Below are 144,179 nucleotides of genomic sequence, written 5' to 3'. Positions count from 1 at the left end.
CAGTATCTGCTTAAGCCAGACACTGGGATCAACATCTCTGCTGAGCAGGTTCCACTGCAGCTGAAGGAGAATGGGAGACTGCAGTTGATATGGTTCGAGATTCCCCCTGTGCAGCAGCGGGAACTCGATACCTAACACTTAGCACCTTAGAAGTTAATGATAAACCCAAGTTAGTCCCCTGATGATTTTTCTTGGATGAAACATGTTGGGACATTTGTATAATGGACAGTGCAGGGCCTCTCAGCCTAGGGGTAGTTGTGGACTGCCCTTTTCAGGGCAGGAGTCTTGAGGGATCAGTTTACATCTAGCCCCACAAGGGCTGATAGGGGTAGTTATCATCCCTTTCCTTCTCTGGAGGACCATTCCAGGAGGACATTCCATTTTGGAAAGCGGACTACAAGACAGATGAAACTGCTCCAATTTATTTATTTCCCTGACTCATGCTTCATCCCATGCAGTTCAAGTAGTCATATGCCATATACATCAATAACAAATGCAAGACAAAAAACGACAGGGTACTGTCAAACTGAAACATAGTTCAGAAATCCCACAAATAAATCAGTGGTCTCATTCTTCTCCTGATTAGACAGACCAGCGCATCAATGAGTATACAGTCAAATAGTTTCAAAAAAAGTTACCACATAGTCGTGGTACTTGTCAGCCATTGTTCAGCTCCCTCTATTGCCTAACGCATTTCCCCCTTAAATATAAGGGTTCGTCAGGGGACTTAGGGTTGTTGGCTTCAATGTCCCCTCTGGCCCAGGTCAGCTCTGTGCTAAATTACAGGATATAGTAATATATAGCCTATTAGCCAATTTGAGCACAACATCTATTGTCCCATGCACTCATGCGCAGGTGATTTGCTCTCTTTTGATTGGGTGACCCAGTCTTGAGGACAGACTTTGTCTCTTAGTTGGTTTCACCCGATCATTATTGTACTTACAGTAAGTGACCTTTCCTTTATCACATTTTATGTATAGGAGTGAGCATGGACCCTAAGTCAGAAACACAGGAACACTTGTTTCCCTGACTGACTTTCCTGGCTTCCCATATTTTTAGAGATGGCACTGTATGTTATTTTAGTTATCTTTGATTAACGGTTACTTTTCATTTATTTCTCACTGCTTGCTGTATATCCTGTTATCTAGTGAGACACTGTAACTTATCTGTCTGTGGGCAGGACTCCCACTATTTGCTGTTTTCTAACAGAAATGGTTTTTCCAAATGGACAATGACCCGAAGCATACTGCCAAAATGGTTAAAAGCCCTGATCTCAATCCTATCGAAAATTTATGGGCAAAGCTGAAAAGGCAGGTGCGAGCAAGGAGACCTAAAAACCCGGATCAGTTACACCAGTTTTGTCAGGAGGAATGGGCCCAAATTCCGACCAACTATTGTGAGAAGCTTGTGAAAGGAAATGCCTAATGTTTGACCTAAGTCATTCAGTTTAAAGGAATTGATACCAAATATTAAAAATGTATGTAAACTTTTGAGCAAATAATAAAAATGCCTTAAAACATTCTCTCTCTCATTATTCTGGCATTTGATAAATATTAATAACTAGATGGTGGCCCGATTCTAACGCATTGGGTATTCTAGAATATGTATGTAGTTTATTTATGAAGATTTAAGAATAATGCAATGACTACACGGGATTTTCCGGGTAAAATATATACATTATCATTACATTTTATTGCTCATAGAACTTAATACAACTGAACAAAATTATTAAGCAGATCATCAAAATATATAAACCATTACATGAATATCTAACTGTATTTAAATAAATCATTGGACAAAAGAAGTACATCAACACTATAATATATTTGTTAACAATATCAACCCAAAATATTTTTGTACACCACATTGACTGACTGAACGTGTTCAGTAAACGTAAGTGAACTATGTTGCACTGTGACTGACAGAACGTGCTCAGTAAACATGACTGAACTACGTGGCACTGTGACTGACAGAACTTGTTCAGTAAACGTGAGTGAACTACGTCACACTGTGACTGACTGAACTTGTTGAGTAAAAATGACTGAACTGCGTGGCACTGTGACTGACAGAACTTGTTCAGTAAATGTGACTGAACTACATCACACTGTGACTGACAGATCTTGTTCAATAAACGTGAGTGAACTATGTGGCGACCAATCAGCGATGCGGGATTTCCGTTACAGACAAAAATACATAATTTGATGATCATATAGTAGATTTGTTAACAATATCAACTCAAAATATTTTTGTACACCATATTGACTGACTGAACGTGTTCAGTAAATGTGAGTGAACTATGTCGGACAGTGACAGACAAAACGTTTTCAGTAAATGTGACTGAAAAACTTGGCACTGTGACTGACCAAACTTGTTCAGTAAACGTGACTGAACTACATGGCACTGTGACTGACAGAACTTGTTCAGTAAACGTGACTGAACTACGCGGCACTGTGACTGACAGAAGTTGCTCAGTAAACATGACTGAACTACATCACACTGTGACTGACAGAACTTGTTCAATAAACATGACTGAACTGTGTGGTACTGTGACTGACAGAACTTGTTCAGTAAACATGAGTGAACTATGTGGTAACCAATCAGTGATGCGGGATTTCCGTTACAGACAAACAGACAGAATTAGACGATTATATAGTAGACTAGATGGTGGCCTGATTCTAACGCATTGGGTATTGTAGAATATGTACGACAGAACTTGCTCAGTAAACGTAAATGTAGAATATAACAGCCCACGTAGCATATAGCACAACCCATGTAGCATATAGCACAGCCATGTAGCATATAACACAGCCCACATAGCAGATAGCACAGCCACGTAGTATATAACACAGCTACATAGCAAATAGCACAGCCACGTAGCATATAACAGCCCATGTAGAATATAGCACAGCCACGTAGTATATAACACAGCCACGTAGTTTATAGCACAGCCACGTAGCATATAACACAGCGCACATAGCATAGAGCACAACCACATAGTATATAACACAGCCACGTAGTATATAGCATGGCCACTTAACATATAACACAACAACATAGCATATAGCACAGCCACGTAGCATATAACAGCCCACGTAGTATATAGCACAGCCACATAATATATAACACAGCCACAAAGTATCTAGAACAGCCACTTAGTATATAGCACAGCCATGTACCATATAACACAGCCCACATAGCATATAGCACAGCCATGTAGCATAGAGAACAGCCACATAGTATATAGTACAGTCTAGGTAGTATATAGCACAATCCACGTAGTATATAGTACAGTCAAATTAGTATATAGTACAGTCCACAGAGTACACAACACAGCCATGTGGTATATGGCACAGTCCACATAGTATATAGCACAATCCATGTAGTATATAATACAGTCCATGTAGAAATACAGTCCACATAGTATATAACACTGCCCACGTTAGTATATAGCACAGTGCACATAGTATATAACACAATCCACGTAGTACATAGTACAGTCCACATAGTATATAGCACAGCCACGTAGGATATAGCACAGCCACATATTATATAGCACAGGTAAAGCCCACGTAGTGTATAGCAGAGCCACATAGTATATAGCAGCCGCGTAGTATATAACACAGCCCACGTAGTATATAGCACAGTCCATGTAATATATAGCACAGTCCACATAGTATATAGCACAATCCATGTAGTATATAGTACAATCCATGTAGTATATAACACAGCCCACATAGTATACAGCACGGTCCACGTAGCATATAGCACAATCCACGTAGTATATAGCACAGTGCATGTAGTATATAGCACAGCCATGTAGTATATAGCACAGCCACGTAGTATATAGTACAGGCACAGCCCACGTAATGTATAGCACAGCCACATAGTATATAGTAGCCACATAGTATATAGCACAGCAACGGAGTATATAACACAGCCCATGTAGTATAAAGCACAGCCCACATAGTATATAGCAGTGTGGGTACCATATACCTGTTAAAAAAATAATTAAAATAAAAAATAGTTATATACTCACCTTCCGGCGGCCCCCAGGTCGAGCCGAGGAGTTAGCGATGCTCTCGCCAGGTCCGTTCCCAGTGATGCCTTGCGGCAATAACCCGTGATAACGTAGCGGTCTCACGTGATCCTATGTCATCTGGGGTCATTTTGCAAAGCATTACTGGGAACGGAGCTGCCAAGAGCATTGCGAGGATGAGGAAGGCTTCGGGGGCCTCCGGAAGGTGAGAATAGTACGATTTTTCTTTTATTATTATTTTAGGCAGGCAGCATCAATACTACAGCCTATCGCTGATTGGTCGCGGCCGGCCAGGCGTGACCATTCAGTGATGCTGGATTTCCGTTACAGACAAACAAGCGGAAATGGACCTCAGATGATTTATATTTTGATTATGGTAATCCTAATTGACATAAAACAGGCAAAGTTTATTCTGATTTTATGTCAGATATTGAGAAAAACTTGCATATGTGTCTTTTTATGTAGTACATGTAAACTTCTGCTTTCAACTGTATATGAAAGAGAATTGAAGAAGTAGGCCTCATACACGTCCTGTAAAAATGATCTATTAGGGCATCATACACATCCTGGAAAAATTCAGAGCGAGGGTCGTATCATCATGACCCTATAGATATTGTGAAGGAAGAGGATACGAAAATTTTGAAAACAAGAACCGTATACCTTTGTTTGGTGGTGTGTTAAGGGGTGCATGAGAATATACCAGAAAATAAGAAAAATTTTAATTAGCCTTTTGAACCACTGTTGTCATCTGGTGGGGTTGAGAAATCTGGTCCTACAGTATCCAGGCCTTGTTTATTTTGATAAGAGTCACGCTGTCAGCATTTTAATTTTACAGGCAGATGTGCCTATTAGTTATTATGCCCCTGGAAGCACTAAAAACCTGCTCAGACAAAATGCTAATGGCAAGGCACACCAGCATGTCAAAGGTGTAGAGGGATAGTTCATTGCACATGTCTAGCTTGAATACCCAATAGTTATACGGCACAGTGGAATCACGGATGACACTCGTATAGGTAGCTAGGTACCCCTTTACCATCTTCCAAAACTTTTCTTTCCTTGTCAGAGTACCTCACGCATCAGAGCTAGGGCGCAGGAAGGGTCTAATGAAACTGTCCTAGACCTTTGATTGTGCTCCCCTGCCTCTGGTTGACCTGATGTGTGTCTCCCTCGCGACTACTCCTTGCTGTCCAAAGAACTCTGACCTCTGCCTCCAGCATTGTCTGATGGAAATGTTTTCACTAATTGGTCAACTAGGGCCTTCTGGTGTTGCAACATTTTACTAGCTCTCTCTGCTGCAGCAAGGAGAGATGGAAAGTTCTCCTTGTAGCGTAGATTGAAAAAGGTGAAAACCAGTTATCAGTGTTAGCCAAAATGTGCATAACGCGATAGAGACGGGAAAGGCAGTGGGAAATAAAGTCAGCCATGTGTGCCAGACTCCCAACAGGCAAGACTTTCTTGTCCTCAGCAAGAGGATGACTCTCCATCTCCTCCCCCTTCTTCTCCTCCCACTCCTCCTCCTCTTCAGACCATCTTTGCAGAACACACGAGAAGCTGACTTTGATAGTACCCTCTGTAGCGCAGCCAACCATCTCCTGTTCCTCCTTCTCCTGATTATCACCCAATCCATGCTGAAAGGATGAGATGTGCAGGGCTGGGTAGTAAAACCCCTTGTTCTTTTTTCCTCCATCTCCACCTGGTCTGCATGCAAAACTTTCTCTTTTATTATTATCAGCGAGCATTTGAGTAGACACAAAGGGGGAAGGTTATGCTGAGTATGGCATCATCGCCACTCACAATCTGCCCACTTTTCGGTTCTTATATACGGAGACTGACCAGAATAGCAATGGGCATGTTGTAGCTGGTATTCAACTACTGATTTCTGCTGGTTACAAAGCCTTGCCAACATATGTAATGTTGAGTTCCAGCACACAGTCAGGTCGCAAATCAGTCAGTGAGGCAATGTGGCAGCACTGCCAGAGCAGCGGCAGCTGTAGGGGACTTAAAAAAATGAGCACACATGCGGTATGCATTCACAAGTAGCTAAGGCAAACTGGGTAGGGTTGAAATGGACGATAATTCTGAGATGGAGGATGAGGAGAAGGACCGGGTGCAGGAACTGGCATTGAAGGAAGGTAAAATCTCGTTGAAACTTGGGCCTGCAATTATAGTCATCTGTAGCAAGTGTGCTGTCCCATGGTCCAACTTGGTCCTGGCCTTCACAAGGTTCACCAGTGTGCTGTCAGGGAAATGTAGCTTCCCTGGCCACAAGCACTTGTCCACATGTCAGTCATTCAGTGGACCTTCTCAGTAACTGCGTTGGTCTGGACATGGTTGATGTTATGGGACACGTCTTTGTGTAAAGCAGGGATGGCACACTGGGAGAAATAGTGCGCCACCATGAAGCTGTGGAAAGCCTCATTGTCAAGTAGCCTAAACGGCAACATTTTCAGGCCAAGCAGTCTGAAAATGTGGTCATTTAGTATTTGGGCCTGTGGGTAGCTGCATATTTCTCCTTGCATTCCAATGCCTAGGGTAGGGACAGCTGAACTCTGTGCTGGGACAAGGAAGTGTACGTGTTGCTGATGTGGATGCGAAAGTGCAATGACAGGTGTAGGGTGGGAGGCATCCATGCCTGCATACTGGACAGCAGATTGGCAAGCACTTAGCACAAGAGAAGAGGCAGTAGTGTCACCCGCAGAGACTGATTATGGACCCAGGCATTCGGCCCACCTAGTCAGGCTCTTTGATGACATGTGCCTGAGCATTATGGTGGTGGTCAGATCCCATCTGATTTTGGTAGGATGCAGGTTGCAAACGACCATTTTCTTGTTGTCCGCACTGTCTGTAAAAAAAAAAGCACCAGACTGAGAAACACCTAACTCTTGGCCTGAGATCTTGCCACATGTGGGTTCTTTGGGGAACAAGTTGCCTGCCTTCTGTTTCTTACTACTCCACTGCCTCTATGGGCTTGTTGTGGTGCTGCAGATTCTTCCTCCTCTGCGCAGGTGTGCTCGCTCTGCATCCCACCTTGTCAAGTTGGGTCATTGAATTTTTTATCCAATGCCTTGTCTTCCTCACTTTGTTCCTCATCCTTACTTGTTGAGGTCACAACATGACTTGTTGATAACTGTGTCTCATCATAATCCACCTTTGAGACAGTAATTGCTATTCACCACAATCATCTTCTGACCATAGCTGCTCAAATATTTGAGCATCATCACACACAATCTTCTCATGTCCCTCTCATGGCAAGAGGCCAAAATAAGTAATAAATGGAAATGTAAAGAGCTACTTGGGGTTGTAGGATTATTTGTCTTTTGGGATTCACCATGGTGAGACGAAGGACGATCAGGGTGAGGATTATGTGGTCTAAAGACTTGGCTAGTGAGACTGGACCGTGTGGAAGACATGGTGAAGCTGGGAAACACATTGGAAGCATTATCTGCCATTCAACCCACCTCCTATTCACACTGTTCTAGCTTCAACATTGGTTTCTTATGCCGCTTTGCAAATTGGGACAATAAGCTAGGTCTAGATGATTAGTGTGTTTGTTGTGCTTCTGCAGCAGGCACAGTTGGCCATTGCCCACGAACACGGCCTCTGTGTGCACCACTGTCAGTGGGACATCTACTTCCCCATCCTTTACCGCATGACTTGTGCATTTTAAAAAACATATGCAACTAAGAGAGGTATTAATAGGGACTATAATAGAATAGATGTAGGCCTGAAAAGTACTTGCGATTGTTGCAGCAGCAAGGACTGTAAGACAACAACCCATCTAGATGTTTCTAATGCTAAACTAGCCCTTCTCCAGAAACTCTCCATACACTAAATATAGCTATCATTGATATTAATAGGGAATAGAATAGATTAGATATAGCCCTGAAAAGAAATTTTGGTTTTACATTGCAGCAGCAAAGACTGTAAGGCAATAATCTCTGTCTAGATGCCTCTAATACACTATCCCTTTTCCATCAGCTCTCCCTACACTAAATGCAGCTAAGAGTGATATTAATAAAGAAAACAAAAAGATTTTATTAGCCATGAAAAGAACTCTTAAAGGGAGTCTGCCGGGAAAGGTCAGAGAGCCCCGGTGCCTGCGCACTGCAGTACTTTGCTCTGCCCTCAACACGGCAGACAAAGTACGCCTGTGCCAGAGCAGTAGCAAGAAGACAAGAAGAGGACATCATCGAATGAAGATAGTAGGTGCTTGACTGGACTGCGATGCCCATCGGACCCGGACCGCAGCGGGACCGCTCCTGGGTGAGTATAATGTAACCTTTATTTCTTATCTTTCAGGTTACATTGGGGCTTATCTACAGCATTATAGAATGCTGTAGATAAGCCCCTGATGATGGTGGGCTTAGCTCAGATACGATTTTTGGGGTGACAGGTTCCCTTTAAGTTTTACTTTGCAGCTGCAAGGACTGTAAGGCAATAATCCCTGTGTAGGTGCCTCTAGCACACTATCCCTTCTCCAACAGCTCTTCCTACACTAAATGCAGCTAAGAGCGGTATTAATAGAGAACAGAATAGATTTTACTTAGCCCTGAAAAGAACACTTGGTTTTATATTGCATCAGCAAAAACTGTAAGGCAATATTCACTCTAATACATTGTCCCCTGTGTAGCAAATCTCCCTACACTATTTCAGGGTACAATGTGGCGAGCGTGACTTCACTGGGTCTAATATAGCGGTCAGATAATCACAGTAATGCCAGTACAAAACATGGCTGAGCCATTACCATGATTGGCAGGCAATCTCTACATGTGTAGTGGCTGGAAAACAGCCTTGAAATATGCGGGGCGAGGATTTGAGAATGATCTCATGCTCCATATGATACTCAGCCAAGTAACGAGTGTGAGCGAGCATCCCGATGCTCGATTAAGTTTCGAGCAGTGTCGAGCACGCTCATCACTACTCATTATCATAAACTTAATTGATGGATTTCTCTAAAACTTCAAAATGAAAATTTCCAAGGAAGTTAAGGATTTATTGAGCATGAAAGGGCCTTTACATACATGCTTTTATGCTGATGACAGGTTCCCTTTCAACGTTTTGAAAAGCTTCTATGATGTGAAGTCTACACTCTCCCCTGTTTATAGACAGTATGGTGGCTCAGTGGTTTGCACTGTTACTTTTTAGTCCTGAGTTCAAATCTCACCAATAGTAACATCTGAAAGGAGTTTGAATGCTCTCTCATGATTAATTGGCATTTCTGTAAGTACCGTGTCATATTCTTTATACTTCAATAGGAGTTTAGATTGTGAGGACCAATGGGGACAGTGATGATAATACCCATAAAGTTGTGTGTAAATAAATTATGTAATATAAGTAAGCATAACAAATAGGTAATATATTACCAGAGCAGGTTGTTGTAGTACGAAATTTTCACAGGAATGGGTTTAAAAAATAAACATGGTTTTAGTAATTTATTTGCACCCATAATTATTAAAATTGTATAAGGAATGAATTATTGCTTTGTGGATTTCTAAAGACTGAAGAAAAGAGACTTAAAGTCACAAATACACTGTGCAATCTGCAATAGTTTTATGCCTCGAGACTTTCTAATTGATTATATTTTTATTCTTTCCAGTATCAGATTAATTTCCTTCTGACAGGGTGTCACATTTCTTGCCACAATCTCAAACAATATTTATTAAGTGTGCAGTGGTGACTTGGGAGGTAGACGTTTTCTGAGAAGAGAAGTAAGAGTCAGTTGGAGAGCAGCAATAAACTTTACAAATCAAAGTTACAAATCATGCCTGTCTCTTAAAATCTGTATAAGATGAGAACACAAGAGGATTTATGGACACACAATTGTGAATAGAGATAAGGAGGTTGGAATAGACAGTTTAATATATCAACAACCTTTTCTTCAAAGCAAATTGGATAGCTCACCTGAAAAATTATTATTTCTATAGCAATGTATTTTTGTCCTAACCCCAACCCATACTTCAAAGCTATAACTGTATGCAGGTTTGGTTCAAGTGTAAAATTATTTACATGGGTACACTCACTGCAAATGAGTCTGAATACAGGGACTCATATTATAATTGTGTTTTTTGTGCTCTTTCCATTCATCCAACGCTGAAGGAGAAGGAGACCACAAAATGTCACTCTTTCAGTGCTGCAAATTGTGGGATTGGTTTAGGGATTTGATATGCTTACCTTTTGCTCCATGGTTGGTTCTCCTATCTTCTGGGATATTGCCTTTTTCTTCTCCCTTCACTACACTTCCTTGTTGGCTATACTTCTAAGGGGATTAGGACTAAAGGTACCTTCACACGAAACGACATCGCTAGCGATCCGTGACATTGCAGCGTCCTGGCTAGCGATATCGTTTCGTTTGACACGCAGCAGCGATCAGGATCCTGCTGTGATGTCGCTGGTCGCTGAATAAAGTCCAGAACTTTATTTGGTCGTCCGATCGCTGTGTATCGTTGTGTTTGAAAGCAAAAGCAACGATACCAGCGATGTTTTACACTGGTAACCAGGGTAAACATCGGGTTACTAAGTGCAGGGCCGCGCTTAGTAACCCGATGTTTACCCTGGTTACCAGCGTAAAAGTAAAAAAAACAAACAGCACATACTCATGCGTCCCCCATCGTCTGCTTCCTGACACTTACTGAGCGCCGGCCCTAAAGTGAAACTGAAAGCACAGCGGTGACGTCACCGCTCTGCTGTTAGGGCCGGAGCTCAGTCAGTGTCAGGAAGCGGACGCTGGGGGACGCATGTAAGTATGTGCGGTTTGTTTTTTTTACTTTTACACTGGTAACCAGGGTAAACATCGGGTTACTAAGCGCGGTCCTGCGCTTAGCAACCCGATGTTTACCCTGGTTACCCGGGGACCTCGGCATCGTTGGTCGCTGGAGAGCGGTCTGTGTGACAGCTCTCCAGCAATCAAACAGCGATGCTGAAGCGATCGGCATCGTTGTCGCTATCGCTGCAGCGTCGCTTCGTGTGAAGGTACCTTAAGGATTTGCATCTCTTCAACAAAGGGATTTTCCCTGCTAAGCAAACACCTTTTGTATTTCTGCTGCATGTTTGTTCATCTTCCTAGCACGTTTTCATCCTCCTTAGTTAAGGTACCGTCACACTCAGCAACGCTGTGGCAATATAGACAACGAGCCGACATAAACTAGATCGCTGGAGCGTCGCTGTTTAGGTCGCTGTAGAGACGTCAAACACAGCAACTCCAGAACGATGCAGGAGCAATCCAGTGACGTAATGGCGACTCACTTCTCGTTCTCGCTGGTTGTTAGCTCCGTGTCAAACAGCCGGAGTGTACCGACTGGCTAGAAGGAGACGCTGCGACGCCCCCCATGCTCGTTGCTGGCGTCGTTGCTTTTGATGTCAAACATGACGATACACTCCGACCTGGCGACGAAATAAAGTTTTGGACTTCTAGCTCCGACCAGCGATGGCACAGCGGGATCCAGATCGCTGCTGCATGTCAAACACAACGAGATCGCTATCCAGGACGCTGCAACGTCACAAATTGTTGTCGTTCGCTTTGCAAAGTTGCTGAGTGTGACGGTACCTTTAGTTTTGTGTGAGATTGTTTAATTTATCATTCTCCTTAGATCTCCTTATTTCCCCTTTGTGCTTGTGCTTTAAGTTTCCTCAACCTGGGTCTTTGTATTCTTCTGCAAACTTTCCCTCTCGTAGATAACTGTGCACAGCGGCTTCCCCTTTCATTCTTCAGGAGGTTCGAGAAACCCACATGCCCCGTGATGCCACTGGATTTCCAATTCAATTCTTCAATAGGAGAATATGTGTCCCAACCTGGCCATCATTTCATCTTTGACCCTCAGGTCTGGTTACACTTGATTTCTTATAAAGCATAGTGAACATTTGCTGTTGGCCCCACTTGCCTGAGATAAGGAATCCTTCTGCAACTTAATCCTTGTTTACTTCAGAACAAGCTATTCAAGTATGGTCTCCCTTATTCGCACACAAACACCCTTTTCAGTGCAGGACTTTAAACACTAGGGCTATAAGTTCTTCCCTGTCTGCCTGACAACAGGAACTGAATTCCTTTTGCCCATGAAACTTCTCCCATCATGGGCTGGCCCTAATACTTAACACAGTCCACTGGTTACATACCATGGGAGAGAAACAGGATGAAGGCACAGCTGTATGACCTCGGGTTAACGAAGCACCAGGGATTACGGGTGCTACTTCCAAAGAAAAAGAATCTGTATATCCATTGAAAAGAAAGCGGCTAGGCACATACCGTCCCGCGCAACAAAATCCTTTATTGTGGCATCATAATACCAATAGCAGGCGGATGAAACAATGGAGTGAATACAGACGACGATTGTTTCCCGCTTACATTGCGTCAGGTCATTACAACAGGTTGAAAAAAATTGGAAAAGGGCACCAAACTTTGCTGGTATGACAATCTCCTTAATAGATAACTAAAATGTATTATATATTATTTTTACATTAGACATGATTATTGGAGATGATTTACATATAGTGACTGTGTAGAATTTAAAAACTCAAACACTTGATTAGTTTCAAAATTCTGAGTGTAACCTATAGCACTTTTCATGCTTTCATTTTGTCAGGACAATATCCAGAATTAGCATCCTTATATTGATAAATGCCTAACCCTCAGCATTTGTTATGAAAATAGCAATAACCACACAATAATATTCTCCACATGTTTCACTATGAGATTGACCTTCTGCCCCATCACATATCCTAGATAGACTAAGCTAAATCACTGATAGTCGACTGTAATGTCCTGGAGATCAAAAATTCACTGAATAAGGGATTAGAAAGCGTAACTTGTATTGCTATAAAAGAAAATAGAAGACATGACGAGACTACATATAGTGAATAAAGATGAGCAACTTGTTCTGAAAAATTCTGTCAATCTCAAATGTGGCACAAACGTAGCACAGTCTGATTCACGTTCAGTTTCCTGAGCATTTTTCCTCAGAGTTGGCAAAATTTGGTCATAGTTCAATAAATGTTTGTGTTTACTCTAATGCTTTTGTTCTCACTTTGTGTAGGATGGTGGTGCTGTATGATGAGCGGGGGATGTGTTTTGTGTTAATTCTGTGGTCTAGCCATACTATATCAGGCAATAAATACTGATTAAAAATTTAAATGGTGGCGCAAAGTGTCACAGTTATTCCAAATACCTGCAGCAATACCAACAAACCTCCACCCTAGGTTTCTAAAAATGTAGACAAGACAAATATACAGGTCCTTCTCAAAAAATTAGCATATAGTGTTAAATTTCATTATTTACCATAATGTAATGATTACAATTAAACTTTCATATATTATAGATTCATTATCCACCAACTGAAATTTGTCAGGTCTTTTATTGTTTTAATACTGATGATTTTGGCATACAACTCCTGATAACCCAAAAAACCTGTCTCAATAAATTAGCATATCAAGAAAAGGTTCTCTAAATGACCTATTATCCTAATCTTCTGAATCAACTAATTAACTCTAAACACATGCAAAAGATACCTGAGGCTTTTAAAAACTCCCTGCCTGGTTCATTACTCAAAACCCCCATCATGGGTAAGACTAGCGACCTGACAGATGTCAAGAAGGCCATCATTGACACCCTCAAGCAAGAGGGTAAGACCCAGAAAGAAATTTCTCAACAAATAGGCTGTTCCCAGAGTGCTGTATCAAGGCACCTCAATGGTAAGTCTGTTGGAAGGAAACAATGTGGCAGAAAACGCTGTACAACGAGAAGAGGTGACCGGACCCTGAGGAAGATTGTGGAGAAGGACCGATTCCAGACCTTGGGGAACCTGAGGAAGCAGTGGACTGAGTCTGGTGTGGAAACATCCAGAGCCACCGTGCACAGGCGTGTGCAGGAAATGGGCTACAGGTGCCGCATTCCCCAGGTAAAGCCACTTTTGAACCATAAACAGCGGCAGAAGCGCCTGACCTGGGCTACAGAGAAGCAGCACTGGACTGTTGCTAAGTGGTCCCAAGTACTTTTTTCTGATGAAGGCAAATTTTGCATGTCATTCGGAAATCAAGGTGCCAGAGTCTGGAGGAAGACTGGGGAGAAGGAAATGCCAAAATGCCTGAAGTCCAGTGTCAAGTACCCACAGTCAGTGATGGTGTGGTGTGCCATGTCAGCTGCTGGTGTTGGTCCACTGTGTTTCATCAAGGGCAGGGTCAATGCAGCTAGCTATCAGGAGATTTTGGAGCACTTCATGCTTCCATCGGCTGAAATGCTTTATGGAGATGAAGATTTCATTTTTCAGCACGACCTGGCACCTGCTCACAGTGCCAAAACCACTGGTAAATGGTTTACTGACCATGGTATTACTGTGCTCAATTGGCCTGCCAACTCTCCTGACCTGAACCCCATAGAGAATCTGTGGGATATTGTGAAGAGAAAGTTGAGAGACGCAAGACCCAACACTCTGGATGAGCTTAAGGCCGCTATTGAAGCATCCTGGGCCTCCATAACATCTCAGCAGTGTCACAGGCTGATTGCCTCCATGCCACGCCGCATTGAAGCAGTCATTTCTGCCAAAGGATTCCCGACCAAGTATTGAGTGCATAACTGAACATTATTATTTGATGGTTTTTTGGTTTGTTATTAAAAAACACTTTTATTTGATTGGACGGGTGAAATATGCTAATTTATTGAGACAGGTTTTTTGGGTTATCAGGAGTTGTATGCCAAAATCATCAGTATTAAAACAATAAAAGACCTGACAAATTTCAGTTGGTGGATAATGAATCTATAATATATGAAAGTTTAATTGTAATCATTACATTATGGTAAATAATGAAATTTAACACTATATGCTAATTTTTTGAGAAGGACCTGTATGTATATATACACAAAGGTATATATAGGTATGCGCTGGTAAAAATAACGAAGCGGATGATAGGGAGTTGGATAGTGCTCTTAAAAAGGCTGAAAAAAGCTTTGGAAAAACAGTCTTAATGTTGAGTAACCCTAGAAGTCTAGCATTCAAATCATTGCTAATAGAATCGCAGTGCGTCCATCAAAACACTGAATTCAACTATGTGTCTCACATGTCCCAATTGTATAATTTGTCTCTCCAGGCTGTGCGCTGTTGTGTACTTAGACCAAAGATTTTATCACCTCAAGATTATTATTGCTCTTGTTCGACTCCGACCCCTTCTGAGAAAAGAATCTCACTTTCTATAGACTATGTACACAGCCAACGTGACCTTGCCAACAGTGGGATGGCTTGTATGCTATTTTTGATCAAAAACAGTGTTGCTAAGAACCCTGTGTTATTTACATGCTCTTTTGCTTTTAACTTATTTAGTTGCATCAGGGTTTATATATATTTTGCTTCTTGTAGTTTTTTTATGCTTTATGGCCAAAGTGAACATGCGTTTGATATAGTGCTGCATGTATACCAACTTAAACCAAGCTCAATTTTTGTGCTTTTTCTTTGTATTTTTGCATTCTGTGCAAGCCGATGGTGTGGCCTCACTCCCTTGTGCTGGAAATTATGTTTAAAAGCTTTCCTAGGCTGGTGTCCAAAGGTCGGAACCCGGTCCTTCATCTGCCCTTATTCACACACTGAGGTCAACTCTGACACATGGTAAGGTTTTTAATATTAGACAGTGTAGGACCGTTCCAATCAAGGGCACCTTGACGACAGTGGGATGACTTTTATGCTATTTGTGATCAAAAACAGTATTACTAAGAACCCTGAGTTATTTAAATGCACTTTTTTCTTTTTTACTTATTTAGTTACAGCAGGGTTTATATTTATTTTGCTTTTTGTAGGTTTTGTATGCTCTATTGCCAAAGTGGACATGCTTTATGTGCTGCATGCATACCAACTTAAACCAAGCTAAATTTTTGTGTTTTTTTCTATGTACACAGAGAGACTGGTGTGGAATTAGATTCCTCAGCTCTGCTGCATTACTAATTAGGAAAAATTCTAATTGTCTTAGAATGACTACACCAAGTAAACTAAGTGACACATCACTGGATTCAGGGATCCTTTCTCTACATCATGCTGCTCTAAGAAAAGGTAGTGAAAACCTGCTGACACATTCCCTTTAACAGCTCATTTACATATAAGAAAAAAATGTGTATTTCTCTGGTATAAGAAATCAGACTGAAGATATCAAGGTATCACTATGTTCATATTCCTACATCATTTATGCCCACATAGATCCCTTAGGAGGGTTCATCCTACTGACAGATTCCCTTTAACCCATTCACGACATGCGCAGTACATGCACAGCACTGCGGGAGCTGGGCTCCAGAACAGTGCCGTACATGTATGGCACTGCAATTGCATGCTGAGCACACCGCGATTTAGTGCAGGTGTCAAAAAGAGGCACTGTCAAAACAAAAAGTGCAGTAAAACATAATCAAAAAGACCAATGTAAATAAAAATGGTACTGCTGAAAACGTTATCTTGTCCCCAAAAGACAAGCTACCAAAAAGCGCCATCAGCTGAAATATAAAAAAGTTATAGCTCTCACAATAAAGCAATGCAAAAAAAATATTTTTGTATCAAATAATTTTCATTGTGTAAAAGCACCAAAACAGAGAAAAATAATATAAATGTCATATTACTGTAATCGTATTGACCTAAAGAATAAAGATGCCTTACCAATTATTCCACACGAGGAATGATATAAAAAACAAAAAAACAATTCCTGAACTGCTGGCTTTTGATCATTCTGCCTCCTAAAAACCCTAATAAAAAGTGATAAAAAAATCATGTGTCCGAAAATGGTATAAAAAAAACCATCAACTCGTCCCGCAAAAAAAAAAAAAAAGCTGTCATATGACTCTGTCAGCAGAAATGTGGAAAAATTATAGCTGTCTAAAGCTGTCTAAATATGGGGATGTACAAAATATTTTTTGTAAAAAAAAGCGTCTTTCAGTGTGTGACAACAGCTAAACATAAAAAACGCTATAAATCTGTTATACCTGTAATTTCACTGACCCGAAGAATAAAGTCATCTAATCACTTACTATGAACAAGGAATGGTGTAAGGAATGAATACAACCAATTCTTCACCTGCTGTTGATTTGTTCATTTTGCCTGCCAAAGATCGCAGTAAAGATTGGCTCACATTTATCCTGCGCACTACACTGGGCACTTACTCCAGGGTTTTTGTGCAAGTCTCTAAAATACATGATTCAGACAAAACCCCTGTTGGAAGATTCCCTATTATAAGGCAGACGAAGGCACCGTGGATGCCATCGATACTGTGATCCGGCGGTGTCCTACTTTTTAGGCATGCATAAAAGTGCAGTAGGCCATAGTTTTGTGTACTTCTGAAAAGAAATACACCGCTGACCAGAGGCCAGACAGAGCCCAAAGTAACTCTGATGCCTCATTATATTTGAATTAACCCCTCAGGAGTTTCATCTGAAACGTCACTCGGAGATTTAGATTGAAACTCCAAAGTAAGCGCTCAGCGTAGAGCATTGGATAAATGTGATCCTAAATGTTATGTGAAATAATCTCAATAAAAGATTCTACTCAATCCACAAAAAAAGCAACTCCACTGAGGTCCGTCATCTGTCAATGGACATATAGGGGCGAATATGTTCGGAAAACGATCACTAAACATAAATTTGGCATGGATATGGTACATTTGGATTTGTGATCGGTGTAACAACTCTGCTGGCATCATGGCATGGCCTATCATTTCTCACACTATCTTACCCACTACTCCAGGCCATGATGTGGTTTCTGTTTCATGCCAGCTGCATATTCTGTCTCTTTGCTCTCTGCATGCTTCCTGGCTGTGTGCATAGGGGGCCGGCGCCTGAACTCTCTGGTTCTTATAGGAATCATGTGCATCTGTCTAATCTGTTCCTAACCAATTACCTAGAGGCCTCCAGTATATAGTAACATAGTAACATAGTTAGTAAGGCCGAAAAAAGACATTTGTCCATCCAGTTCAGCCTATATTCCTATATTCCATCATAATAAATCCCCAGATCTACATCCTTCTACAGAACCTAATAATTGTATGATACAATATTGTTCTACTCCAGGAAGACATCCAGGCCTCTCTTGAACCCCTCGACTGAGTTCGCCATCACCACCTCCTCAGGCAAGCAATTCCAGATTCTCACTGCCCTAACAGTAAAGAATCCTCTTCTATGTTGGTGGAAAAACCTTCTCTCCTCCAGACGCAAAGAATGCCCCCTTGTGCCCGTCACCTTCCTTGGTATAAACAGATCCTCAGCGAGATATTTGTATTGTCCCCTTATATACTTATACATGGTTATTAGATCGCCCCTCAGTCGTCTTTTTCCTAGACTAAATAATCCTAATTTCGCTAATCTATCTGGGTATTGTAGTTCTCCCATCCCCTTTATTAACTTTGTTGCCCTCCTTTGTACTCTCTCTAGTTCCATTATATCCTTCCTGAGCCCCGGTGCCCAAAACTGGACACAGTACTCCATGTGCGGTCTAACTAGGGATTTGTACAGAGGCAGTATAATGCTCTCATCATGTGTATCCAGACCTCTTTTAATGCACCCCATGATCCTGTTTGCCTTGGCAGCTGCTGCCTGGCACTGGCTGCTCCAGGTAAGTTTATCATTAACTAGGATCCCCAAGTCCTTCTCCCTGTCAGATTTACCCAGTGGTTTCCCGTTCAGTGTGTAATGGTGATATTGATTCCTTCTTCCCATGTGTATAACCTTACATTTATCATTGTTAAACCTCATCTGCCACCTTTCAGCCCAAGTTTCCAACTTATCCAGATCCATCTGTAGCAGAATACTATCTTCTCTTGTATTAACTGCTTTACATAGTTTTGTATCATCTGCAAATATCAATATTTTACTGTGTAAACCTTCTACCAGATCATTAATGAATATGTTGAAGAGAACAGGTCCCAATACCGACCCCTGCGGTACCCCACTGGTCACAGCGACCCAGTTAGAGACTATACCATTTATAACCACCCTCTGCTTTCTATCACTGAGCCAGTTACTAACCCATTTACACACATTTTCCCCCAGACCAAGCATTCTCATTTTGTGTACCAACCTCTTGTGCGGCACGGTATCAAACGCTTTGGAAAAATCGAGATATACCACGTCCAATGACTCACCGTGGTCTAGCCTATAGCTTACCTCTTCATAAAAACTGATTAGATTGGTTTGACATGAGCGATTTCTCATAAACCCATGCTGATATGGAGTTAAACAGTTATTCTCATTGAGATAATCCAGAATAACATCCTTCAGAAACCCTTCAAATATTTTACCAACAGTAGAGGTTAGACTTACTGGCCTATAATTTCCAGATTCACTTTTAGAGCCCTTTTTGAATATTGGCACCACATTTGCTATGCGCCAGTCCTGCGGAACAGACCCCGTCGCTATAGAGTCCCTAAAAATAAGAAATAATGGTTTATCTATTACATTACTTAGTTCTCTTAGTACTCGTGGATTTATCTATTTTAATCTTATTTAGCCAGTTTCGCACCTCTTCTTGGGTTAGATTGGTGACCCTTAATATAGGGTTTTCATTGTTTCTTGGGATTTCACCTAGCATTTCATTTTCCACCGTGAATACCGTGGAGAAGAAGGTGTTTAATATGTTAGCCTTTTCCTCATCATCTACAACCTTTCTTTCCTCACTATTTTTTAAGGGGCCTACATTTTCAGTTTTTATTCTTTTACTATTGATATAGTTGAAGAACAGTTTGGGATTAGTTTTACTCTCCTTAGCAATGTGCTTCTCTGTTTCCTTTTTGGCAGCTTTAATTAGTTTTTTAGATAAAGTATTTTTCTCCCTATAGTTTTTTAGAGCTTCAATGGTGCCATCCTGCTTTAGTAGTGCAAATGCTTTCTTTTTACTGTTAATTGCCTGTCTTACTTCTTTGTTTAGCCACATTGGGTTTTTCCTATTTCTAGTCCTTTTATTCCCACAAGGTATAAACCGCTTACAGTGCCTATTTAGGATGTTCTTAAACATTTTCCATTTATTATCTGTATTCTTATTTCTGAGGATATTGTCCCAGTCTACCAGATTAAGGGCATCTCTAAGCTGGTCAAACTTTGCCTTCCTAAAGTTCAGTGTTTTTGTGACTCCCTGACAAGTCCCCCTAGTGAAAGACAGGTGAAACTGTACAATATTGTGGTCGCTATTTCCTAGATGCCCGACCACCTGCAGATTTGTTATTCTGTCAGGTCTATTAGATAGTATTAGGTCTAAAAGTGCTGCTCCTCTGGTTGGATTCTGCACCAATTGTGAAAGATAATTTTTCTTGGTTATTAGCAGAAACCTGTTGCCTTTATGGGTTTCACAGGTTTCTGTTTCCCAGTTAATATCCGGGTAGTTAAAGTCCCCCATAACCAGGACCTCATTATGGGTTGCAGCTTCATCTATCTGCTTTAGAAGTAGACTTTCCATGATTTCTGTTATATTTGGGGGTTTGTAACAGACCCCAATGAGAATTTTGTTACCATTTTTCCCTCCATGAATTTCGACCCATATGGACTCGACATCCTCATTACCTTCGCTAATATCCTCCCTTAAAGTGGATTTTAGACAAGACTTTACATAGAGACAAACCCCTCCTCCTCTCTGATTTTTACGATCCTTTCTAAACAGACTGTAACCCTGTAAGTTAACTGCCCAGTCATAGCTTTCATCTAACCATGTCTCGGTTATTCCCACTATGTCAAAGTTACCTGTAGATATTTCTGCTTCTAGTTCTTCCATCTTGTTTGTCAGGCTTCTGGCATTTGCGAGCATGCAGTTTAGAGGATTTTGTTTTGTTCCAATCTCCTCGCTGTGGATTGTTTTAGAAATGTTCTTACCTCCCTTCTGAGTATGTTTTCCTGGGTCTTCTTTGTTCGAGTCTAATGTTTTTCTTCCCGTCCCCTCTTCTTCTAGTTTAACGCCCTCCTGATATAGTGCAGCTCCACCCAGTGTTCTGGGCTTGTGCAATGTGTTAGCTCAGTTTGTGTTTTGCTTCTGAGTTTGCCAGGCCTTGCTCTGAGTTACTCCCTCTCTGGAGGCTTTTCTGCGTGTTATTGCCTTGATCTTGTTGTCTGCCCTCCAGGAGGCAGAATATCCTGGTCCCTGTGTCTTTGTCCTTGTTTCTTGTCTTTTTCCATTTCCTTGTCTGAACTTAGTCTTATCTCGGTCTCCTTGTCTGTGGCTTCCTTCCCTTCTGTGTCTTTCCTTTTGTTCTCAGTCTGCTTACAATCTGCACTCTTGCGGCTCTGCCTGCTTGGTACCTTTGTGGCTTTACCTTTGCTCCGCACTCCTGTGGTTCTGCTCCTTGCTACTCTGCTTATCTTCTGCAGCTTCAGTAATCTCTTGCTGCAGCTCCTCTCCACATTCCTTGTGGCTCCACTCTGCTTATCTTCTGCAGCTGAAGTAATCTCTTGCTGCAGCTCCTCTCCACATTCCTTGTGGCTCCGCTCTGCTTAGCTTCTGCAGCTGCAGTAATCTCTTGCTGCAGCTCCTCTCCACATTCCTTGTGGCTCCGCTCTGCTTAGCTTCTGCAGCTGCAGTAATCTCTTGCTGCAGCTCCTCTCCATATTCCTTGTGGTTCTGCTCTGCTTAGCTTTTATTGCTGTGTTATCTCTTGCTGCTGTACCGCTCCTATCTACAGCCTTGTGGTTCTCTTCCAGTCTGAACAGGTCCCAACCTTTTCCTTCTTTCTCCTTTCCTTCTGGCTTGTTTCCATACCTGCATCTCCTGTGTGAACAGGTCCCAACCTGTTCTTTCATACCTCATTCCTTTCTGCTAGTTTCCTTTCCTGCACCTCCTGTGTGAACAGGTCCCTACTTGTTCCTCCATACTACATATCCGTACCTGCACCTCCAGTATGAACAGGTCCCTCCCTGTTCCTTCATACACCACATCAACCAGCCCTGTGATCCTGCCTGTCCTGTGTTCCTGCCAGCCCTGTGTTCTCTGCCATGTCTCTACCAGCCCTGTGTTCTCTGCCAGCCCTGTGTTCTCTGCCATGTCTCTGCCAGCCCTGTGTTCTCTGCTGTGTCTCTGCCAGCCCTGTGTCTCAGCCGTGCCAGCCATCTAGTGTCTGAGTTTCAGCCGTGCTCTTCTGCCAGTCCTGCCTGATGCCCGCACCTGTCCTAGTGTTCCTGTTCTCCAAGTGGGATCAGCAGCCACAGCCAGACATCACCCTGGAATAGCACCTGGCAGCTGCCTGTTGCACAAGCCTGACCTCACCATCAGAGGCTCCAGTGAAATCCCAGGCAGCTGTCATAGTCACGCCCATTCCAGGGCAGTCTGGTTTGTGGCACAGTGGGGCCACAAACCCCCCGAGCTCACACCCACCAGTCAGGGCGGTAACATGTGCATTTTTCTTAAGATCGGAAAAAGTTGGTAACATTCGGTAGTAGAAAGGATAAAAGCTGGCAATTCATGTGCTGCTTTCAGTAAAATCACAGCGTGAAAGGTTAGAATAGAATAGATAGTATAGATATATACACATAGAATACATAGATATAAAGATGTCAGTGACTCACACATACAGATGCATCTCACAAAATTAGAATATCATCAAAAAGTTCAATATTTCAGTTTTTCAATACAAAAAGTGAATCTAATATGTTACATAGAGTCATTACAAACAGAGTGATCTTTTTAAAGTTTTTATTTCTGTTAATGCTGATGATTATGGCTTACAGCCAATGAAAATCCAAAAGTCATTATCTCAGTAAATTAGAATACTTTATAACATCAGCTTGAAAAATTATTTTAAAATCAGAAATGTTGGCCTACTGAAATGTATATTCAGTAAATGAACTCAATACTTGGTCTGGCCTCCTTTTGCATCAATTACTGCATCAATGTGACGTGGCATGGAGGCGATCAACCTGTTGCACTGCTGAGGTGTTATGGAAGCCCAGGTTGCTTTGATAGCAGCCTTCAGCTTGTCTGCACTGTTGGTTATGGTGTCTCACATCTTCTTGACAATACCCCATAGATTCTCTAATATGGGGTTAAGGTCAGGCAATTTTGCTGGCCAATCCAGCACAGCGATACTGATGAATACTCCCATCCGCCGCTCCTGCTCTCAATGTTATTAGCGGCAGCAGGTGTCAGCTGATGGGAGCTGTAGTCCCATCAGCTGACACCAGTGCCCAGAGGTAAACTTTATATCTGCAATCACAGCTGAGCGCTCATGCTGTCTTTTGAAAGCATGGGAACCGTGGCTCTCTGACTGGCGGGGATGATTTTACCACTGATCAGAAGAGCTACGCCAGTGTTTCTGTGCTGTCTAAGTTCAGCTATATTCGGCGATTAAATCAGCAAATATTGCAAATTCAGTGATAATGAGCCGAACCAAATATTGAAATATTCGCTCATCTCTAGTGATGAGAGCCAGCCTTATTTACAGGTGTATGTCTCCAGAAGCATGAGCTTGTCATAATTGTACTGGGCACTGCAATGTACTGGTCAGTTCAACATACTGGTCACTACTATAATGCAGGTTTGCAAATTTTACTCAGCAACATCCACTACTGCTTGTTTCTGGAAAACACCCATGGAGTCAAAATCATCACTACATCTGTAGATAAATTCCCAAAGGGGAATAATTTCCAAAATATAGTCACTTGAGGGAGATTCTTCTTTTCTAGCACTTAGGGGTTCTGTATATGGAATCTGCAAACTATTCTAGGAAAATCTGCACTCCAGGAAGCTAATTGTGCTCCTTCCTTCCCAAGTTTCACTGTGTGGCTCAGCAGTACAGTACAGCCAAATATGAGGTATTTCTATATTCAGCAGAAATTGTGGGACAAATTTTGTTGCCATTTTTACTAATTTTGCAGTAGGAAAAATTAAAAATGTGGGACTTACACACAATCTTGGTGGTAAAAATGTTAATAATTTTGTCTTCACTGCCCAATGTTATAAAATTCTGTTCCCACCTGTGGTGTCAATATAATCACTACACCCCTAAATGAATTAATTGTGAGGTGTAGTTTGTAAAATGGCATCACTTTTGGGGGAAATCTGCTGTTCTGGCACCTCTTGGGCTCTGTCACTGTGACATGACACCCTCAAACCAGTGCAACAAAATCAGCACTGCTATATGACACTCCTTCCCTTCTGATCTTTGTACTGTGCCTACAAAGTAGTTTTTGACCACATATGGGGTTTAATTGTACTCAGGAGAAATTTTACCCTTGTGAAAATTCAAAATTTGTGGCTAAAAATATTTTTGGGGTAAAAATGTGATTTTTTTTATTTTCACGGCTCAATGTTATAAACTTCTGTGAAGCACCTGGGATTTCAAGGTACTCACCAGATATCTAAATAAGTTCCATGAAGAATCTATTTTCCAAAATGGTTTCACTTGTGAGTAGTGTTGAGCGATACCTTCCAATATCGGAAAGTATCGGTATCGGATTGGATCGGCCAATAACGGCAAAATATCGGAATTCGCCGATACCTGATACCAATGCAAGTCAATGGGACGAAAATATCGGAATTAAAATAAACCCTTTCTTTCCTTGTAGGTTCATTCTATATGATGGAAAACAACTAAGAATAATGTAGGATGTATTGGGGGAGGTGGCAGAGACATTAAAGGCATAGAGGTTTAGCCCAATCAAATAGAATAGCATGAATTTTAGTCTTTTTGTAAGATGTTCGGAGTTACAAAGATATTGACTATGTTAAGAATTTTTTTATTTTGTCAGATATTGATGTTTCACTACTTCCACGCCCTTCACCTTTTTTTAACTTCTCCCACACTTTCCTCTTCATCATCATCAGCATCTTTGACATCAACTTCTTCTTCACCTTATTCATCTTCTTCTTCATCTTCTACCTATTATTTTTTTTGTTACATTCTTCATATTCTTTTTATTCAACTATTATTCTTCTTCATATTCTACTTCTTCATCATATTCTTATGTGTGACAGGCATTCCTGTAGTTGTTATCTATAAAAGTTTGAAGATTAAACCTTCCATTCTGCCTGTCACAAAAGAGTTACATTTGTCCGCGTTCAGTTTGGCCTGCAGCATTAGGCTTTATCCAGAGGCACCACGAGGAGGAATGGACTCACTCCCATACACTGCTTAGTCTTCGTCTGCTTATAATTTAGATAATATCTTTTGCTCTGATATTTAGTGTTATGCTTAATGTTCTTCTGCTCTTTGTGCTGCAGCCTCTTGTTCTTCCGCTTCTCGGTCTTCCATGTCGTCGTCTCCAGGGTCGTCGTCTCCGGGGTCATCGTCGTCATCGGGGTGATCTTCAGGGTCATCGTCTCCAGGGTCATCGTCATCTCAGTGGTTGTCGTCTCTGGTGTCGTCGTCATCTTAGGGGTGGTCTTCTGGGTCGTCGTCTTTAGGGTCTTGAACTTGGAAATGTAGCAGAAGATACAAGAAGGCTGAGAAAATGCAGAGAACCAGCTGATGGAACTGGAACTGGGATGGCTACCCAAAGGTCCAAGAGCCAATGGAACTACCGAGGACCAGCTGACGTTACTGGAACCTGGTTACTAAGCAGGAGGTACCCATGCCAGAAAGCACTACCAAGGACCACCTGACGTTGGTGGAACTCGGATACCCAGAAGGAGGTACCTAAGCCAAAGGCTCTGCCCGGAACCAGCTGACGGTACTGGAACCAGGATGGGGAGCAGAAGGTACAAGAGCAAAAGACACTGCCGAGAACCAGCTGACGGTACTGGAACCCGGATGGGTAGCCGAAGGTCCAAGAGCCAATGGAACTACCGAGGACCAGCTGACGTTACTGGAACCCGGTTACTAAGCAGGAGGTACCCGTGCCAGAAAGCACTACCAAGGACCACCTGACGTTGGTGGAACTCGGATACGCAGAAGGAGGCACCTAAGCCAAAGGCTCTGCCCGGAACCAGCTGACAGTACTGGAACCAGGATGGGGAGCAGAAGGTACAAGAGCAAAAGACACTGCCGAGAACCAGCTGACGGTACTGGAACCCGGATGGTTAGCCAAAGGTCCAAGAGCCAATGGAACTACCAAGGACCAGCTGACGTTACTGGAACCCGGTTACTAAGCAGGAGGTACCCGTGCCTGAAAGCACTACCAAGGACCACCTGACATTGGTAGAACTCGGATACCCAGAAGGAGGCACTTAAGCCAAAGGCTCTACCCGGAACCAGCTGACAGTACTGGAACCAGGATGGGGACCTATTCAAGATTGTCTTCCTAGAGCCCCAACTAGCGGTGTTGGAGCAAAGGGTCAGCAGGGGGAGCAGAGTGTAGGCCGAAGCCTGCACTGGAGGCAGCTTTGTGTCTGCGTGGCGTTTGCAGGACACGCTGCCGGCTACACAGCAGGGGAACAGCTGGCGTTGCTGAACCCCACTGACACATTGGCGGGTGTTTTTCTCTGTGCAGCCAGCACTTCTGGGCACCAACTGGCAGTGTTAGAGCCCAGGGTCTGCAGGAGGAGCAGAGTGTAGGCCGAAGCCTAATTGAACCAATTTTAAAGGTAACCTTTAACCCCCCCTCAGGTGTTACAAACTAGAAGAGCCACCTTGTGCAGCAGTAATGCTGCACAAGCCAAAAGTTGCTCTTTTAATTTTGTTCCTTGCACACGCTGAATGAAACATGTTTAAAATTTAGCCCCTTATACAGTCTAACTGTCTTGGAGGTGTGACTTTCCTTCTTAATGAGACGCAGCACAGCTGTCAAAACTACCACCATGGTGCTGGGCGCAGCCTCTTGAGCGTCGCTCTTTGCTGTACAGGAGTCTGCGCTTTTTTGTTATCCCTTGGCCCTGCGCTGTTAGCGCTGTCCGTCTTATGACATCATTTTATGTCGGCCGGTGCGGTTCGCGATGCCCATGAATCCCAGGCCCGCAGTGTCTTTTCATTATATCACACTGCGGGGCTGGGATTCATGGCCTTGCACAGTAAATATGTTCGCCTCTCACTCGTGTCCTTACACCTGCTTCAGACTGTGCGGCGTCAGCTGATCCCTTATCGCATGCCACGGCCATGAAGCCGCACAGTCTGAAGAAGGCGGAAGGAGATGAGTGACAGGCGAACATATGCACTGCTCATGCCCATCAATCACACCCTCTCAGTCAAAAGAAATAAGACACCGAGGGGCGTTGTGTCGGGCAGGGCGGCTGCACAGGCGCAGCCAGCCAACCAATGATGTCAGAAGATGGGCAGTGCTAGCAAGTGGGTTGCTGCATGTCATTACAAAGGAAAGTCACACCTCAGGGACGGTTTAATGGTCTCAGGGGACACATTTTATACGTGTTGAGTTCGACGTGTGCAAGGAGAATAACTGAATGAGCCACCTTGTACAAATGCAGCATTACTGCTGTACAAGGTGGCTGTTATACATACAAATGCCTGGGGGCGGGGGACAGGTTCCCTTCAATTTCAGTTGTTGTGTCTGCATGGCGTTTGCAGGACACGATGCTGGCTACACAGCAGGGGAACAGCTGGCATTACTGAACCCCAATGACACATTGGCGGGTGTTTTTCTCTGTGCAGCTAGCACTTCCGGGCACCAACTGGTGGTGTTAGAGCCCAGGGTCAGCAGGAGGAGCAGAGGAGCAGAGTGTAGGCCGAAGCCTGCACTGGCAGCAGCTTTGTGTCTGCGTGGCGTTTGCAGGACACGTTGCCGGCAACACAGCAGGGGAACAGCTGGCGTTGCTGAACCCCACTGACACATTGGCGGGTGTTTTTCTCTGTGCAGCCAGCACTTCCGGGCACCAACTGGCAGTGTTAGAGGCCAGGGTCTGCAGGAGGAGCAGAGTGTAGGCCGAAGCCTGCACTGGCGGCAGCTTTGTGTCTGCGTGGCGTTTGCAGGACACGTTGCTGGCTACACAGCAGGGGAACAGCTTGCGTTGATGAACCCCACTGACACATTGGCGGGTGTTTTTCTCTGTGCAGCCAGCACTTCCGGGCACCAACTGGCGGTGTTAGAGCCCAGGGTCTGCAGGAGGAGCAGAGTGTAGGCCAAAGCCTAATTGAACCAATTTTAAAGGTAACCTTTAACCTCCCCTCAGGAGTTACAAACTAGAATAGCCACCTTGTGCAGCAGTAATGTTGCACAAGTCAAAGGTTGCTCTTTTAATTTTGTTCCTTGCACACGCTGAATGAAACACGTTTAAAATTTAGCCCCTTATCCAGTCTAACTGTCTTGGAGGCGTGACTTTCCTTCTTAATGGGACGCAGCACAGCTGTCAAAACTAACACCTTGGTGCTGGGCGCAGCCTCCTGAGCCTCGCTTTTTGCTGTACAGGAGTCTGCGCTGTTGTGTTATCCCTTGGCCCTGCGCTGTTAGCGCTGCCCGTCTTCTGACATCATTTCATGTCGGCCGGTGCGGTTCGCGATGCCCATGAATCCCAGGCCCGCTGTGTCTTTTCATTAATTCACACTGCGGGGCTGGGATTCATGGCATTGCGCAGTAAATATGTTCGCCTCTCACTCGTGTCCTTACACCTGCTTCAGACTGTGCGGCATCAGCTGATCCCTTATCACATGCCATGGCCATGAAGCCGCACAGTCTGAAGAAGGCGGAAGAAGATGAGTGACAGGCGAACATATGCACTGCTCATGCCCATCAATCACACCCTCGCAGTCAAAAGAAATAAGACACCGAGGGGCGTTGTGTCGGGCAGGGCGGCCGCACAGGCGCAGCCAGGCAACCAATGATGTCAGAAGATGGGCAGCGCTACCAAGGGGGTTGCTGCATGTCATTACAAAGGAAAGTCACACCTCAGGGATGGTTTAATGGTCTGAGGGGACACATTTTATACGTGTTGAGTTTGACGTGTGCAAGGAGAATAACTGAATGAGCCACCTTGTACAAATGCAGCATTACTGCTGTACAAGGTGGCTGTTATACATACAAACGCCTGGGGGGATAGGTTCCCTTCAATTTCAGTTGTTGTGTCTGCGTGGCGTTTGCAGGACATGATGCCGGCTACACAGCAGGGGAACAGCTGGCGTTACTGAACCCCACTGACACATTGGCGGGTGTTTTTCTCTGTGCAGCTAGCACTTCTGGGCACCAACTGGCGGTGTTAGAGCCCAGGGTCAGCAGGAGGAGCAGAGGAGCAGAGTGTAGGCCAAAGCCTGCACTGGCAGCAGCTTTTTGTCTGCGTGGCGTTTGCAGGACACATTGCCGGCTACACAGCAGGGGAACAGCTGACGTTGCTGAACCCCACTGACACATTGGCGGGTGTTTTTCTCTGTGCAGCCAGCACTTCCGGGCACCAACTGGCGGTGTTAGAGCCCAGGGTCAGCAGGTGGAGCAGAGGAGCAGAGTGTAGGCCGAAGCCTGCACTGGCGCCAGCTTTGTGTCTGCGTGGCATTTGCAGGACACGTTGCCGGCTACACAGCAGGGGAACAGCTGGCGTTGCTGAACCCCACTGACACATTGGCGGGTGTTTTTCTCTGTGCAGCCAGCACTTGCGGGCACCAACTGGCGGTGTTAGAGCCCAGGGACAGCAGGAGGAGCTGAGTGTAGGCCGAAGCCTGCACTGGAGCAAGTTGAAAGGGAACGTTTAACCCCCCCCAGGCGTTAGTTGCTGAAAGAGCCAACTTGTACATCACTAATGATGCAAAAGGAAAAATTGGCTCTTTTAATTATGCTCCTTGCAAGCGCTGAACTAGCCACTTATGAAATGTGTCCCCCCACACCGTAAAACTGTCCCGGAGGTGGGACTTTCCTTCGTAATGGGACGCAGCACAGCCATCATTCCTACCCCCTTGGTGCTGTGTGCCGCCTCCTCAGCGTTGTTTGATTCTGTCCTGGAGCCTGCGCTGTTATGTTATCCCTTGGCCAGGCGCACTTAGCGCTGCCTGTCTTCTGACATCATTTGGTGTCAGGCTGGCTGCGCCTGTGCGGCCGCGCTGCCCGAGATCCCGCCTCGCAGTGTCGTCTCATGTGATCCCACTGCCGGCCTGGGATCCTTGGGCATGCGCAGTGCATATCCTCGCCTCTCACTACCCTCCCTACGGCTTCTTCAGACTGTGCAGCGTCCCGGCCGTGGCATGCTATTAGGGATCAGCTGACGGTGCACAGTCTGAAGAAGGTGGAGGGGGATGAGTGAGAGCCTGAGGTGAAGATATGAACTGCGCATGCTCATGGATCCCAGGCCCGCAGTGTGATTAAATCAGAAGACACTGCGAGGTGGGATCTTGGCCAGCACGGCCGCACAGGCGCAGCCAGCCTGACACCAAATGATGTCAGAAGATGGGCAGCGCTAAGTGTGCATGGCCAAGGAATAACATAACAGCGCAGGCTCTGGGACAGAATCAAACAACGCTGAGGAGGCGGCGCACGGCGCCAAGGGGGTAGGAATGACGGCTGTGCTGCGTCACATTACAAAGGAAAATCCCACCTCCGGGACGGTTTAACGGTGTGAGGAGACACATTTCATAAGTGTTAGGTTCAGCGTGTGCAAGGAGCACAACGAAAATAGGCACCTTTTCCTTGTGCAGCATTACTGCTGCACAATGTGGCTCTTTCAGTAACAAACGCCTGGGGGGGGCAGGTTCCCTTAAATTTTAGTTGTGCCAGTGTGGAGGGCGCATGACACGTTGCCGGATACACAGCAGGGGAGCAGCAGGCGTTACTGAACCCCACTAGCACATTGGCAAGGTGTTTGGCTCTGTGCAAACAGCACTTCCGGGCAGCAACCAGCAGTGTTGGAGCCCAGGGACAGCAGGAGGAGCAGAGTGTAGGCCGAAGCCTGCACTGGAGGCATGTAAATGTCTGTTAGTGTGCCAGCGTGGCGGTCGCATGACACGTTGCCGGATACACAGCAGGGGAGCAGCTGACGTTACTGAACCCCAATAACAGAGGAGAGACTGTTGACTGTGCGGACAGCACTTCCAGGCACCAACTGGCGGTGTTAGAGCCCAGGGACAGCAGGAGGAGAAGATTGGAGGTATTGCCGCACACACAGCTGGGGAACAGCTGACGTTACTGAACCCCAATAACAGAGGAGTGACTGTTGACTGTGCGGACAGCACTTCCAGGCACCAAGTGGCGGTGTTAGAGCCCAGGGACAGGAGGAGGAGCAGATTGGAGGTATTGCCGCACACACAGCTGGGGAACAGCTGACGTTACTGAACCCCAATAACATGGCAGCAAGTGTTAACTGTGAAGCCAGCACTTCCAGGCACCAACTGGCGGTGTTAGAGCCCAGGGACAGCAGGAGGAGCAGATTGGAGGTATTGCTGCACACACAACTGGGGAACAGCTGACATTACTGAACCCCAATAACAGAGAAGCGACTGTTGACTGTGCGGACAGCACTTCCAGGCACCAACTGGTGGTGTTAGAGCCCAGGGACAGCAGGAGGAGCAGATTGGAGGTGTTGCCGCACACACAGCTTTGGAACAGCTGACATTACTGAACCCCAATAACAGAGGAGCGACTGTTGACTGTGCGCACAGCACTTCCAGGCACCAACTGGCGGTGTTAGAGCCCAGGGAAAGCAGGAGGATGTCATGTCGGATGCTGTTCAGACCAGGTTGTTTGACAGACAGCGGTAATTCCGCTTTTGACCACTATGTGCTCATTGGCGTCGGCTAGGTTTTATCTAGCTGGTCCGGGCTTAATTTACCTAATGCTCGGATTGGAAGCTGGGCCATGCCCTTTGCCTTTAAATAGTTCTCCTGAACATTGGGCGTCACCGATTATAGCTTCTGTCTTGTGCGTCGTTATCTGGCTCTGGAGTGGTGAGCTAGTAGTTGGAGTATCGTTGCTGGTGGTGTATTTCCCTTTGTCTATTTACTCCTTCCTATATTTGTATTTGTTTTGCCCTGTGCATTTATAGTGTATTCCTGAGTGACTGCAGCATGGTGTATATTTTCCGTTATCCTTGTCTGTTCTAACTGTGGGTATTGGTGTATGAGCTTTTCACTGGGTGGTGGGCGGTGGTTTCAGCCTAGGGTTGAAACATGAGACAGGGCGAGGGTCGAGGCCTAGACATGCACACCATCAGTGTAAACTCTAGGTAGAGGGTCTGTCAGGATTTCCCTAGTCTGAGGGAAATTGCAGGGGCCCGGGTTATTAGCTATTGCCCACCTAGTCTCCCCGTGACACAGGAGCAGATTGGAGGTATTGCCGCACATACAGCTGGGGAACAGCTGACATTACTGAACCCCAATAACACGGCAGCAAGTGTTAACTGTGAAGCCAGCACTTCCAGGCACCAACTGGCGGTGTTAGAGCCCAGGGACAGCAGGAGGAGCAGATTGGAAGTATTGCCGCACACACAGCTGGGGAACAGCTGACATTACTGAACCCCAATAACAGAGGAGTGACTGTTGACTGTGCGGACAGCACTTCCAGGAACCAACTGGCGGTGCTGGAGCCCAGGGACAGCAGGAGGAGCAGAAGAACACAGTGTAGGCCGAAGCCTGATTGGAGCAAGTCGAAAGGGAACCTTTAACCCCCCCCAAGGCGTTGTAGCTGAAAGAGCCATCTTGTGCAGCACTAAGGATGCAAAAGGAAAAGGTGGCTCTTTTAATTATGCTCCTTGCAAACACAGAACTAAACACTTATAAAATGTGTCCCCTGATACCGTGAGACCATCCCAGAGGTGGGACTTTCCTTTGTAATGGGACGCAGCACAGCCGTCATTCCTACCCCCTTGGTGCCGTGTGCCACCTCCTCAGCGTTGTTTGATTCTGTCCCGGAGCCTGCGCTGTTATGTTATCCCTTGGCCAGGCGCACATAGCGCTGCCCGTCTTCTGACATCATTTGGTGTCAGGCTGGCTGCGCCTGTGCGGCCACGCTGCCCGAGATCCCGCCTCGCAGTGTCGTCTAATGTAATCCCACTGTGGGCCTGGGATCCATGGGCATGCGCAGTGCATATCCTCGCCTCTCACTACCCTCCCTCCTGCTTCTTCAGACTGTGCGGTGTCACGGCCGTGGCATGCTATTAGGGATCAGCTGACGGCGCACAGTCTGAAGAAGGCGGAGATTGATGAGTGAGAGCCTGAGGTGAAGATATGCACTGTGCATGGCCATGGATCCCAGGCCCGCAGTGTGATTAAATTAGAAGACACTGCGAGGCGGGATCTCGGCCAGCGCGGCCGCACAGGCGCAGTCAGCCTGACACCAAATGATGTCAGAAGATGGGCAGTGCTAAGTGTGCCTGGCCAAGGGATAACATAACAGCGCAGGCTCCGGGACAGAATCAAACAACGCTGAGGAGGCGGCGCACGGCACCAAGGGGGTAGGAATGACGGCTGTGCTGCGTCACATTACGAAGGAAAGTCCCACATCCGGGACGGTTTTACGGTATCAGTGGACACATTTTATAAGTGTTAAGTTCTGCGTGTGCAAGGAGCTAAACTAAAATAGCTACCTTTTCCTTGTGCAGCCAGAAAAACCTCTTTAGCATACTTGCATCCACCTGATAGGCTACCGTTAGCCCATACAAGGAAGAAATATACCCACTCAAAGCAACATATTCATAGAGAGAAACAAGAGTTCTTTTGGGTATGAGAAGATAAAAAACAAAAGTTTATTGAAAATTCACATTACATATAAATACCAACAGTATAAAAAGAAAGAGAGACCCAATAAAGTGACACATGCGCAAACAGGATAACAGGGCAACCAGAAGCCTCCAACAACTTAATCCCCTTAGTGCCTAGTGATCTATTCAAATATAAAGTGCACGTGCAACAGAGTAGGGCACAGGTAGGATGGCACAGCCCAAAATGTAATCATATATATACAATTACCCCAGCAGGGAAAAGAGTATATAGTAAATAGAATACCAAACAATATCATGTGGGGCCAGCCAGCACTTACCACGGGCAGAAGTTGGAGGAATTCCGGGGCCGGGTGTAAAGAAAGCCCCCCGACGTGCGTTTCGCGTCCACAACAGACCGCTTTCTCAAGGGAGGTAAGAAAATCAGTGCAGAAGGACCTTTTAAGGTCAAAAGGTTGATCACATGTCTCGTTGGGGCCAATCACGAGTGGTCGGGACCGGCGCATGCGCTGGCTGGCCCCACATGATATCGTTTGGTATTCTATTTACTATATACTCTTTTCCCTGCTGGGGTAATTGTATATATATGATTACATTTTGGGCTGTGCCATCCTACCTGTGCCCTACTCTGTTGCACGTGCACTTTATATTTGAATAGATCACTAGGCACTAAGGGGCTTAAGTTGTTGGAGGCTTCTGGTTGCCCTGTTATCCTGTTTGCGCATGTGTCACTTTATTGGGTCTCTCTTTCTTTTTATACTGTTGGTATTTATATGTAATGTGAATTTTCAATAAACTTTTGTCTTTTATCTTCTCATACCCAAAAGAACTCTTGTTTCTCTCTATGAATATCTTTTCCTTGTGCAGCATTACTGCTGCACAAGGTGGCTCTTTCAGTAACAAACGCCTGGGGGGGACAGGTTCCCTTCAATTTCAGTTGTTGTGTCAGCGTGGCGGTCGCAGGACACATTGCCGGCTACACAGCTGGGGATCAGCTGACGTTACTGAAACCCAATAGCGCTGGGTCTTATGTTTTGACTGTGCAGACTGCACTTCTGAGCCTCAACTGGCGGTGTTGGAGCCCAGGAATTACAGTTCAGGTGGTAGAAAGATGAACACAACAGGAGACCTGGATACTGGAGACAGTCACCCAATTATTTAATCAGGAAGAGGAGTTGCAAATTCCTGCAAGATCCAGGCCTGGTTCATTTTCAGAAAAGTTAGTCAACGTTATCGGAGGATAGTCGCATGCGACGGTCTGTTAGTACACCACCTGCAGCACTAAAGACGTGTTCCGATAATACACTAGCCGCAGGGCAAGCCAGCACCTCCAATGAATACTGGCTTAGCTCTGGCCATGTATCCAGCTTAGAGACCCAAAACTTGAAAGGCGAAGAGCCGTCTTGGAGTACAGTAAGAGGGCAAGACATGTAGTCTGTCACCATCTGACGGAACCGTTGCCTCCTGCTGACTGGAGCCGCCTGTGATGGTGTAGACATTTGTGGCGGGCACACAAAACTGTGCCACAGTTGTGCCATACTGGTCTTGCCTTGGGCAGAGGCACTGCTTCTGCTCCCTCTTTGTGCAGAGCCTCCTCCACTGCCTGGACACACTGAGCTGCTTTGTAAAGCACTAGCAGCACTTCTATCAGTTGGACTGGAGAAGATGATGGAATTCACTAGTGTGTCTTGGTACTCCCGCATTTTACGCTCTCGGTTCAACGGTGTGATGAGGCTTTGTGCGTTGTCCCGGTAGCGAGGATCGAGGAGGGTGTACACCCAATAATCAGCCATGTTGAGAATGTGGGCGATGCGGCGGTCATTTCCCAGGCACTGCAGCATGTAATCAACCATGTGCCGCAGAATGCCAACTGGCCAAGAAATGCTGTCCCCTGCTTGAGGCGTGATCTCTGCCCGCTCTTCATCACCCCACCCTCGCTGTACACACTGACTACTGGACAATTGTGTAACTCCCTCCACTGGACGGATGTCTTCCTCCTCCATTGACTCCTCCTCATCCTCCTCACAAAGTGTCCCCTGCCTACGCGTTTGTGAGGAACCACGTGGCGCTGACTGTCCAGAAGCTGATGGAAATGGTGAATCCTCATCCTCCACCTCTTCCACAACATCATCCCTTAGCGCTTGCAGTGTTTGTTGAAGCAGGCAGACAAGGGGGACAGTCATGCTGACTAGTGCATCATCTGCACTCGCCATCCGCGTGGAATAATCAAAGGGACGCAAAACTTGGCAGACGTCCTTCATAGTGGCCCACTCTGTGGTTGTGAAGTCTGAACGGCGCGGAGTGCGACTTCTTTGCGGCTGATGCAGCTGGTACTCCATTACTGCTTGCTGCTGCTCACACAACCACTCCAACATATGTAACATGGAATTCCACCTGGTAGGTAGGTCACATATGATGCGATGTTCCGGAAGGCGGAATCGGCGTTGCAGAGCTGCAATGCGCGATCTTGCCGTGCTGGAACGCCACAAGTGAGCACACTCTAGGCGGACCTTGTGCAGCAGAGCATCAAGATCCGGATAGTCCCTCAAAAAACTCTGCACGACCAAGTTGAGCACATGTGCCAGACATGGGATGTGAGTGAGGTTGCCGAGGCCCAGAGCTGCCACCAGATTTTGGCCATTGTCACACACTACCATGCCTGGCTAGAGATTCGCTGCCACAAACCACACATCGCTCTCCTGCTTGATGGCAATCCAGAGCTCCTGCGCTGTGTGGCTTCGATTCCCCAAAGAAATTAATTTCAAGACGGCCTGTTGACGTTTGGCCACGGCTGTGCTCATGTCGGTCGTAACAGGTAAATATTCACGGGTCCATGTGGAGGTGGACTGTGACGGCTCCTGCAGCGATGATTCTGAGGAACTTGTGTATGAGGAGGAGTCAATGCGTACAGACTGGATTCCTGCAATCCTTGGAGTGGGCAGGACACGTCCTGCGCCACTCGCACGATCTGTACCCGGCTCAACAACATTAACCCAATGGGCAGTGAGGGAAAGGTATCGCCCCTGTCCATGGTGACTGGTCCATGCATCGTTGGTGAGGTGGACCATGCTACTGACGGCGTTCAGTAGCGCGTGTTTTATGTGTCCCTCCACATGCTTGTGCAGGGCAGGGATGGCTTTCCGGCTAAAATAAATGCGGCTGGGCACATTGTACTGTGGGACTGCCAATGCCATCAAGTCACGGTAGCTGTCAGTCTCCACCAGCCTGAATGACAGCATTTCCAGTGACAGAAGTTTGGCAATGCCTGCATTCAGAGCCTGTGCTCGTGGGTGGTTTGCCGAGAAAGGCCGCCTTTTCTCCCATGCCTGTACTACCGATGGCTGTAGACTGGGCTGGGAGTGTGAGGATGACTGGGAATGTGGGCTGCGGGTGGAATTACAGTGGGTCTCTGGACAACAGTGCCAGAGGTTCTTCCATAGTGATCCTGGGAGGAAGCCGAACCAGCTGTGTGTGAGCTGGAGGAAGAGGCAACACGAGCTGAAGAGGTGGTAGCTGCCGCTCTTGGTTGGCCTAGGTCTTCAGTGTGTTTTTGTAACTCCACCGCGTGCCTGGTCCGCACATGATTCCACATATTTGAGGTATTGAGGTTGCCGACATTTCTCCCTCTTTTGATTTTATGATGACACACCTTGCATTTGACAAAGCAAATGTCATCTGCAACTGTGTCAAAAAAGGACCAGGCACTGCAAGTCTTGGGAGTGCCCTTTTTGGCTTTTGGAAGAGACATGCTCCTAACGGGTGCCAAAGTGGAGGCTACAGGCTCCGTTGTCATCCCCTCCCTCTCCCTCTTTGGCCCGTTGGGAATCTCTTCTTCAGAGCTGCTCCAACCACCTTCCTGTTCCTCACACCACGATGGGTCAAGGACCTCATCATCTACACTACCCTCTGCCACCAACTGCTCCTCCTGGGTAGTCTCGGCAGCACAGCATACACCAGAAAGTGGCACCTGAGTGTCATCATCAGATGCGTACTGCGGTGTGGTGACCGGAGGCACTGGCCCACCCGCCTCTTCAGAGTCAGAGAGACAAAGCTGTTGCGCATCACTGCACACTGCCTCTTCTTCCATTTCTCCAATGCTGCTTGGCTGGCCCCCTGTTTCCAATCCAAGAGATTCAGAGAACAGATGTAGAGACGGCTCCTGTCCTGGGCTCTCTGACTGCCTGGGCAATTTGGCAAGTGGTGAAGAGACAGATGGGTGCTCTCCAGTGCTCTGTGCCTGAGAGGATGTGGCACTAATTGAAGTCGATGCGTTAGCTGCCATCCATCCGACAACGGCTTCAATTTGGTCTTCACGCAGCAGCGGTGTACGGCGCTCTCCGACAAAGCTGCGCATGATGGACTGTTCCCTGCTGAAACTGGGTGATGATGAGTCACCGGTGCCCGCAGCAGGCACAGAATCCCCACGGTATGAGGCAGTGACGCACCCTGAGCTGGATACAACCGGCTGTGGCTGCACACAGACTACAGGGCGAGCTGCACTCACACGGAGACTGTGCAGATAGCTGTAAACGGTGCTGCAAGGTTCAAAAAACCTCCTCTAGGTTATCCTATGTAGTGTTTTTCCACAATTTAGCTGGATACGGGTGGAAAGCCACTAATAGGAATTATTTGAAAAAATGTGCAGCAGCCTGCACTATTTGCAAAAAAGGACAATGTACTTTACGGTATGAGGCAGTGACGCAGCCTGAGCTGGATACAACCGGCTGTGGCTGCACACAGACTACAGGGCGAGCTGCACTCACACGGAGACCGTGCAGACAGCCGTAAACGGCGCTGCAAGGCCCAAAAAACCTCCTCTAGGTTATCCTATGTAGTGTTTTTCCACAATTTAGCTGGATACGGGTGGAAAGCCACTAATAGGAATTATTTGAAAAAATGTGCAGCAGCCTGCACTATTTGCAAAAAAGGACAATGTATTTTACGGTATGAGGCAGTGACGCACCCTGAGCTAGATACAACCGGCTGTGGCTGCACACAGACTACAGGGCGAGCTGCACTCACACGGAGACCGTGCAGACAGCCGTAAACGGTGCTGCAAGGCCCAAAAAACCTCCTCTAGGTTAACCTATGTAGTGTTTTTCCACAATTTAGCTGGATACGGGTGGAAAGCCACTAATAGGAATTATTTGAAAAAATCTGCAGCAGGCTGCACTATTTGCAAAAAAGGACAATGGATAGAACAGTATGAGGCAGTGAACCACCCTGAGCTGAATACAACCGGCTACACAGACTACAGAGTGGGCTGCACTCACACACACACACAGAGAGACCTTGCAGATCGCTGTGAAAACAGCGCTGCAAGGCAAAAGCAAGGTGAACACACAGCGGTTGCTAAATTAGCCTGGGAAAAGCACAATGAAGCAAATCGCTATCTCAACTGGCCCTCAGTCAAAACACAGCGTCCTATGCCTAACTGAGTTCACAGCAGAGTGAGCCAGAAATGACGGCAGCATTTTTTATAGTGCATCATGACATCATTTCAGCAGCCAATCACAGCCTTGCCAGTAGTTACATGCCCACCATGCTGAACAGGATGTGCCCACACTTGTAATCATTCCTCATTGGCTGAATTCATGCAGTTTGAATTCTGGGAACTTCCGATTCCGGTATCCGATATGCGGTAAATATCGGAACTCGGTATCGGAATTCCGATACCGCAAATATCGGCCGATACCCGATACTTGCGGTATCGGAATGCTCAACACTACTTGTGAGGTATTTCTACTGTTTAGGCACATCAGGGGCTCTCCAAATGTGACATTGTGTCTTCAAATTATTCTAGCAAATTTGGCATTCAAAAAGTCAAATGGCGCTACTTCCTTTCCAATCATTGCGATTTGATTCTGAAGGAACAGAAAAAAATAAAATTCTCACTGCCATTCACACATTGGCAAAGACTCAGATATTGGGTTATTGACATCAGGCATTGCCACGCGTGCTTTCTCATAATGCCATGCCATCACATGATTTAATGCAGCCAATCAGGAAGGCTATCACAGCATAAAAAATGGAGGCCAGTCATAGAGGACTATTTTATGATTGTAGGGTTAAAGCACACAGCTATTTCACAAAATAACATAGTAACATAGTTATTAAGGTTGAAGGAAGACTTTAAGTCCATCTAGTTCAACCCACAGCTGAACCTAACATGCCCTAACATGTTGATCCAGAGGAAGGCAAAAAAAAAAACGTGGCAAAGAGTAAGCTCCACATTGGGGAAAAAAATTCCTTCTCGACTCCATATATGGCAATCAGACTAGTTCCCTGGATCAACACCCCATCAAGGAATCTAGTGTATATACCCTGTAACATTATACTTTTCAAGAAAGGCATCCAGTCCCCTCTTAAATTTAAGTAATGAATCACTCATTACAACATCATACGGCAGAGAGTTCCATAGTCTCACTGCTCTTACAGTAAAGAATCCACGTTATTATGCTTAAACCTTCTTTCCTCCAGACGTAGAGGATGCCCCCTTGTTCCTGTCTCAGGTTTATGATTAAAAAGATCATCAGAAAGGTCTTTGTACTGTCCCCTCATATATTTATACATTAAAATAATTTCACCCCTTAGCCTTCGTTTTTCCAAACTAAAAAACCCAAGTGTAATAACCTGTCTTGGTATTGCAGACCCCCCAGTCCTGTAATAACCTTGGTCGCACTTCTCTGCACCCGCTCTAGTTCAGCTATGTCTTTCTTATACACCGGAGACCAGAACTGTACACAGTATTCTAAGTGTGGTCGAACTAGTGACTTGTATCGAGGTAAAATTATGTTCTCCTCATGAGCATCTATGCGTCTTTTAATGCATCCCATTATTTTATTTGCCTTTGTAGCAGCTGCCTGACACTGCCCAGAATTTTAGAATTAAGCACATAGTTATACATCTTATTACTTCTACCCAAGTGCACGACCTTACATTTATCCCCATTAAAGCTCATTTGCCATTTATCAGCCCAAGCATCTAGTTTACATAAATCATCCTGTAATATAAAATTGTCCTCCTCTGTATTGATTACCCTGCAAGGTTTAGTGTCATCTGCAAATATTGAAATTCTGCTCTGTATGCCCACAACAAGGTCATTAATAAAAATATTAAAAAGAAGAGGGCCCAATACTGACCCCTGTGGTACCCCATTGCTAACTGCGACCCAGTCCGAGTGTGCTCCATTAATAACCACCCTTTGTTTCCTATCCCTGAGCCAGCTCTTAACACACTTACACATATTTTCCCCTATCCCCATTATTCTCATTTCATGTATCAACCTTTTGTGTGGCATCGTATCAAAAGCTTTTGAAAAGTCCATATACACTATGTCCACTGGTTTCCCTTGGTCCAGTCCAGAACTTACCTCTTCATAGAAATTGATCAAATTACAGTAGTCTGACAGGAACGGTCCCTAGTAAACCCATGCTGATACTTGGTCATGAGGTTATTCCTCTTCAGATACTCCAGTATAGCATCCCTTAGAAAGCCCTCCAGGATTTTACCCACAGTAGAGGTTAAGCTTACTGTCCTATAATTACCGAGTTCAGTTTTTGTGCCCTTTTTGAATATTGGCACCACATTTGTCATACGCCAGTCCGTGGTACAGACCCTGTTATTATGGAGTCTTTAGAGATTAAAAATAATGGTCTATCAATGACTGTACTTAGTTCCTGCAGTACTCGGGGGTGTATCCCATCTGGGTCCGGAGATTTGTCAATTTTAGTGATTTTTAGATGCTGCCGTACTTCCTGCTGGGTTAGGCATGTGACACTTAGTGGGGAATTTTTGGTATCACTGATCATTTTGGCTGCCATGGGATTTTCTTGTGTAAATACTGATGAAAAAAAGTCATTTAGCATATTGGCTTTTTCCTCATCCTCATCCACCATTTCACCCAGACTATTTTTAAGGGGGCCAACACTATCATTTTTTAGTTTCTTACTATTTACGTAGTTAAAGAATATTTTGGGGTTATTTTTGCTCTCTCTGGCAATGAGTCTCTCTGTCTCAATCTTTGCTGCCTTGATTTGCTTTTTACAGAATTTATTTAATTTTCTGTATTTATTTAATGCCTCCTCACTACCTACTTCCTTTAATTCTCTAAATGCTTTCTTTTTGTCACTTATTGCGCCCCTTACAGCTCTATTTAGCCATATTGGTTTCCTCCTATTTCTAGTATGTTTATTCCCATAAGGTATATACTGTGCACAGGTCCTATCCAGGATGCTAATAAACGTCTCCCATTTTCTTTGTGTATTTTTATGTCTCAGGATATCATCCTAGTTAATTGCACCAAGATCATCTCTCATCCCTTGGAAATTTGTCCTCCTGAAGTTTAGTGTCCTTGTTTGTAACCCCTCTACTACACATCTTATTAAAGGATACATGAAAACTTATTATTTTGTGATCACTATTCCCTAAGTGACCCCCAACCCTTATATTTGCTATGCGGTCTGGCCTGTTGGTTAATATTAGGTCTAGCAGTGCCCCCCTTCTTGTTGGGTCCTGAACCAGTTGTGAAAGGTAATTGTCTCTCATAGTTGTCAAAACCAGATTACCTTTGCTGGAACTGCAGGTTTCTGTTCCCCAATCTATTTCAGGGCAGTTGAAGTCCCCCATAATAATGACTTCTCCTTGAGTCGCAGCTTCATCTATTTGCTATACGAGGATATTTTCTTTTGCTTCCATTATTTTTGGAGACTTAAAACAAACCCCTATCAGTAATTTATTATTTTTCCCCCTCCCCTTATCTCCACCCACAGGGACTCTACATTTTCATTAGATTCACCTATATTATCACGCAGGATGGGTTTTAAGGATGATTTTACATATAGACACACCCCTCCCCCTCGCTTATCCATTCGGTCATTTCTAAACAGACTATAACCCTGCAAGTTAACAGCCCAGTCATGGCTCTCATCCAGCCATGTTTCAGATATCCCCACCATGTCATAATTATTCTCCAACAACATTAATTCTAATTAGTCCATTTTGTTGGCGAGGCTTCTGGCATTAGTATACATACACTTTATGTATCTCTCTGTGCTAGGGCTAGCGGAACGCACAGAGTAAATATAGATGATGTTTTTGGTGTGTTCGCATCCCAGGGTCCACCGTGCAGGAGGAACCTGCTGCTAGTAAATGGCACTATATGGTGGTATACGCGAACTCTGTTACCTCACAGAGTTGCTGATATAGAAAAGGACTGTGTCCTATTAAACTCACAGGAGCACACGAATAACTGCTGAGCAGATATCAGTCAGTGGTCACGCAGTCAGGAAAGCACACAACCAACTCCTCACCATAGGAGCTGGTATTCTAGTGGCTTATTTCAGCCGGGCCCTGAATACATGCAACCAAACTCCTGACTGGAGGTGCCGTTATTCTAATGGCTTTTACAGCTGACCCTGACCACAGACATACATGACCACACTGGCACAAAGCACATAACATGGATTAATACTAGCGCATGGCCGTGCGGTCATGCAAACCTTTTATAACTGCAGCAACTACAGGACCTTCCTAGAAGGATCAATGGGAGGCTGCCAAAGAACTTGAGCAACTTCAGGACCTTCCTAGAGGACCAATGGGAATTGCTGCAGTACCTGATCATGTGACCCTTGATCTCCAATGAGAGATCTTACCCTGGGCATGCTCAGAAGGGGAAAAATAGGACTTAGTCCCAAAGACGTCTGCTCACCGCTGACCAGTACTGGCTACAATGGCAGAAGCTGGAAAGGCAGCAATAACCCTTTGCACAGTGTTAGACTGAGCGAGACGCTGGGGCCGACGCCTCCGCCGAGCAGGCTCCACTGCGGCAGGAGAAGAATGGGAGACCGCAGCGGAGATGGCTCCAGATTCCCCCTCTGCAGAGGCGGGAACTCGACCCCTAACACTCCGTACCTCTATTCATTTTTAAATTATTAATTGTTCTAACCCCACCCCCCATGCCACCACCACCCCCAACTTCCTTATTTGTTCCCAGGTCTCTATCTGCACTATCTTCCCCTCCTATAAAATTAATACCCTCCCCCAAATAGGTATAGAAAAAAACTAATCTGACGGTAGTGGACTACTTTACTTCAGTAGTGAAGCAGGTTGAAAATGGGAGTGCTAGTGTGTGAATACTACTTCAAAAAATTAAGTGATATACAAGAAAGTGTTTAAGCTGTGTAGTTATTCAGTGTGACTATGAATTGAATAATCTGAGATATTCTCTATTAAAAGTAACCTTAATAAAAAACTTTTCTGTTGTTCTTCAAGGAGGGCAATGTTAAAACTCTTGGCACTATTTTTGGTAGTAAAAAGAATAATCCAGTATCAAAGGTTGTGTACAAAAAAGTGTGCTTGATGCAACGTAAGATTGGCAAGTCATATACTGTATCTATAATGGTGGCACACCCTCCTACCAAAGCAAAATCGCAAATCACTGGAATTTGACACTCTATGTATAGCAGCATCTATACAAGCAGCATAAAATGGTGATGGACTGCATCATGTAGCCAGCAAACTGAAGCATAGGTTACTTTTCAAACTGACATTGACAACTGAAGAGGCATTTATGTTGCGTACTCAAGCCATTTAATGAGGTGACAAAATTTCTCAGTAGAGACACATGTGGAATCAATGATGTCATACCCCTCATATTTATCCTGGAAAAAACATTCAGCAGAATGAAAGAAGGGATACAGAAGGAACAACAACTTGGACTTGTTCATTGCTGTCCTTTGTTTGTTAGGAATCCTTAAAGTCCATGTTACATGCTGCATGAATTGAAGAAGGAGAAAGAGGAGAGGGATAAGCAGGCGAATGTACAGGCAGGAAAGGACTTGGTACAGGCAGGGGTTGAGACTGACAGTCAGAATGAAAATGATGATGCTGGCCTTGACAAACGAATGTTGCAGTGGGATGATTAAACTAAACCAAATGTAATAATTATAGGGGATAACTCAGGAGACTCTTTGCATGGAACAAGACAACTACAGGACACAGTTTTATAAGTGGTAAAGTCTATATTATCACATGGTGATTCAAACAGGTGCAGAGAGAAACTCAAGTCCACAAAACTTGGTGTAAATATTAAACGCAGCTTAGCAGTCTATAGGGAATTTCAGAGGAAAATGCAATCACGCAGAAAGTCTATGAAGCACAGTTATTCTTGAGGATACTTGACATGAATAAATCCTTGTCTTAGTCCAAACACAGATAGATATGCTTATAAGGCAGTTCAAATCATATCTTAGCTCAACCAGGGAGGCCTGGTTAATAGTCTCAGGTTTTTGCAGAGCAGAAACAGCTTACATGTCCAGCAAATGCAGATGAAAGTGAACACGAGCAGCAGATGAAGGAGGATTACTGGAACTTGTGTATGCAGCAGGAACTCAGAGCAGAGTAGCAGGATCACCACACAGGTTCACAGGAGCAGGTACATAGCCAGTGAGTCACCAGAGGTCAGGAGCTGGATGCAAGGCAGAATACTCTAGCACAGACTGAAGGCTGGGGTGGAGTTTTATAGCAGGAAGACTGTCATGATCTCTGCGGGCAGAGATCATAGCAAGCCTATAGAGGGACAAGCTCTCGGAAGATGGAACTATACTGACCATGAACTAAGCCTGCCGCGCAACTAGAAATAGCCAGGTAGCATTTCCTATTTATTGCTAGATGCCCAGCTCTGGCCTAAGACCTAAATAGCTAGCAGAGGGAAATATAAGACCTGGCTCACCTCTAGAGAAATATTCCAAAGAAGACAGTAGCCCCCCACATATAATGACGGTGAGTTCAGATGAAACAACAAACGCAGCAGGAAAATAGTCTTAGCAAATTTGAGGTCCGCTTACTAGATAGCAGAAGACAGATAGTATACTTTCATGGTCAGCAGAAAAACACTAACAAAACACCATCCAGAGATTACCTTAAACTCTGGCATTAACTCATAACGCCAGAGTAGCAATCCCTGATCAACGAGAGCTTTCCAGACACAGTAACAAAACTTCAGCTGTGAACTGGAACAAATAGGCAAAATGAAACATGGACAAAAGTCCAACTTATCTAGTAGTTGTCAGAAGCAGGAACAAGCACTGAGAGGCATCAGATAACATTGTTGACCGGCAAGAAACCACCAGAGAAATGAGCTTAAATAGCGACACCCACTACTGATGGAACCAGGTGAAACAGGAAAGAGGATGACAAGTCCAATTCCACAAGCGGCCACCGGGGGAGCCCAGAATCCAAATTCACAACAGTACCCCCCCCTCAAGGAGGGGGCACCGAACCCTCACCAGATCCACCAGGGCGACCAGGATGAGCCCTATGGAAGGCACGAACAAGATCAGAAGCATGAACATCAGATGCATTGACCCAAGAATTATCCTCCTGGCCGTAACCCTTCCAGTTGACCAGATACTGGAGTCTCCGTCTGGAAACACGAGAGTCCAAAATTTTCTCCACAACGTACTCCAACTCACCCTCAACCAACACCGGAGCAGGAGGCTCAACTGAAGGTACAACAGGTACCTCATACCTGCGCAATAACGACCGATGAAAAACGTTATGAATGGAAAAGGACGCAGGGAGGTCCAAACGGAAAGAAACAGGATTAAGAATCTCCAATATTCTATAAGGGCCGATGAACCGAGGTTTAAACTTAGGAGAAGAGACCCTCATAGGGACAAAACGAGAAGACAACCACACCAAATCTCCAACACAAAGCCGAGAACCAACACGACGATGACGGTTGGCAAAACGCTGAGTCTTCTCCTGGGACAACTTCAAATTGTCCATAACCTGCCCCCAGATGTGATGCAATCTCTCCACCACCGCATCCACTCCAGGACAATCCGAGGATTCCACCTGACCGGAGGAAAATCGAGGGTGAAACCCCGAATTACAGAAAAACGGGGACACCAAGGTGGAAGAGCTGGCCCGATTATTGAGGGCGAACTCTGCCAATGGCAAAAAAGCAACCCAATCATCCTGGTCAGCAGAGACAAAACACCTCAGATATGTCTCCAGGGTCTGATTAGTCCGCTCGGTCTGGCCATTAGTCTGAGGGTGAAAAGCAGATGAAAAAGACAAATCTATGCCCATCCTAGCACAGAATGCCCGCCAAAATCTAGACACAAATTGGGTACCTCTGTCAGAAACAATATTCTCAGGAATACCGTGCAATCGGACAACATTCTGAAAAAACAGAGGAACCAACTCAGAAGAAGAAGGCAACTTGGGCAGAGGAACCAAATGGACCATTTTAGAGAAACGGTCACAGACCACCCAGATGACAGACATCTTCTGGGAAACAGGCAGATCTGAAATAAAATCCATCGAGATGTGTGTCCAAGGCCTCTTAGGAATAGGCAAGGGCAACAGCAGTCCGCTAGCCCGAGAACTACAAGACTTGGCCCGAGCACAAATGTCACATGACTGCACAAAGACTCGCACATCTCGTGACAGGGAAGGCCACCAGAAGGATCTTGCCACCAAATCCCTGGTACCAAAAATTCCGGGATGACCTGCCAATGCAGAAGAATGTACCTCAGAGATGACTCTACTGGTCCAATCATCCGGAACAAACAGTCTATCAGGCGGACAACGATCCGGTCTATCCGCCTGAAACTCTTGCAAGGACCGCCGCAGATCAGGAGAAACGGCCGACAAAATTACTCCCTCCCTAAGGATACCTGTGGGTTCAGCATTACCAGGAGAGTCCGGGTCAAAACTCCTAGAAAGGGCATCTGCCTTAACATTCTTAGAACCCGGTAGGTATGACACCACAAAATTAAAGCGAGAAAAAAATAAAGACCAGCGCGCCTGTCTAGGATTCAGGCGCCTGGCAGTCTCAAGATAAATCAAATTTTTGTGGTCAGTCAATACCACCACCTGATGCTTAGCCCCCTCTAGCCAATGGCGCCACTCCTCAAACGCCCACTTCATGGCCAAAAGCTCCCTATTCCCAACATCATAATTCCGCTCTGCGGGCGAAAATTTGCGAGAAAAGAAAGCACAAGGCCTAATGACGGAGCAGTCGGAACCTTTCTGCGACAACACTGCCCCAGCTCCGATCTCCGAAGCGTCAACCTCAACCTGAAAAGGCAGATTCACATCAGGCTGACGTAACACAGGGGCAGAGGCAAAACGGTGCTTAAGCTCCTGAAAGGCCTCTACAGCATGAGGGGACCAATTAGCAACATCAGCGCCATGTCTGGTCAAATCAGTCAGTGGTTTAACGACATCCGAAAAACCAGCAATAAATCGGCGGTAAAAGTTGGCAAAGCCCAAAAATCTCTGAAGACCCTTAAGAGAGGAGGGCTGAGTCCAGTCACAAATAGCTTGCACCTTGACGGGATCCATCTCAATGGAAGAGGGAGAAAAAATATACCCCAAAAAGGAAATTTTCTGGACCCCAAAAACGCACTTAGACCCCTTCACACATAAAGAATTGGACCGCAGAACCTGAAAAACTCTCCTGACCTGCTGGACATGAGAGTCCCAGTCATCAGAAAAAATCAGAATATCATCCAGATATATTATCATAAATTTATCCAGAAAATCGCGGAAAATATCATGCATAAAAGACTGGAAAACTGAAGGGGCATTAGAAAGACCAAAAGGCATGACCAAATACTCAAAGTGGCCCTCGGGCGTATTAAATGCGGTCTTCCACTCATCCCCCTGCCTGATCCGCACCAAATTATACGCCCCACGAAGATCAATTTTGGAGAACCACTTAGCACCCTCTATACGAGCAAACAAATCAGTAAGCAATGGCAATGGGTATTGGTACTTAACAGTGATCTTATTCAGAAGCCGATAATCAATACATGGTCTCAAAGAGCCGTCCTTTTTTGAGACAAAGAAAAACCCAGCTCCCAAGGGAGAAGAAGATGGACGAATATGTCCCTTTTCCAAAGACTCCTTTATATATTCCCGCATAGCAGCATGTTCCGGCACAGACAGATTAAACAAACGACCCTTTGGATATTTGCAACCCGGTATCAAATCTATGGCACAATCGCACTCACGGTGCGGAGGTAACGACCCAAGCTTGGGTTCGTCAAAGACGTCTTGATAATCAGAGAGGAACTCAGGGACTTCAGAGGGAATGGACGACGAAATAGAAACCAAAGGTAAGTCCCCATGAATACCCTTACATCCCCAGCTCAACACAGACATTGCTCTCCAGTCCAAGACTGGATTGTGAGACTGCAACCATGGCAATCCCAGTACCAAATCGTCATGTAAATTATACAGCACCAGGAAACGAATAATCTCCTGGTGATCCGGATTGATACGCATGGTTACTTGTGTCCAGTATTGTGGTTTATTATTAGCCAATGGGGTGGAGTCAATCCCCTTCAGAGGAATAAGAGTCTCCAAAGGCTCTAAATCAAAACCACAACGATTGGCAAAGGACCAATCCATAAGACTCAGAGCGGCGCCAGAGTCAACATAGGCGTCCGTGGCAATGGATGACAAAGAGCAAATCAGGGTTACAGACAAAATAAACTTAGACTGAATGGTGCCAATGGAAACAGACTTATCAAGCTTCTTTGTACGCCTAGAGCATGCTGATATAACATGAGTAGAATCCCCACAATAGAAGCACAATCCATTCTTCCGTCTAAAATTCTGTCGCTCGCTCCTGGACAGAATTCTATCACACTGCATACTTTCTGGCGTCTTTTCCATAGACACCGCCAGATGGTGCACCGGTTTGCGCTCCCGCAGACGCCTATCAATCTGAATAGCCATTGTCATGGACTCATTCAGACCTGCAGGCACAGGGAACCCCACCATAACATCCTTAACGGCATCAGAGAGACCTTCTCTGAAAGTTGCCGCCAAGGCGCACTCATTCCACTGAGTAAGCACAGACCATTTACGGAATTTTTGGCAGTAAACCTCAGCTTCGTCTTGCCCCTGAGATAGTGCCATCAAAGTTTTTTCTGCCTGAAGTTCCAAATGAGGTTCCTCATAAAGCAAGCCCAAGGCCAGAAAAAACGCATCCACATCGCGCAACGCAGGATCCCCTGCTGGCAATGAGAAGGCCCAATCTTGAGGGTCACCCCTGAGCAAGGAAATCACAATCCTAACCTGCTGAGCAGGGTCTCCAGCTGAACGAGACTTCAGGGACAAATAAAGCTTACAATTATTTCGGAAATTCTGGAAGCTAGCTCTATTCCCTGTGAAGAACTCCGGCAAAGGAATTCTCGGCTCAGATACTGGAGCATGTACCACAAAATCTTGTAAATTTTGTACTTTCGTGATGAGATTATTCAAACCCGCAGTTACACTCTGAAGATCCATTATCGTCAGGTGCACACAGAGCAATACAGAGATTAGGAGGAGAGAGAGAAAAAAGACTGCAGCAAGGCAAACTGGAGGAAAAAAAAAAAAAAAAAAATTCCAGCAGACTTCTAATAACTCTCCTTTCTCAACCTGGGTCTTTAACACTTTATTGGCCGGTCAAACTGTCATGATCTCTGCGGGCAGAGATCATAGCAAGCCTATAGAGGGACAAGCTCTCGGAAGATGGAACTATACTGACCATGAACTAAGCCTGCCGCGCAACTAGAAATAGCCAGGTAGCATTTCCTATTTATTGCTAGATGCCCAGCTCTGGCCTAAGACCTAAATAGCTAGCAGAGGGAAATATAAGACCTGGCTCACCTCTAGAGAAATATTCCAAAGAAGACAGTAGCCCCCCACATATAATGACGGTGAGTTCAGATGAAACAACAAACGCAGCAGGAAAATAGTCTTAGCAAATTTGAGGTCCGCTTACTAGATAGCAGAAGACAGATAGTATACTTTCATGGTCAGCAGAAAAACACTAACAAAACACCATCCAGAGATTACCTTAAACTCTGGCATTAACTCATAACGCCAGAGTAGCAATCCCTGATCAACGAGAGCTTTCCAGACACAGTAACAAAACTTCAGCTGTGAACTGGAACAAATAGGCAAAATGAAACATGGACAAAAGTCCAACTTATCTAGTAGTTGTCAGAAGCAGGAACAAGCACTGAGAGGCATCAGATAACATTGTTGACCGGCAAGAAACCACCAGAGAAATGAGCTTAAATAGCGACACCCACTACTGATGGAACCAGGTGAAACAGGAAAGAGGATGACAAGTCCAATTCCACAAGCGGCCACCGGGGGAGCCCAGAATCCAAATTCACAACAGAAGACACAGTGCACATGAGACCAAAGACGCCATCTTGGAAAAGGGCAGTAATGCACAAAAGGTAAAAAATGTTCAGAGTCCTGACATTACTCCCTCCTTAGAAGCGGCCTCAGGACGATCCTGGACCTGGTTTCTCAGGGAATCTCTGATGAAAACAAGAAATCTTCTGTTGGGCATTGATGTTTTCCACAAGTTCCCAAGAGTCTTCCTCAGGGGGATATCCCTGCCATCTTATCAGATATTGGAGCCGAGATAAGAGATACAGGCTTTAGTAAAGATACATGAAAAACTGGGTGTACCTTCATAGTCCTAGGCAGCTTCAGCCGGCAGGCCACAGAGCTCACAATACAGTTGATCTTGAAAGGGCCAATTATTTCTGTCCAAGTTTTTGTGAAGGAACGTTTAACTTCAGATTCTTAGTTCCTAACCACACAGAATCTCCTACCTTGAACATGGGTGCAGGTTTACGGAATCTATCAGCCGATCTCTTATAACGTTCTTGAGCTGTGGTCAGGGATTCCTTCAGAACCTCCAGATTTTGTCTCATCGCAGTCAGCCTTTCCTCCACAGCCGGAACCGGAGAATTAATTGGAGACCTAGGTAAAATACATGGATGATAATCCAGATTGGCAAAGAAAGGTGTAAATTTAGTGGAGGCGCTCTGAGAGTTATTATATGAAAATTCGGCTAACGGCAGCAACTCCAACCAATCATCCTGGAGATGGCTAACATAGCATCTTAGATATTGTTCCAGCGTCTGGTTGGTACGCTCAGTCTGACCATTTGTCTGGGGATGGTAAGCGGAAGAGAGACAGACATTAATATTGAGTGCAGAGCAAAACCCCTTCCAGAATCTTGAAGTGAACTGTACTCCACGGTCAGAGATGATCTCAACCGGAACCCCATGCAACCGAAAGACATTCTGTATAACCAAGTTCACTGTATCTTTAGCTGAGGGGAGGCCGGTGCATGGAACAAAAAGAGCAGCTTTAGTCAGGCGATCAACTACCACGATTGTATTCATGCCCCCCGATGTAGGCAGCTCCACAAAAAAGTCCATTGATATAGACCCCCAAGGGCAGGACGGAACAGGTAATGGTTGTAGAAGACCCGTAGGTGCCACATAAGGAGTCTTGTAATGGGCACATACCTCGCAAGAGAGAATATAGTCCTTGGTATCCTTCAGGCAAGTTGGCCACCAGAAGAATCGGCTCAGGAACTCTTGTGTCTTCTGTACCCCCCTGTGACCAGCCAACTTGGAGTCATGTACCAACCTGAGGATCTGCAGATGGACGACCTCAGGGACATAGATACGTCGATCTATGAACCACATGCCACCCTTAAAGACAAGATTAAAATCCACATGTGGGTTGGCCAGAAATACATCACCGTCATAGGCCTCCCTGCACTCCTTCCACAAGTCCTGATCGTGGATAACTCCGATGAAATTGGCATCAGATAGAATGGTCTTGGACGGGGCTCCAGGTACGGAATCCACAGCATGGATTTGAGTTAAGGCATCGGCCTTCCCATTACGAGAACCTGGACGGTACGAGATAACAAAGTTAAATTGATTTAAAATAAATTCCAACGAGCCTGACGAGGAGGAAGACATCTAGCGGATCTAAGGAACTCTAAATTGCGATGGTCAGTTAGCACTATGATCTGTTGTGCAGCTCCTTGCAGATGATGCCTCCATTCTTTGAAAGCCGCAATAATAGCCAGCAATTCCTTGTCTCCCACGTCGTAATTCTTCTCTGCTGAGGTTAGTCTACGGGAAAACCATACCGGCATCTGCATGCTGTCTTCCACTCATCCCCTGGACGAATACGCACCAAATTATAAGCCCCGCGAAGATCCAGTTTAGAGAACACCTTAGCATGGCGGACTCTTTCCAGTAATTCGGGAATCAGAGGCAAAGGGTAACGGTTTTGTACGGTTACCTTATTGAGTTCCTGATAGTCAATACAGGGTCTCAGGGTCCCATCCTTCTTTTTTACAAAAAATATAGGTGCCCCTGCTGGTGAGGAAGAAGGATGTATGAAGCCTTTGGCCAGATTTTCATCAATATACTCCTTTAAGGCTTGAAGCTCAGGTGCCGCCAAAGGGTATACGTTACCAAATGGAATAGCTGCCCCAGGAAGCAGCTCAATGGGACAGTCATAATGCCTGTGTGGAGGAAGCTGATCTGCATTCTTCTTGTCACAGATGTCAGATAACTCTTTATATGCTGGAGGTAAAGAAAATACCTGTACATGTGGTTCCATAGCCGTGGACTCAGGGACAGCTTCTGTTAATGCTGAGTTGCTCCTTGTTGGAAAGATAATCTCCTTGGTCTCCCAGTTGATCATTGGGTTCTGAGAATGCAACCAAGGAATGCCTAAAATCACAGGAAAATGAGGAGAAGAAATTAGCAAGAAAGAAAGTTGCTCCTGATGATTAGGCTCCAACAAAATTTCAAGGGGTACTGTCTCCTGATCCACAGGCCCATAGGTTAAAGGTGGCCCATCCACTATTTCCATGGTAATTGGAGAGGCTCTTTGCTGAATTTCAATACCATGTTCCTTGGCAAATGCGATATCCATGAAATTGCCACCTGCACCTGAGTCAATCATAGCTGCACTGGAAATCCACTGTCCTGAACACAGGATCTTATTAGGGAGAGTACAGTGAGAGTTCTTCTCTTTCAGCTCCTTGGGGGGTGAAGTCATAGAAAGTGAATGGAATACAGAATTTAAAGGCAGGCTACACTCAGAGATGTCAGATTCATCATCACAGTTGTCATACTCCTCTACTGCTGCTAGCACCTTGTTAGGCCATCTAGGACACTTAGGACAATTGATCAAGAAGTGGTCAGACTGGCCGCAGTAGAAACATAGACTTTCACGAAGGCGATGCTCCCGGCGCTCATTGATCTCACGCCTCTGAACGGAATCAATTTGCATAGGCACCTCCTCCACCTCCCGAGAGGTTTTACCTGCAGGCTCTTTGGAAGGAAGGGAAAAGTTAGAAATACGGTTATATGCAGCAAATTTCTCCTGCCTATGCTCAGTAAGGCAAATGTCTAGGCGCACACAATGCTGTATAAATGTCTCTAGCTCTTGTGGTGACTAAGAGCGAGCTAGTTCATCTTTTAAAATACTAGACAGACCCCTTTTAAAAATAGGCAATTGTGCATAACTGTCCCAATTGGTATCTACTGCTAATCTCCTGAATTCAGTGGCATACTCAATAACAGAACGTTAAGCCTGGCGTAAAGACAACAAAGCAGATTCAGCAGTTGCACGGCAATTAGGGTCATCAAACATTAATGCCATAGCAGCCAATAAATCATCCAAGTTATTTAACCGTGGGTCACGAGACTCAATCATTGGATTCGCCGAGGCGAGCGCTCGTGAGATCAGCAGCATTATTACACACAATACTTTGGATCTATCAGTAGGAAAACGGTCAGCATGCACATCAAAATATAGCATACATTGATTCACAAGCCACAAAATTTGTCGCGATCACCATTAAATCTGAATGGGGGCAACTTAGGTGGGCTAGCTGGTGGCGGTTGCCCTGAGGGTAAAGTCACTTGTGCAGCTATTTGTGAGCTTATGTCCTGAAAAGCCCGTCCATACTGGGACTCTATGCCAGCAATTTTGTTTTCCTGGGCTGCCATGCGGTTGCTTAAGTCCTGCAAAGTCTGTCCAAACACTTGTTGATTGTGTTCAAAGCTTCCAAACTTCTTTTGCAGACCTTCCACATTTCTTTGCAGTGATCTAATTATGGAAAACACCTGCTCTAATCTGCTCTCTGCAGTCATTGTTCCAGCAGTCTCCTTTTTTTATGGCTAGAGTATCCTGTAATTATTATAGGGGATAACTCAGGAGAACACACCAAAAACAGGCAGAGATGCTTACCTGTCTAAATAGGCCTCAATACAAATGCACAAGCAGGGTGCAGCGGACCCAAATAAAATAGCAGATGCACAAGTGCAATACCTAATGAAACAGCCAGCCTTCAATCAGGGATTGGCCATGTGGTACACCAATGCACTAAGATACATACTCTGTATGTGGCGTGTTCACACAAGGAATGCAAAGCATCTGGCTCCAGCCTATTAATGACACCCTATGGTGGGCTGCCCAGTGCTACAATGCATCCTGTGTGAACAGAGGCCACAGTGTACAGAACCATTTGGGCCCAACTGCACCCTGCAAAAAATATACGTGCAAAACAAAACATATAAATATATGTAAGGTATTGGTTGATATTCTGGCCATAATATGTAAGCTGGCAACCCACGTAAAGGGTCCTTACTTTTTGCCAGTCATACTCTAACATGAAAAACACCAAAAAAGGAAAAATTCAAGAAAACACACCAAAAACAGGCAGAGATGCTTACCTGTCTAAATAGGCCTCAATACAAATGCACAAGCAGGGTGCAGCGGAGCCAAATAAAATAGCAGATGCATAGGTGCAATACCTAATTAGGTGCATTAGGTAAACAGGACTGACGCAGATGCACTCATTGGCAATACAAATCTCCCTTTTTATTTGTGGGAGACAGCAGAAAAATCAGGCCCACTGTATTACACTACACAGATTGAGTGTCAGAAAGTGGTTAGCAGATATGCCACAAACAGGACTGACGCAGGTGCACTCAGTGGCAATATAAATCTCCCTCTTTATGTGTGGGAGACAGCAGACAAATCAGGCCCATTGTATTACACTACACAGTTTCAGTGTCAGAAAGTGGCTGGCAGATATGCCACAAACAGGACTGACGCAGATGCACTCAGTGGCAATAGAAATCTCTCTTTTTTTGTGTGGGAGACAGCAGAAAAATCAGGCCCACTGTATTACACTACACAGTTTGATTGGCAGAAAGTGGCTGGCAGATATATAAAAAAATACAAGGGCTGTAGTAGAATTTCAATCTCCCTACAATGATCAAAGGACAAGTATGTCAGCAATAAAAAGGACTGCTGCACACAAGAGTGTGGACAAAGAAACAAGAGAAGTGTGCAGAAAGAAGCAACAGGATTTTTGCTTTGAAAAAAGCAGTTAGTTTGCACAACGGCGTACACACAGCAATGCAGCTATCAGGGAGCCTTATAAGCTACAGAGCTGATGCACAGAAATCTAGCCTCCACTGTCCCTGAAAAGAAAAGGTGGTGTTGGACAGTGGAAATCACTACAGCACAAGCGGTTTGGGGGTTAATATTTCCTCCCTAACAATATCCCTGCTTCTGACGAAGCTACAGCAACCTCTCCCTATGCCCAGATCGGCAGCAGTAAGATGGCGGTCGGCATGCACACCCCTTTATAGCCCCTGTGACGCCGCTGAAAGCAAGCCAATCACTGTAATGCCCTTCTCTAAGATGGTGGGGACTGAGACCTATGTCATCACGCTGCCCACACTCTGCGCGCACCTTCATTGGCTGAGAAATGGCGCTTAAAGCATCATACGAAACGCGACTTTGGCACGAAAATCGCCGACCGCATGGCCGATCCCACACTGGGATCGGGTCGGGTTTCACGAAACCCGACTTTGCCGAAAGGTGGCGATTTATGAAATTGACCGATCCATTTCGCTCAACCCTAATATCCACTCCAATCCTCCATTACTGAAAAATCAGCATTTGAATTAATGTGCAAATGAGAATGAAAAGCTATTGTAGATCTGAGTTCTCTGTCATTCCAGCTCTATTCTCTAGGATAGGAAGCCAAACTAACACTCCATTTACATACATGTGGTTTGGGTGCTTGCCCCTCATCAGTTCAAAGCTGGAGGTGTAATTTGGCTAAGTGAAAGACCTTTAACAGGGGGTATAAGGTGACATGTCTCCCTTAGGGTACCGTCACACATTGAAATTTTCATCGCTGCGACGGCACGATTCGTGACGTCGCAGCGTCGTATGAAAATCGCTCCAGCGTCGTAGACTGCGGTCACACGTTGCAATCACGGCGCTGGAGCGATGCCGAAGTCCCCGGGTAACCAGGGTAAACATCGGGTAACTAAGCGCAGGGCCGCGCTTAGTAACCCGATATTTACCCTGGTTACCAGCGTAAGCGTAAAAAAACAAACAGTACATACTCACCCGTCGGTGTCCTTCAGGTCCCTTGCCGTCTGCTTCCTGCTCTGAGTGAAGCCGTACAGTGAGAGCAGAGCGCAGCACCGCTGCGCTCTGCTCTCACTTTCCGGCCGGCACTCAGAGCAGGAAGCAGACGGCAAGGGACCTGAAGGACACCGACGGGTGAGTATGTACGGTTTGTTTTTTTACGTTTACGCTTGTAACCAGGGTAAACATCGGGTTACTAAGCGCGGCCCTGCACTTAGTTACCCGATGTTTACCCTGGTTACAAGCGAAGACATCGCTGGATCGCTGTCACACACAACGATCCAGCGATGTCAGCGGGTGATCAAGCGACGAAAGAAAGTTCCAAACGATCTGCTACGACGTACGATTCTCAGCAGGGTGTCTGATCGCAGTAGCGTGTCAGACACAGCGATATCGTAACGATATCGCTAGAACGTCACGAATCGTAACGTCGTAGCGATGGAAATTTCAATGTGTGACGGTACCCTTAGACCCAAGGTCACAGTCCTCTCTCTTAGCTCAATCAGACCTCCTGCTTTGCAATGATGTGCATCCTGAAAAACGTGTCTTCAAGTGGAGTGTCCTATTTTTGCTTTCTAGCCTGAGTCTTGTGGTCAGTCTCCTTAAAGGGTTATTATTAACTTGTATGTTGCTACTCCCCATAGGTGGCACTAGAGTTCCTGTCCTCTTCCTCTCAGAAGTAAATGTTTGCATATTTTGTTTCCCAGAAATAGCATGACCTGCAGGTCTCCTTACAACAGTGTTTCATTAGCAGAAAAAAAAGGGGAGAAGCCAGCACTGCTTATGGTCAGAACGCAACAATTAAAGTGCACATGCACAAACTAAATTCTAACTGTATTTCAAATATGAGACATTTAGCAAACAATTGATCAATTCTTTTAGCTACCCCGCCACTTCACGGCATTCTCATAATGGGGCAGTCCTACTCTCGTATTTTATTTGCGTTGTGCCATTACGGCCTCCTAAATGTATTACGAGTATAAAAAGAAAAACCACATTACATGCAAACAGTACCTGGAGCATTTCAGAATCACTCCCTTGGTGCCAGGAAAGGCAAGCGCGGGTAAAGGCCGATCAGGTCCTGTGCGGACATCTCAGATCCACACTGCCAAACCAGAACCAAAGTTAAATGGTGAGACAGGCTGAGACACAGGTGCACAATTAACTAAAGCCTGAGGCAGGGCAGGGCTGCTGTGAGTGCCGTGAAGTGGCGGGGTAGCTCAAAGAATTGGTCAATTGTTTGCTAAATGTCTCATATTTGAAATACAGTTAGAATTTAGTATGTGCAGGTGCACTTTATGTATTGCGTTCTGACCATAAGCAGTGCTGGCTTCTCCCCTGTTTTTTTGCTTTTGCATTGGTATGTGGCTGACCACCACTGTTGCCGCGCACGCTGGGTTATGTACGCCATTCTTTCTGTATTCACTGTGATTGATAGGCTGCTGTGCACACTCACAGCAGCCCTGCCCTGCCTCAGGCTCCAATTAATTGTGCACTTGTGTCTCAGCCTGTCTCACCCTTTAACTTTGGTGCTGGTTTGGGCAGTGTGGAAGCCAGATCTGAAATGTCCGCACAGGACCTGATCGGCCTTTACCTGCGCTTGTCCTTCCTGGCACCAAGGGAGTGATTCTGAAATGCTCCAGGTACAGTTTGCAAGTAATGCGGTTTTTCTTTTTATACTCTTTATACATTTAGCAGGCCGTAATGGCACAATGTTAATAAAATACGTAGAGTAGGACTGCCCCATTATGAGATTGCCGTGAAGTGGCGGGGTAGCTCAAAGAATTGATCAATTGTTTGCTAAATGTCTCATATTTGAAATACAGTTAGAATTTAGTATGTGCAGGTGCACTTTATGTATTGCGTTCTGACCATAAGCAGTGCTGGCTTCTCCCCTGTTTTTTTGCTTTAACAGTGTTTCATTCTCCACAAAAAGAAATGTTCTCTCTTAGAACTATGGATAAACAATAAACAAAATAAAGTTAAGATCTCTCAAAACAGCATTCAAAGCATTCCTTATTGATACATATAGCTATGTAACTAGATATGCAATATGCTTGTACATTTGTCAGACAATATTTTCTAAGGAAAATTATCTCTACAATAACATGAAATGTTATCGAATCTAAAATATCAGACTTTACAAATGTTATACATGTTTTTAAAAGTCTCAGCTTTGTGTTTTATCTGATGGCTAAAGATGACAATTAAGTTGAAAAGATGTTAAAACTCATGTTGAGCTTTGTGAATTTTTCCAGTACCTTGGTAATGTGTCTACAGAGGAGTGAATCTTGAATTTAACTTGAATTTAGTGGATTCACATAAATGCAGATTAGAACTTTGTTCCTGAATTTATTTAATTCAAATTAAATAAGTCCAGATTGCAGTTAATAAAGCCATTTAATATTTATTAAGTCTATAGAGCCCAACGCGTAATACGCAAATGGGCTGGGAGAAGGTTAAAAAACAATTTTTAAAAATCATATTCAGACACTCAACTGTCTCTGCCACTGCCGCTCCATGCCAGTCCTCTGCTGGCTCCTTAGGTTTTCACTCTTCCTGGCACCGACCTCCTCTTCACTCTTTAATGATGATGACGACGGTGACAGGTATGCATTAATGCATGTCATTATTATGTCAGAATGTGTGTGAGGCTTGACTGGTGTTAAAAGCATTAGTGAAGAAAATACCAAGAATATTCACTCCTCAACAATGAGATTGCATCACCAAAAATGAAAATCATGGAATTATGAAAATTATAGCATTGTTAGACATGCCAATTACATGTTAATGATGAAAACTTGAAAAAAAATTCAAAACATCTCAATGTTTTTAGTATTGAGGATGAGGAACACATGCAAAAATACACAAACTCAACTTGGCATGCTATTACTTAAATTATTAAATGATGTCTGAGGAATGTTCTATGCAGCGCCCCAGAGTCCTGGTTGTGCAGTATTGTTGTTCTGCCGCTAAGGGGAGTGATGGTACGTCTGATGGCACTAAAGGAGTTCACCTGACCAGGTATCACAGTCACACAATACACTTAACACTCCGGCCACCAGGGGGAGCAAAAAGTTCTATGTATTAGGCCACTCCTCACACTCTGGTAAAACTGGGGGTTGGATAGGAAGTTAGGGAGAAAGCTGACTGGATTTTGCCCAGGCAACATCCAGTGAGAGAGGGTGTTGCGGGGAAAGATTCAGGGGGGTCCCTGTCAGTGGTGGGATCCTGAGAGAGGCCTAGCAAGAGACAGATCGTTACGGAGCCGCGCCTGCACTTCATTGCGGCGGCATCTTAAGAAAGGACAAGAAGCGAAGTATATTGTGGAGAAGTGAGAAACGAGATCACAGCAACAAAGGAGATAATACTGGGAGGAGTCGTGCCCTAAGATCGTGGCAACATCCTTCTGAGGTGGCCGGAACACCGAGGGAGTACTGGCTGTATGCTTTACTTCAATCACGGCAGGGCAGTTGACTTTAGGTTGGCTGTCTCACCTTTTCACCTAAGCAGACAACAGAGCCAAATTGTGGGAGAGGGGCGTCTCTAGGGTCCCTATAAAATAGCTCCAGGCCTACCCCAGTCATACGGGTGCATCCTATCCAACCTGGGGGACGGAGAGAGAGAACATCAGAAACAGACACAAGAGTTGTGAGGACTATCCCGTGGTGCTCAGCAGGGAGGTACTACAACACACAGGCGCAAGTAGGAAGGCTATTGATTTCCACCTGCAAAGGGAACTCTGGATGTGCCTTCGTACCGGCCGGTCTCAGCAAGCCCTGTTAGCAGTGCTCTGGATTGTGGATGCCGAAGTCTACAGTAAAAGGTAAAGAGACTGCAACCTTGTGTCCTCGTTATTTACTGCGACCTAAACCACTGCTACCTACACCTTTAATTGGACGCCCCTTAGCAGGGTCACGGACCGGGTCGGGCCACCGTGACATCCCCAGAACCATGACTGAGGGACCAGGTACCGAGTACCCCATTGCCCTGCGTCTAGGGGCTCTCCATTCTACCTCAACAGATACACTTGGGCATGCAAATCATCAAGATCCACTGTTGGCAGCTCTCTTTGCCACCGAAGACATCCAAGATGTGCTAGGTGGGAGTTAAATCCAGCAATGCTGCAGGCAATGGTAGCAACTTTAAGCAACCCAGCCTCATCAAAATAGAACATGCAACATGAGACCTGGCTTTTACCATGTTGAAAAACAACTTTGAACATTTTCAAGAAATGGCCATACCACTGGTTACACCATTAAATTAATGTAATAATTAAATGTATTAATTAAATTATGCCTGGAATAAAGTCTAGAAAGACTTGGCTATTGTACAATATGCTAATCCATGCCATAAGCCCAGGAATAGAATTGTTATGATGTCGAAGGCCTTTTTACGGCATTGCCCTCATGGTCTCATCAAATTCGAAAAATGGTGCAAAGTCATCCTTTTAGAGCTGCAAATGAAATTAGGTTACTATCAAAGCAAAAAGAGTCAGTTTCATCACAAACAGAAGGTGTTTGCATAATATTGGGCTATGAATAGCAAGCTACCGGTGTTTCATTGACCACATGCCATTGATTTTAAAAGCAATGGTGTACCGCAAGACAGCAGTGATGATTACCGTTTTTATTTTTCACACAATGACAGCCACACAGTTTGGTCTGGAAGCCATATAGACCAGTGTTCCCCAAGTTCGGTCCTCAAGAGCAACCACCAGGTCATGTTTTCAGGATTTCCTTAGTATTGCCCAGGTGAGAATTCTATCATCTAAACAGGCAACAATTCCATCACCTGGGCAATACTAAGGAAATCCTGAAAACATGACCTGTTGGTGGCTCTTGAGGACTGGAGTTGGGGAACACTGACATAGACAATGCCATGAAGAAGCTTTCATCAAAGAAAGTGAATGTTTCCCAGGAGAAAATTTACAACACAACAATGTGTATTTCTGTGCGTGGCACTCATACTTGATAAAATGAGATGTATTGAAAATTTTATTTCCATTTATTCAACATTTATTTTACAATAATCTATTACAGGGTAATTAATAACACAATTCAATAGTGCAAAGTAGCATATAGAAAATGTGTGGAAATGTCAACTACAGTCTTCATGGACTGTTACTTCTTCCTCCACTCTCCTACAACAGTATAGATGACCATGTGTCACCAAATAGAGTACATATGACTTTGACAAACAAGGATATGTGTTCCTCTGTAGAGATTCTGTGCACACAGCTTTAGCATGTGTGTGAGGCCATATTGCTTGGCTGGCAGTGCTTGACATTACATAGTTAACACTATACGTAACAGTATCTTCTCCAAACATCTGCTGATTCTGCTTCTACTATTACTATGAAGACTTCTATTTCTACTACTACTAATTCAAATAATAATAATAATAATAATAGTAATAATAAAAATAAAAAATATGCAGCATATTATAGAAATTTCTATTTAATTTTCCTTTTTTTTTTTTATTCAGAATGACAGCTGCATAGCAATACATGAGTAAAAGAAAATTATTCACAAAAGAAATATAAAAGATTAATTGAATTCAGTAAGTCCTCTCCATGACTAAAATAATTTATACAAAGTTAATAACATGTAACATATCTCATCAGTGCCATTTACAAGCAGCTGTTCGATCTGCAGTAGCATATGTTACACTATAACATTAGAAGACATGCTGATTCCATGAGTGTTGTAGCTCAGATCAATAAGGCTGAGAGTATAATAATATTTACTATGATATCTTTAGTCTATTTTATTCCTATGTTGCCACGCAATGCATATTTATGGTGATAATAACAGTATGAATTAAGCCTAAAGTGCCCTAACTGTGTGGTGTTGGAATGGTTTGGGCTTTTGTATATTACAGTTGACACCCTGATGGACAGGGACACAATCAGGGCAGTATAGCTTTGTCTTTGTGTGCGTGTGTAATGTTAGTACGTGTGTAATATATGCATGTACGCCTGGAGTTTCTTTACATACAACATATGTCTGGGGAATATAAGTATTTGATACACTGCCCATTTTGCAAGTTTTCCCACCTACAAAAAATGAAGAGGTTTGTCTTTTTTGTCATAGGTGCAGTTCAACTGTGAGACGCAGAAAGCTAAAAAAAAAAATCCAGAAAATCACATTACATGATTTTTACATAGTTAATTTGCATTTTATTGCATGAAATAAGTATTTGATACAATATAAAAATAGAACTTAATATTTGGTACAGAAACCATTGCAATTACAGAGATTAGACATTTCCTGTAGTTCTTGACCAAATTTACACAAACTGCAGCAGAAATTTTGGCCCATTCCTCCATACAGATCTTCTCCAGATCTTTCAGGTTTTGAGGCTGTTGCTGGGCAATATTGAGTTTCAGCTCTCTCCAAATATCTTCTGTTGGATTTATTTCTTGGGACTTGCTAGGCTTACTCCAGGACCATGAAATTCTTACTGAATAACTCCTTAGTTGCCTTTGCTGTGTGTTTCAAGTCATAGCCATGCTGGAAGACCCAACTAAGACCCATCTTCTGCTGTTACTAAGGGAAGACCAAAATCTCGAGTTACATGACCCCATCCATGCTCCCTTCAATATGGTGCATTGTCTCCCGTTGCATGAAAGCTACCCCAAAGTATGATGTTTCCCATACTATGCCTCACGGTTGAGACGATGTTCTTGGGGTTGTAATCATCCTTCTTCTTCCTCCAGATGGTCATTGGTGAACTTCAAACAGGCCTGGACCTGTTTTGGCGTGAGCAGAGGGACTTTGCTTGCCCTGTAGGATTTGAATCCATGACGGCATAGTGTGTTACTAATGGTAATGTTTGAGACTGTAGTCCCAGCTCTATTCAGATCATTGACCAGGTCCTCCCATGTAGTTCTGGGCTGATTCCTGACCGTCTCAGAAGCATCTTTACCCCACGTGGCAAGATCTTGCATGGAGCCCCAGACTGAGAAAGATTGACAGTCATCTTGTGTTTCTTCCATTTTCTAAGAATTTTGTCAACAATTGTTGCCTTCTCACCAAGCTGCTTGCCTATTGTGGTGTAGCCCATCCCAGCCTTCTACAGGTCCCTGGTGTCCATAGATTACTCTATGGTCTTCACCACGGTGGAGAGTTTGGAGTGTGACTGATTGAGTGTGTGGACAGGTGTCTTTTATACAGGTAACAAGTTCAAACAGGTGCAATTAATACAGGTAATGAGTGCAGCATAGGAGGGCTTCTTAAAGGGAAACAAACAGGTCTGTGACAGCTAGAATTATTGCTTATTGCAGGTGATCAAATACTTAATTCCTTTAATAAAATGCAATTTAATTATTTAAAAATCATACAATGTGATTTTCTGGAGTTTTTTTTAGATTCTATCTCTCACAGTTGAAGTGTACCTATGTTAAAAATTACAGACCTCTCCATTCTTTTTAGTTGGCAAAAATTGAGTAATCGGCAGAGTATTAAATACTTATTTTACCTACTGTATGTTGTCTCTGCATATATATTTATATTATATTTATAACTATGCACACATATATATATACTGTATGTATATATATATATATATATATATATATATATATATATATATATATATATATATATATATATACTGTATATACAGTATACACTGCTCAAAAAAATAAAGGGAACACTTAAACAACAGAATATATCTTCAAGTAAATCAAAATTCTATGAAATCAAACTTTCCACTAAGGGTACCGTCACACAGTGCAATTTTGATCGCTACGACGGTACGATTCGTGACGTTCTAGCGATATCGTTACGATATCGCAGTGTCTGACACGCAGCAGCGATCAGGGATCCTGCTGAGAATCGTACGTCGTAGCAGATCGTTTGGAACTTTCTTTCGTCGCTTGATCACCCGCTGACATCGCTGGATCGTTGTGTGTGACAGCGATCCAGCGATGTGTTCGCTTGTAACCAGGGTAAACATCGGGTAACTAAGCGCAGGGCCGCGCTTAGTAACCCGATGTTTACCGTGGTTACCAGCGTAAAAGTAAAAAAAAAAAAACCGTACATGCTCACCATCTGATGTCCGTCCGGTCCCTTGCCGTCCGCTTCCCGCTCTGACTGTCTGCCGGCCGGAAAGTGAGAGCAGATCACAGCGGTGACGTCACCGCTGCACTCTGCTCTCACTGTACGGCCGGATCTGTCAGAGCAGGAAGCGGACGGCAAGGGACCGGACGGACATCAGATGGTGAGCATGTACGTTTTTTTTTTTTTTACTTTTACGCTGGTAACCACGGTAAACATCGGGTTACTAAGCGCGGCCCTGCGCTGTTATCCGATGTTTACCCTGGTTACCCGGGGACTTCGGCATCGCTCCAACGCCGTGATTGCAACGTGTGACCGCAGTCTACGACGCTGGAGCGATAATCATACGATCGCTGCGACGTCACGGATCGTGCCGTCGTAGCGATCAAAATTGCACTGTGTGACGGTACCCTTAGGAAGCAACACTGTTTGACAATCAATTTCACATGCTGTTGTGCAAATGGAATAGACAATAGATGGAAATTATTGGCAATTATCAAGACACACTCAATAAAGGAGTGGTTCTGCAAGTGGGGACCACAGACCACATCTCAGTACCAATGCTTTCTGGCTGATGTTTTGGTCACTTTTGAATGTTGGTTGTGCTTTCACACTAGTGGTAGCATGAGATGGACTCTACAACCCACACAAGTGGCTCAGGTAGGGTTGAGCGACCTTTACTTTTATAAGATCGGGTCGGGTTTCACGAAACCCGACTTTTTCAAAAGTCGGGTCGAGTGAAATCGGCCGATCCTATAAAAAAGTCGGGGTCGGGGTCGGCCGAAACTCGAAACCCAATGCAGTGCATTGGGTGGGTTTCCAGTGGTTCCCAGGGTCTGAAGGAGCGGAAACTCTCCTTCAGGCCCTGGGATCCATATTTAAGTGTAAAATAAAGAATTAAAATAAAAAAATATCGCTATACTTACCCTCTGACGGGCCCTGGTACTAACCGGGAACCTTCCTTCCTTAGAATCAGCCTTCCAGGACCTTGCGGTGACGTCACAGTGACGTCGCGGCTTGTGATTGGTCGCGCAGCCGCCCATGTAACCGCTGCGCGACCAATCACAAGCCGCGACGTCACCGTGACGTCACCGAAGGTCCTGGAAGGGCTGATTCTTAGGAAGGAAGGCTGCCGGAAAGAAGCAGGGCGTGTCCGAGGGTGAGTATATACCTAATAGGAATATACTCACCCTTGGCTTCGTTCCGGCAGCCTTCCTTCCTAAGAATCAGCCCTTCCAGGACCTACGGTGACGTCACGGTGACGTAGTGGCTTGTGATTGGTCGCGCGAGCGGTCACATGGGCGGCCGCGCGACCAATCACAAGCCGCGACGTCACCGCGACGTCACCGCAAGGTCCTGGAAGGCTGATTCTAAGGAAGGAAGGTTCCCGGTTAGTACCAGGGCCCGTCAGAGGGTAAGTATAGCGATATTTTTTATTTTAATTCTTTATTTTACACTTAAATCTGAATTCCGATACCAATTCCCGATATCTTAAACATATCGGGAATCGGTATCGGAATTCCGATTCCAGATTCAGAAGATCGCCGACTTCATGGCCGACCCCACACAGGGGTCGGGTCGGGTTTCATGAAACCCGACTTTGCCAAAAGTCGGCGACTTCTGAAAATTGCCGACCCGTTTCGCTCAACCCTAGGCTCAGGTAGTGCAACTCATCCAGGATGGCACATCAATATGAGCTGTGGCAAGAATGTTTGCTGCGCCTATCAGCATAGTGTCCAGAGGCGCTGCCAGGAGACAGGCCAGTACACCAGGAGATGTGGAGGGGGCCGTAGGAGGGCAACAACCCTGCAGCAGGTCCGCTACCTTAGCCTTTGTGCAAGGAGGGACAGGAGAGCCCTGCAAAATGACCTCCAGCAGACCACAAATGTGCATGTGTCTGCGCAAACGGTTAGAAACCGACTCCATGAGGATGGTCTGTGTGCTTGACGTCCACAGATGGGGGTTGTGCTCACAGCCCAGCCCAGGACGATTGTAATTTTCCACAGAACATCAGGATTTGCAAATTCGCCACTGGCGCCCTCTGCTCTTCACAGATGAAAGCAGGTTCACACTGAGCACATGTGACAGATGTGACAGAGTCTGGAGATGCTGTAGCCACACAGCCCTTCATGTGCTCACCAGAGGTAGCCTGACTGCCATTAGGTAACGAGATGAGATTCTCAGACCCCTTGTGACATTATGTGCTGGTGCGGTTGGCCCTGGGTTCCTTCTAATGCAGGACAATGTGTGTCAGCAGTTCCTGCAAGATGAAAGCATTGAAGCTATGGACTGGCCCGCCCATTCCCCAGACCTGAATCCGATTGAACACATCTGGGACATCATGTCTCGCACCATCCACCAAAGTCACGTTGCACCGCAGACTGTCCAGGAGTTGGCGGATGCTTTAGTTCAGGACTGGGAAGAGATCTCTCAGGAGACCATCGGCTACATCATCAGTAGCATGCCCAGGTGTTGTAGGGAGGTCATACACGCACTTGGAGGCCACACACATTACTGAGCATCATTTCCTTGTCTTGAGGCATTTCCACTGAAATTGGATCAGCCTGTGACTTCATTTTCCACTTTTATTTTGAGCATCATTCCAACTCCAGACCTCTGTGGGATATTGGTTGTAATTTATGTTGATAATTTTTAGGTTTTATTCCACTATGTAATGAATAAAGTTTTACAGATTTAATATTTCATTCAGTGATATCTAGGATGTGGGATTTTAGTGTTCCCTTTATATTTTTGAGCAGTGTATATATATATATATATATATATATATATATATGTATATATATATATATAAGCTGCAGATGTGAAGAAACGAAAGCTTATGCCTAATTCTAGGCATTCAGGACCTGAAAATTACGTCACGGCTTCTGATTGGTCGCGTGCCGCCCATGTGACCGCGACGCGACCAATCACAACAAGCCGTGACGTAATTTTCAGGTCCTGAATGCCTAATTCTAGAATTAGGCATTCAGGACCTGAAAATTACGTCACGGCTTGTTGTGATTGGTCACGTTGCGGTCACATGGGCGGCACGCGACCAATCAGAAGCCGTGACGTCACGGAAGGCAGTAAACGCGTGCATTTTAAGCAAAGAAGGCTGCCGGTTCCCTCGATAAGGTGCAGGCTGCGTCGGAGAGGTGAGCATATCAATATTTTTTATTTTAATTCTTTATTTTACACATTAATATGGATCCCAGGGCCTGAAGGAGAGTTTCCTCTCCTTCAGACCCTGGGAACCATCAGGGATACCGTCCGATACTTGAGTCCCATTGACTTGTATTGGTATCGGGTATCGGTATCGGATTAGATCTGATACTTTGCCGGTATCGGCCGATACTTTCCGATACCGATACTTTCAAGTATCGGACGGTATCGCTCAACACTAATGAGATGCTGAGAGAAAGCCTAAGGCAGCAGCAAAACAGATCTGGAAGGAAGAACAGGAACATGAAGCACCATGGTAAGACAAGCCGCTGCCTGGGATGTACGATCAACAGATAATGGAGGTGGCTGACATGGAGAGATCTTACCAATGGCTGGAGAAAGCTGGACTCTGAGACAGCACAGAGGCACAAATCATAGTGGCACAAGAGCAAGCACTAAGTACCAGATCCATAGAAGCAGGAATCTACCACACAAGATAAGACCCAAGGTGCAGACTATGCAAAGAAACCTCAGAAACCATCCAACACATAGTGGCAGGATACAAAATGCAAGCAGGAACAGCATATACTGAACGCCACAACCAAGTAGCGGGAATTGTATTCAGGAACATCTGCACAGCATATGAGCTAAGTCCCCCTAAGTCCAGGTGGGAGACCCCAGAAAACGTGGTGGAGAATGAAAATGCTAAAATCCTGTGAGACTTCAAGATCCAGATGGATAATCAGGTGTTGGCTAACCAATCAGACATTGTGATAGTAGACAAGGATCAGAAGACAGCAATGATAATAGATGTGGCAGTGCCAATTGACAGCAACATTAGAAATAAGGAATATGAGAAGCTGGAGAAATACCAGGACCTCAAAGGAGAACTAGAGAAGATGTGGAAGGTGAACGATACAGTGATTTCAATGGTGATACGAGCACTTGGAGCAGTGACCCCTAAGTTGGGAAAATGGCTTCAACAGATTCCAGGAGCAACATCTGAACTCTCTGTCTAGAAAAGAGCAATGCTGGGAACAACTAGAATCCTGTGCAGAACCCTCAAACTCCCAGGCTTCTGGTATGGGATCCGAGAATGAGATAGGACAAAAAAAGACCACCCCCATTGGGGGGTGAGAAGGAAGTTTTATATTCCTCAACATTGAAAATGTGATGCCAAGAAGTAAAAATCATGCAGATATAAAAATCACAGAATTGCTGACATGATAAGGATATGCAAATGATGAAAAATAGAAACAAGACAGGTATCAAGTATTAGCACGACACACAGAAATACAAGCTTTTATATACCTTGACATGCTAATAATGGCATTCTGAATTGCTTTATGAGGAATGTTCTACTCGCTGAATGTGATAGTCATGCAAATCATCAAAATCCACTGCTCCATTTGCAAATGACGAACATTGATGTCCCAGATATGCTTGATTGGAAACAAGTCCGGAACCTCTTTCAGACCATGATAACATGTTTAAGCCATGCAGGCTACTTAGAGTGGCCCGAGCATCATGTGGTCTGGATTATTTAAATTGAAAAGCAGCTCCATGGAAACATTTGATTAATGAGCATACCCTTTGTTCTACACCAAATAAATGTAAAGCTGAACTGTTATTTTACCTTGAGTAAAGACTATAGGGTCCCGCTACTGTTCATTATGCCACTCCACTGCTTAATCCAAGGAGTATTTACAACAAATGTTGAATTATTCTAAATTTCTATCTTGTTCTTTCACTTTCCAGTTTGTTAATGGAAAAAAATAAACTATTAACACTTTTATAGTATATACTTACCAATTAGCAAAATGGAAAGTGAATGAACAAAAGAGAAATCTAAATCAAATCAATACTTGGTGTGACCACCCTCTGCCTTCAGTACAACATCAATTCTTATAGTCAACCAATGCTGATAAGCAATACACAGAATACAGCACACATATATCTGTGTCCACATAAGGGGATTTTGTACAAGAAAAGCAAGAACAAATCCATGCAAAAAACACTATATAGAACCTACAAAGAAGATTATGCACAATTGGAGGATTAATATATCAAATAGTAATCTTTATTGAAATATAAAATACCAACAACAAATAAAGACGATCTGTTTTAAAAGGATGTTATGAAGGTGACGCTGCACCTTAGCCGCAGGACAGAGGATATGCTCAATACCATTCATTAATTAGAATCAAAATAAGGAGACATGTGTGCTGATATAACACGAGATATAAAGAGCCCGGCTGGTAAATAGTATCCAGTTCAGCATACACACATTAAATATCAGGAAATAACTTACAAAGATGAAGCATGGATACCTCCGACCTGCGGCGCCACCCCTACGCGCGTTTCGGCGTGCGTGCCTTCTTCCGGGGGAGTGGCGTCGTCAGGTCAGGACGTAGTAAATATACAAGTGCCTAACCAATGGGGAATCACTCCTGTAATGACACCGAAGTGCCGACCGTGAACGGCGCATGCTCAATTGAGAGCGGTGGGGCACTGATCCCAGGGAGCGTCATCGCTGAAATGAATGAGCTGGGACCGCCCACAAGACGTGAACAGGTACCGCCAATAAACAAGAGTTGCGATAGAGACGCTGTCTGTGACTGTGAACCGCCCACCCCTAACGGGCATGCGCACTGGCCAAGAAGTGAATGATCAGGCAGAGACTACATGACAGAGCCACGGAAACTAAAGTGCAGCAGTGCTGGTGAGCAAGTGTGTACAGGTATACATAATGTAAATATCGATAAGAGTATATCAAATACTAGCTCATAAAGTAATAAAAGAGCTAAAACATGATATTAAAATATGCTAATGAATGAATAAAATGTGAAATCGTGCTAGACACCAAACAAAGTGCATCATGAAAAGTAATACAACGCAATACCAATGAACAATACAAATATGTATATAAAGTGACAATAATACAAAAAGCATCACAAATGGTACAACATTATATACAAAATATATAAGCAATAAGAAACACAAAAAGTCATATGAAACACTGTAGACAAACATACAGCGATAAATATAATAAAAGTGCATATACTGGTGCCACCAAAGCAGTGGATCCGTGACAAAACCGCGGCACAAGTAGATAATCTTCTCCTGATATGAAGCAGAGTATTCACCACAGGAAACAGCCAAATAATATAAACCAAATTCAAAATAAATAGAAATACACTGAAAAAAACGAATAAAAAAAGTTAGAAAACACAAAAATATTAAAAACATTTAAAAGAACCCCTGACGAGGCCAATTAAAAATCTGATGACGGGGAACCCAAGAGAGACGCACAGTGACACTTACTCACAAAAAGGGGGCATAACTTATCATTTCATTAAGGCCTAGAGGGGATGTGGTGCGTAACTCCCAAATCCATCGGGCCTCCTTTTGGGCTAACACTCGTCCCACACCACCACCCCGAAGATTTAAGCGTACACAATCAATACCTTTAACCTGAAGTAAAGAAGGATCACAGGCATGAAATTGTTTAAAATGCCTCGGCACGCTCTTCAGAGCGTCCATGTCTTTCTCATTTTTTGCAGCCAAAATATCTCTAACATGTTCCCTCACTCTAATTTTCAGGGCCCTTGTGGTCAATCCGATATAGATTTTGACACACGGACAGGATGCATGATACACGACAGCCGTTGTATCACACGTGATGGTATGTGTGATTTTAAACAGACGCCCATCAGTTGAGGAAAAATCCTTTGCTGATATAATGTTGGGACAGGCCACACACTTCCCGCATGGCTTGCAACCCCACACTGAGAGTGGTCTCTGCCGGTCAGACTGAAAAAGTGGGGAAGGAGTTTTCGGTGTATAATAACTCCTAACCAGTATATCACCCAGGTTCGGGGATCTTCTGGCTGTTAGAGAGGGTTTAGATGGTAAATACAACTTCAGAACAGGGTCGGCCAGAAGAATGGGCCAATGTTTATCCATGATCTGGTATAACTTTTTCCAATGAGAGTTAAAGGTCGTCACCAATCTCACCTGATTGCTAGACTCGTTTTGTCTGGACGTATATAGTAGTTGCTGACGGTCTGTATTCCTTGCTCTGTTGTAAGCCCTTTTTATAGATCTTCGGCTGTAGCCTCTCTCAAAAAAACGGACCTTCATCTCGTCCGCCCTGGTTTCAAAATCCGCAAAGTCAGAACAGATTCGTCTAATACGAAGAAATTGTCCAGTGGGAACCGCATTGACCACATGAGGAGGATGTGCAGAGCTAGCATGAAGCACTGAATTGACGGCCGTGGTCTTACGGAAGGCATCGGAGGACAAAAGACCATCTGGGCCCCTTTTGACCAAGACATCCAAAAACACGACTTGATGGTAGCTGGAATTGAAGGTCAAATGAATGTTTAAATCATTATTGTTAAGCTCTTGAAAAAACAATTTTAAATCATGAGAAGTGCCTCGCCAGATCAAAAAAATGTCATCAATGAAGCGGGCCCAAAATATGACCCGCTCCATTGATACACCCCGATCTGACGAGAAAAGGTCCCTCTCCCACAGCCCCAGGAACAAATTAGCATATGAAGGCGCACAAGCCGCCCCCATTGCTGTTCCCTGGAGCTGCAGGAAGAAGGACCCGTTAAACAAAAAAAAGTTTTTAGTAAGTAAAAATTCGAGCAAAACCAACAAAAATTCCACATCATCAGCCGACAAATCCGTCATGGTCAAAAAGTGGGAGACCGCCCTCAAGCCATCCTGGTGTCGAATATTCGTGTATAAAGATTCAACATCACAAGTGACGAGAAGCATGTCATCGTCAATGTGAATCGAATCAATTTTTTTAAGAAAGTCAGACGTATCCCTAGTGTAAGAGGGGATAGTTTCCACCAGGGGCTTGAGGAACGAGTCAATGTACCTCCCAATACCCTCCGTAAGGCCACCAACCCCCGATACGATGGGCCTACCTGGGGGAGCCCATAGGTTTTTGTGAACCTTGGGCAAGAGGTATAACGTCGCTATCTGCGGATCCTTGACCAAGAGAATGTTCCGCACTTCTGTGGTAATTAGGTTCCTCTCTTCAGCTCTCCCAAGAATTTTGCACAATTGCTCCTTGTATGAAGATAAAGGGTTAAACGTTAGTTTTTTATAGTGTGACGTATTCCTCAACTGACGATAGGCCTCAGCTTCATATAATTTAGTGGGCCAGACGACAATGTTTCCGCCCTTATCGGCCGGTTTGATAACAATGTCTTTCAGGCCCTTCAAACGTTTAATACATTGATGCTGGGAGGCAGTGAGATTGTTTTTGAAGATAGTAGAGGGTATACCGTCAATATCATTACTCACCAACTGAACAAAAATCTCCACATTAGGACAAGCGGATAGTGGTGGAAATTTTGTTGATTTTGGACGGAGTGAAGGAGGAATCTTCCCCAAAGACGGGCCATGATGTTCAATGGCCAATTCTTCCAACGTTCTTAAAGCAGCTTGTTCAGATGGTAGAGGAAATAATTTCTGAGTTTCATCACAGTAGAACCATTTTTTGAAGAGAAGTGATCGTGATTGTGAATTTATCACATCTTGAGCTAGGAGAAAAGGTTAGACCTTTAGACAAAACATAGATTTCCTCACTACTAAATTTATAATCAGATAAGTTGATCACCTTCAAAGCATCATTCCGTGAGTTGGAACCTTGAGGACGTTTATTTGTGTCTGTTCTTTGTTCCTTCTTTCTTTTATTCTCTTTACCAAAACGTGTTCTCATGGAATGGTAGGATGTATCTGAGGTTTCACCCGAAGATGAGACAGATGAGAAAGATACAGATCTTTGTCTCCTAGGGCCATGATATCTCCATCTATATACTGTACCTTGTTGGTAATCATTACTGTCACGGGAGACTTTCTTAGCCTGATTTGATTTAATTTGTTTCTCCCATTCATCCGAATTTTTATCCATAGTTAGCTTAAATGCTATTAAGCTCTCGGGAGAAGAGGCCTCCTTGAGGTTACCAAATAGTTCATCAATCTCAGTTTCTACTGCCAAAACCGATTTTTTGTTTAAATCAACCAATAGTTCCATGAATTGGAGGGATGATTTAGTACAAATTTCTTCCCATTTGCCAATAAAATTCTCATCGCTCACCGGAAACGACGGAAACTAGGGTTGAGCGACTTTCATTTTTTTAAGATCGAGTAGGGTTTTGGGAAACCCGATTTTGTCCAGAGTCGAGTCGAGTGCAGTCGGCCGATTATCGCTAAAAGTCGGGGATCGACCGAAACACGAAACCCAATGCAAGTCAATGGGGAAGCATAGTCGGCAGTGAGTGGAGGCCAGGAAAACACCTACAGTGCCCATTTTAATGCCAAAAACATCCATTCTTGTTTCTGAAGCTTGCCAATCTTAATTAACTGTATAATAATAGTTGGGCATAGGGAATTGGGTGAAAGTTGTGGGGGGAGTAGGGCTGGCTCAAGTTTTTCGTGGGCCCAGGAAATGCGGACTACGTCACGGCGGTGTTGCAGGGAAAGGTAAGTATTTAAAAGTTGCAAGTGCTGTGATCCTGAGCAAGCAGGGGGGGGGCCCACTCGTTCGCATTGCCACTGGCACAGGGCCCCTCAAAGTACGGCGGTGTGTTTGCATGGCGGGGGCGCCTCCCACCAGCAGCGACACTTTTGCGTACTCTGAGGGGCCCTGTGCCAGTGACGTCGCCAACGAGTATGCCCCCCCACCTGATGAAGGAACCTGCACTTTCATCTGCACCTTCCTCTTTGTCCCTGTGTAAGGTGGTATAACATGCGGGAAGGGGAACCTTACTTTCAGCAGGGACAGATTCTGGCTGTGTAGAGTACAAGGGGAATGTAGTGGTCTAGGTCAATGTACCAGCAGACTCATTTAGCAGTGGCTGGGCAATGGGCAGGATGAGGAGGAAACAGATATAGGGCCAAAGAATAAAGTAGGCTACATGCAGTTCAAAATTGGTAACAGGACTAAACAGGCGGCATTGCTTTGTTCAGTGGAGTAGCAAACCCAAGAGCAGCAGACACTGTTTCAAGGGCCTAACCACACTAGTAGGCCAAATGCAGTTTAATATCTGATAGTATAGGGCGAAAGCCAGAATGTGGAAGCTCAGCTTTGTTCAGTTGAGGACAACACCAGGGAGGGGCAGACACCTTTAGTAGGCCGGAAAAGCCTATTGCATTTTTTAAAATGGTAATTTGGAGCAGAAGGTTGAAGCTCAGCTTTATTTACTTGAGGGCAACACCAGGGAGGGGCAGAAGCCGTTAGTAGGCCCTAACCACCATTTTTTTTTTTAAAACCACATAATGAGAGCCGGAAGGTTGAAGCTCAGCTTTATTTAGTTGAGGACAACACCAGGGAGGGGCACACAGACAGACACCTTTAGTAGGCCTGAAAAGCCTATTGCATTTTTCAAAATGGTAATTTGGAGCAGAAGGTTGAAGCTCAGCTTTATTTAGTTGAGGGCAACACCAGGGAGGGGCAGAAGCCGTTAGTAGGCCCTAACCACCATTTTTTTTTTAAAACCACATAATGAGAGCCGGAAGGTTGAAGCTCAGCTTTATTTAGTTGAGGACAACACCAGGGAGGGGCAGAAGCCGTTAGTAGGCCCTAACCACCATTTTTTTTTTTTAAACCACATAATGAGAGCCGGAAGGTTGAAGCTCAGCTTTATTTAGTTGAGGACAACACCAGGGAGGGGCACACAGACAGACACCTTTAGTAGGCCTGAAAAGCCTATTGCATTTTTCAAAATGGTAATTTGGAGCAGAAGGTTGAAGCTCAGCTTTATTTAGTTGAGGGCAACACCAGGGAGGGGCAGAAGCCGTTAGTAGGCCCTAACCACCATTTTTTTTTTAAAACCACATAATGAGAGCCGGAAGGTTGAAGCTCAGCTTTATTTAGTTGAGGACAACACCAGGGAGGGGCAGAAGCCGTTAGTAGGCCCTAACCACCATTTTTTTTTTTTAAACCACATAATGAGAGCCGGAAGGTTGAAGCTCAGCTTTATTTAGTTGAGGACAACACCAGGGAGGGGCACACAGACAGACACCTTTAGTAGGCCTGAAAAGCCTATTGCATTTTTCAAAATGGTAATTTGGAGCAGAAGGTTGAAGCTCAGCTTTATTTAGTTGAGGGCAACACCAGGGAGGGGCAGAAGCCGTTAGTAGGCCCTAACCACCATTTTTTTTTTAAAACCACATAATGAGAGCCGGAAGGTTGAAGCTCAGCTTTATTTAGTTGAGGACAACACCAGGGAGGGGCAGAAGCCGTTAGTAGGCCCTAACCACCATTTTTTTTTTAAAACCACATAATGAGAGCCGGAAGGTTGAAGCTCAGCTTTATTTAGTTGAGGACAACACCAGGGAGGGGCAGAAGCCGTTAGTAGGCCCTAACCACCATTTTTTTTTTTAAAACCACATAATGAGAGCCGGAAGGTTGAAGCTCAGCTTTATTTAGTTGAGGACAACACCAGGGAGGGGCACACAGACAGACACCTTTTGTAGGCCTGAAAAGCCTATTGCATTTTTCAAAATGGTAATTTGGAGCAGAAGGTTGAAGCTCAGCTTTATTTAGTTGAGGGCAACACCAGGGAGGGGCAGAAGCCGTTAGTAGGCCCTAACCACCATTTTTTTTTTAAAACCACATAATGAGAGCCGGAAGGTTGAAGCTCAGCTTTATTTAGTTGAGGACAACACCAGGGAGGGGCACACAGACAGACACCTTTTGTAGGCCTGAAAAGCCTATTGCATTTTTTAAAATGGTAATTTGGAGCAGAAGGTTGAAGCTCAGCTTTATTTACTTGAGGGCAACACCAGGGAGGGGCAGAAGCCGTTAGTAGGCCCTAACCACCATTTTTTTTTTTAAAACCACATAATGAGAGCCGGAAGGTTGAAGCTCAGCTTTATTTAGTTGAGGACAACACCAGGGAGGGGCACACAGACAGACACCTTTAGTAGGCCTGAAAAGCCTATTGCATTTTTCAAAATGGTAATTTGGAGCAGAAGGTTGAAGCTCAGCTTTATTTAGTTGAGGGCAACACCAGGGAGGGGCAGAAGCCGTTAGTAGGCCCTAACCACCATTTTTTTTTTAAAACCACATAATGAGAGCCGGAAGGTTGAAGCTCAGCTTTATTTAGTTGAGGACAACACCAGGGAGGGGCAGAAGCCGTTAGTAGGCCCTAACCACCATTTTTTTTTTTAAACCACATAATGAGAGCCGGAAGGTTGAAGCTCAGCTTTATTTAGTTGAGGACAACACCAGGGAGGGGCACACAGACAGACACCTTTAGTAGGCCTGAAAAGCCTATTGCATTTTTCAAAATGGTAATTTGGAGCAGAAGGTTGAAGCTCAGCTTTATTTAGTTGAGGGCAACACCAGGGAGGGGCAGAAGCCGTTAGTAGGCCCTAACCACCATTTTTTTTTTAAAACCACATAATGAGAGCCGGAAGGTTGAAGCTCAGCTTTATTTAGTTGAGGACAACACCAGGGAGGGGCAGAAGCCGTTAGTAGGCCCTAACCACCATTTTTTTTTTAAAACCACATAATGAGAGCCGGAAGGTTGAAGCTCAGCTTTATTTAGTTGAGGACAACACCAGGGAGGGGCACACAGACAGACACCTTTTGTAGGCCTGAAAAGCCTATTGCATTTTTTAAAATGGTAATTTGGAGCAGAAGGTTGAAGCTCAGCTTTATTTACTTGAGGGCAACACCAGGGAGGGGCAGAAGCCGTTAGTAGGCCCTAACCACCATTTTTTTTTTTTAAACCACATAATGAGAGCCGGAAGGTTGAAGCTCAGCTTTATTTAGTTGAGGACAACACCAGGGAGGGGCACACAGACAGACACCTTTAGTAGGCCTGAAAAGCCTATTGCATTTTTCAAAATGGTAATTTGGAGCAGAAGGTTGAAGCTCAGCTTTATTTAGTTGAGGGCAACACCAGGGAGGGGCAGAAGCCGTTAGTAGGCCCTAACCACCATTTTTTTTTTAAAACCACATAATGAGAGCCGGAAGGTTGAAGCTCAGCTTTATTTAGTTGAGGACAACACCAGGGAGGGGCAGAAGCCGTTAGTAGGCCCTAACCACCATTTTTTTTTTTTAAACCACATAATGAGAGCCGGAAGGTTGAAGCTCAGCTTTATTTAGTTGAGGACAACACCAGGGAGGGGCACACAGACAGACACCTTTAGTAGGCCTGAAAAGCCTATTGCATTTTTCAAAATGGTAATTTGGAGCAGAAGGTTGAAGCTCAGCTTTATTTAGTTGAGGGCAACACCAGGGAGGGGCAGAAGCCGTTAGTAGGCCCTAACCACCATTTTTTTTTTAAAACCACATAATGAGAGCCGGAAGGTTGAAGCTCAGCTTTATTTAGTTGAGGACAACACCAGGGAGGGGCAGAAGCCGTTAGTAGGCCCTAACCACCATTTTTTTTTTAAAACCACATAATGAGAGCCGGAAGGTTGAAGCTCAGCTTTATTTAGTTGAGGACAACACCAGGGAGGGGCAGAAGCCGTTAGTAGGCCCTAACCACCATTTTTTTTTTAAAACCACATAATGAGAGCCGGAAGGTTGAAGCTCAGCTTTATTTAGTTGAGGACAACACCAGGGAGGGGCAGAAGCCGTTAGTAGGCCCTAACCACCATTTTTTTTTTTAAAACCACATAATGAGAGCCGGAAGGTTGAAGCTCAGCTTTATTTAGTTGAGGACAACACCAGGGAGGGGCACACAGACAGACACCTTTTGTAGGCCTGAAAAGCCTATTGCATTTTTCAAAATGGTAATTTGGAGCAGAAGGTTGAAGCTCAGCTTTATTTAGTTGAGGGCAACACCAGGGAGGGGCAGAAGCCGTTAGTAGGCCCTAACCACCATTTTTTTTTTAAAACCACATAATGAGAGCCGGAAGGTTGAAGCTCAGCTTTATTTAGTTGAGGACAACACCAGGGAGGGGCAGAAGCCGTTAGTAGGCCCTAACCACCATTTTTTTTTTTTAAACCACATAATGAGAGCCGGAAGGTTGAAGCTCAGCTTTATTTAGTTGAGGGCAACACCAGGGAGGGGCAGAAGCCGTTAGTAGGCCCTAACCAAAGTTGAAGGCCAAATGCAGTTTAATTTCTGATACTATAGGCCGAAAGCCAGAAGGTGGAAGTTCCGATTTAGACAGTGGAGGACAATTTGAATTAGGGACTGCAGACAGACTTAGTAGGCTGTCCCCTGTGGACCATGCATCCACCACATTAACCCATTGCGCCGTAATGGACACGTAATCTTCCGTGGCCATGCCTACAGGTCCATGCGTCTGTTGTCAGGTGCACCTTTGTACTCACAGATTGCCAGAGTGCATGGACAATGCGGTCTTCTACATGCTGGTGGAGGGTTGGGATGGCTTTTCTCGCAAAAGAAGTGTCGACTGGTTAGCTTGTAGCGTGGTACAGCGTAGTCCATCATGGCCTTATTAATAGTAAATAAAATATATAACTAGGCTCTATGAACTTTTAAATAGGTTCCAGGGGTACACGGGCAGCATTGGTGTGGTCAGTGGAGGAGTATTGCAAGTAGGGGCTGCAGACAGGCTATCAAAGGCCTAAAATAACAAACAGTAGGCAGTCATGGCAGTTTTACATCGGTTACATGGATACACAGGCAGGCACTCCAGGCAGCATTGTGGTCAGTGGAGGAGTATTGCAAGTAGGGGCCGCAGACAGGCTATCAAAGGCCTAAAATAACAAACAATAGGCTCATGGCAGTTTTACAGCGGTTACATGGATACACGGGCAGGCAGCTTGGTGGTCAGTGGAGGAGTATTTAAAGTAGGGACCGCAGACAGGCTTCAAAGGCCTAACATAAGAAAATGGGCTGGCTGTAGGCACTTTATAATTGGTTCCAGGGGTACACGGGCAGCAGTGGTCTGGTCAGTGGAGGAGTATTTAAAGTAGGGACCGCAGACAGGCTATCAAAGGCCTAACATAACAAACAATAGGCTCATGGCAGTTTCACAGCGGTTACATGGATACACGGGCAGGCAGCTTGGTGGTCAGTGGAGGAGTATTGCAAGTAGGGGCTGCAGACAGGCTATCAAAGGCCTAAAATAACAAACAGTAGGCAGTCATGGCAGTTTTACATCGGTTACATGGATACACAGGCAGGCACTCCAGGCAGCATTGTGGTCAGTGGAGGAGTATTGCAAGTAGGGGCCGCAGACAGGCTATCAAAGGCCTAAAATAACAAACAATAGGCTCATGGCAGTTTTACAGCGGTTACATGGATACACGGGCAGGCAGCTTGGTGGTCAGTGGAGGAGTATTTAAAGTAGGGACCGCAGACAGGCTTCAAAGGCCTAACATAAGAAAATGGGCTGGCTGTAGGCACTTTATAATTGGTTCCAGGGGTACACGGGCAGCAGTGGTCTGGTCAGTGGAGGAGTATTTAAAGTAGGGACCGCAGACAGGCTATCAAAGGCCTAACATAACAAACAATAGGCTCATGGCAGTTTCACAGCGGTTACATGGATACACGGGCAGGCAGCTTGGTGGTCAGTGGAGGAGTATTGCAAGTAGGGGCTGCAGACAGGCTATCAAAGGCCTAAAATAACAAACAGTAGGCAGTCATGGCAGTTTTACATCGGTTACATGGATACACAGGCAGGCACTCCAGGCAGCATTGTGGTCAGTGGAGGAGTATTGCAAGTAGGGGCCGCAGACAGGCTATCAAAGGCCTAAAATAACAAACAATAGGCTCATGGCAGTTTTACAGCGGTTACATGGATACACGGGCAGGCAGCTTGGTGGTCAGTGGAGGAGTATTTAAAGTAGGGACCGCAGACAGGCTTCAAAGGCCTAACATAAGAAAATGGGCTGGCTGTAGGCACTTTATAATTGGTTCCAGGGGTACACGGGCAGCAGTGGTCTGGTCAGTGGAGGAGTATTTAAAGTAGGGACCGCAGACAGGCTATCAAAGGCCTAACATAACAAACAATAGGCTCATGGCAGTTTCACAGCGGTTACATGGATACACGGGCAGGCAGCTTGGTGGTCAGTGGAGGAGTATTGCAAGTAGGGGCTGCAGACAGGCTATCAAAGGCCTAAAATAACAAACAGTAGGCAGTCATGGCAGTTTTACATCGGTTACATGGATACACAGGCAGGCACTCCAGGCAGCATTGTGGTCAGTGGAGGAGTATTGCAAGTAGGGGCCGCAGACAGGCTATCAAAGGCCTAAAATAACAAACAATAGGCTCATGGCAGTTTTACAGCGGTTACATGGATACACGGGCAGGCAGCTTGGTGGTCAGTGGAGGAGTATTTAAAGTAGGGACCGCAGACAGGCTTCAAAGGCCTAACATAAGAAAATGGGCTGGCTGTAGGCACTTTATAATTGGTTCCAGGGGTACACGGGCAGCAGTGGTCTGGTCAGTGGAGGAGTATTTAAAGTAGGGACCGCAGACAGGCTATCAAAGGCCTAACATAACAAACAATAGGCTCATGGCAGTTTCACAGCGGTTACATGGATACACGGGCAGGCAGCTTGGTGGTCAGTGGAGGAGTATTGCAAGTAGGGGCTGCAGACAGGCTATCAAAGGCCTAAAATAACAAACAGTAGGCAGTCATGGCAGTTTTACATCGGTTACATGGATACACAGGCAGGCACTCCAGGCAGCATTGTGGTCAGTGGAGGAGTATTGCAAGTAGGGGCCGCAGACAGGCTATCAAAGGCCTAAAATAACAAACAATAGGCTCATGGCAGTTTTACAGCGGTTACATGGATACACGGGCAGGCAGCTTGGTGGTCAGTGGAGGAGTATTTAAAGTAGGGACCGCAGACAGGCTTCAAAGGCCTAACATAAGAAAATGGGCTGGCTGTAGGCACTTTATAATTGGTTCCAGGGGTACACGGGCAGCAGTGGTCTGGTCAGTGGAGGAGTATTTAAAGTAGGGACCGCAGACAGGCTATCAAAGGCCTAAAATAACAAACAATAGGCTCATGGCAGTTTCACAGCGGTTACATGGATACACGGGCAGGCAGCTTGGTGGTCAGTGGAGGAGTATTGCAAGTAGGGGCCGCAGACAGGCTATCAAAGGCCTAAAATAACAAACAATAGGCTCATGGCAGTTTTACAGCGGTTACATGGATACACAGGCAGCTTGGTGGTGAGTGGAGGAGTAGTGCAAGGAGTGTCTGTCCCAGTACTCCCAAAATATAAATAGATGTTAATGTCTCGCAAAACAACCAAAACAAAAAAAAAAGGTGGCATACTTAGGTACAGGGGTGGGCTCATCTACTGAGTTTCTGACATAGTAATTTGGCAGTAACTATTTAATGGTGCCAATATAGGACACAGACACAGACTACTTTAAGTTGCATCATAGATGTCTACAAATTTGTATTGTCAGTGCCAGACATTGAATGATGTCAGCGAATAGACTAAAGATTGGTGGAGCTGTGCGACATAATTTTGCACGTGGTAGAGCACATTTTGAGCTGGGGTAGGGGGGAACTCTCTTGAGGCCGGCGGGACCGCCCCAGGGCCCCTCATGTTACAACGGTGTGTCTGACGTTGGGTGCGCACCACCACCGCCAGAGACACTACATTGTACTATGAGGGACCCAGTAGCAATGCCGTCAACCAAAAGCGAGCACACCCACCTCTTCAGACAAACAGCAGTCTCACGGGTGCTTGCGCCAAGTCGCGATACCACGGCCCCGTGTGGGGAGTTTTGCCATTTAGGGAGGTGTAAACATGTCGTATGCTGTACAATCAGCTGCAGCAAATTAGACATTAGAAAAGTAATTCACAGGCAAGAGCTTTTCATAGGAAAGCTAGGTGTCGGCCGGGCAAGGTGGGGCAAAAGATTTCGAAATCCAGTTGTGGTTCATTTTAATGAATGTTAGATCGTCAACATTTTGGGTAGCCAGACGAGTCCTTTTTTCGGTTAATATTGAACCTGCAGCACTGAATACTCTTTCTGATAGGACACTTGCTGCCGGGCAAGCAAGCTCCTGCAATGCATATTCTGCCAATTCTGGCCAGGTGTCTAATTTGGAGGCCCAGTAATCAAATGGGAATGACGGTTGAGGGAGAACATCGATAAGGGATGAAAAATAGTTAGTAACCATACTGGACAAATGTTGTCTCCTGTCACTTTCAATTGATGCAGCAGTACCTGTCCTGTCTGCGGTCATAGCAAAATCACTCCACAACCTGGTCAGAAAACCCCTCTGTCCAATGCCACTTCTGATGTGTGCACCCCTAACACTCCTAGTCTGCTGCCCCCTGGAGCTCGTGTGAGAACGATCACGTGCGCTGTGTGCTGGGAATGCCTGAAGCAAACGGTCAACAAGAGTTGATTGTTTGGTTGCTAATATTAGTTCCAAGTTCTCATGTGGCATAATATTTTGCAATTTGCCTTTATAGCGTGGATCAAGGAGGCAGGCCAACCAGTAATCGTCATCGTTCATCATTTTCGTAATGCGTGTGTCCCTTTTTAGGATACGTAAGGCATAATCCGCCATGTGGGCCAAAGTTCCAGTTGTCAAATCTCCGGTTGTGATTGGTTGAGGGGCAGTTGCAGGCAAATCTACGTCACTTGTGTCCCTCAAAAAACCAGAACCCGGCCGTGACACGCAACCAAATTCCTGTGCCCCCGGGAAAGGTTCGGCATTAAAAATATACTCATCCCCATCATCCTCCTCGTCCTCCACCTCCTCTTCGCCCGCTACCTCGTCCTGTACACTGCCCTGACCAGACAATGGCTGACTGTCATCAAGGCTTTCCTCTTCCTCTGGTGCAGACGCCTGCTCCTTTATGTGCGTCAAACTTTGCATCAGCAGACGCATTAGGGGGATGCTCATGCTTATTACGGCGTTGTCTGCACTAACCAGCCGTGTGCATTCCTCAAAGCACTGAAGGACTTGACACATGTCTTGTATCTTAGACCACTGCACACCTGACAACTCCATGTCTGCCATCCTACTGCCTGCCCGTGTATCCTCCCACAAATAAATAACAGCACGCCTCTGTTCGCACAGTCTCTGAAGCATGTGCAGTGTTGAGTTCCACCTTGTTGCAACGTCTATGATTAGGCGATGCTGGGGAAGGTTCAAAGACCGCTGATAGGTCTGCATACGGCTGGCGTGTACAGGCGAACGTCGGATATGTGAGCAAAGTGCACGCACTTTGAGGAGCAGGTCGGAGAACCCAGGATAAGTTTTCAATAAGCACTGCACCACCAGGTTTAAGGTGTGAGCCAGGCAAGGAATGTGTTTCAGTTGGGAAAGGGAGATGGCAGCCATGAAATTCCTTCCGTTATCACTCACTACCTTGCCTGCCTCAAGATCTACTGTGCCCAGCCACGACTGCGTTTCTTGTTGCAAGAACTCGGACAGAACTTCCGCGGTGTGTCTATTGTCGCCCAAGCACTTCATAGCCAATACAGCCTGCTGACGCTTGGCAGTAGCTGGCCCATAATGGGACAACTGGTGTGCAACAGTGTCATCTGCCGATGGAGTGGTTGGCAGACTGCGTTCTGTGGAAGAGCTGTAGCTTCTGCAGGAGGACGAGGAGGAGGAGGAGGAGGGGGTGCGAACGCCTACAGCCAACTGTTTCCTAGACCGTGGGCTAGGCACAACTGTCCCTAAATTGATGTCGCCTGTGGACCCTGCATCCACCACATTCACCCAGTGTGCCGTGATGGACACATAACGTCCCTGGCCATGCCTACTGGTCCATGCATCTGTAGTCAGGTGCACCTTTGTACTCACAGATTGCCTGAGTGCATGGACGATGCGCTGTTTAACATGCTGGTGCAGGGCTGGGATGGCTTTTCTGGAAAAAAAGTGTCGACTGGGTAGCTCGTATCGTGGTTCAGCGTACTCCATCAGGGCTTTGAAAGCTTCGCTTTCAACTAACCGGTAGGGCATCATCTCTAACGAGATTAGTCTAGCTATGTGGGCGTTAAAACCCTGTGTACGCGGATGCGAGGATAAGTACTTCCTTTTTCTAACCAGAGTCTCATGTAGGGTGAGCTGGACTGGAGAGCTGGAGATCGTGGAACTTTCGGGTGTGCCGGTGTACATGGCAGACTGAGAGACGGTTGGAGACGGTATTGTTTCCGCCGGTGCCCTAGATGCAATATTTCCTCCTACAAAACTGGTGATTCCCTGACCCTGACTGCTTTTGGCTGGCAAAGAAACCTGCACAGATACTGCCTGTGGTGCGGAAAATGGTGGCCTTACAGTGACGGAAGGGATGTTGCGTTGCTGACTAGCTTCATTGGCCGAGGGTGCTACAACCTTGAGGGACGTTTGGTAGTTAGTCCAGGCTTGAAAATGCATGGTGGTTAAGTGTCTATGCATGCAACTAGTATTTAGACTTTTCAGATTCTGACCTCTGCTTAAGCTAGTTGAACATTTTTGACAGATGACTTTGCGCTGATCAGTTGGATGTTGTTTAAAAAAATGCCAGACTGCACTCTTCCTAGACTCGGATCCCTTTTCAGGGATTGCAGACTGAGCTTTAACCGGATGGCAACGCTGTGCTCCAACAGGTTTTGGCTTTGACACGCGTTTTGGGCCAGATACGGGCCCGGCAGATGTAACCTGTTGCGATGTTGATGCCTGCTGCGGCCCCTCCTCCACCTCCGCTTCTGAACTACTGCCGCCTGCACCCTGTTCCCCCAATGGCTGCCAATCGGGGTCAATAACTGGGTCATCTATTACCTCCTCTTCGAGCTCGTGTGCAACTTCGTCTGTGTCACTGTGTCGGTCGGTGGTATAGCGTTCGTGGCGGGGCAACATAGTCTCATCAGGGTCTGATTGTGGATCTGTACCCTGAGAGGGCAATGTGGTGGTCTGAGTCAAAGGAGCAGCATAGTACTCTGGCTGTGGCTGTGCATCAGTGCACTCCATGTCAGAATATACTTGTAATGGGCATGGCCTGTTAAATGTTTCACTTTCTAAGCCAGGGACGGTATGTGTAAAGAGCTCCATGGAGTGACCCGTTGTGTCGCCTGCTGCATCCTTCTCTCTTGTTGTAGTTTTTGCTGAGGAGGACAAGGAAGCGACTTGTCCCTGACCGTGAACATCCACAAGCGACGCGCTGCTTTTACATTTACCAGTTTCGGAAGAGGAGGCAAAAGAGCTAGAGGCTGAGTCTGCAATGTAAGCCAAAACTTGCTGTTGCTGCTCCGCCTTTAAAAGCGGTTTTCCTACTCCCAGAAAAGAGAGCGTTCGAGGCCTTGTGTAGCCTGACGACGAAACTGGCTCCACAGCTCCAGACTTAGGTGGAATATTTTTATCCCCACGACCACCTGATGCTCCTCTACCACTACCATCATTACCAGCTGACAATGAACGCCCACGACGACCTCTTGCACCAGACTTCCTCATTGTTTTAAAATCTTAACCAAAGTAACTTTATTTGTTGCTGTCAAACAACTTACACGGTGAGCTATAACTTCAGTATGATTTCAATATCCCTTAACAGGTTGGTGAGACCACAAGGAAAATCAGGCACAATGTTACACACTCTGTTTTCTGTGGCACAAAATCACAGAGATGACACACACGCAGGACTGTCACTCAAGCACTAATGTCAATATTAATCTCCCACCTAATTTATTTTTTTTTTTTTCTCAGGGAGACTTTAGAAACCAAATAATATTAAAAAAAAAAAAAAAAAAGGCTTTCTATGGCCCACAATTAGAGAGAGAGAGGTGGCACACCCAGGAGTCAAGACTGGCACACAAGCTGAGAGGGCAATATTACTCTCCCACTGTTTTTTTATGTATTTTTTGTTTTTTCAGGGAGACTTTAGAAACCCAATAATATTTTAAAAAAAAAATAAATAGGCTTTCTATGGCCCACTGAATGAGAGGGAGAGAGGTGGCACACCCAGGAGTCAAGACTGGCACACAAGCTGAAAGGGCAATATTACTCTCCCACTGTTTTTTTAGGTTTTTTTTTTTTTTTCAGGGAGACTTTAGAAACCCAATAATATTTTAAAAAAAAAATAAATAGGCTTTCTATGGCCCACTGAATGAAAGGGAGAGAGGTGGCACACCCAGGAGTCAAGACTGGCACACAAGCTGAAAGGGCAATATTACTCTCCCACTGTTTTTTTATGTATTTTTTGTTTTTTCAGGGAGACTTTAGAAACCCAATAATATTTAAAAAAAAAAATAAATAGGCTTTCTATGGCCCACTGAATGAGAGGGAGAGAGGTGGCACACCCAGGAGTCAAGACTGGCACACAAGCTGAAAGGGCAATATTACTCTCCCACTGTTTTTTTAGGTTTTTTTTTTTTTTTCAGGGAGACTTTAGAAACCAAATAATATAAAAAAAAAAAATAAAAATAGGCTTGCTATAGCCCACTGAATGAGAGATAGCACACACAGCAGTGGCACACAAGCCCTGACTGAGGCCAATATTTTTCTCCCACTGATTGATGTAGTGTTTTTGTGTTGAGGTAGAATTTAGAACACAAATCACGGAAAAAATAAATAGGCTTTCTATGGCCCACTGAATGAAAGGGAGAGAGGTGGCACACCCAGGAGTCAAGACTGGCACACAAGCTGAAAGGGCAATATTACTCTCCCACTGTTTTTTTATGTATTTTTTGTTTTTTCAGGGAGACTTTAGAAACCCAATAATATTTAAAAAAAAAAATAAATAGGCTTTCTATGGCCCACTGAATGAGAGGGAGAGAGGTGGCACACCCAGGAGTCAAGACTGGCACACAAGCTGAAAGGGCAATATTACTCTCCCACTGTTTTTTTAGGTTTTTTTTTTTTTTTTCAGGGAGACTTTAGAAACCCAATAATATTTTAAAAAAAAAATAAATAGGCTTTCTATGGCCCACTGAATGAGAGGGAGAGAGGTGGCACACCCAGGAGTCAAGACTGGCACACAAGCTGAAAGGGCAATATTACTCTCCCACTGTTTTTTTAGGTTTTTTTTTTTTTTTCAGGGAGACTTTAGAAACCCAATAATATTTAAAAAAAAAAATAAATAGGCTTTCTATGGCCCACTGAATGAAAGGGAGAGAGGTGGCACACCCAGGAGTCAAGACTGGCACACAAGCTGAAAGGGCAATATTACTCTCCCACTGTTTTTTTATGTATTTTTTGTTTTTTCAGGGAGACTTTAGAAACCCAATAATATTTTTAAAAAAAAATAAATAGGCTTTCTATGGCCCGCTGAATGAGAGGGAGAGAGGTGGCACACCCAGGAGTCAAGACTGGCACACAAGCTGAAAGGGCAATATTATTCTCCCACTGTTTTTTTAGGTTTTTTTTTTTTTTTCAGGGAGAATTAGAAACCAAATAATATTAAAAAAAAAAAATAAATAGGCTTTCTATGGCCCACTGAATGAGAGGGAGAGAGGTGGCACACCCAGGAGTCAAGACTGGCACACAAGCTGAAAGGGCAATATTACTCTCCCACTGTTTTTTTAGGTTTTTTTTTTTTTTTCAGGGAGACTTTAGAAACCAAATAATATTAAAAAAAAAAAAAAAAAAAAAAAAAAAATAGGCTTGCTATAGCCCACTGAATGAGAGATAGCACACACAGCAGTGGCACACAAGCCCTGACTGAGGCCAATATTTTTCTCCCACTGATTGATGTAGTGTTTTTGTGTTGAGGTAGAATTTAGAACACAAATCACGGAAAAAATAAATAGGCTTTCTATGGCCCACTGAATGAAAGGGAGAGAGGTGGCACACCCAGGAGTCAAGACTGGCACACAAGCTGAAAGGGCAATATTACTCTCCCACTGTTTTTTTATGTATTTTTTGTTTTTTCAGGGAGACTTTAGAAACCCAATAATATTTTTAAAAAAAAATAAATAGGCTTTCTATGGCCCACTGAATGAGAGGGAGAGAGGTGGCACACCCAGGAGTCAAGACTGGCACACAAGCTGAAAGGGCAATATTACTCTCCCACTGTTTTTTTAGGTTTTTTTTTTTTTTCAGGGAGACTTTAGAAACCAAATAATATTAAAAAAAAAAAAAAAAAATAGGCTTGCTATAGCCCACTGAATGAGAGATAGCACACACAGCAGTGGCACACAAGCCCTGACTGAGGCCAATATTTTTCTCCCACTGATTGATGTAGTGTTTTTGTGTTGAGGTAGATTTTAGAACACAAATCACGGAAAAAATAAATAGGCTTTCTATGGCCCACTCAGTGAGAGATGGCACACACAGGGATGGCACTGTAGCAGAAATGCCAATCTTAATCTCCCACAAAAAAAAAAAAAAAAAAAAAAAAAAAACTGTCCTACAATTACTATCTCCCTGCAGTAATGTAAGCCAGGTATGGCAGGCAGCAATAGGAGTGGACTGATGCACAAATTAAATAAAAAGTGTGGACAAACAAAAAAGATAGCTGTGCAGAAAGGAAGGAACAAGAGGATATGTGCTTTGAAAAAAGCAGTTGGTTTCCACAGTGGCGTACACACAGCAATACAGCTATCACGGAGCCTTCTAGGGCAGCCCAATGAGCTACAGCGCTGAGGGGAAAAAAAAAAAAAAATAGCTTCCACAGTCCCTGCACACCGAAGGTGGTGTTGGACAGTGGAAATCGCTGCAGCACAAGCGGTTTGGTGGTTAGTGGACCCTGCCTAACGCTCTCCCTGCTTCTGACGAAGCGGCAGCAACCTCTCCCTAAGCTCAGATCAGCAGCAGTAAGATGGCGGTCGGCGGGAACGCCCCTTTATAGCCCCTGTGACGCCGCAGACAGCAAGCCAATCACTGCAATGCCCTTCTCTAAGATGGTGGGGACCAGGATCTATGTCATCACGCTGCCCACACTCTGCGTTCACCTTCATTGGCTGAGAAATGGCGCTTTTCGCGTCATTGAAACGCGACTTTGGCGCGAAAGTCGCGTACCGCATGGCCGACAAGCACAGGGGTCGGATCGGGTTTCATGAGACGCCGACTTAGCCAAAAGTCGGCGACTTTTGAAAATGATCGACCCGTTTCGCTCAACCCTAACGGAAACACTTGAATCCTCAAACCACGTGGAATGATTTTTTTCTTTAAATAATTCTCAAGAAGAGCCCTGTTCCACCACATTCTTGTACGTTTATGTAGCAGACGTTTGATCTTTATTTGTAGGCCACTTACATCACCCTGAGAACCCGTCATCAGATTGGCGGCGTCACCATCAAAAACCTGAGCAGCTTGAGCCTGCCAGGAAACATCCCTGATTTTGTAATCCATTGCAAACCAAGAAATGTTATTTCTATGAAAATACACAGGATTAATTATCAACCAATGCTGATAAGCAATACACAGAATACAGCACACATATATCTGTGTCCACATAAGGGGATTTTGTACAAGAAAAGCAAGAACAAATCCATGCAAAAAACACTATATAGAACCTACAAAGAAGATTATGCACAATTGGAGGATTAATATATCAAATAGTAATCTTTATTGAAATATAAAATACCAACAACAAATAAAGACGATCTGTTTTAAAAGGATGTTATGAAGGTGACGCTGCACCTTAGCCGCAGGACAGAGGATATGCTCAATACCATTCATTAATTACAATCAAAATAGGGAGACATGTGTGCTGATATAACACGAGATATAAAGAGCCCGGCTGGTAAATAGTATCCAGTTCAGCATACACACATTAAATATCAGGAAATAACTTACAAAGATGAAGCATGGATACCTCCGACCTGCGGCGCCACCCCTACGCGCGTTTCGGCGTGCGTGCCTTCTTCCGGGGGAGTGGCGTCGTCAGGTCAGGACGTAGTAAATATACAAGTGTCTAACCAATGGGAAATCACTCCTGTAATGACACCGAAGTGCCGACCGTGAACGGCGCATGCTCAATTGAGAGCGGTGGGGCACTGATCCCAGGGAGCGTCATCGCTGAAATGAATGAGCTGGGACCGCCCACAAGACGTGAACAGGTACCGCCCATAAACAAGAGTTGCGATAGAGACGCTGTCTGTGACTGTGAACCGCCCACCCCTAACGGGCATGCGCACTGGCCAAGAAGTGAATGATCAGGCAGAGACTACATGACAGAGCCACGGAAACGAAAGTGCAGCAGTGCTGGTGAGCAAGTGTGTACAGGTATACATAATGTAAATATCGATAAGAGTATATCAAATACTAGCTCATAAAGTAATAAAAGAGCTAAAACATGATATTAAAATATGCTAATGAATGAATAAAATGTGAAATCGTGCTAGACACCAAACAAAGTGCATCATGAAAAGTAATACAACGCAATACCAATGAACAATACAAATATGTATATAAAGTGACAATAATACAAAAAGCATCACAAATGGTACAACATTATATACAAAATATATAAGCAATAAGAAACACAAAAAGTCATATGAAACACTGTAGACAAACATACAGCGATAAATATAATAAAAGTGCATATACTGGTGCCACCAAAGCAGTGGATCCGTGACGAAACCGCGGCACAAGTAGATAATCTTCTCCTGATATGAAGCAGAGTATTCACCACAGGAAACAGCCAAATAATATAAACCAAATTCAAAATAAATAGAAATACACTGAAAAAAACGAATAAAAAAAGTTAGAAAACACAAAAATATTAAAAACATTTAAAAGAACCCCTGACAAGGCCAATTAAAAATCTGATGACGGGGAACCCAAGAGAGACGCACAGTGACACTTACTCACAAAAAGGGGGCATAACTTATCATTTCATTAAGGCCTAGAGGGGATGTGGTGCGTAACTCCCAAATCCATCGGGCCTCCTTTTGGGCTAACACTCGTCCCACACCACCACCCCGAAGATTTAAGCGTACACAATCAATACCTTTAACCTGAAGTAAAGAAGGATCACAGGCATGAAATTGTTTAAAATGCCTCGGCACGCTCTTCAGAGCGTCCATGTCTTTCTCATTTTTTGCAGCCAAAATATCTCTAACATGTTCCCTCACTCTAATTTTCAGGGCCCTTGTGGTCAATCCGATATAGATTTTGACACACGGACAGGATGCATGATACACGACAGCCGTTGTATCACACGTGATGGTATGTGTGATTTTAAACAGATGCCCATCAGTTGAGGAAAAATCGGTCCTGCGGCTAAGGTGCAGCGTCACCTTCATAACATCCTTTTAAAACAGATCTTCTTTATTTGTTGTTGGTATTTTATATTTCAATAAAGATTACTATTTGATATATTAATCCTCCAATTGTGCATAATCTTCTTTGTAGGTTCTATAATCAATTCTTATAGGTACATTTGCACACAGCTTTGAAAGGAACTCGGCAGAGAAAAAAAATCTTGGAGAACAAACTAGAGATCTTTGGATGTAGGCTTGTGCAAATCCTTCCTAATCTTTACGCAATCCCAAACAAATGTGATGCTGTTGAGTTTTGGACTTTGTGGGAGCAATGCAATCAATTCCAGGACTTCATGCATTTCTTTGCCCTGAATATATTTTCTAATCACATTTGAGGCCTGTTTTGATTTGTTGTCCTGCTGCAGAATAAATTTGAAACCAATCACATGCCTTCCTGATGGTATTGCACGTTGAGTATATTTCTCAGCACCGAAGACACAAGAAAATGGACAACATTGTGAAATGCAGTTATAGACCTAGGAAACTTGTTCCAACAAATGAAAGACACATCATGTTTTCTTCTGTTCAAAATCAGATGTCCAAAAGTGCCATCAGCTTAGAACCAGCAGCAAACAGTGGGACCCAACTACACTCCTTCTCTGTTTAAAGTCTAGCCAGAAATAGCCTACATGGAAAAATTGCTGCCAAAATCCATACTTTTGACTTGAAAACATGTCCAAGTGACAAAACTATGCAGAAGATAGAAAAAATGTGGTGCAGAAAAATGTCAGGAGATGCTCTGGACTGATGTGTGAAAAGTTTAAATATTTGGCTGCAACAAAAGTTAGTTTGTTCATCTAAGGGCTGTAGATTGGTGGAATAATGAGTTGTATTTGACATGAGTAAATCCTAATAAAAGATATAGATTTTGATTAGTGACAGTATTATCATGTCAAAATTATACTGCATGTGTCTAATGGCCAGCTCTATATTTTTTCATTAACCTACTAATCCAACCTCCACTCGACTTTGAATTTAGTACGGGTTGGGCCTATTTCTCTCTATTAATTTTACTCACTTTAAATTAATTCCAAGGGGCATTCTCTCTATGTACTACTCATTTACCTAGCACAGTGATTTTTCATTGAACATATGCTTGTGGATGTCACACCGGTAACTTGCACACCTTCTCAAAGCCTTCCTACTCACTGCATTCACTGCTCTGCTCCTTCAGGGTCAGGTCATCATGCTGAACTGCCTCTTGCAGCATTCCCAGCACTGTTTCATTCTCATGTGGCTGGATAGTCCCTACCTGGCTATAGATAGGTGCCCCCAGATTCTGCAGGAATATAACTCACTGTGCCCTGTAGAGTTTTGGTTCTCTGGCTACTAGGGGATATATTAGGCAGCTACACCTTGCCTGAACTTAGGTTCCTAGTTGCAGTGTGCCTCTAGTATTCTGTCATGGTGTGTTATAATGTTATCTCTCACGTTACTGACCTGGCTTTTTTTCTTGTTTTGTCTGACCTCTCCGTACTGACATTGGCTTTAAAATTTGAACCTTTGATGTGCCCCAACATCGGACTTCCTAATTACATCTCTGGTTATGCCCTCTGTGTTTCTTATCTGTGCCTCTGACCCTGTGGTTAGGTGCTGCATTCATGTCCGGGGACTGCCCTAGAGTGGCACCTGGTGGCTACTCTAATAGGTCTAGACTATCCTCGCTATCAGAGGTTGTACTGAAGACCAGGCTGAAGTTCAGGCTGGGAGACACTTATTATTTAAGGCACCTCTACCTGCATAGAGGTGCCTGTGAAATGTTGTTATTTAGTACCTACGCGCTTGCTAGTTCTCAGGTCCCTGTCCATTAGTTCCCACCTTGTTCCATTAGTGTATGTCTGTCCCTAACCTCTGTGACAGTACCTTCCTTGTTAGTCTGTATTTCAGCTGGATCCGCTTGCTTGTACCTGCCATGCCAATCTGCATAAAAGCCAGACCTGCCTGCACCTGCTGTACCAACCTGTATATCAGCTGGACCCACCTGCACTTGCCATGCCAATCTGTATATCAGCCTGTCCTGCCTGCAACTGTCATGCCAATCTATATATCACTCAGACCTGTCTCGCCCATCTGTATATCAACTGGAACCGCCAGCACCTACCAGTGCCTATATGTATACAAGCCATACCCATCTGCATCAGTTATATTCTCCTACAGGGCCCTTCCAGCTGCCTATCCCTTGGGGTTTATTTGCCATGCACATTTTGTCATTATTGGAGTAGCAACTGGTGTCCATCGGGAGCCAAGCCTAACCCCACCTTCAGGGGCTCTAGTGAAGAGTCAGGTGCTCACCTAGTCACGCCTTTCCAGGCTCTACTTGGACCATGGTACAGTGGTTCCACCACTCCTGTTACAGTTGAACTCACATTCATAAGAAGACTGAATTGAGTGAGTACTTTTTATGCCCCTTAAGGTCAATTGCTTATTTTCCTGTTTGTCTTTGCTACACTTTTTGATGTAACAATGATGTGGTAAATATATGTGCACTATTTAAGTTTTAACATATTGGGGTTTATATTTTATCTTTTAATACAGATTTAGTAATAGTTATGTTTTAAAGGGATTTTATTGTGAATTTTCCCTTATAATTACAATCACAACTGTGAGGTATTGGTCCTGTGATGCTCATTCATTGCTCGAAACCCATTGAGAGGTGCATTCTCTTTTTGATAAGCATTTTGAAAAGGGAAAAAAAAGTTTTTATTTGCCATATTTCTTAACATTTGATTTGATTTGTTAATTTGTCTTTTTGTATTTGAAGCAATATTGATTTTCCATCTTGCAAATAGAGATATTCACATACAGTGACACCAGAAGGCTAACTGAAAAAAAAACCCCTTATATAAAACTAGATTGTGGTCCGATTCTAACGCATCGGGTATACTAGAATATGCATGTCCCAGTAGTATATGGACAATGATGATTCCAGAATTTGTGGCAGACTGTGCCCGTCGCTGATTGGTCAAGGCAACCTTTATGACATCATCATCGCCATGGCAACCATTATGACATCTACGTCGATATTGTGCCTGGCGGCCTCGACCAATCAGAGACGCGGGATTTCCATTATGACATCATCGTCGCCATGCTGTGCCCGTCGCTGATTGGGATTTCCAGGACAGACAGACAGAAAGACAGACAGACAGACAGACAGACAGACAGATGGAAAAACCCTTACACAATTATATATATAGATAGAACCATGTCCTCCTGTTTTGAATCAGTAATGTAGTTTATTATAGCTGATATATAAATGTAAGTATCCTCCAATTCTGTCCAGGTAATTATTTCTGTCAGACATAGAGTGAGGAACAAATCATACCCCTACAGCAGCACAACGCCTCAATGAAAGCAATATGACAATTTTAACCAGGGTACCCACAATGCAATGCTGCCTAAATTGATGAAAGGTATCTCATAGTGTATCAGTGTCTTCAATAACTGTGCTTAAGATAATCACCAGACATACGCAGCCGATGTGAGGACGGGGGTGCGCTGCCCCTACATACCACCCTTTCTGTGCACCTACCTATTTGATTGGCACCCTGAGATAGCGAGAAATGGTGCCCTGCTCGAGCGTTGACTGCCCCTAAACTCCTACCATAGCCCTGGTTTAGACGTATATTGAGAAACAGTTTGGCCTGTATTTACTGTTGGTAGAGTTCACTAATAGGTATATTAAATATAATAAAGAGTTTAAATCTCACACAAAAAGGCAGGCAAGAGTAAATATGTCAAAGTTACAGTTCAGGCAGTCAGACACACTTACATATGTATCTGATATATCATGGGCACACAGAAAAATCACAGCAACTGTAATGCCCAGTGTGTCTTATTATTATTATTATTATTATTTATATAGCACCATTAATTCCATGGTGCTGTACATGAGAAGGGGTTACATCAAAATACAAATATCACTTACAGTAAACAAAACTAACAATTACAGACTGATACAGCGGGAAGAGGACCCTGCCCTTGTGGGCTTACATTCTACAGGATTATGGGGAAGGAGACAGTAGGTCAAGGGTTGCAGTAGCTCCGATGATGTTGAGGTGGCCGTGTGGTCATTACAGGATGTAAGCTTCTTTGAAGAGATGGGTTTTCAGGTTTCTTTTGAAGGATCCAAATGTGTTGGATAACCGGACGTGTTGGAGCACAGAATTCCAGGGGATGGGGGATATTCGGGAGAAGTCTTGGAGTCGATTAGGTGAGGAGCGAATAAGTGTTTAGGAGAGAAGGAGGTCTTGAGAGGACCAGAGATTATGTGAGGGAAGATAGTGAGAAATTAGGTTGGAAATATATGGAGGAGAAAGGTTATGGATGGCTTTGTAGGTCAGTGTTAGTAGTTTAAACTGGAAATTGGGAGCCAGTGAAGGGATTTTCAAAGAGGGGAAGCAGGAGTGTAGCGAGGAGAGAGATTAGTTAGTCAGGCAGCAGAGTTAAGGATGGACTGGAGGGGTGCGAGAGTGTTAGAAGGTAGGCCACATAGGAGTATGTTGCAGTAGTCGAGGCGGGAGATGATTAGGTCATGTACGAGCATTTTGGTAGAGTGAGGGTTGAGCAAAGGAAAGATTCTGGAAATATTTTTGAGCTGGAGGCGACAGGAGGTGGCAAGAGCTTGGATGTGCGATTTGAAGGACAGGGCAGAGTCAAGGGTTACTGCAAGGCAGCGGATTTTGGAGACACGGGAAAGTGTGATTTCATTTGGTATCTTTAGTAAAAAAATATTATCTGAGAACCCAAAAATCTTGCAATATGTGAATGCTACTTAATAGGCCTTAAAGGGCATTTACATATAAAAACAAAGTATACAACATATTCCATGGGATTGACTCTGGTGTCATACATAAAGGTTAGAATGCAAAAATGTATAGTCTGCTAGAATGGCAAACGTGTCAGAGTACCACATATAACCACAGCTAACATAGCAATGTATAGCAATCAAGTGGCCAGATTCAGAAAATCAGCTTAAATGGAAGAAAGATAAGGTAAAGATTAATTGCTTATCTGTTTCAATGTGGTGCTCCAGAAACACAAGATGTTGCCAGAATCACTCTCAACGTGTTTCCCCCACGATTGGGTTCATCAGGAGAGATATCTTGCCGCATGGCACAGTATCGGTGTCCTATAGAAGAGGCAGCAAAAGATAGATTTTTTTCTCTGTCTAGACAGCACTTGGACGTATTGTACCTCTCTTCATTCCCAGAGCTACAAGGTGCTGCCAAATTGATTAATATTGATTAGTATTTGGGCTTTTGATCACTGTGATAGGGTCTATCACAGTGATGAAAAGCCATCAGCCAACGTGAAAAATTCCAGTGGTTGCCGGCTGCAGGGAGGCAGATCTTGGTGGTTGCACTGTGCATGCACCTGCCATTTTCTTTCAAAAGAAGAAGGAGGGTATTTGCACATTTTTTATACTATGTTTTTACTATTAATTTACTCACAAACTGACCAGTACTTCTATCCACATAATGGTTGCTCATGGAGGCGCATGTAACCATCAGCCTCCTCCAATAGAAAAGCACCTTTCCATATCAGGTGCTTTGCAATTGGAAGACGCTGATTGACTGCACACATCACATGCTCCTCCACAAGCAGCCATTTTATGTGCAAGTCAGTGGGTGAGGAAAGTTGTACTAACAAGAGAAAGTGACCTCTTTAATTATCCCCTTCACCACATTGGGTTTTTCTGTTTTTGAATGTCTGTTTCTTGATCTCCTTCTTTCCATTGCCATAACTTGTGAGGGCTTGTTTTTTTGCTGTACAAGTTGTACCGTTGCTTTTACCATTTAGTGTACTGGAAAACTGGAAAAAAAAATTGAAGTGTGGTGAAATTGTTAAAAAAAGAGCAATTCCACAATTTCTTTTTTTTTCCATGTTCGCAAAATGCAAAAACTGACCTGTCACTATGATTCTCCAGGTCATTATGAGTTTGTAGACACCAAACATGTATAGATTATTTTTTACTTACTGTAAGTGGTGGAAAAAAATCCAAAGTTTGTAAAATAAAAAGTAGCTGTTTTCCGAGACATGTATCGTCTCCATTTTTTTGTGGTCGGGGGCTGGGTGAGGGCTTATTTTTTCCTTGCCTACCTGCCATTTTTATCGATACCATTATAGGGTAGATATGATGTTATTTGATTGCCCGTTATTGCATTTTAATGCATCTTTGCGGCAACCAAAAAAGCATATTTTGGTGTTTTGATTTTTTTTCTCGTTACACCGTTTACCAATTGGATTAATTCTTTTTATATATTGATAGATCGGGCAATTCTGAAAGCTGCAATTCCAAATATATGTGGATCATACCTTCAGAAAAAGAAGAAAGGGGAAAAGGAGTGTATATATTAAAGGGAACCTGTCACCCCCAAAATCGATGGTGAGGTAAGCTCAACGTCATCAGGGGCTTATCTACAGCATTCTGTAATGCTGTAGATAAGCCCCCAATGTTACCTGAAAGAGGAGAAAAAGAGGTTAGATTATACTCACCCAGGGGCGGTCCTGCTGCGGTCCGGTCAAATGGGTGTCTCAGGTCCACTCCGGCGCCTCCCATCTTCATTCCATGAGGTGCTCTTCTGGTCTTCACACCGCGGCAAAGTACTGTAGTGCGCACAGGCGCCGGACCTCTCTGACCTTTCCGGCGCCCTCAACAGGGCAGACAAAGTACGCCTGCGCCAGAGCCGCGGCGTGAAGACCAGAAGAGGACTTCAAGGAATGAAGATGGGAGGCGCCGAACCGGACCTGAGACGCCCATCGGAGTGGGACCACCCCTGGGTGAGTATAATCTAATGTCTTTTTCTCATCTTTCAGGTAACATTGGCGGCTTATCTACAGCATTACAGAATGCTGTAGATAAGCCCCTGATGACGGTGAGCTTACCTCACCATCGATTTTGGGGTGACAGGTTCCCTTTATTCAGTAATTTTATTTAAACATATACATGCATAATTTAATAAAAGGATGCCTCATGTCAGACTCAAAGACATAGCAAAAACGGCTGATCACTAATGGATTGCTTGAAAATTGCCTAAGCCTAAATACACATACATATGAATTTTACTGGATGATTCAAGCTAAAAATTACTATATACACATTTTGATAATAAATAAATAGATAGTAATTCATCCAGGTAAAGTGCCTTTTTGTGTAGTCAAAGTGTCCACTGATCAGATAGTTAAAGGGAGGCTAAGGAGATATACAGAGATGAGTGTGAAAATCTCTATCTCTGTAAGCAGATGACAATGACCAAATAGTCATAAAGTGCCTTTGTGCATGTAAACTGAGTTGTAACCTAAATTGGCAGTGAAAGGAAGCCAAATGGAAAAAAGTGCATATTGATTTTATTACCTCAGTGGTAAGCCAGGGATTGCAGTGTCTCCAAGCGGTAGGTGAACACATTGTATTAATATTCTCACATTCTTTTACATGCATATTAGTGATGAGCAAAAGTGCTGGTTACTTGAGATTTCGAGCATGCTCATGTGTTCTTCGAGTATCGGGGGCGTGCTTGTATTTTATGTTTGTGTTCACACATGAGCATGGTTTGCAGCTGCTAGACAGCTTGAATTTATGTGGGGATTCCCTAACAACAAACAGGCAATCCCTGCATGTGTTCAGGTTGTCTAACAGCCGCAAATTTTGCAACTGCGGGGACACAGACATAATCTCCGAGCACGCCCAATATTCTTGGAGAACTCGAGTAACGAGCACACTCGCTCATCACTAATGCATATATACCCACATTTAAAAATAAAATAGATGGGAGTTCTTCTTTAAGTGAAAGTAAAAGGTACTTTTTAACTCCTATTACTTTCTCCTTTTATTCGTCACCTTCATTTTCTTTTTTCACATTTTCTTCATAGGGAATTTGACCATTTCTTAGAGGATCACTAAGGAATATTGGTTTAAAAATTAAATGACATTCTTTGTTAGTTTGGTTTGACCCAGAACTCATAAGATCTTCCTGAAGCTAAAGCTGAAGCAGATTACTTGACTTTGGTGATAGGTTCCATTTGAAAAGATTTTAAAAGATTAGGCAACTAAATCCTTTTTATAAACAGTCCGACTAGAGATGTATTAATCGATATGCTGCAAAGCAACTTCAAGTCGAATTTCATGAAATTCGCATATCTGGATGAATGTGAACAACTTCACACATTGTTGAACATTGCATCACCCAAAAAGTAACTCACATAGTGTCTGATATGACAGTTCGGTCATTACATCACATGGTATAGAGCAGTCAATTGGGTGGGACTATTAACCGCTTTACCCCCAAGGGTGGTTTGCACGTTAATGACTGGGCCAATTTTTACAATTCTGACCACTGTCCCTTTATGAGGTTATAACTCTGGAACGCTTCAACGGATCCCGGTGATTCTGACAATGTTTTCTTGTGACATATTGTATTTCATGATAGTGGTAAAATTTCCTTGACATTACTTGAGTTTATTTGTGAAAAAAATAGAAATTTGGAGAAAATTTTGAAAATTTCGGAATTTTTCAAATTTAAATTTTCACAGAGATATGTCACACAAATACTTAATAAGTAACATTTCCCACATGTCTACTTTACATCAGCACAATTTTGGAAACAAATTATTTTTTTGTTAGGGAGTTATAAAGGTTAAAATTTGACCAGCAATTTCCCATTTTTACAACACCATTTTTTTTTAGGAACCACATCACATTTGAAGTCACTTTGAGGGGTCTATATGACAGAAAATGCCCAAGTTTGACACCATTCTAAAAATGGCACCCCTCAAGGTGCTGAAAACCACATTCAAAAAGCTTATTAACCCTTCAGGTGTTTCACAGGAATTTTTAGAATGTTTAAAAAAAAAAAAATGAACATGTAACTTTTTTTCACAAAAAATTTACTTCAGCTCCAATTTGTTTTATTTTACCAAGGGTAACAGGAGAAATTGGACCCCAAAAGTTGTTGTAAAATTTGTCCTAAGTACGCTGATACCCCTTATGTGGGGGTAAATTACTGTTTGGGCGCATGCAAAATTAGCTGGAATTGAGATAGGATGCCATGTCCCGTTTGGAGAGCCCCTGATGTGCCTAAACAGTGGAAACCCCCCAAAAGTGACACCATTTTGGAAAGTTGACCCCCTAAGGAACTTCTCTAGATGTGTGGTGAGCACTTTGAACACCCAAGTGCTTCACAGAAGTTTATAATGTAGAGGCGTAAAAATAAAAAAATCTCATTTTTCTCACAAAAATGAATTTTCGCCCCCAATTTTTTATTTTCCCAAGGGTAACAGGAGAAATTGGACCTCAAAAGTTTTTGTACCCCATATGTGGGGGTAAACCACTGTTTGGGCACATGGCAGAGCTCAGAAGGGAATTAGCGCTATTTGAGTTTTCAATGCAAAATTGGCTGGAATTAAGATGGGACGCCATGTCTCATTTGGAGAGTCCTTGATATGCCTAAACAGTGGATACCCCCAAAAGTGACCCCATTTTGGAAAGTAGACCCCCTAAGGAACTTATCTAGAAGTGTGGTGAGCACTTTGAATCTTCAAGGGAAGAAGTGGCGTTTTGGAATGCAGACTTTGATGGAATGGTCTGCGGGTGTCACGTTGTGTTTGCAGAGAACCTGATGTATGTAAACAGTAGAAACCCACCAAAAATGACCCCATTTTGTAAACTAGACCCCCCCAAGGAGCTTATCTAGATGTGTGGTGAGCACTTTGAACCCCCAAGTGTTTCACTAAAGTTTATAATGCAGAGCTGTGAAAATAAAAAATCTTTTTTTTCCACCAAAATTATTTTTAGCCTCCAGTTTTGCATTTTCCCAAGGGTATCTGGAGAAATTGCACCTCAAAAGCTGTTGTGCAATTTGTCCTAAGTATGCTGATACCCCATATGTGGGAGAAAATTACTGTCTGGGTGCATGGCAGAGCTCGGAAGGGAAGAATTGGCGTTTTGGAATGCAGACTTTGATGGAATGCTCTGCGGGCGTCACGTTGCGTTTGCAGAGCCCCGATGTACCTAAACAGTTGAAACCCCCACAAGTGACCCCGTTTTGGAAACTAGACCCCCCAAGGAACTTATCTAGATGTGTGGTGAGCACCCCCAAGTGTTTCACTAAAGTTTATAACGCCTAACCCCAACACACCCCTAACCCTAATCACAACCCTAACCACACCCCTAACCCGAACACACCCCTAACCCTAATCCCAACCCCAACACAACACTAACCCCAACACGCCCCTTACCCTAATCCCAACCCTAACTTCACCACAAACCCTGACACACCCCTAACCCAACCATAAATGTAATCCAAACCCTAACTCCAACTCTAGCCCCAACACTTAACTTTAACCCAGACCCTAACCTTAACTTAAGCCCCAACCCAAACCCTAACTTTAGCCCCAACCCTAACTTTAGCTCCAACCCTAACCCTAACTTTAGCCCCAACCCTAACCCTAATGGGAAAATGGACATAAATACATTTTTTTATTTTATTATTTTTCCCTAACTAAGACAGTGATAATGGGGGGGCTTGATTTACTATTTATAGCGGGTTTTTATAGCGGATTTTTATGTCTGGCAGCTGTCACACACTAAAAGACGCTTTTTATTGCAAAAAATATTTATTGCATTACCACATTCTGAGAGCTGTAATTTTTCCATATTTTGGTCCACAGAGTCATGTGAGGGCTTGTTTTTTGCGGGACGAGTTGACGTTTTTATTGGTCACATTTTTAGGCACATGACATTTTTTGATAGCTTTTTATTCAGATTTTTGTTAGGCAGAAAGAGCAAAACCCAACAATTTGTGAATTTCTTTTGAGGGAGGGCGTTTATACCGTTACGCATTTGGTAAAATTGATAAAGCAGTTTTATTTTTCAGGTCAGCATGATTACTGCGATACTTCAGTTATATTATTTTTTATGTTTTGACGCTTTTATGCAATAAAAACTATTTTATGGAAAAAATAATTATTTTTGCATTGCTTTATTCTGAGGGCTATAACTTTTTTATTTTTTCGCTGATGACGTTGTACTTTGGCTAATTTTTGGCGAGACAAGATGGCGTTTTCGGCGGTACATTGTTTCTTTATATCCGTCTTTTTGATCGCGTGTTATTCCACTTTTTGTTCTGTGGTATGATGATAAAGCATTGCTTTTTGCCTAGTTTTTTTTTTACGGTGTTCACTGAAGGGGTTAACTAGTGGGACATAAAAAAATGTATTTATTGGAATGATATATATTTTTTTATTATTTATTTAGGATTATTATTTTTTTACACATGTAAATTTTTTTTTTACTTTGTCCCAGGGGGGACATCACTATATATTGTCAGATCACTAATCTGACACTTTGCAGTGCACTGTATCATATCAGCGATCTGACAGGCACTGCAAGAGGCTTGCTGGCGCCTGCTCTGAGCAGGCGCTTGCAAGCCACCTCCCTGCAGGACCCGGAAGGAGCCCCGCTGCCATTTTGGATCCGGGGCCTGCAGGGAGGAGGATGGAGGAAACCCTCAGAGCAACGTGATCACATCACGTTGCTCTGAAGGTCTCAGGGAAGCACGCAGGGAGCCCCCTCCCTGCGCGATGCTTCCGTATGCTGCCGGAACACTGCGATCATGTTTGATCGAAGTGTTCTGGGGGTTAATGTGCCAGGAGCAGTCTATGATAGTCAGCTGACACCCGGCTGTGATTGTCCATGCTCCCCCCATGAGCACGTTAGACGTACTATCCCGTCGGTGGTCATAGGGGCCCATACCACCTCGACGGGATAGTACGTCTAATGTAAGAAATGAGTTAATAGCCATTATAAAATTTGAGGCAGGGAAAGCAGTGACCATTTTAGGGTCTTTCAGCTTAGGGATAAAAGGTTAAAGCACATATCTCATTATTAGAGATTGGGATGGAAAGGACCAGTTCAGTATGCTATACTACTTAATCCCTGAAGAACATAGCAAATGAGAGTGGTGCTGGTCTCAGGTTGTGTTTAGTAATACACATACTCAAGTTATAGTGAGGTGCAGGACGTGCAGACTTGGTGTGATTTTGAATTGATTCATCATGATATACTGCAGTACAGCCTTTTTTAACACTATTTTTTTATTTTTCAATGCAGTACAAGGAGGGCAGCTTTACACCCCTCAGTCATAATTTTCCTACTGAGGAAAAATACTGAAGCCAAAACTTCTCAGAAACTCTGCTTCCTAGCTTGTGAGAAAGACAAACCATACACAACATATTTTTGCATTTCTTTTGCATTACTTTTTGTACAGGTTTTATTTTTTCAATTATTTATCTATTTTATTTAAGACAAAAGAAAATTCTGAGTAATTTAAATGGAACTATATCTCTATCTATCTATTTATTTATCTATCTATCTATCTATCTATCTATCTATCTATTAGTTTCAATAAAAGTTAAATTTTTTGCACACTTTTTTTAACCTCTCATGGATATGTGAGTAACAGTATCCTTTGCAGTGGGATGACCATGTGTGGAGGGGGCTTAGGAGCTAAACTTCCTCTACACACAACAGATATGCAACATAGTTGGCATCTGTTTTTAACAGCCTCTGATGTTGCGGATGTGGTTATTAATCAATTAGATGTTACTGTCAATTACTGACAGCGGGATTTAAATGATATCCCATCGGTCACCCTGTGATGTGATCGCTGGTTGCGATGGGTTACTATGACAGCTGAGGGCCTTTCTCCATGAAATAATAGTCAGCTGTGTGATGAGCTTCAAAAGAGACTGGGATTTTCTCTTTATGCTGCAAAGCCATAGAATTGCAGTATACAGTATAAGCGATCAAATAAGAACAGGTTGAAGTCCTCTTAGGGAATAAATAAAAGAATGATAAAATTAATTATCCCGATCAGTAAAAGCTGCATGTAGAAAAGAATCCTAATTACAGCACTGGTTTTTTTTTCAATACATCTTCATAAAAATACATTAATTAGCAATCAAATATATAAATGGATGTCAAATTTGTTTCAATCAAAACATCAGTTCACTGTTTCAAAACCAAGATGTCACATAGCTCCATTGATCAAAAAGTAGAAATATTACAGGTCTCGGAAAACAGCGACACGAACCTCAATTTTTTTTGTTACAAACTTTTGAATTTTTTTTCACAACATAACAAAAAAAATGTAAAATAGGAAAAATCAGTCCTGCTGAAAGCATAAAGTCATGAAGAATTATAGTGACTCAGTGACTAGCACTGTTGGTTTGCAACACTGGGGTCCTGGAGTCAAATCCCGCCAAGAACAACATCTTCAAGCAGTTTATATGGATTTCCTCCCACACTCCAAAGACATAGTGATAGGGGATTTAGATTGTGAGCCCCTACAGAATCAGTGTCTCTGTAGACCTGTGGAATTAATGGTGCTATAAAAATGAGTAAAATCTATATACATAGTTGTCTAAGGTCCACTTCCGTCTGTCTGTCTGTTTATCTGTCACGGAAATCCCGTGTCACTGATTGGTCATGGCCGGCTGGGCGTGACCAATGAGCGACAGGCACAGTCCGGCCACGAATTGGCCCCTCCCTACTCCCCTCCAGTTAGTGCCCCCTCCATACTCCCCTCCAGTCGGCGCCCACATAGCGTTTTAGCAGTCCGTTAAACAGACTGCATTACACTGTGGCATAATGTGATGTAACGCAGTCTGCTAACGCTGCCATTAACCCTGTAAGTGTGACCAACTTTTTACTATTGATGCTGCCTATGCAGCATCAATAGTAAAAACATATAATATTAAAAATAATTTAAAAAATCATTATATTCTCATCTTCTGGCATCTGCAGTAGTCTTTCCCGCTCCTCGCGATGCTCCGGTCCCAAGAATGCATTGCGGCAATGACCCTAGATGACGTAGCTGTCTCGCGAGACTGCTACATCATCACGGGTTATTGCCGAAAGGTATTACTGGGAACGGAGCATCGCTAAAGGTCTGGGCTGGATCTGGGGGCCGCCGGAAGGTGAGTATATAACTTTTTTTATTTTAATTCTTTTTTTAACAGGGATATGGTGCCCACATTGCTATATACTATGTGGGCTATGTTATATACTACATGAGCTGTGTTATATACTGCGTGGGCTGTGTTATATGCTATGTGCGCTGTGTTGTATACTACGTGGCTGTGCAATATGCTACATGGCTGTGTTATGTACTACGTGGGATGTGTTATATACTGCATGGGCTGTGCTATATACTGCGTGGGCTGTGCTATATACTACGTGGGCTGTGTTATATACTGCGTTGGCTGTGCTATATACTATGTGGCTGTGTAATATACTATGTGGCTGTGCAATATACTACGTGGCTGTGCTATATACTATGTGGCTGTGCTATATACTACGTGGCTGTGTTATATACTACGTAGCTGTGCTATATACTACGTGGTTTTGCTATATACTACGTGGCTGTGCTATATACTACGTGGGCTCTGTTCTATGCAACGTGCACTGTGAGACTCTTTCGCCCGGGGCCCTCAAAAACCTGGAGTTGGCTCTGGCTTCACTGATTGGTTGCGCCCGGCTGGCCGTGAACAATCAGCAACAGATGCAGTTTGGCTGCGAATTGGCGCAGGATTTGATCCACGCTTCGCTAATTGGTCACGCCCGGCCGGCCGAATCCTGTGTATTCATTGCATTATTCTAAAATCTTCATAAATAAACTACATACATATACTAGAATACCCGATGCATTAGAATCTGGCCACCATTTAGTAAATTAATAAGGTACTAATTTTTACAATACAGTGGTCATTTTTGTTGTAAAAATAAAAATAAAAAAATGGCATAATTGCATATTTCTTACTATTTCACCACAATATTTTCTCCTAAGTTAATACAATTCGTGGCAAAATAAATTGTGTCATTCAAAACTACAACTGATTCCACAAAAAACAAGACTTTAGCCAACTATGTCAATGAATAACATCTGAAAATTTAGACTTTTGAAAAAAGAGGAGGAAAAAATAAAAACGCAAACACAAAAATTGTCCTATAGTGAAGGGGTTAATATTCCAATATTATACATCTTTTCTGACCAATTAAAGCCTTACCATTACAAATATATCAAATGTGAAACAAATGTTTTGGAAAAATTTGCTGAAGCTGGTGAATTAAAATTTTCAAAGATTCGACCATCTCTAACTCCTACTTTTATTTTTCTTATCATACAGAACTATATTTCAAAACTCCAAAACTATGATGAGAGTTTCTAGAAATTTTGTTGCTTTAGGTTCACGCTCCATTTTTAAGTCATATTTTTGTACGAATGGTTCTGATTTTCAGCAGCTCTTGCAGTCAGCAAATGCGAGGATCTTTTCACAATAGGAACACGCTATTCTCTCACCATTTTAACCAGAGAGCCATGTGAAACAGAATTGGATCTAAACTATAACAATTAGTTGGGTTAATACAAATTATTTCAAAGGATAGGTATCATAAAAAGCAAAGAAGTGATTAGAAAATAAGCCTATTCATCATTATATTAGAGAAGAGAGAGAAGCTTACAATTCCTGTTGCTTCATCTAAAATAACATAATTAGAACAATTTTTGACTGAATAGTGAAGGTTATAATAGAGCCTAATAATTATAGCAATTAGGGGCAATGACCCCATCATGTTAGTACTTTTTAATTGAGCTTAATGACCTACAAAGGCGTAAAAAGGAAAAGTGTATAACTAAACATTTACTGTAAGCCGTTTACTCAAGAGGACTATGAGGGAAGTGCTACAGTGAGAAAAGCATGGCCCATGTAAGTGCCATTACAAAATACACATACAGTAATTAAGCATGTAATGTGGAGATATTGAAAATAAAATTGGTCATATAAAATAATACTTGTTTCTTTTACGTCATTAAAAATAATAAGTGCTATTTTTTATTATCATGGGTTACATGCTGTACATTAAAACATCACCGTTGAGAACAGTGATTGGCCTCAATAGTCATTTAAAGGAGGCAAGGTATATATTCAGTTATAGGATAAGCCCCTGGAGCAACATTGCCCTTAGCATGGGATTTGAAAAATAATTTTATTATGTTGTCACATTACCTACTATTAGACAAATATTATAAAATCTGAGAAAATACTGGTGGTGAGGTGCCAGCTCTATGCTCTCATGCGCTGGAGAGCATAGATTGCATTGATTGTTCTCTAGGCTCGGCATTGAGTGGCATTGAACACGTTGATGAGCAATTATGAATAGGGACAACACATGTCTTTCACGTCCCACTAGATCAAAGTTTTAAGAAGCAGAAATGCACCAACACAGCCAAAACATATGACTCCATGATGCTAGATCTTGTTCCAATCCTATGTGGTGCTCATTAACACTTGGACATTATTCAATCCCCAACAGCAATGGGTCAGAATGTTGCATCTCCTCCGCACCATCAGCTTTTTATTTCTGGTAAGCTTAAACTGTTTTACATCTTGTGAGCATGGGTGTTAAAAGCCATAGAGTGGACAGGTTGCTCCTCTGCATCAAGCAGCAAATTTCACAGTGAATGGTTCCCAGTCAACTGCAACTAGGCAATGCACCCAATAATGTAGCTTAGCTATATTTGGGCAAAGTAACGAATATTTCCTGCATGGTTTCCATCCTATATGTTATTGTGCAATGTGTCTTAAAGTGATAAACCCTTTCAAGAAGATGGTGACCATATCCAGTAAAGGATCTAGACATTAAAATCATTCTTACATTGTAAAGCTAGATTTCCAGGCTATGCTAATACAGTATGGTCCGCCTTGCGTTCCGATTTTGATTTGCAATGTTGCAGCACTATGGAATTCAATAACTCATTGCTTGTCCCCATCACATCTATACTGTACAGTTGCAACTACCATAGCCATACCAGTCAGCCACATATTTTCCACTTGACCATTGTGTTCTGTACTTTACTGGTGTTCGGAACCCTACCATGCAAAGGGTAAGTAAACTTAAAACTAATCCAAAAAAGCTTATTAAAACAGTAAGCTTAATACTGATCCCAAATAGGGATAATTTTTGGATGACTTGTTAGGTAGCCATTGTTTTTTCATTTTCTGAACAGCAAACATATTGTGGTTCCAAAGAGAAGAATCATTTTTGGAAGGCTTGCTAAAAATCTATTGCTTCCTCATTATCTGAAGATAGAATACACATGTTGTTACTTTAAAAAAAAAGAACAATTTTTGGACCACTGCTTGCCAAAAAGCCATAGACGTGTACTCCAGCTATGGATTGCATACATATGACCTCAAAAGTCATTATTTTTGTGCAGTTTTAACATTTTAAAAAGCATACAAATTTGTGTTATTAAACTGCTTGTTGATTATCAATGGTTACCATTAGTTTGCTCATAAAATTATATAATGAGATCAGTTTGACATTAGTAAGGCTGTGTTTGTGTTAAAAAGCTTGAAGGGGGTTGCATAAAAAGATCTTAGAGAATGCATATTTTTTTCAGGGTAAATGGAGATCTTGCTGGACTTGTAATACGTGCAAATCCTTACACCGTAAATTAAATTTGGGGAGATGTTTAGAGACGCTAGCATTGCCACATTTCAAAAGATTTGCTTATATCTAATAAAAAATGATTTGTACAAATAATTTCACCCTTAAAAGGGAGGATATTTCCAGAAATATTCCACCATAAGAAACATATTTTGTGATTTCAGTGGGAGACATTAGTTTATGGAAATGAAGCTCATCAAGGTCGATTTTGAAACCATTTTTTAAAACCATGATCCAATGCAAGAAATTGTTCAATCAGACCCTGCAGAGTTTGTGCAATAAAGTGTCATCTGAGTATCCACTTTTACCCACTTTTATGGTTTTCTTGATTTTCTCATTCTGATTACTATGCTTTTGCTTTCCTCACATGGATTCTGTGATTGAAATCCAACTCTTGTAAACTAGGTTATTTGTGTTCATGCTTATGGTTTTGCTATAGTATATGCAAATCTTTGTACATTTGGTTGGATTTCAGATGGACAATCTCATAAATCAGTATCCATTAGAAACTAACCATATACATCTCTGTGCTTTCTGATATCACATTTTTAAAGGCTCGTGCAGTGTATCATACTCACTAAACATTTTGTGGTTCTAAAATAGAAAAAAAAAAAAAAAAGAAAATGTATTTGATAGCAAATTTGTAGTATTTGAGATACATAATATGAAATGGTTATTCTTTACTTTTCAGCTTTTATTCTAAGTGAATGTTATAGTTCTGTTTGTTGTGATTGATTTATGAAGATACGTAACATCACTCTCTTGCTATCAGTCTTCTGAAGCAATGTGATGCCACTTTGTTGGTGTCTGCCAATAATTTTTGGAAATGTGAACACTCCTGGTTGGGTGTTCATCTGCTGGATTGCTTGTAGTGGAAGACCTTTCAGTCCCCATTATACTATTTCTATTGTGGTGAAATTAGTTCCACTTCTATGGTGTAAGGCCCTCATTTGTTTAAATGTGAACACTCCTGGTTGGGTGTCCATCTGCTGGATTGGGTATAGTGGAAGACCTATCGGTCCCTATTATACTATTTCTACTGTGATGAAATTGATGGCACTTTGGTGGTGTCTGCCAATAATGTTTGGAAATGTGAACACTCCTGGATGGGTGTCCTTCAGTCATGTTACCTGTAGCAGTAGGCCTCCGAGATCATCAGGCCTCCTTGGACTTAACTACCCGTGTTACTATCCTAAAATTTTTCTGACAATGGTAGTCTACAAAACTGATATTTGTGCCACCTGAGTGTGGCTCATAAGACAGCAGAAAAAGGATGCACTACTGTCAATGTTTTCTGAAACTATTAGGACGGAGTGCAATACCTAGTCTATGCAACAATGAACCACAAAAGAGGGAGAGAAAAAAGAGTAGACCAATCATGGTATGCACATCCACATGATAAAATTTAAGAAACCTTTATTTCACTTTGAACACAATAAATATAAATAACATTAAAAATAAAACATGCAACCCAATAAGCATCACCCCCACAAATACGAACTAAATGGACCTGTAAATGAAGCCCATACATGCAAGGAAAGCACAAATATGATGAACCATGCCCATAGCATATGTAAAATATACCATAACAATCACAAATTGCACCATGTCAATCATGGAATATTAATTGAGCTGAATGATGTGTGGAGAACGAGAAATATGCATACACATATGTGTCCCTAGACAGAACCAAACCTAGGTTGATCCATAAGATCACCTCATATACCTACCAAAAAGAAATATATAATATAAAATAGGCAGAATTTAATAATAAACCTAAAGAGTCTCCTAATCTCCTAGTTTGACCCAAAGGAAAGGAGAGATAAATTCTAAGTATGTAGCCTGGTATCTGAAACAGAGTCCTGCAAGAAAAGGGCACTATAAGTGCTAAAATAGCTATAAGGTCCCAAGTATAGTCACCACATAGTCACCATATCACCAGCTCTGCTCAAGCAAAAAGGAGGGCCATGAGTGAAGCCACATGGATAAAATGTCCTGATGGAAAAGGAGGGGTGAGGAGAGAGCCCTGGGCATCAGGACATTTTATCCATGTGGCTCCTTTTGTGGACCTGAGTGTGGCTCAGCATGAAAGCAGGTAGAGGTGTTGCATGTGTTATCAGGTCTCCCAGCAAAAGAGGCCTACACCGATCCCTCATCCACCTCATCTTACTGTGACGTTCAATTGAAAGTTGTAAATGCTGTCACAGACCCCGATATCTCATGCTTGGCTGATTGCTGCTGTGCCATGCTAAAATTTGTACTGTGGGTGAATTGAGGCCACTTTCCTGGTGTCTGACCCTCATTTGATGTGTTTTAGCAGCATTTGGGGCCTTATAAGGTGCTGTGCATGCGTTTGTTTGTGCCGCCAATTGACATGAATGGCATTCGGTTATGTTCGGCAAAAATTCGACAAATTAATCGGAGAATATTGCAAATTAGGCAATCATAATCCGAATCGAACATTGAAATATTCACTCATCTCTACCTCTGACACACCTTTCACTACAGGCAAAATGGAGACTCAACTTTGAGTGCAGAGGTCCGTCATCTGTGCCCACTCTGCAAGTGTGATTTGCATCACATCTGTACTACATTGGCCCAGGCTATGCAAAAGGACATACTGCACCAGTGCCCATCACTGCTGAGTGAAATTCCACTGTGTCAGAACATCGCAAATCGTTAACTGCGTAGACTGTAAGACCTCTGTAGTGATGCAAGTCAATGACCTGTGGGTTGCAATCACTGGAATTGAGCACACAGTGACTGTGCATTCTGCAGCAGTGCATCCAGGCCAGGATAGTGGTGGAGAAATTGCTGCTACCCTAGGTTGAGGACGTGAGCCATGTAAGGCACGTGTGTGAGGTTGCCACCAGTTTTGTACCGTTATCGCATACGGCCTTCCAAGTCTCCAGGTTTAGTGGAGACTGCTATTGCTCTATCTCTGCCTGAATAGCTGTCTACAATAAAGCCGTGGAGCTGTGTGACTACGATCTCCACTGCCTGATTGGGGTGAACCATGGCTGCATAGTACGAAGGTTGGGGGATTCTCTCTGCACTGTTGGAAGGCGTTATATAATAACATCTGCAAGTATTATTAAAGGCAGTTCAGAAACTATAATACATAAAACGAATTTGAACAGTAGGCATAGATGCAAAGGATCTACAGCCCCTGGCAAAAATTATGGAATCACCGGCCTTGGAAGATGTTCATTCAGTTGTTTAAATTTGTAGGAAAAAAAGCAGATCACAGACATGGCACAAAACTAAAGTAATTTCAAATGGCAACTTTCTGGCTTTAAGAAACACTAAAAGAAATCAAGAACAAAAAATGTGGTAGACTAGTCAGTAATGGTTACTTTTTTAACCAAGCATAGGGGAAAAGTTATGGAGCCACTCAATTCTGAGGAAAAAATTATGGAATCACCCTGTAAATTTTCATAACCAAAACTAACACCTGCATCAAATTAGATCTGCTTGTTAGTCTGCATCTAAAAAGGAGTGATCACAACCTTAATTTTTGCCAAGGGTTGTAATAGAGAAGAGAGAAGAGATCCATATTAAATATTAATGTTTATTAAATACCAAAATGTTAAAATACAATGGCTGATTGCCATTATAAAAGATTCTACTGTGGGTTGATTGATCAGTCAACAACCGGTATTACTTTCCTTACATTTTTCTATCATTAGTCCTCTTTGAAACTGAAGTTGATGCCAGCTGAGTGTCGCTGGGAAAAAAAATTGAGCTGTTGCATGAGGCATCTATGCTCCCACAAAGAAAGATTACTCTCCTCCCTTGACCACCAGGTCCTCATTGAAACTTCAATTCAAAGGTCTAAATGCTGGCCCAGACCCTGATACCTCATGCATGGCTCATGGCTGACTCCTGTGCCATTATAAAACGTTCTGCTGTGTGTCAATTGGTCACTCAACTGCCTCTTTTACATTCCTTAAATTTTTCTACCAATAGTACACTATAAAACTGATGTTTGTGCCATCTGATTCGGTCGTGGTCTGCATTAGCAGTCATTTTAATGGCTAGTTACCGACCTCGGTGCTTTTGCACCCTGCTCCCTCATTTGCAGTTGGGGCAGAATGACCATGACCTTTTTCTCCAAAGTGCCCACATCACTCAGATAGCTGTAACTCCATGTAGGGTCTAGGAACTCAACATCTCTGATCTCATCATCACACCTCTCCAGTCTGACCATTACTCTGCTGCCCCACTAATCCTCTTCTATTGTAGCTATTAGGGCTCATTTCCACTTGCGAGGAAAACAGACGAGTGCAATCCGATAAAAAATCGGATTGCACTCGGACCAATGTTAGTCAATAGGTGTCTTTTCATTTGCGATTTTTTTTCTCAGCCGAAATCGGACTGAGAAAAAAATCGCAGCATGCTGCGATTTGCTGTGAGTCTCGGACGAGACTCGCCAATGCAAGTCAATGGGTGCAAGAAAAAAAAGCATGGAATACGGACCATCCGTATTCCATCCGTTTTTTACGGATACATTACCATTCGGTGGCATAGAACACTGTAAATGGTCCTGTAAATGACTGTATTAAAATAGTTGCAGAGAAAAAAAACGGATTGCATACGGATGTCATACGGATGTAAAACGGATGGTGCGATTAAAAATCGCATAACACTCGCATGACAATCGCATGACAATCGCATACGCTAAATCAGTTTTTTCGGTCCAGATTACGGACCGTTTTTTCTCTTGCAAGTGGAAATGAGCCCTAACTCTGCAAATCCCTTCATTGTCTCCCAATTTCACAGCATACTTGTTAGGAATACCTACCGTGGATGCAATTGTCTCACTGTCCAGTTTCCAGACTGTTCTGTGGGTTATAAACATACTGACCAACTATGCACTTATTAAACTGCGTGTTGAATCAAAGAGTGTTGTTTCTTTTTTTATATATATATATTTAAAAAGTTATAACTTTATTGACACAGACAATACACACATTTAATTAAAATAATGCCTCTAAGCCGTAGAAAAATTGTAATAACAGGTAAGCGTAGAGAAAGTTTACAATAATAGCAGGTAAGCACTAAATAACATTACAAAACAGCTTGATTTGTTAGTATTAATGATAGAGCATGCTGAGATAATATCTCAATTCAATTAAAGCATACTAAGAAAATATATCAATTAGATTAGAGCATGCTGAGAAAATATCTCAATTCAGGTAAGCATTAGATAAGGTAAGCACTAAATAACATTACAAAATAGCTTGACTTGTTCGTATTGATGATAGAGCATGCTGAGATAATATCTCAATTCAATTAAAGCATGCTGAGGAGATATCTCAATTAAATTAGAGCATGCTGAGAAAATATCTGAATTAAGGTAAGCACTAAATAAGATAAGCACTAAATAACATAATATCTCAATTAAATTAGAGCATGCTGAGAAAATCTCTTAATTAAGGTAAGCACTGAATATGATAAACACTAAATAACATTACAAAACAGCTTAATTTGTTAGTATTGATGATAGAGCATGCTGAGATAATATCTCAATTCAATTAAAGCATGCTAAGAAAATATCTCAATTAAGATTCCCTGTCTGGAAACATTGCACCATTTTTGTAAAGTCGGCCAGGACTAGCGTGCCATGTTTGGCTGTAAGCAGGGAGCACCACCTATTTAGGTAATACGTACATTTTCAGTTTTTACAGTTGATGTATTTTGATATAAGTGGATCCAGGTTAGCAGTAGCTCTTGGAGCGCATTAATCTGGTTAAAGCTGGTATATAGGGCTCTTGGAATCCATGGTTTCTATCTGCACTAAATATAGGTGCGGTCATAGTATTTACTCTGACTGGGCAATGAAATGGATATAATCCTTGCATGGCTGTGAGTAGCATTAAATATAGCTGCGGCTTTATTGCTCATTTTTGATAGGGCAATTGAGTCGGCATAAATTCTTGTGGAGATCTTATTGTCCAGTTTTTGATAGGTCATTTGAGCCAGTATAATAGCTTTATTTATGTTTTGATTTATGGGGTCTGCACATTAAAATTTATGTAGCGCATATTATGAAATGAAGGTATTGATCTTTTGACTGAGCGCTTAACACTCTTTGCATTAATATACTGTGTTTTGATATGCAGCTTTCTGCACTCTTTATAAATTATGTCCATGGTATCAGCAAAGTTGCCCTCAGCACAATTGAGAATTTTCTCAGCATGCTCTTTTGACAACCAATAACAAAACACAATCGCTTTAAAAATGTTTGAGATATTTTCTTAGCATGCTTTTTACAAAAATGGTGCAATGTTTCCAGACAGGGAATCTTAATTGAGATATTTTCTTAGCATGCTTTAATTGAATTGAGATATTATCTCAGCATGCTCTATCATCAATACTAACAAATTAAGCTGTTTTGTAATGTTATTTAGTGTTTATCTTATTCAGTGCTTACCTTAATTAAGAGATTTTCTCAGCATGCTCTAATTTAATTGAGATATTTTCTCAGCATGCTTTAATTGAATTGAGATATTATGTTATTTAGTGCTTATCTTATTTAGTGCTTACCTTAATTGAGATATTTTCTCAGCATGCTCTAATTTAATTGAGATATCTCCTCAGCATGCTTTAATTGAATTGAGATATTATCTCAGCATGCTCTATCATCAATACGAACAATTCAAGCTATTTTGTAATGTTATTTAGTGCTTACCTTATCTAGTGCTTACCTGAATTGAGATATTTTCTCATCATGCTCTAATCTAATTGAGATATTTTCTTAGTATGCTTTAATTGAATTGAGATATTATCTCAGCATGCTCTATCATTAATACTAACAAATCAAGCTGTTTTGTAATGTTATTTAGTGCTTACCTTCTATTATTGTAAACTTTCTCTACGCTTACCTGTTATTACAATTTTTCTACGGCTTAGAGGCATTATTTTAATTAAATGTGTGTATTGTCTGTGTCAATAAAGTTATAACTTTTTATAAAAAAAAGAAACAACACTCTTTGATTCAACACGCAGTTTAATAAGTGCATAGTTGGTCAGTATGTTTATAGTTTGTATAGAGGGTTACCCATCCAGAGTGTGAGGTAATGGGTTTGGGTCATATGTTTACATATTGTTCTGTGGGTTAGCCTACGCTGAAGGCAGAGCTAGCACACACATGAGTAATGAGAATAGACACGGTGATGCCTCTTGTGTGGAAGTGGGGAGCATTGTGCGAAAACACAGGATGCTGTGCTTCTGACTGGTTTCACAGCCCGGGAGACAGGCATCTGAGAAGGGCTCTGTAAAGTCCCCCTTCGGGAGTGGGTGAAAAATATCCTGGCCCTTAATGACTTGCCTTGCAGTGGTGGCTTGTGAAAAGTGGGTTAATGACTGCGCTTTTGCTGATCCAAAGCAAGTTGCTACAGTGTAGCTTTTCCTGCGCATAGCAGTATTCACTTCAAGATACTAACACTGACCTACTGTTAGTGATAGCGGAATGCACCAAGTAATAGAGAGATTGATACAAGGTGCGTTTGCAGTCCGGGGTCCACCGTGCAGAGATACCTGGTACAAAGTAATGGCAGATGGACACTAAGCTCACACGTTGGTTAAACTTCACCCCATGTGAAATGAAAACGAGCTCTGTTGCCTCACAGAGTCCCGCTGTACACAGAGATAAATACCCTAACTAGGGTTGTGCTTGCTCTGGAACTCTTCTGTGCTAACCGCACACATGAAGGAACCAGATGATAAGCCAAGGCTAATTGCCCAAACTGATGCTAGCTGCCTAACTGAGTGTACAGCCCCAAAGACAAAGAGACTCACACCACATATTAACTGAGTGGTGGAGTTTCCACTGGCAACAGCCAAACACAAATGATACTAGTGCATCGCCATGCAAACCTTTTATAGTTGTAGCTCTTCAGGACCTTCCTAGTGGACCAATGGGAGCTGCAACAGGACCTGAGCGTATGACCCCCGACCTCCAATGAGAGGTCTTCTCCTGGGCATGCTCAGAAGGAGAAAAGCAGGACTTAGTCCCAGAAGCGCCAGCGCCCGAACAGAACTGGTTATAATGGCTGAACCTGGAAGGGCAGCAGTAATCAACGTGCAGTATCTGTCCGAGCCAGGCGCTGGGAGTGACGTCTCTGCTGAGCTGGTTCCACTGTGGCTGGAGAGGAATGGAAGACTGCAGCAGACATGGTTCGAGATTCCCCCTGTGCAGCGGCAGGAACTCGACACCAAACACCTACAAAGCCTTCCATAATCTGTCTCCGTCATATATCTCTGAACTAATTTCCTGATATCTCGCACCATGTAATCCCTGGTCCTCCCAAGACCTCCTTCCCTACTCTACAATCTGTCCAATTGCCTGCAAGACTTCTCCCGAATATCTCCCATCCTGTGGAATTCTGAAGCTCAACACATTCAATTATCTCCTACATTCGGAAATTTCAATTGAATCTTGAAAACCTATGTTTTCAGAACAGCTTACAGCCTGCTATGACCCCGCTGCAACCTCACCAACACCATATCTGCTGAAGCCTCCAATCCTACTGTCTCTTTCCACTTTATCCTGTACAATGTAAGGCAGCAAGGGTAGGGTTTTCGCACCTCTATACCTGTCTGTCACTATTAGTTTATTCATTGTAATTTCTATTTCTGTTTTGTCTGTAATCTCTTCGCATGTACAGCATCATGGACTCAATGGTGCTCTAAAAAAATTATTAATAATAATAATTATCCTCTGCATGATGTTCCACCCAGTGCTCACCCCTGCCCTACTTGCCAGACTACGCAAAGCTGAAAGTTGCAGTAGTTGGCACATGTGTTATATCATCACCAGGCATGTGCTGTGGTGGTCCACTGACAGTTTACACTTCCCCTCCCATGTACTCATACTCCAATAAAACAAGTGGTTGGGCATCAATGTACTAAATCTCTTACAATTGTACCAGGTGGATGGCCAAAGGAGCCACAGCTAGAAGAGTCATCAGAAAGCAGAAATCGAGAAATCGCTGTTGCATGACTTGGGGCTCCAAGTGCTTGCCTGATTTGCAAGGGGGTGAGGTGGAAGACACATGTCCATGGGCCGCAGGTATAAAATCTGAACTTTCCACAGGGGATCGGGTAGAAGACAAAGCAAAAGAACTGTAAACACTCTCAGCCAACCAATCTAAAATCACCTCTACTTGTTCTGGCCTCAATATTCGTCCAGCGGTACTCATGCAAAACAATGCATAAAATTCTGTCACCTGCATGCACTAGAGGAAAGTGTTTAATTTGGGCACGTAACAGGCACAGATCGACCACATCTCTGTGTCTCTGCAGCAGCTTCTCCACCACCAACATCAACACTGCCACTTCCCGTTTGATGCGCTCTGCATTGTTTTCAACCCAAAAAAGTGGAGAGTATTACACCGCCTGTATACAGAGAGACAGTGGTCAGAAGATTATTACACTGCCATTTTTCAGAGTACCCCCTCTCCCCCCAAAAAAACACACAAAACCAGTATTGGCTACCTCCGTCTCCCATTCCTCTTCCACATATAGCTCCACATCAACTTCCTTATCCACCTCAAATTCCTCCTACACTTGGAACTCTGCCTCCTGGTTCTAGATTATTACTTTTTTAAATCGACTGTATGTTCTTTTAAGTCAGTTCCCTAACAAAAACAAAAAAATATAAAAACAGTGTTGTATATATATATATACACTCACCGGCCACTTTATTAGGTACACCTGTCCAACTTCTTGTTAACACTTAATTTCTAATCAGCCAATCACATGGCGGCAACTCAGTGCATTTAGGCATGTAGACATGGTCAAGACAATCTCCTGCAGTTCAAACCGAGCATCAGTATGGGGAAGAAAGGTGATTTGAGTGCCTTTGAACGTGGCATGGTTGTTGGTGCCAGAAGGGCTGGTCTGAGTATTTCAGAAACTGCTGATCTACTGGGATCTTCACGCACAACCATCTCTAGGGTTTACAGAGAATGGTCCGAAAAAGAAAAAAAATCCAGTGAGCGGCAGTTCTGCGGGCGGAAATGCCTTGTTGATGCCAGAGGTCAGAGGAGAATGGGCAGACTGGTTCGAGCTGATAGAAAGGCAACAGTGACTCAAATCGCCACCCGTTACAACCAAGGTAGGCCTAAGAGCATCTCTGAACGCACAGTGCGTCGAACTTTGAGGCAGATGGGCTACAGCAGCAGAAGACCACACCGGGTACCACTCCTTTCAGCTAAGAACAGGAAACTGAGGCTACAATTTGTACAAGCTCATCGAAATTGGACAGTAGAAGATTGGAAAAACGTTGCTTGGTCTGATGAGTCTCGATTTCTGCTGCGACATTCGGATGGTAGGGTCAGAATTTGGCGTAAACAACATGAAAGCATGGATCCATCCTGCCTTGTATGGAGCATCTTTGGGATGTGCAGCCGACAAATCTGCGGCAACTGTGTGATGCCATCATGTCAATATGGACCAAAATCTCTGAGGAATGCTTCCAGCACCTTTTTGAATCTATGCCACGAAGAATTGAGGCAGTTCTGAAGGCAAAAGGGGGTCCAACCCGTTACTAGCATGGTGTACCTAATAAAGTGGCCGGTGAGTGTGTATATATATATATATATATATATATATATATATATATGTACAGTGGGTACGGAAAGTATTCAGACCCTTGAAATTGTTCACTCTTTCTTTCATTGCAGCCATTTGGTAAATTCAAAAAAGTTCATTTTTTTTTTATTAATGTACACTCCATCTTGACTGAAAAAAACAGAAATGTTGCAATTTTTGCAAATTTATTAAAAAAGGAAAACTGAAATATTACATGGCCATAAGTATTCAGACTCTTTGCTCAGTATTGAGTAGAAGCACACTTTTGAGCTAGTAAAGCCATGAGTCTTCTTTGGAATGATGCAACAAGTTTTTAACACATAGATTTGGGGATCCTCTGCAATTCTTCCTTGCAGATCCTCTCCAGTTCTGTCAGGTTGGATGGCGAATATTGGTGCACAGACATTTTCAGGTCTCTCCAGAGCTGCTCAATTGGGTTTAAGTCAGTGCTCTGGTTGGGCAGTCAAGAATGGTCACAGAGATGTTCTGAAGCTACTCTTTTGTTATTTTAGCTGTTTGCTTAAGGTACCTTCACATTAAGCGACGCTGCAGCGATAGCGACAACGATGCCGATCGCTGCAGCGTCGCTGTTTGATCGCTGGAGAGCTGTCCCACAGACCGCTCTCCAGCGACCAACGATGCCGAGGTCCCTGGGTAACCAGGGTAAACATCGGGTTACTAAGCGCAGGGCCGCGCTTAGTAACCCGATGTTTACCCTGGTTACCAGCGTAAAATGTAAAAAAACCAAACACTACATACTTACATTCGCGTCCCCCGTCGTCCGATTCCTACACTGACTGAGCGCCGGCCCTAACAGCAGAGCGGTGACGTCACCGCTGTGCTGTGCTTTCACTTTCACTTTACGGCGCTCAGTCAGTGTGGGAAGCGGACGGCGGGGGACGCGAAGGTGAGTATGTACTGTTTGGTTTTTTTACATTTTACGCTGGTAACCAGGGTAAACATCGGGTTACTAAGCGCGGCCCTGCGCTTAGTAACCCGATGTTTACCCTGGTTACCAGTGTAAAACATCGCTGGTATCGTTGCTTTTGGTGTCAAACACGACGATACACGCCGGTCTGACGACCAAATAAAGTTCTGAACTTTGTTCAACGACCAGCGATATCACAGCAGGATCCTGATCTCTGCTGCGTGTCAAACTAAACGATATCGCTAGCCAGGACGCTGCAACGTCATGGATCGCTAGCGATATCGTTTAGTGTGAAGGTACCTTTAGGGTCATTGTCTTGTTGGAAGGTGAACCTTTGGTCAAGTCTGAGGTCTTAGGCACTCTAGAAGATGTTTTCATCCAGGATATCTCTGTACTTGGCCGCATTAATGTTTCCTAAAATGACAACCAGTCGTCCTGTCCCTACAGATGAAAAACACTCCATAGCATGATGCTGCGACCACCATGTTTCACTGTTGGGATTGTACTGGGCAGGGGATGAGCAGTGCCTGGTTTTCACCACACATACCGCTTAGAATTATCACCAAAAAGGTCTATCTTCATCTCATCAGACCAGAGAATCTTATTTCTTAAAGTCTGGGAGTCCTTCATGTGTTTTTTAGCAAACGCTATGCGGGCTTTCATATGTCTTGCACTGAGGAGAGGAGAGGCTTCCGTCTGGCCACTCTGCCATAAAGGCCCAACTGGTGGAGGGCTGCAGTGATAGTTGACTTTGTGGAACTTTCTCCCATCTCCCTACTGCTTCTCTGGAGCTCAGCCACAGTGGTCTTGGGGTTCTTATTTACCTTTCTCACCAAGGCTCTTCTCCCATAATTGGTCAGTTTGGCTGGACGGCCAGGTCTAGGAAGACTTCTGGTGGTCCCAAACATCTTCCATTAAAGTATTATGGATGCCGATGTGCTCTTAGAAACCCTGAGTACTGCATAAATTCTTTTGTAACCTTGGCCAGGTGTGTGCCTTGCCACAATTCTGTCTCTCAGCTCCTTGGCCAGTTCCTTTGACCTCATGATTCTCATTTGGTCTGACATTCACTGTGAGCTATGAGGTCTTATATAGACAGGTGTGTGCCTTTCCAAATCAAGTCCCATCAGTTTAATTAAGCACAGCTGGCCTCCAATGAAGGAGTAGAACTATCTCAAGGAATATCACAAGGAAAAGGCCAGCATGTGGCTTAAATACGAATGTCTGAGCAAAGGCTGAATACTTATGACCATGTGATATTTCAGTTTTTCTTTTTTATTAAGTTTGCAGTTATATATATATATATATATATATATATATATATATGTTAGGGCTAGCGGAACGCACCAAGTAATAGAGAGCTTGATACGAGGTGCGTTCGCAGCCCGGGGTCCACCGTGCAGAGATACCTGCTGCAAAGTAATGGGGGATCGACACTGAGCTCACATGTCGGTTAAACTTCACCCCTTGTGAAATGTAAGCAACCTCTGTTGCCTCACAGAGTCACGCTGTACACAGAGATAAATACCCTAACTAGGGCTGTGCTTGCTCTGGAACTCCTCTCTGCTAACCGCACACATGAAGGAACCAGATGCTAAGCCAAGGCTAATTGGCCCCACTGACGCTAGCTGCCTGCCTGAGTGTACAGCCCCAAAGCTAAACAGGCTCACACCACATATATACTGAGTGGTAGAGTATCCACTGGCAACAGCCAAACACAAATGATACTAGCGCATGGCCTTGCGACCCTTTTATAGTTGTAGGTTTCCAGGACCTTCCTAGTGGACCAATAGGAGCTGCTACAGGACCGGAGCATTTGACTCCGACCTCCAATTAGAGGTCTTCCCTTGGACGTGCTCAGAAGGAGAAAAGCAGGACTTAGTTCCAGGAGCGCCTGCTCGCCGCCGAACTGGTTATAATGGCTGAACCTGGAAAGGCAGCAGTAGCCAAATATGCAGTATCTGTCTGAGCCAGGCGCTGGGACCGTCGTCTCCACTGAGCAGGTTCCACTGCGGCTGGAGAAGAATGGGAGACTGCAGCGGACATGGTTTGAGATTCCCCCTGTGCAGTGGCGAGAACTCGACACCTAACATATATACCTGTAGCTATATATATATACAGTATATCAGGTTTAGGTCTGGGGCGAATTTCGAGGTCATGTTCAGACTGGAACAAGACTTTTTACTGTATAGTCGGCGAACCCGGAGACCATCACTTGTTAATTGCAGCATTTAAAAGGCTAGTATCTTTTTATAGTCATCTTGTATTTCTATTTATTTATGATTTCTATTCCAGTTCATTTTAAATTTAATGGTTAATACAGGGATATTTTATTACAACGTTATCTCCTATTTGCCTAATAGGATTTAATGTCTATGATGAGGAACGATCATGTAGATATTATATATGCAATACTTTAATAGTTATGGGCAAATTTCAGTTTTCCTTTTATTTTTATGAAGGCCGGAATGGGAAGAGATTTTAGTTACTTTCAATCTTTATTTCCTCCCTGCTGTCAGCTAAAATAACTTGAATGTCTTTGCAAAAATGGCAAAAGGAAGCTATGTGGAAAGAGCACATTAGTTTTGGCTTGCAGTCTAGTATAAACAGTGAGCTGTACCTCCTCAATATACCAAACATAGAAGCAGGGATCCACAGCTGCAGTCCACAAGGACCACCAATAGTGCATGTTTTCAGGATTTCCTTAGCATTGCACAAGGTGTTGGAATCATCACCTGTGCAGGTGAATAAATTATCACTTGTGCAATACTAAGGAAGATCTAAAAACTTACACTGTTTGTGACCCCTAAGGGTATGTTTCCACTTTCAGGATGGCCGGCGGTTTGGACGGAGCAGCAAACCCGCTCCGCACTAAGCCCCGCCCCCTTCTGTGATGCGATGATGCCGGATGTGTTCATTGCACACATCCGGCATCATCGCACCCCACACATAGGGCCCTGTGATTTACCTTGTGGAGGCGCAGCGTCACCGCAAGGTACACGGACATGCTGCGATCTTAAAAGATGCTCAGCATGTCCGGAATCGCAGGGCCGCCGGGTGCGTGTTACTACGCATAGTAGAGACGGGATTTCATAAAATCCCCTCCACTATGCTGTATCATCTGGACGCTGCGTGTTTGACGCTGCGGCTCTGCGCAGCGTCAAACACGCAGCATTTCCTACACGTGGACACATACCCTTAGGACTTGAGTTGTGCACTCCTCACCTAGATTAACCACAAACAATGAGCATGGAAAGGAAAAGTGTCACAAGAGTATTGCACCTGAGGCTCTAAGAGTAATATCAAGATAAAACTTTCACTGTATATGTTCTTTAAGACTAAAAATTCCTTATATTAGGAATACAAAATGCAATAGATACACTTTTTTTTCTAATTTTTTACTTTACTGTTACTGAACAAAGCAAAAAACATTTTTATGTGTGGCAAATACAAATAAAATAGCAAGAAAAACAGGGTTTAGGGATTAAACTCTAACATCAGATAGAGTCCATTGTCAGAAGTGGCAGACACCCATTTTAATCAGATACTGGAAGATTTCAAATGTTAAGGTACCTTCACACTAAGCGACTTTACAACGATAACGATAGCGATCCGTGACGTTGCAGCGTCCTGGCTAGCGATATCGTTGTGTTTGACACGCAGCAGCGATCAGGATCCCGCTGTGAGATCCAGAACTTTATTTCGTCGCTGGATCTCCCGCTGACATCGCTGAATCGGTGTGTGTGACACCGATCCAGCGATGTCTTCACTGGTAACCAGGGTAAACATCGGGTTACTAAGCGCAGGGCCGCGCTTAGTAACCCGATGTTTACCCTGGTTACCATTGTAAAAGTTAAAAAAAAAAAACACATACTCACATTCCGGTGCCCGGCGTCCCCTTCCCTGCACTCCTCCTGCATCCTGTGTAAGTGCCGGCCGTAAAGCAGAGTGGTGACGTCACCGCTCTGCTCTGTGGGAGATGCCGGAGATGTTCGGCGCGGTTTACCCTGGTTACCCTGGGACTTCGGCATCGTTGGTCGCTGGAGAGCCGTCTGTGTGACAGCTCTCCAGCGACCACACAACGACTAAACAGCGACGCTGCAGCGATCGGCATCGTTGTCTGTATTGCTGCAGCGTCACTTAGTGTGAAGGTACCTTTAAAGTGCGTCTTGTTATTCCTTTACTTTAGAGTTTCTTGCATCTACAATAATGCCTATATTTTGCACTAGAGAATTTTTCTCTATATGAGATAATTAGTTGGAAAGTACATATAATCAGTATTACATGTTTGTAGATGACATTTATTAATGGTGAATAATGATCTTTGTCACTTTTCTATTAGCATATTTGCAGCTTCTTTTGATCTTTGTTACATGATAATTGAAACTTGTTCATTCATGTGTTATTGTACCCAAGAGATTAGATACATATTTGGGAGCAAACATGTAATTTGCTTATTCCTATGTCTTTTTCATTGTTAATAAAATACCACATATTTTTCCATTAAAGCATTGACAAGCAGCAGAATAATTAAAATCTTGTGTACATATGAGCTGATCTTTTCTCAAAAAATATTATTCATATTGAATAAATTTGCAGTGAATCACAACACTGAAAAGCCATGAATTGCATGAAAAAGAACGAAAGGAGTGAGAGGTAGCAAAACAACCCAAAAACAACTTCACATCCACATTATATTTGACTGCGCTCTTTTTTGTAGGCCTCATTCAGTTTTTGTTAACAGTGGAATGATGTGCTTTACTAAAAAGCTCTATGTTGGTCTCATCTGTCCACGAGATGCTTTCCCAGAAGGATTTTGGCTTACACACATACATTTTGGCTAACTGAAGTCTAGCTTTTTTATGTCTCTATGTCAGCAGTGGGGTTGTCCTGGGTCTCCTGTCATAGAATTTAATTTCATTCAAATCTTGACAGTTAGTTCGCACTGACACTGATGCATCCTGCAGGACAGCTTGGGGCTGCATATCCCCCATCCAATCTATCCTCCTATACAACCTTTAATCAAATTTCCTCTGCCATCCATGTCCAGGAAAAATAGCTAAAGTGCCATGGGTTGTAAACTTGATTATGCTACGTAACATGGACAAAGGAACATCAAGATCTCTGGAGATGGATCTGTAACCTTGAAATTGCTGATATTATTGAACAATTTTGATTTCCAAGTATTCAGAAAGTTCTCTTCTCCTCTTTGTGCTCCCCATGCTTAGTGCATCAACCTCTCCCCTTTTTATCTGGTTTCAGGTGTGATTTTCAGATTGTCCACACCTGTTACTTTCCACAGGTAACTTGTGACCATCCTGCCTTTTTTCTCTGTTTTTTGTGCTGTGAAAATAAATATGTGAATAACAAAACATGTGTAATTGCTATAATTTTCTGAGAGGAATAATTCATTTTCTGGAACAATTTAAAGGGTACAAACATTTTCTTAATCCGGTCTTATATTGTGCACGGAGCATGCACACCTTCTAATACAAAGGAACCCCCCTTTTTTCCCTTTCCTTTTCATATCTTCCTCCAATGATGATTTGCTAAATTGAAACGTGTCAGGAGATGATGGGGATATGGTCATCAACTGTTACCTGGATATCCTGGTGGTAGGCATTGATGTGGTAGAGGACTTGGATTTTCCTTCTCCCTCCCCCGGATTAGCAGGACCTTTGAACCAAACTAAAGTACCGCCCGGGTTCCTCTGACATCAAAGCGGGTGAGATGGTGTTAGGGCTACGTGCAGCCAGAAGCTCGAGGTGTATTGAGCACTGACTCACGAAACCCATACAAGATTTGCCATCACCATAGAATTTTTCTGGCAGCGGGAGGCGAGATAGGGTCGGAACAGGAGTGGCAGTGGACAAAGTTGCTGCAGCCACGCTAGCAGCCTGAACAGCTACTGCGGTAACATCCACAGCTGAGGTTGTGCGCTCGAGAGCCGCCAACCTACCCTCCAGCTGCTGGATGTACCACAAAGATTGCTGTTTGTCCACCATTGCTAGCCAGACCCTGGCGCTAGTATTATGTTAGGGCTAGCGGAACGCACAGAGTAAATATAGATGTTATTATTGGTGCGTTCGCAGCCCGGGGTCCACCGTGCAGGAGGAACCTGCTGCTAGCAAATGACGGCACTATATGGTGGTTTTATCGACCTCTGTTACTTCACAGAGTCGCACGGAAACAAGACGCTGTGCCCTGTTAACCCCACAGGAGTTCACAGCTAACTGCCGAGATGAAGGCCGTCTGTGGTCACACACACATACAATCTCCTCACCGGAGAAGCCGGTATTCTAGGGGCTTATTTCAGCCAGGGCCCTAGATCCACACACACAATCTCCTCGCTGGAGGTGCCGGCATTCTAGGGGCTTATTTCAGCCGAGTCCCTGAACACACACATAAATGTGACCACACTGGCGCATGCACAAAACTGATTCAATACTAGCGCATGGCCGTGCGGTCATGAGAACCTTAAATAGCTGCAGCAAGAACAGGACCTTCCTAGAAAGACCAATGAGAGGCTGCTACAGAGCCTGAGCACCTTCAGAACCTTCCTGGAGGACCAATGGATTTAGCTGCAGTATCTGAACATGTGACCCTCGATCTCCACTGAGAGATCTTACTCTGGGCATGCTCAGAATGAGAAAAGCAGGACTTAGTCCCAGAAGCATCTGCTCGCCGCTGCCCAGTACTGGCTTTAATGGCAGAAGCTGGAAAAGCAGCAGTAACCCTTTGGACAGAGTCAGATTGAGCTAGACGCTGGGACCGACGTCTCCGCTGAGCAGCCTCCACTGCGGCTGGAGAAGAATGGGAGACCGCAGCGGAGATGGCTCAAGATTCCCCCTGTGCAAAGGCGGGATCTCGACCCCTAACAGATGGTTCCTTATTTTTTTACTTCTGAATGAATGTTTATACAGAAATCATAGTGGCTTTTTTGTTCCATATTGTGGTATATGTCACTCTCTCCCTTGCATAAACATATATAGGAATTGCAGTGATGCAGTGACACTTTTTCTAATGTGTTATGTGCCACATATTTTCCTGCTAGTCTGTCATGAGCTCAGATAACTATGAATGCTATACACCATAAAGTAAATAAGTGAGCTGGGGTGTTATAGTCCCCATTGATGCGGAGTTTGAGTTTTTCACATTGAGTCCCGCTTTTTGTCTATGTGGTTGTTTTGTTGTTATTTATTTTGCTTCATTTGACCATTGGTCTTTTTAAGGAAATATTAAAAGTTACATTTTATATTTCATTTTTTTCACCACTACCTTGCTATACACTAGCAGTACTGCAGTCTGAATGGCTGATGTCAGAGGTATTGCTTCTGTTTCTAGCAGCTTCTATATTCTTAGCAGTCGCTTGGATTTTATTTTTCCTTTTACACAACCCCATCTGTTGCCACATTATTTTTTTTTAGATTACCCTATAATTACATTTTGACAATCTTTTAAATCAGAAATTAGTCAACGCTTCCCAAAAAAAGGACATACTAAGAAACGCTAAATAGGTACACACATGTACAGAAAGCAAATGTGACAACAGGACACGGTATCCTTGTGGAGTATATAGTTGTGAAATTGGACAAATAAAACAGGTATGAAAACAGGCAAACACAATCAGCAGACAATGCACTAATCAGCAATTTTCAACCTATGGAATAACCCTTTAACGATTCATGTCGTTAATCTGAACAAAGTGGGTGATCAGAATAAAAACATGAAAAAATTGAGTGATGTAACAAAATACCATTTAGGCCGGTTTCACACGTCAGTGATTCCGGTACGTGAGGTGACAGTTTCCTCACGTACCGGAGACACTGACACACGTAGACCCATAAAAATCAATGCATCTGTGCAGATGTCATTGATTTTTTGCGGACCGTGTCTCCGTGTGCCAAACACGGAGACATGTCAGTGTTCGTGGGAGCGCACGTTTTACACGGACCCAATAGAGTCAATGGGTCCGCGTAAAACACGGACCTCACACGGACATTCTCCGTCTGGGGTCCGTGTGCGTGCCGGAGACAGCGCTACAGTAAGCGCTGTCCCCCCCACATGGTGCTGAAGCCGGTATTCATATCTTCCCTGTAGCAGCGTTTGCTATAGAGAAAATATGAAGAATAGTGTTAAAAATAAAGATCCATGTGTCCGCCGCCCCCCCACCCCCTGTGCGCCCCCCCGCTGGTCAGAAAATACTCACCCGCTCCCTCGCTCCTTCCTGGTCTGGCCGCGCCTCCTACTGTATGCGGTCACGTGGGGCCGATCATTTACAATCATGAATAGTCGGCTCCGCCCCTATGGGAGGTGGAGCCACATATTCATGACTGTAAATGATCGGGCCCACGTGACCGCATGCAGGAGAAGCCGCGGCCAGACCAGGAAGGAGCGAGGGAGCGGGTAAGTATTTTCTGACCAGCGGGGGGGGCGCACAGGGGGTGGGGGGGCGGCGGACACATAGATCTTTATTTTAAACACTATTCTTCATATTTTCTCTGCAGCAAATGCTACTGCAGAGAGGATATGAATCGCAGCTTCAGCAGCTTCAGCACCATGCAGAGTGGGTACCACACGCTCCGTGTGGTACCCACTCGCCATACGGGCGGCACACGTGTGCCTCACGTATGGCCTCCGTGAGTTCCCAGGCACACGGACACGGATAACTCCGGTACCGATTTATTCCGGTACCGGAATTATCTGGACGTGTGGGACAGCCCTAAAATGGCATTTTAACTGGATTCATGTTTTGCCACTATGCTAGATTTCGCTAGTTACCACTGATGGAATTCCTGATAGTAGTAGTTGTGTGCATTCATTCAGAGTTGTCATAAGTTCTGTATTGCAATGAGTTCTACTGTCTCTATTACAGATTGTTTACTTAGCATTTGTAAAATATGCCAAGACACTGGTTCATGTAAATTTCAGCTCTAATGGTAATTAGGTTTTAATTCACACAATATAATTCCCTCATTTATTTTCGGTTGCCGAGTATCTGTAAACAAATTCAGCATTACAATCAGGGAGACTGAGAGGTATTTCCATAAGGAGCCATGATGAATAGTCCAATTGTATCACAACAAATAATTTATGGAAAATGCTACTAACTAGATGATTGAGACAAATATTCTTCTATTTTCTGCTAATGATTGTTTTTCTTCCAATTTGGTTTATTGTGCTCAGATCATTAAAATAATGTTTGCTTGCTTTTTGTATAAAGTCAGCAGCTTCAACTTTCTTTATAGATGTCAATTCCTCCCATTGTAAAAAAAATAAATTAAATAATTTGCATATAAAGAAATACATACTTTTTATTACAGTGAAATAAGACCTTTCAATGTAAATCAATCATTTTTATAACCAATGCATAAAACCTTCCTTCAATGATCATTTTGCATGTCATTTTGGAACTTGTGTCTCAGCAGGCAGATGATCACTGAATCCCAAAATGTGTTTTAACTCTTCATTCCTTTTTATTGTCCTATCCCACAGTTAGTTCTTGAAGAGGAGATCTAAGAGTTTCAATTTCTTTTTGAAGATTTTTTATATTACCCCTATGATCATAAATAGTTACAATATAGCCCAAATAAGAAGAGGTGTATCTAGCGTTTCTGGCACTCGGGGCAAGAATTCATTTTGGCGCCCCCCGTCAGCCCCATTCATTGTCCTCTCCTCCTCCACCATCCCCATCATTGCTCTCTCCCCATCAGCCCCATCATTGCCCTCTCCTCCCCCCACACACACCATTCACTTCTCTGCACATTCCCCTGCAGCACGATACATACACACACACACCCATTACTGAGCCACACACACACATACACACACACACACATATTCACACACACATTCACACTCACATTCACACACACACTCACACTACATACACACACACACATTCACACACACATACACACACACACACATTCACACACACACACACATTCACACACACACATACACACACCTCTCACCTCTCCTTGCGCTCTGCCGCAGCAGCTCCATCGCCTTCCTCTGACACAGCCGACCGCTGAATGATGACGTCATCCAGCGGCGCGTCTGTGTGAGAGGAAGCAAGAAGAAGCAGGAAGACAGATCGCTGGGCAGCGGAGCTGTGAACATTTCTCCCTGCCCGCCTCAGCCACTCTGCAGGGGCTCCCCTCCCCCTCTGCACACATTGGGAGCCGGCACTCTGCAGCTTCTCTGTGCCGGCTGTCAGCTTGACAGTCGGCACAGAGAACAGCTGACTCCCAGACTGGGGGCGGCAGAATGCAGCCACCGGGGGAGACACTGCGGACCACCGAATTAGGAGGCCCGACTGCGCCCCCCTACCGGCTGCGCCCGGGGCACATGCCCCGGCTGCCCCCCCTAGATACGCCACTGCAAATAAGTGTTCAAATAGTAAGGTTTTAAAGATATATTTGCTGTTCTATAAAATAGAAAAGATGAGACCTTTTAGCAAACATTAACAATTTTATCTATTTATACCACCACATTAGTGTACAAGAATGTCTACTGTAATGTTAGATTTCATACACAACTAATTGTCCTTTTAAGTTTTCCCACTGAAGAGAAACTTCGATATTATTTGTGTTATGATATTTGTTAGGAATTTACTATGTCCTGTTATAATTATGTAATTTATTAAAGTTCAATAACACATGTTTCAATGTCAAATATGGAATAATGCTTCTGACTTATGCCAAAAAAAGTATTACCATTTATGAAGAAAATTGTAACCTTAAAGAGTATTGATGGTCCTTGATAACTTTTAACAGCTCACTGACCACTGTTATACCAGTTTAATAAGTCAAATTTTGCTTTATAGCTCATACTTTGCTTTTACAGTGAAAAATACAAAAGTCTCTAAACCAATATTTAGCCTGAAATTCTTTTCAATCTGTTTAATGCTGAGTGATGTCACAATGTTAGTTTTTTTGATTACCTAGAAAAATATCTCTGTATTTACCCTTAGTACAATGATAAAGAAAAATCTGCAGGTCTATCTTACAGGTAATTGTGAATATGTGCAGATGATTGAACCTGGGAAAATACTAAATAAACAACAACAAAAAACTAAAGTTGAAGTTGACTTTAACACAATCTAGGAGAAGGCAAAAAGAACATACCTTGTAATGAATTTGTCAATTCTAAAAGATTTACTATGGTAGATCTTGGCACAAGCCCCTTTGCTTCCAGGCTCCATAATATTTATCTTTTCACTCCTATTCTAGGATTTGCTCTTCGCTATAGGGTCCCTGGATTGTATTCAATGAGAAGATGCATACTGGTGCAGTGAATTGAGGAAAAAAAAGACATCAACAAGCTAGGTTAGAAGCAGGGACTGTGTTATAAAATATATTTTATCCAATAGCATAGGCAGGGGAAAATCCAGAGATCATGCGGATGCATGAGGAAGATAAAGTAAACAGATTGTTCAATAGTCTAAAGTACACATGGATATTCAAAGGTTAATCAGCAAAATAAATGTTAAACAAAAGCCTGGTAAGTTTAGGCTATGTGCACACGTTCAGGAAATTTCACATTTTTTTTGCGTTTTTTCGCTATAAAACACTATAAAACAGCTAAAAAAATGCATACATTAAGCATCCCATTTTTAGAATGCATTCCGCATTTTTTGTGCACATGCTGTGGTATTTTCTGCGGTGGAATCGCATTCCAGAAAAAAACACAGCATGTTCATTCCTTGTGTGGAATCGTGGGGATTCCGCACACATAGAAATGCATTGATCCTCTTACGTTCCACATGTGGCTATGCCCACCATGCAAGAAGTAAGCGGATCATGTGTGGTTGGTACCCAGGGTGGAGGAGAGGAGAGTTTCCTCCAGGCCCTAGGAACCAAATAATTGTTAAAAAAAAGAAATAAAATAAAAATTCATGATATTCTCACCTTCTGGCGTCCCTGGCAGTCTTCCTGCTTCTCACGATTAGTGTTGAGCATTCCGATACCGCAAGTATCGGGTATCGGCCGATACTTGCGGTATCGGAATTCCGATACCGAGTTCCGATATTTTTGTGATATCGGAATCGGAAGTTCCCAGTGTAAGGTTCCCAGGGTCTGGAGGATAGGAGACTCTCCTTCAGGCCCTGGGATCCATATTCATGTAAAAAATAAAGAATTAAAATAAAAAATATGGATATACTCACCCCTCCGGCGGCCCCTGGACCTTACCGATGTAACCGGGAGCCTCCGTTCCTAAGAATGAGGAGTTTAGGACCTGCGATGACGTCGCGGCTTGTGATTGGTCGCGTGAACGGTCACATGAGCGGTCACGCGACCAATCACAAGCCGCGACGTCATCGAAGGTCCTAAACTCCTCATTGTTAGGAACGGAGGCTGCCGGTTACATCGGTAAGGTCCAGGGCCCGTCCGAGGGTGAGTATATCCATATTTTTTATTTTATTTCATTTTTTTTTACATGAATATGGATCCCAGGGCCTGGGAACCATCCAGGATATCTTCCGATACTTGTGTCCCATTGACTTGCATTGGTATCAGGTATCAGTATCGGCGATATCCGATATTTTTCGGATATCGGCCGATACCATCCGATACCGATACCTTTGAGTATCGGAAGGTATCGCTCAACACTACTCACAATGCTTCCGTTCCCAATAATGCCTAGCAGCAATGACCTGTGATGATGTAGCGGTCTCGCGAGACCGTACATCTTCACAGGTCATTCTCGCAATGCATTACTGGGAACGGGAGCATCGCGAGGATCGGGAAGAGTGCCAGGGACACCGGTAGGTGAGAATATCATGATTTTTTGTTATTATTATTTTTAACATTAGATCTTTTTACTATTGATGCTGCATAGGCAGCATCAATAGTAAAAAGTTGGCCACACTTGTCAAACACTATGTTTGACAAGTGTGACCAACCTGTCAATCAGTTTTCCAAGTGATGCTACAGCTAATTATGCTTGTAAAACGCTAGTGTTTAGCAGGAAAACGCATGCTAATTCCGCATGCGTTTTTCCCGTGGCAGGGAGTTCCGGAATTGCCGTGGAAATTTCCACGACATTTCCAGATGTGTACACATAGCCTTATAGTCATCATCGTATATAAATGTAATATAAAATGTAATAACTGGCACAATACAAAAACAATGTAGATTTACTGAGCTTTATACTCTAAACTGTGTTATAAAAGTGATGTAATTCTCATATTCCAGATTTTAAAATAATGTGTCCCTTTACTTTGTCTCTAATTATTGGTATAAAGTAAGCCATAAAAACACATAAAACACAGGTAGCCCACCTGATAATACAAAGGTATCATTAATCATTAATAGGCTGCAAGCCAGACACATTGCATCACACTTACCTATGTGACTAGCATCCTACGGAAGCCATATCGATGTTCAATTTTTTCTACTAAAAGTAGAGAACGACAAGGCACTCAACGAAAAATGACTTGTGGATGATGCTCAAGTAGGGTATCCAACCTGTAATCTAAGCAAAAATAAACTTGGCACTCAAATTGATGAAAGATGAGGAAATTTCATTTATTTTGCATACAGACAAAAACAGAAGAAATAACTGAACGTTTTCGGTCTCACATTGGACCTTCATCAGAGTTTCTTGCTGGTTCAGAAGGATAAGACAGTATGCTTCAAATAAGCTTGAAGGATGATAAGTGGAAAATGCCTGAATGCTGTTTAACGAGGCAAGATTAAATGTGGCTAAATTAAATGTATCCATAAATGGCTACTGCTGTCGCTGTGGTAGAGTACTGGATGCTGCATGGGGAATCAGAATTCAGTTCACCGTGTCCTTTATAGGTAACTAATTACTATCGCTGTGACCAAGTGCTGGTTGCTGTATATGTAGATCAGATTATGTGCAGCACATCCATGTGAGGTGACTGTGGTTGCTGCTTCAAAGTACTGCGACCACAGTCACAGTCCTGTCCAGCCCCCGGGACCTCCACACACACAGAACTTTGAAGCAGCGGCCACAGTCCCCTCACGTGGACTTTTCTGTTTTTGTCTGGATGCAAAATAAATGAAATTTCCTCATTTTTTTCTACTAGGCAGCCAACCTCTTCATAATCTGGTAGGTGTGGGGGGTGTCTGTTTTTTCAGTAGTTTTCACCTGTGCTGCCCCTTTCCTTTATTTGTGGTGGCCTGCTACATCCTACTAGATGTGCATTTATAAAGTAAGCCATGCAAGAGATTTTGTAAGGAAAAGTATTTAACATGTTTAGTGAGATATTCCAAATTAGACAAACAGCATGCTCTACTTTGATAAATTTAGTGCAGTGTCTGTGTGCCTTGTCTATTTTGTCTAATTTTAGGCCAGTATTGATGTATTCTCCATTGCATACTAATGGGAATACATTTGGGGATAACAGAGTAGGAAAATGATTTTTAACAGCTATACACACAGGTGCTACCCACGTTAAGCCATACTTTCAAAAGCAATTATAATTTTGGATTTATTAGGATGGGTTCACTTCTGGTGAGTATTTATTATAGATTTCATGGCAACTTTTGTAGCTCAATCTTGGGTTTCTTTTGCAGATTTAAATGTCCCCTTTCAATGTGGTAATACAAATGGCTGTACCTGTCTTCGCTTTCAAGTCGAAATTGCTTCAAAGACTTATGTTTTGTACTGAAGCAATTTTGAAAACCATGTTAAAAATATTGCTGTATGAATAGCATTTGATAGACTTTTTGAACATGGGTTAAATTATATTTATGCTAATTTCTCCCTACATCTTATGAGAAAAAAGTCAATATGATCATATCATTTGTTACGGCCTGGGTTGTGGAACCACTGTGCCGAAGCCTAAGGAAGACCTGAAGGGGCGTGACTAGGAGCCTCACCCAATCTGACAACTGAAATGCAGCAGCGTATGATGCCGAGATCTGGAGATAGACAAGTGAGGTGATCCAGGTGCTACTCCAGGACTGACCTTGGGTAGATGGAAGCTGACCCCCTAGGAACAGGTAGCTGGGGCGGCCCAAGGGAATATTCAACAGAAGCAGGCAAGTGGAGTAAAATGACAAGTACCACAGATGCAGATAGGACCGGCTCACAGATAATTGAGCACTGGCAAGTGCAACTGTACCAGGTGACATTGAGATGAGCACTGGCAGATGCAACGGAACCGGCTTGTGTTGAGATGAGAACTGGCAAGTGCAGCAGGACCGCCTGACGTTGAGATGAACATTCGCAGGTGCAACTTGACCAGCTGCCATTTAGATGAGCCCTGGCAGGTGCAGCAGGACCGGTTTCCATTGAGATGAGACAGGCAAATGCAGCGGGACTGGCTGACGTTGATATGAGCGCTGGCAGGTGCAACTGGACCAGCTGACATTGATATGAGCTTTGGCAGGTGCAGCAAGACTGGCTGATGTGGAGATAAGCACTTTCAGGTGCAGCATACAGGTATACGAGCACTGGGACCTAAGAACTCACAAGAGTGTAAGGAAACAAACTCACAACATTGCACAGGCACCTACATGTTGGAGGAGACACTTTAAATATTAAATGTTGTCCAGGTACTGGCTGGGACACTTTTGAGGAACGCACGTGGCCCCTTTAAGAAAAGGGAAGTGTGCGTGCACCCTAAGCACAGTGTTTGGGGACCTGTGTGCGATTCAAGCACCCTGGGTATCCGCAGACCTGGAGGGAGCAGGACAGGGCTGCGGCCGTGAGTACACTAGCCTCTCTGCAGGGGAGAGGGACTGCAGGCAGAGATGCTGACACTATAACTTTAAGAGATGACATCTGCTCTGTTAATTATTTATGGGTACAGCATTCAACTATTTCTGGTTGTCCGTTAGAGAATGAAGTGGAGATCAAGCGTGTGCACTGCATTTAAGATGGGACATTATATGGCGGCTCCCGAACATCATTTTAGGGATCATTGTAGATCCTAGCAATCAGACCTCTAGAGAATGGTAAGTTATTCTTTAACATATGGACTGGAGTTAACACACCATCTTAGGAATAACACTTCTAGTGAACATTCTATTCTCAAGATCCTTATATATTTTACATAAATTAGTAACCTAAAGAGTTGTTTTAAGGCTTTTATAAATGAACACTAAAGTAGGAAAAGTTCCAGATGTATCAACTGCTAACATACTTTCATAGTTTTTAAGGTTGAAGGTATACTTAAGTTAAACCTATAACCTATAACAGGATGACTATGTCACATAATGGCGATAGTGTAAAGGTACCTTCACACTGACCAACTTTCCAACGAAAACGATAGCGATCCGTGACGTTGCAGCGTCCTGGATAGCGATATCGTTGTGTTTGACATGCAGCAGCGATCTGGATCCTGCTGTGATATCGTTGGTCGGAGATAGAAGTCCAGAACTTTATTTGGTCATCAGATCGGCGTGTATCGTCGTGTTTGACAGCAAAAGCAACGATGCCAGCAATGTTTTACAATGGTAACCAGGGTAAATATCGGGTTACTAAGCGCAGGGCCGCGCTTAGTAACCCGATATTTACCCTGGTTACCATTGTAAAAGTTTAAAAAAAAACCGTACATACTCACCTTCTGATGTCTGTCACGTCCCCCGGCGTCCGCGCTGCTGCAGAGAGCTTCCTGCACTGAATGTGTCAGTGCCGGCTGTAAAGCAAAGCACAGTGGTGATGTCACCGCTCTGCTTTAGGGCCGGCGCTTACACAGTGCAGGGAAGCGGATGCCGGGGGAAACGACAGGCACCGTAATGTAAGTATGTAGTGTTTTTTTTTTTTTTACATTTACACTGGTAACCAGGGTAAACATCGGGTTACTAAGCGCGGCCCTGCGCTTATTAACCCGATGTTTACCCTGGTTACCAGGGGACTTCGGCATCGTTGGTCGCTGGAGAGCTGTCTGTGTGACAGCTCTCCAGCGACCACACAATGACGAAACAGCGACGCTGCAGCGATTGGCATCGTTGTCTATATCGCTGCAGCGTCGCTTAATGTGACGGTACCTTAACATTTGAAAAAGACAACCTACAAACTTTTCTGCATATTTTGGTCAAACAATGTAGAGAAGCTTTCTATAAAAGAAAATAATCAAAAGCCATGTTTCTCAAATTCGTATCTACTAATGCCCACCTTTTAGGACTCTATCCACTGTCCACAATACAAACACAAAATGGATGAAAGTAGAGAGACAACACATCAAGTGAACAAAGCAGGATTAAAAAAGCATTCTGTTTAGGAACTCCTTAAAAGTTCTGTGTTTTACATTATCCACTGAAGAAAATCAAAGAATAAACAATTCACTTTCCATTTTCTTAAGTATAGCAATGAACAAGCTGTGTGTTAATTAAGTTAAGCTAATGAAATCAGTAAGTGCCTAACCCAATTCACTTTTCATTCTTTTAATATTTGTCTTCTTGCTAATTAGCAATATAGTTATAGCCTAAAATAACATGCAAGGCACCTCTCTAACTTCTATTAACCTTAATTATCAGAAATAGTTCATGCTACTAGGATATTTCAGCTTCGCCTAAAGTTCTTTGATTTTTATTAAGTGACTGATCCTTGATCACAATATTAGATACAACCAGGAAATGACTGGTGTTCAATCAATTGAAATAATTAATGGGTGCTTTGTACAAAAGGTGCTTAATTATTACTATTTCAAACAGTGACTTAATCATTGATCGACATTGCTACAAATTGTGTCATGGTGCTGGAATTAATCAATAGCACATCCTTATATGACAAGAATTCACAGCAGGTTGGAGGCAATGTAATTATCTTCAAGATGAAAAACTAAACTAGACTGGATCCATTAGCAAAAAAAAGTATGGTAGATGTTTTGAGTGACTGGCATGAAACATGCACTTATTGATAAAGTTCAAGCTCTCAGCATAGCTTAAAACACATCATTGATAACAATTAGAGATTATATTACTACATGTATAACTATGGTGTCATTAATGTGCAAATTACTAAATTGATTATAGATGGCGTCACCACCAACTTAGCAACACTGATAAATTGATCCCTTATTTACTTAACATTTTACCTTCCTTCAAGTAAATGCAATTAAGTTTAGATTAACTGTCCAACAAAAGCGTAAGTATACAATGTATACTACAGTTAAACCTCTATAAAAGCTCAGTCACACATAATGATATCGTTAACGATATCGTTGCAACGTCACGCTTTTGGTGACGTAGCAACGATCCCCGCTAACAATCCCGTTATGTGTGACAGCGACCTACGATCAGGCCCCTGCTGGGAGATCGTTGGTCGATGGGAATGATCAGGACCTTTTTTTGGTCGCTGATCACCCGCTGTCACCCGCTGGATCGGCGTGTGTGACGCTGATCCAGCGATGTGTTCACTTGTAACCAGGGTAAATATCAGGTTACTAAGCGCAGGGCCGCGCTTAGTAACCCGATATTTACCCTGGTTTCCATTGTAAAAGTTAAAAAAAAAAACAGTACATACTCACATTCTGATGTCTGTCACGTCCCCCCGTCCACAGGGTTAAAACTGCATTCGGCAGGAGCACTGGTAATGCACGCGCTGCTGCCGAGAGCTTCCCTGTACTGAATGTGTCAGCGCCGGCCGTAAAGCAGAGCACAGCGGTGCTGTTTTTTTTTTTTACTTTTACAATGGTAACCAGGGTAAATATCGGGTTACTAAGCGCGGCCCTGCACTTAGTAACCCAATGTTTACCCTGGTTACCCGGGTGCTGCAGGGGGACTTCGGCATCGTTGAAGACAGTTTCAACAATGCCGAAGTCGTTCTCCTGATCGTTGGTCAGCTCCCCAGCGACCACACAACGACTTACCAACGATCACGGCCAGGTCGTATCGCTGGTCGTGATCGTTGGTAAGTCGTTTAGTGTAACGGTACCTTAAGACAACCACTCAATATTGCATTAAAAAGTAATTTTCTATTGAAGATCTAGTCTCCCTAAGAGGGTGGTCTTGTTAAAGTCATGATCTTTTGGTAAGGCTTCAATCCATATGAATTGTTCATGAAAATGTGCAATTTTTATAATGGGTTTGATGCTGTACCACATAACACCCTTGTACTGATGCGTCAAAAGCAGGACTAGGGGACACCGTGGTAAAAAACTGTTTGACAGACAGGAAACAAAGATGTTGTAAATGGTACATTCTTTTAATGAGCTAATTTCAGCAGTGAGGACCACAAGAATCAGAGTAAGGGCTCGCTCACTTGGGTGTATAAAATGGTCGATTGCCATCTGATGTTTTATCAGAAAGCACACTGTTATGATATGGGGCAGTGAAGATCTGTGATTTTTTTTTCACTCTCCAAATAAGACATGGCGTCCTCTAATTATGCCAGCAAATTTTACATTCAAAAATTTAAATGGCGCCCCTTCCCTTCCGAGCCCTGCTGTGTGCCTAAAAAGTTGATTTCCTCACATATGTGGTATCGGCATGCTCAGGAGAAATTGCACAACAGATTGTATGGTCCATTTTCTTCTGTTACATTCTGTTACCCTTGCGAAAGTAAAAAAAAAATGACATCTGAAGCAGATGTTACTCTTTACTCACTTTAGACTCTATAAGGCTTCTGTTTCAGCAGTATTCCATCTTTTTAGGCATGCACAAAACACAGTCAACTACATTTGTGTGCACATCCATAAAGACATGCACCACAGAAAAAGAGACCAGACAGAATCGAGAGTAACTCTGCCTGCCTCATTATAATGAATGGTTCTGTTAAAAATCACAGATTTGGGAGTTTTCCACAGAAACTTCTACATAAGTGGTCAGTGTAGAGCATGGGATAAAATGTTTAGAAATGAGCAAATTTTTTTGGAAAAAGTTCTCCAATCTCAAATTCCCATGTCCCTGTCGATATAAAAAGTGGACATCTTGTTTTACTGGCACCATTTTCTCACTGTAACAGCGTAGAGTGTTGTGAATTCCGTTCTCGGGCTCCCTCCTGTGGTCATGAGTAGTGTTGAGCATTCCGATACCGCAAGTATCGGGTATCGGCCGATACTTGCGGGTATCGGAATTCCGATACCGAGATCCGATACTTTTGTGGTATCGGGTATCGGTATCGAAACAACATTAATGTAAAAATGTGTAAAAGAGAGAATTAAAATAAAAAATATTGCTATACTCACCTCTCCGACGCAGCCTGCACCTTACCGAGGGAAGCGGCAGCGTTCTTTGTTTAAAATTTGCGCTTTTCTTTCCTTTACGTGAAGTCCTGGCTTGTGATTGGTTGCGTCGCAGTCACATGGGCGACGCAACCAATCACAGCAAGCCGTGACGTAATTTCAGGTCCTTAAGGATTTTAAAATTACGTCCCGGCTTTGTGATTGGTTGCGTCGCAGTCACATGGGCGACGCAACCAATCACAAGCCGTGACGTCACGGGAGGCTAAACACGCGCGCATTTTAAAATGCGCGCTTGTCCAGCCTCCCGTGACGTCCCGGCTTGTGATTGGTTGCGTCGCGGTCAACCAATCACAAGCCGGGAGGCTGGACACGCGCGCATTTTAAAATTTTAAAATGCGCGCGTGTCCAGCCTCCCGGCTTGTGATTGCTTGACCGCGACGCAACCAATCACAAGCCGGGACGTCACGGGAGGCTGGACAAGCGCGCATTTTATAATGCGCGCGTGTCCAGCCTCCCGGCTTGTGATTGGTTGACCGCGATGCAACCAATCACAAGCCGGGATGTCACGGGAGGCTGGACAAGCGCGCATTTTAAAATGCGTGCGTGTCCAGCCTCCCGTGACGTCACGGCTTGTGATTGGTTGCGTCGCCCATGTGACTGCGACGCAACCAATCACAAAGCCGGGACGTAATTTTAAAATCCTTAAGGGCCTGAAATTACGTCACGGCTTGCTGTGATTGGTTGCGTCGCCCATCTGACTGCGACGCAACCAATCACAAAGCCGGGACTTCACGTAAGGAAAGAAAAGCGCGAATTTTAAGCAAACAACGCTGCCGGTTCCCTCGGAGAGGTGAGTATAGCAATATTTTTTATTTTAATTCTTTCTTTTACACATTAATATGGTTCCCAGGGCCTGAAGGAGAGTTTCCTCTCCTTCAGACCCTGGGAACCATCAGGAATACCGTCCGATACTTGAGTCCCATTGACTTGTATTGGTATCGGGTATCGGTATCGGATTGGATCCGATACTTTGCCGGTATCGGCCGATACTTTCCGATACCAATACTTTCAAGTATCGGACGGTATCGCTCAACACTAGTCATGAGCGGTACTGTGTGAGTTTGTTCTAGGGCTCCCTCTGGTGGCCTTTAGCGATATGGCTGGTCTTGGCTGGGCTCTGCTTATTCATTTCCTGCTATGCTGGGCCTATTTAATTCACCTGGCCCTTCATTTGTTGCCTGCTGTCGGTGTATTCAGTCCTGTTTCTGAGTTCTCCTGAATATTCCTTGTGACCAGTCTCCTGCTGGAGAAGCTAAGTTTGTTTGCTCATTATTTCCTTGAAAACGTTTCTCAGTTTATAATGAGTTCAGTCCAGCTTGCTTTTATGTGATTTTTTGCTTGCTGGTTAGTTCTGGGGTGCAGAGTGCGCCCCTCACATCATGAGTCGGTGTGGGGGTTCTTGCATTCTCTGCGTGGTTTATTTTTGATAGTTTTTGTACTGACCGCACAGACTCCTATCTATTTTCTGTCTATCTAGTATTAGCGGGCCTCATTTGCTTAACCTGTTTCATTTCTACATTTGTCTTTTCCCCTTAACTCACCGTTATTATTTGTGGGGGCTATCTATAACTTTGGGGTTATTTCTCTGAGGCAAGTGAGGTCTTTGCTTTCTCTCTAGGGGTAGTCAGTTTCTCAGGCTGTGAACGTGGCATCTAGGATTTTAGGAACGCTCCACGGCTGCCTTTAGTGTGTGTGGTTAGGATCAGGATTGCGGTCAGTATAGCTGCCACATCCCCAGAACTTGTCCTATATTCTGGTCATATGTGTCAGGTCAGTTTTGAAGTCCTACCACCGGACCATAACAGTAGAGAGGCCGATCCTGCTGCTGCAAGTGAACTTGTCAAGTAGTTAGTTAGATAGGATCCTGTCCTGTGTAAAACCGATCTTCCAACATCTAACTGTGTAAAAACTGTGTTGCAATCAGGAGGCACCATTAGCTAATCTAAATCATTTGAGCAAAAACTATGTCACAGTGAGGAATCAGGAGGCCCCATTTGCTCTTAAAAACCGTTAGGCCTAATATAGGTGTTCAGCCAGGAGGCCATATTTACTAATCCAAAATTGTTTGGGATAGAACTGTGTTGCAGTGAGGAATAAGGAGGCCCCATCTCTTAAAAAACCCTTAGACCTAATAGAGGGGATTAGCCAGAAGGCCGTATTTGCTAATCCAAATTGTTTGTGATAAAACTGTGTGGTATTGAGGAATCAGGAGGCCCCATTTACTCTTAAAAATCGTTAGTCCTAATATTGGAGTTCAGCCAGTAGGCCCTATTTGCTAATCTAAATCGTTTGGGACAAAACTATGTTGCAGTGAGGAATCAGGAGGCCCCATTTGTTATTAAAAATTGTTAGTCCTAAAATTGGGGTTCATCCAGGAGGCCTTATTTGCTAATCCAAGTCATTTGGGAAAAACTGTGTTGCAGTGAGGAATTAGGAGGCCTCATTTGCTCTTAAATATAGTTAGTTTTTGTGAAGAAACCAGATTGTATCTTAATTTCCCAGACAACCATGTTTTTGCAAAACCAAAAGAACTGGCTTTTTATCTGTATATTGGCTTGTGAATTCAAGTGTTTATGTCTGGTGGGTCAAGAAGACAGACTTGTAAGTCTGTAATAGTGACTGTACATTGAGTGTGTTAAGCTTTGTTTATTGATGTGTGCTTATATGCTAATAGTGCTACGTAATCCCATCACCATTGTTTACCTTATCTTGATGTTGGACTGAAAGACCCTGGGTAATTCTAAAAATAGCTTACATGCCTTGGGTATAAAAAGACTGAGAGATCACATCCTGGGAGACTGAAGTAACACAGAGCTACCAGCCAGACATTCTGCAAACCACCCAAC

Source organism: Ranitomeya variabilis, chromosome 5 (assembly GCF_051348905.1).
Source record: "Ranitomeya variabilis isolate aRanVar5 chromosome 5, aRanVar5.hap1, whole genome shotgun sequence".
Lineage (NCBI taxonomy): Eukaryota > Metazoa > Chordata > Amphibia > Anura > Dendrobatidae > Ranitomeya > Ranitomeya variabilis.
The sequence above is the reverse complement of the archived record's forward strand: the minus strand, read 5'-3'. Positions refer to the sequence as shown.